This window comes from Amblyomma mixtum, chromosome 3, assembly GCF_055824585.1.
Source record: "Amblyomma mixtum isolate Tamu chromosome 3, ASM5582458v1, whole genome shotgun sequence".
In the NCBI taxonomy this organism is placed as follows: domain Eukaryota; kingdom Metazoa; phylum Arthropoda; class Arachnida; order Ixodida; family Ixodidae; genus Amblyomma; species Amblyomma mixtum.
In genome coordinates this window covers 371,971,026-372,115,204 of record NC_143014.1, presented here as the reverse complement: position 1 = coordinate 372,115,204, position 144,179 = coordinate 371,971,026, and the positions used below count along the sequence as shown (strand labels likewise).

General features: G+C 47.2%; 1 protein-coding gene and 2 pseudogenes across 1 annotated transcript; 2 read left to right on the top strand and 1 right to left on the bottom strand.

Moving 5' to 3' along the window:
- Positions 1-38,420: 38,420 nt before the first annotated feature.
- On the top strand, positions 38,421-39,734 carry LOC149356779 (uncharacterized; annotated as a pseudogene).
- Positions 39,735-60,283: 20,549 nt separating this feature from the next.
- On the bottom strand, positions 60,284-108,897 carry LOC149356778 (uncharacterized). The gene is made up of 2 exons (XM_089576432.1): positions 107,643-108,897; positions 60,284-60,378 (listed from the first exon to the last, which is right to left on the bottom strand). Exons 1-2 carry the CDS (start codon positions 108,895-108,897, stop codon positions 60,284-60,286), a joined length of 1,350 nt encoding a protein of 449 aa, XP_089432558.1.
- A 643-nt stretch (positions 108,898-109,540) lies between these two features.
- On the top strand, positions 109,541-113,997 carry LOC149356777 (uncharacterized; annotated as a pseudogene).
- Positions 113,998-144,179: the final 30,182 nt, after the last annotated feature.

Sequence of the window (144,179 nt, the reverse complement as noted above, 5' to 3'; positions counted from 1 at the left end):
GCTATCGCGTAATATTGCATTTGATACACCAATTAAGTACGATGGCCTCCGACCAACAGCGGGTCGGGCGACGCGATATGACGCACCGGCACAACGTGCGTACAAAATGTATATATTTTATCGTGTTAGAGACGACACGCCGTAGACCCGACGCCGATGGCGGTATGTCACACGAAATGCTGATGATAATGATGGCGGATTTTTATGGCGCAGGAGTAACTGAAGCCCAAAAGCGCCAAACACAAGGTGTGTTGTGCTGTGTTGAGTTTCATGGCACATAGGCAGCTAAGGCCATGATGCGCTAAGTTCAAGGCAGAGAAAAGTTTTCAGTAGAATTTTATAAAAAATGAAAATTGTTCAGAGGTGTAGAGGGCCTAAAACGTTAATTTACTACCTAGCGATGCCAAAGCAAAGACGTTTTAAAAAATGGTCTTTAGTAGAAGCGTTCAAGAAATTCGGGTAACCTCTGCAACGATCCTTGGTTGGGCAAGGATGTCGAGGCTGCCAACGAATCGAAAAAAGACCTCTGCCTTCTTCTCAAGAATGAGAGAGTGGCTGAGGTGTGGTTAAAAATATCTGCTTGTTTTAATAAACTGACCATATTTTATTAAATCTACAATTTGTTTCAAGCACCTGTTCCCTTAAAAAAACTTAAAAACTGGTGAAATGTCAAGAAGTGCATGTTCACCTAAGAGCAAAGTTGGATGGAATGGTATTTATTCATTATAAAAAAAAACTGTGACATGCTTTTTCATCAGTGCTTCGAGTTTTCTGCATATGAATAACGAATGGTTTGTTGTTAGCTCATCTTCGCAATAATTCATATTGGGGCTTGTCTGCTTTTGTCAGTAGGAATTTATGTCTGAGTTGTATGTCAAATACGAAGACAGCAGAGAATCACTTCTTGAAACATTTCCTCGTGGGTGTAGAACAAAACTGGCTTTGCAACGTGTAGTTCGGTGTTTACTTCGTTGTTTCACGCGGACTGCCATTTTTGTATTATGTTGCGGTGAACTAAGTTATTGCAATCTTTAAACGGTATATTGTCACGTAGTGGTGAATGCAGTCTGGCGAGCAGGAAAACAGCAAGAATGTCTTCGAAACGAAACTCTTTACTTCGGCTGACGTGCGCCCGCAAAAAACTGAATCACTCGGCGGCGGCGTTGCAACAAGCGTGCCCGGCGGTTGTCGAACAGAATGCCCGCCGCTGTCGACCGTGCTCTTTTTGAAGCTGATAGCGAACCTTCGAGATAAAGGTTGCAAAGTTACTAGGACACTCCGGAACAACGTAGAGTCCGCACCGCCTGGATGTGAGCAACCGAGATAAATCTAGGCGCGTCTTGCGTCACAAACAAAACGATAAAGCGGCGTGCTGGCAGCTTTGAAGAATGAACAAACAAACACTACAAACATTACCGGAAATACTCCCCTCTCAAAGAAGCATCGACTCGATGCTTTAGAACATAATGCGGCTACGAACAATTAAAAACGGATTGTCCAAAAATAAACACCGAATGTGGAAACACGGCATCCTTTAGCGTGCATGATAGGGCTTTAGGCGGACGACATGGACTATACTTCTGGTCGTACGCGGCGTCGCTGGGATGCAGTCATTTGGTCTGGGACGACTGCATAGTCCAATTCACCTAGCCAACGCAGAACCTTGTACGGGCCGAAATAGCGGCGCAAACGCTTTTCACTCAATCCTTGGCGGCGAACAGGAGTCCAAACCCAGACTCGGTCTCCTGGCTTGTATTCCGCGCTTCGTCTTCGTAGGTTGTAGCGTCTGGAGTCGGTCCGCTGCTGGTATTTGATCCTTAATCGGGCAAGTCTTCGGGCTTCTTCTGCGCTTTGAAGGTAGGTGGCGATGTCGACGTTATCTTCCTCGGTAACGTTGGGCAGCATGGAGTTTAGCGTGGTCGTGGCCTCCCTGCCATGGGCGAGCCTAAAAGGCGTCATCTGGGTGGTCTCCTGCACGGAGGTGTTGTAGGCGACGATGACCTAAGGCAGGATGATGTCCCAGGTCTTGTATTCGGCGTCGACATACATGGCGAGCATATCGACGATGATTTTGTTGAGGCGCTCGGTCAGTCCGTTGGTCTGAGGGTGGTATGCAGATGTTCTCCGGTGGCTGCTTTGACTGTAATGCAGAATGGCTTGCGTCAATTCCGCCGTGAAAGCTGTTCCTCTGTCAGTGATGAGCACATCGGGGGCGCCGTGTAGCAGAAGAATGTACTCCACGAAAAACTTGGCGACTTCTGCTGCTGTTCCGTTCGGCAGGGCTTTTGCCTCGGCGTAGCGGGTCAGGTAGTCGGTCGCTATAATGATCCACTTATTTACAGACGATTTCGGGAAAGCGCCAAGCAAGTCCATGCCGATCTGCTTAAAGGGCCTTGAGGGGGTTGAATGGGTTTCAGAAATCCAGCTGGTCGGGTTGTAGGGGTCTTTCATGGCTGACAATCTCGGCAGGTTTTCACATAATGTGCGACATCGGCAGACAGTCGGGGCCAGTAATACTTGTCTTGAATGCGGAGGGTGCGAGCAAACCCGATATGTCCAGCTCTCGGCTCGTCGTGTGAGGCCTGAAGAACTTCTCCGCGCAGACTTGCAGGTACAACAAGGAGGTACACTCTTAGAACTAAAGGAGTACAGAGGAGTGCCCAGAACACACTTTGGAGGAGTATTTGCTCGTCCCATATTCCACTCCTTTTTCCAGAATAAAATTACTCCCTCTGGACAAAGAGTGATTGAACACCTACTCATGGAGTACTGTCCTACTCCTGCAATAGAGTACAGGCACTCCTCCGAGGGAGTAAAGCTACCACATTCAAGCAGCATCCTATTACTCTTTCAGGTGGAGTTCCAGGACTCCGTTCATTAAGAGTGACTGTACTCCTTCAAGGAGTATCAGCCCAGATGTTATTTTACTCCTTCGAAAGGAGTTTCACGTGTTTTCAATGTATCCTACAATTTTCTTATTTCGCATATTCTTCAGAGCAAGTTATTCATATCTTTTGCAGGATCCACCTGCTCTACATCTACAAAAGAGTAATGAGCAAAATGGATTATGATCTTTGAGCAGAATAATTTTTGCTCATACAACTACTTTATGGCTACACTACAGTTTGCACATTAGGATGGTGCTCAGTCTGTGTTGGGAATAACAATGCTTCAATAAATAGTGCCACAAATGTACAACACTCATAACTTTTTATTTTTCACTCATTGCTGCAATTGTTGTGGCTGCCCGAAACACACTCGGGAGGCGCTCGCTGGGATCAAGTCCCATTAGCGTTTCAAGAAGCAGACAGGACCGCTTTGCTTTTGGGGTGTACTTGACATTGAATGCCCAGAACACCGCCAAAAGCAAAGCGAACCCATCTACTAAATCCACCGCAGTGAGCTGTAATCGCTCAAAGGAAACAAGGACGCTAGATGATTCTGCAGCTTGCTCGGCCGAGTGAAGGACCTTCGGGTACATATGCATTTCTCCAGGTGCCTGCAAATATGAACGACAATAATGCAAGTAAGGGTCAAATTCAATGCCCTTTTCATATTATCCTGCATATAACCCCATGAAAAAAGAATGCAACTAGAATGTAGTGATCGTGTGCGTCATGTTGCCACTAATGTGCACCTAAGGCAGTAACATATTGTGACCAAGTGCAGACACCTTTCATTGCAAACCTTTATTCATAGCTACAATTTTATGAAGCTCAATACAATTATCACTGCACTAGTCCTTTCTAAAGCTGTGTGCAAGTAAAAGAAGCACATATTTACCAAATGAAAATTGCAACATGAGCAAGCTCTTCTGCAATTATCAACATGATCAGCCTGACTACGCCTACTGCAGGGCAAAGGCCTCTCCCATGTCTCACCAATTAACCCTGTCCTTTGCCAGCTGCGGCCACCATATCCCCGCAAACTCCTTAATCTCATCCGCCCACCTAACTTTCTGCCGCCCCCTGCTACGCTTGCCATCTCTTGGAATCCACTCCGTTATCCTTAAAGACCAGCGATTATCTTGCCTTTGCATTACATGCCCTGCCCAAGCACATTTCTTCCTCTTGATTTCAACTAGGATGTCATTAACCCGCGTTTGTTCCCTCAACCACTCCGCCCTGTTCCGATCTCTTAACGTTACACCTATCATTTCTTTTTCCATAGCTCGTTGTGTTGTCCTTAACTTAAGCTGAGCCCTCTTCGTTAGCCTCCACGTTTCTGCTCCATAGTTGACTACCAGTAATATACAAGTGCGGCATACTTTTCTCTTGAGGGATATTGGAAAACTGCCATTCATGATCTGAGAGAACCTGCCATATTCGCTCCACCCCATTCATATTCTGCTAGTTATTTCCCTCTCATGATCTGGATCAGCGGTCACTACCAGCCCTAAGTAAATGCATTCCCTTATCACTTCCAGTCATTGCTAAGATCACACCTATTGTGCATGATGGTTGCTTGTCACATAATACATTGTGCAATTTAAAATATATAGTAACCTTGAATCTGGAAAACACTTTAACCAATGACAGTTTTCTCGCTGAAGAGAAATGGCTGTTGCAGTTTCTCTTTCTCAGATACCATTAACTGAATTTCATGCTCTAAAAATTGTGAAGGAAAAATTATAAATTTTCATCTTAAAGGTACAGACAACAAATTTCAGTTGCATATTTTTTTCTTTTTAATGATGCATAAGGCATTACTATCCATGGATAACCACACAGCATTTGCCTATGACTGCTGAATAATTTGTAATTAAATATCTCCTCTCTCCTGCTTCACTTTTAAAAACTGAGCAATGGCAATGGCATCAAAGATCAGTATAAGCCAGGTGAGGCATGAGGAAAACTGCAATATAATTGCTGCCTCTTCATTCGTTGTGATTCTAACTCTTAAGGCGGGCTGGCTTTAGCATAGCAACTAATTAAAACGATGAAGTAGCGATATCATAGCTTTTTTTGTGCCTTCCATGACCTATACTGAACATGATGTAATAGCAATTGCTATGCTATTGAAACTGAAACAGGCAAGAAAAGAAATCTGATTGTAATTATTTAGTAATCACAGGCGAATACCATGCAACAATTCTGTGCATACGAATGCCCAGCACGTCGCTACAAAGAACACACATAACCAAAAATTTGTTTATACTCATTTAAGGTAATACTACTTCCCATGCAAGAACACGACAGCGGTGTGTAAAGTTTTTGCTTTCATAATAATGAAATCTATCAAATGGCAACTTAGACAAAGCATGTCTGCTCTTTATAAGTACGCAATACTGACATTGTTTGACACTAGCATTTGGCATGAACGAGAACTGTGATTACTTTGCACTTTGCGTATTGCGTACTTGCGCACTTGCGCACTTTGCACTTTGCGTACACTAATTCAAGCGTATTAAATGCCTGGGGAGATGAAGATCACAAATATAATTCATTTGCCTTAATGGTACTTACTTCTTAAGATTTAAACAAACGAAAATAACACAATAAAAATGAAAACTACTGTTCGATACAACTCAAGATCAGAGTGGGAAATCCCCTCACAAGAGACCCCCCCAACCAGTGGCAGTGATCCGCTGTTATGACGTTGCAATCAACTTTTTGATCCTGCCAGGCCACAAGCTGTTGGCTGGCAGGTGCAAGCCGACTGAGTGTGATGTCATGCTGCACTGCAACAGTGTAAGAAGCCAGCGCCACACTGCTGCTACATAAGACGCACGGGGTGGCGGATGAGGAAGAGAAAAAGGAAAATGATACGTGGCAGGGAGAACGCGTGGCAAAGTAGAGGAAGAGCGCGGTCTGCGACGGATGTGTACGAGCTCTGCCGGCTCCCCGAGTTCCCAGGCTTGGGCATCAGCCGCAGCCGTCCGGGTGACCAGACCCGGACAGCCGTCATCGGGAGCCTCAGCCACCAGAACCAGGCGCCTCTCTTCCCCTCCGCTGCATACCCGGGCTACCTGACCTGGGGGCGTGCCCGGAGTACACCAGGTGCCTAAAGACTGCCCTGACGCCCAGCCACACCTCCTCGCTCTATGCACAAGGCTCATCACTGGGTCACAAAAGAAACGTAAGTGTGCTTTTCCTTTTTAACTCTCTTCTCGCAACTGTTTTGTTTTCCTTTTCTTTTTCTTATTTGTTCTCTTGTCTCTTGGTTTTTTTTTCTCGTTTCATTTCAATACTTAAATTAGAGTTTCCTTTCCTGCAAATGCCACCTCCTTTATTTCTTTCCTTCAACTCATGAATTTTAATGCGTAAATTTGACCTGAAGTCTTTCCCCTCAAAAATTAAAATTCATGAGTTAAAGTAAAGAAATAAAGGAGGCGGCATTTACAGGAAAGGAAACTCTTATTTAAGTATTGAAATGAAACGAGAAAAAAAACCAAGAAACAAGAGAACAAAGAGGAAAAAGAAAGGGAAAACAAAACAGTTGCCAGAAGAGAGTTAAAAAGGAAAGGCACACTTACGTTTCTTTTGTGTCCCAGTGATGAGCCTGGTGCATAGAGCGAGGAGGTGTGGCTGGGCGTCAGGGCAGTCTTTAGGCACCTGGTGTACTCCGGGCACGCCCCCAGGTCAGGTAGGCCGGGTATGCAGCGGAGGGGATGAGAGACGACCCGTGTTGAGAAGCTGTGGGCTGGGAGGGGAGAGAGGCGCCTGGTTCTGGTGGCTGAGGCTCCCGATGACGGCTGTCCTGGTCTGGTCACCCGGACGGCTGCGGCTGATGCCCAAGCCTGGGAACTCGGGGAGCCGGCAGAGCTCGTACACATCCGTCCCCGACCGCCCTCTTCCTCTTCTCTCCCGTTCTCTCTGCCAAGTATCACTTTCCTTTTTCTCTTCGTCCCCCCCCCCCCCCCCGTGCGTCTTATGTAGCCGCAGTGTGGCGCTGGCTCCTTGCAGACAGTAGGCCAGCCACAATGGTTGGAAGGCCTCATTTCAGAAAATTTGCCGCTGTGTTCTTGGGTTAAGTGATAAGAGACAACAGCAAAGCATAAAACTTAATTCTAAACTTGTATGTTAAGAAGCACCTGAAACATGCATTAAAACTGCTATTGGAAACACATGCAATAACTTTTGTTAACATGCTTTTTGAGAGGTAAGTAAGAATAAGAAGCTAGTGACAAAGAGAGTTAGTGCATGCAGATGTGTTTCACGCTGAAAAGCACAGGTCCACATGTAGAAGGGTGTGATGAGTAGACTTGATATGGAATGCAGGGAAGCATGGTCAGCCTGTGAAAATAAAACAGTAGTGTCAGTAGCCGCAGCTTTCAAGAGATAGCACCTTTCAAAGTTTTTGCTGGGCATAAGTGATGCTAAATGCTTATTATTGCTGCTTTAGAAGACTTTAGTTTGGACAGGCTCTAATTTGCTCCCTGAACGTACTAATATGATTGTTCCATGAGATTAGATGCATTTTGAACACTAAAGCTTTCAAGTCTGCTACTGAAAGACTGATGCCATTAAATGTTCAGTACAGCACAACAACAACCTCAGTAGAGAGGCTGGCATCATGACTAATTTTATGTTTTTTCTAATGGCAATTAGATATTCAGACCACATGGAAAGCTCACACTCATTGTCGAAGTCTTGTACTGTATGCTTGCTTCTGCAAGCTAAAGCCAGTATTGTTTCGCCGTATGTTTCCACAAGTTCACACATTTTTTGTTTCCCATTCACACCAGTCAGCCTCTGGAACTCGCTGTGGAGCTGAAAAGGACAAAAGAGAGGCCATGGTTCAGCATTTACTTACATTGGATGTTGTTCTTGAAACATTACTGAGTAGCTGCATGAATACACTTGTATTTAGGCTACCCTCTTTAACTACTGAGTTAGTGAATGCTGATTAGTGAATGCAGAGACCGGAGCCAGTGTTCGCGTCTCAGCCATGAAAGAGTTTTAGTTCAGAAAAAATGTTTCTCTCAATATAGCCATTATGAAAAGGCTGGCTTTTTAATTCTCTTCGTTTAAATAAGCATACTGATTCAGGAACAGTAAAAGGTATGAAAAAGTTGTACAATCAACAAGGACAGGTTATAGGGACTTGCTGGCACCAAGCTACCACGTGTTTTAAGTTCAGTCTTGCACACAAAATATGCCCATACACAACGGCTGTTAAATTAGAGTTAAAAGAAAAAAGTCAACAGAAAAAAAACCATGCCAGTAGGAGGTGAAGCACATAAAAAATGGCATGTTCTTCCTCATTATTGCAGGTAATGCATTAAAAGTGAAATAAAAAGCTCCATAAGAACAGCGACCACCTTATAATGATATGGTGCAGCACGCATATGAAAACCGAAGCCAGAAAGTAAGCAGGTGTTGAAAACAAATTCGAAACCAAACTTAAAATTAATTTCAAAAATGAAAAATGGCACTGCAAAAGAAGATAAAACTATGAATTTCAATTTGTTTTAGAAGAGGTGCTTGTCATGGTTATTTTCCTTGCCAGGCTTTAGTTTCACTATGCATGTGTAGCACTGCCATTGTAAGCTGGTCTCTATTCTTATCGAACCTTAGTCTTTGTTCCATCCTTGAACAATGTCTCTAAGAATGCAAAACATGGCATTTTTTTTAATTTATTTTGCTCTAAACAGCTACACTTCCAATACTTTCTAGCATCACTGTAAAAAAAATTCATAGCATATCAATTAAAGCACAGTAAAATGTAAGATGGCATTGGCACTTAGTGACAGCAGCTTATTCATGCAATCAAAACAGATGTTGCACTCGCCTCTCGCTCAGTGCTTAGGGCTGGGTATACATCAAGTAGCTCTTCCAAAGCTGTTTTTTTTATGTAATCCCTTCGAATCTGAAAAGTTTTATCCATTGACTGTCTGATCTTCTCGGCATTTCCACCTGCCATGCGGATTTCTTTTTTCATCAGTTCAATGTGCCCTGCAAGACTTCTTTCGTCATCCGAATGCAAAAAAGGGGCAATCCAAAATGCTCTCTGCAAATTAAAAAGCAGACATGACACATGCGTTTACATACAAAAGGTATCACAAAAGACTTAATTCAGCAGTAAAGTTCCACTGAGGTTTATGATTGGCTTTAGACCATGCTTATCGTGTGGCTGCTGGGCTACAATTTTCAAAATAGCTGTACAATTTCTCTCTTATAGTACGCATTACAACTGCAGCCCTTATGTGAAATTGCTGACTATTACCGACGTCCTCCTACCGCGCCAAGCTTAGACTACATAGAATGGACATGACAAAGAGAAGTCCAGAATTCCAAATAAAATTTCATTAAATGCACAATAATTTATATAGACCACTTTCACAAGGGGGCAGCCATGTTAGAGACATGGTGATCCAGTTATGAATATTATACCGAAAGAAAACAACTCGTCGAACAAGTACACAAGATCCACATGAGCGCTAACTGAAATTTTACTTACGTACAAGATGAGTAAATAGGCAGCAGGAAGGAGCGGAAAAATGTGGATTGGTGCGTGGTCACCAGGAAGCAGTGTAGTCACGTCAGAGAGTGAAAAGATTATAAAGGACGGCGCAAAACTGAAGTTAAAAGCAATAAGAATCGACAATATAAAGGGCTGTGACAGGTAAAGAACTTTGAAGAAGGTAAAAACGATCATGGCCAAACGCCGGGTAAAAAAGTGAAAATTGTAAGGGCACAAAGAGAACGAAAAAAATAAATAAAAGAAAAAAGAAATGTTTACCGCTGAACAAGATTTCACTTCACGTTAACACAGATCACTAGGTAGCCATCCTGGGCGACACCACCAGAGAAGTGCAACAAAACAAGTGCATAAAAGTTTGCTTACAGACAACACATGATGCACATGAAATGGCAACAAAAGATGGTGCAGTGCTCATGCATTCCTGTAGTGGGGTAGTCTAGGCTTAGCACAGACCGGACTACAAGCTTATCTTTTATACTTTTACTAAAGCAGAAACCAATAATTTAATAAAAAGGCATGATTCGGAGGGTGTGTTTACCTTTCTTTCAAGGAACTGTGGTCCCTCAGTACTGGTCACATCCTCCCCACTGGCAGAATTGCGTTCTTTTGCTTTTCGCCTTTTCGCATCCACTTCAATGAAGCCTGCTGGGAGTTTTCTTCTGGTATTTTTGGCTTTGAACTTTAGGGCAGTCTGCCATGTGAACTGCAAAGTTGTTTTTTTTAAATGAAGACAGATCAGTAAATCAGTACTTTCGCTTACATCAAGAAAATAACAAGCAGTAATTGACACAGTAAAATGCCATATTTGAGAAACAAGGTATTATGTGCAGCCAAGGACTTGTACGTCCAGACACAGATGTAGAAGCAAAGAAAAAGAAAAGTTGCATGATATTTTTTTAGGCTGCTTGCATCAGTGAAGAAAAGTCAGCCCGAAAATTTTAGAGTACAAAAAAGAAGCCCAGAAAGTCCAATTATTTTGTTGTGCAACTAAGCGAACATTAAGAAACAAAAATATGTGCAATGATGAGCTGCAGCCAATGGAAAGCAGCGCATTTTTGCTTTTCATAAGTAACTGCATTCAACTGTCATTCATTTAAACTAAGAAGCTTGATTTGGAAACCCATCCAACACACAACTGCTTTCAGTTGCTAGCAATTTATTATTCTTTATCACCGAGTAGTTCCAAGGAGATAAAGGCAATCAAACATGTTGTAGTCTTAATCAAAAAAGGGCAATTTCAGCAAGCTTAAAGTCGCATTGAGAAAAACTGCAGCAGCATTCAATTTTTGTTCTTAGTAAAATTCAAACGTTTGGTTCTTGTGGCTCTGCTAACATTTCTTGGTCAAAAAAGATATCCAATACAGAGAAATTCGATCTTGAAAATGAAATATTTTCACTACAACTCAGCATAAACTTGTGATGATGACACTGTGACTATTATGCGGACTTCGTGAACCCTGAGTGGAAATGCATGGGTGCGCACTATCATTTCAGAGGTGAAAGAAAAAAAGTAAGATAATCAGACTAACGTCATTGCAGGTTGCTTGAGAAAGCGACCAGTGGCATTGAGACTTGTCTGTATTTCATTTTTTGGTCTTCCCTAGATTATGGGAGCGGTGCATTCAGTGAAAGTTGTCTCTCATTAAAATATGCAAATCAATTGACTCAGGCTATCTAACATTGGCCTTCACTGTTTCTTAAAAATGCACAAGCATTTTCCATTGCTTACACATGTTTCTGTAAAAGATTCAAAGCCAGTATGCTAGTATCAGGCATCTGTTAAATCCACACATTGGATGGTCATGGATGGCGTACAAGCAGACTTTTCATGAGCTCAGACTTAAGAGAAATTACTGCTGCTGTGCAATTGAGTCAGATGAAATCCTAGATAAGCTGCAGACTGAAAACAGTTACGAATGCACAGCTTGAACATATCACAGATGCCACTGACATGCATCACTCATAATTTCCACTCCTGAAAAGAAGCCAACCTCAAGACTATGACAGTGAGCTAAATTCCATAGTCACTATAATATCAGTACTACGTAATTTGATTTTACAAAACACCAGATCTTTGTTAATGATAACTATGTGACATGTACATTGTAAATGACTTATTTACATTACTCACCTCATTATTTCATGAGTTTGGTTAAAGTGTCAGTTCTAAATTTCGTGAAGCAAAACTGGCAGGCCCCTTAGTGCTCCTTTCTTCCCTGCATACTACACCTAACAAGCTGTTTGCAATGCTGTGAAGTCTGTGGCAATATGAGCCAATTCGAACGCTGTGCACTGCGAAACATGTTCCTCCGCATCTCACCCCACAACTCGCGGCTCAATCACTGGGAAGGAAAGAACACCAGTGACCAGCTGTGCTGAGCAGGAAGCTGGGCTGACTCGGCAGACCCCATGCTGACGAACGGCAGTGCACCGTTTCACAGCCAGCCTCTGCTGTGCTGCGTTCGTGTGAACTTTCTTTGCTAATTTAACCAGTGAATGAAACACTCTCTGTACTTTCAAGGCAACATCCCTAATTACACTTTCTATTACTGCAATAACTGTTTGAAAAAGAGTCACAACGCCACTCAAATAGTTAATGACTATTGGTTGCCTTCCTTAGCCCTGAGAGCTCGAACTTTCAATGTGCGGCAAAAACAACTTGTGAGATAAAGAATAAATGTGCAAGCTCTTGGATGCTGCATAGACAGGAAAGTGGCTCAGCAATGCATCATGCCTCGTTCTTGTTGCAGTGGTCGTAACAGAAATTCGGCAGAATACATAAAGAGAAAAGCACCAATGGCTGTTATTCCTGAAAGGGGACATTTCTCAAAGTAATCCAAATGCCTGCAAAACCCTCTCAAAGTAATTCAAATGCCTGCAAAGCTCTGTATCTTGAACAAAGACCTAAACATGCCTTTTTATGGCAAACTGATTCACATAGCAAATACAATTTGTTTTGCCAAAGCCACCACGAGCTGACAGCTTTTATGCTCGTTGCAGCTGCTTTAGAGAGGAGAGGCACTCAACACAAAGGAAAAAAAAGAACAAACTTGAGCAGTCAGTAGGTAAGATTACTTTTCAACTGCTACCTGTCAGCACTCACCCACTGAACAAGTTAGCCATGAGGAGAGAAGGGAACCATTTTTAGAAATTTGGAAAGAGAGAGCTCATGAGGAGTTATTGCCACATTTTTTTTAATAAAGGAACAACATGCCAATCTCAGACACATCTCGTCTCCAATATTTTGCCTCGAATTATTCGTGGGAACAATTTTTGCAACTTATGTGATTTATAAAAACTTGAAAAACAGATCACAAAAATAATTTATTTACAGCATAGAGGTCCAAACTGTCCAACCACTTAAAAACAACTGTGAGGAAACAAGAAAACTACTCACATGTCCTTCACCACAGGCATACCTCAGCTGGCGATATTGCAGCACAAGTTCTTTTGCTACCTGAGCATACAGAGGTCTTGGGTACCTGCAACAACCAAAAGTATAGCGACAATCTCGCCCCTATACAGACTTAATAGTTCTAAGTTCTCATCCCTCCTCATCTGGGCACATGGGGCAGTAGAATTTAGATGAAAAGATTTTATAGGTTTCCCCCTTTTCAAGTAATGTGACACTCGTCACCCAGCTAATGTATACATATCCTACTTTTCATACGCAGCCTTGGGCCAAAGGTTTGTACAACAATGACAATGGCTCGATTCCCTTATCATGAGTAAAAACTATGGATTGGATGCATATAAGGAAGCAGCAAGCAGGGGAATCACTGCTGCGACCCAGAACGAGGAATTAGTCCTGACAATAGCCCACTGCCTAGAAACAAGTAGGCGAATGACAGCTAAAAATGGCAGCCTACCACCAAATGACTAGACGTTTTAAAGGCCGTGTGCTATTCACAGGCGTGCAGAGTGGTAAAAACATTTGAACATAGGAAGTCTGAAGTTCCCACACATACATTGAGTGCATTCCATTAATGCTGCAGCTATTTATGCAAGGCTGGATATTTAATACATATATCTAAGCATGGTCACCTGCTGCTTTAATGCGTCTTGAATGTATTCTTTGAGCAGCAGCATCAAGGTATTTTATCGCATTGCGGTAGCCCAGATTGGAATATGAGTGTTGAATTTAAAAATACCATAAAGAGCAACAATTCTTTTAATAAGCACTTTAAAGATGATAAAATAACCCTTATATTTAGGCTGATAAGCCGAAGTACCCTCACACACAATTATACATGCAGTTAATTGTTCACTTACAATGTATATGATGACATCTCAAACCACAGCCAATCCACGATACGCTTTCCTAGAGCATAAGGGACGTCGCCCTGCTTGCAAAGAGTCAGCTGAGCTCTAATGTCAATTGGTGTCCTTGGAAAAGTGAATGGCACCATTGCTTTTTGCTGATAATGGTTTCCTGATGATGCAGCCATTATCTCTGGTTCATCATTGCATTCAGACACTGCAATGAACGAGGCAACCCTAGACAGAAAGCCACATGAAGGGAAAAAGAAACAAAATCAGAAATGGAAAATGCAAACAGAATAAAGGTTACAGACAGGGCCATGATGGCTATTATGACAATAGACATATATAACTTGATCACAGTTGCCTTCTTGTTACTGGATATGTTTGTGAGCAAGGCACTCTGGCTAGACACAATCGATGAGTACTGTCGTCAGTACACTTAACACGAACGTTCGATTGCGTGTCCTTCACTGGTATCACAGCCCCTGAGCGCTGGGCGCTGAGTCCAAGACCATGCTGCATGGTGTGTTTGTGGAAGTTGGAGACAGCTCGTGCCCTGCTTCCACTTTAATATTGTCTCAGCCGCAGTGGCCAGCGCCCAGCGGCGCTAATGTCAGTGGAGGGCACGCGCTCCAGCGTTCGTGTTAAGCGTGCTGACGATTGTACACTTGGGCTGGTCACTGTGCATACAGGGTGGTCCACCTCAGACTGCAGAAAATTTTAAAAATTGCCTTTTTGAGTTAGAAGAGCGCTTTTTTCGGCACAGCATTGTCAGCGATGAAGTATATTGGAATATCGCTAAGACATGCCGACTAGCAGGCTGGTTAACTAATATTGAATAGTTATCTTTCAACTATTACAGTTAGGGTCCTTAATTATTGACAGGCATGTAGCCCACCGTAAGTAATATCCATATCAGTTTTAGAATTTCGAAACTACAGTTACCCTTGACGCTGTTGCCCATCAAATTTTGGCTACATCACGCCAAAATCCATGCACTTTTGAGAAGCTTGCACACAAAGCAACCTCTGCAATGCACTAACTCGTCGAAATATCCAAAATTTGTTGGGCCGCAACGGTGAGGTTAGCCGCATCTTCGAAATTCTAAAAACTGATATGGACATTACTTACAGTAGACTACACGCCTGTCAATAAATAAGGAGCCTAACAGCAATAATTACCAAGTTAACTATTCAATATGGGTGAGCCAGCCAGGTAGTTAGCATATCCTAGCTGTATTCTGATGTACTACACCGCTGACAATGGTATGCCGAAAAAAAAGCGCGCTTCTAACACAAAAAGCCTATTTTTAAAAATTGTGTAAAGTATCAGGTGAAACACCTTGTATACAAAAGGCTTCAAAGCACAATATATAGGAAACAGCAGATGACTGCAACAAAAAAGTGCTTCTAAATTTTTGAACGTAAAACAAAGCAGCTACATTAACAAGCCACTCAACTTGTGTGCGTACAACTTCCAAATATACCAGCTTTTTTCCACAGCACTTTTGAAACATACTAAAATAACTTTTACTATTGTGCCCTCTCAAATGCTTCCACAATGATGCATCTGCCATGGTAGAGGCATTTTTAACCTTCGTGACAACCTCATAGCAGTGGCCACCCGTAGTGACAACAATGCAAAGTAAGACATGAGTGACAGATGCTACACAGCTGTGCTACGCTCACGCAGCCATATACACTCGTGCCTTGTTAATACGACCACCATTAATATGGACAACTTAAACTACGAACAATTTTTCTGGGAACCAAATTTTCCAATGTATTTCCGCCTTGTTAACATAGAAACTTGCTGTCCAGACAATAGAAGGGGGAAAATGCACAGAGCCTAATGGGGCCCATGCATTTTTGCCATGTTAATATAGATTGTGATAGAACAAAATCTCTACTGCCCCGATCAGATGTTTAATTTTATGCATTTCGAATGCAGGACACCAGAGGAAAGCAGAGAAAAAGTGTAAACGACTAAGCGATGGCCCTTTTCTTTCGTTCTTTCATGCTTTACAATACGAAGTTGCCCCGTTGGTGCACCTTAATTAACCGTATCCCATGAGTGGCTGAGAAGAAAACTCTCTCTGCAGCTTGTGCCTTGCAGAAAGCCACATTCAGCCGCTTTCAGCTGAACAAGTGACAATATGCTGTTAAACTGATCATTGGCTGGAATGAAGTGTTGGAGAAGTCTGCACTGAATTCCAGAGCCACACGCTGCACAAACGCAACAGCAACATATCAGTCCTCACAATAACCAAATTAACCATATTATGCATTCGCAAGCATAAATAATTCATGTAAGATTAAAAAGTGACAGCAATAACTAACCCACATGCACACAGCACACAAGGTAGCAGCTGAGCTGCATTATTCGTGCCAAACCACACAGTGATAGGTCATGCACCTGTGGAGCTGTGACTGAGCTTATCATTTTGCTTGTCAGAACTACATTCACCTCAGGATAGAAATTTAATTGTAGTAGCTCTTTTGCACAAAGAAAGAGTGCAGGTGACAAATATGACTTTCTTAGGCTGCTTACATAGGTTTATCTGAAATGGTACATATGCCCCACTTCAGGTGATACCCATGGCACGCTACATTTCTGCCGCCCTGCTACCTGGCAAGTTCTGTCCCAGTGTGAACTTGTCCAGCACATTTAGTTGCTCTGCCCTTTAATATAAGTAGGCAAATTCTGACGAAGTAATCGAAACAGGAAAAATCACAAAAAGAAAGCGGCTCCTAAACGACTTGTTATTTGCCTCATCAGGTTGTACAGTATATGCAGGCAAATAAAGTGGCGCTTATCTCAACAAAACTTTTCTGCTGATAACATCAGTGGTAGTAGCACAATCTTTGAGAACGCTTGCGGAAGGAGAACGCACTTGCGACACTTACGAGCTTCCTGCGGCTTCGTCTGAAGGGGTGCCTTCAGCAACCATACAAATACCTAGTACCCTGATTTGGCATCCGTCTTCCAATACTGTGTTCTCGTCGACGTCGACATGCGTGTCGAACGCCTTGCTGTACACCTGAAAGTGGAAAGAATAAAACTAATGCCCTGGCCATACCACTGCTCCCTCGGGTGTGACAGTAAAGGCCGGTGTATGTGCGCGATGATAAAAAAAATCAGCAGCTGTCACAAAATTAATGCGCAAGAATTCATGCGCAAGGAACTGTGGTTAAAGCACTTCCAGAACAAATCTGTTTGCACATATTTATGACAACGAGAACTGCTCAGAGCTGCGCTTTCAAAAATTCAGGCGCTTTAGACACAAACGTAGCTTCCGCGTATGCATGTCTTGTAGCAGCATCGCTTCAGAATTGAAGCGGCCGGCGAATATGCTCAGGAAAAAGCAAATAGAGAGCACTTGGATTTATAAGAAAAGCTACCTTGCACAATTAGCAATTTCGCGACAGTTCATTCGAAACAGTGACGCGTACCGGTTGCGGTATACCGAAGCAATATACCTAGCAATTATATGTGCGCTTTGTTAACGCGCGGGATTCTGTGGCGGCAATGCTATAGCTCCAATTACGAAAACCTAACGCTGTAAAAATTGAGTTTTCAAAATACGTGGGAATGCAGAATACACTTTCGCGCGCATTTAGAACTTTCTGTTGTGAAACAAAGTCAACGAACCGTACCTGAATGATCACATTGTCACCCACGGACTGCAACGACGAGTGCGCCTTAAAAGCCACTTGCAGGTCACTTCTTTTGGTGCCGCACACGGAAATCAAAAAGTTCGAAGGTCCGCGGCTAACGAGGCATTGGATAGCCATGGCCGAGCCAGCGCTGCCAGGTAACGGCAGCGGTAACGGTGCAGCGGAGACAGCGGGGAAAAACGCGCGCGAAACCAGCACGGCATCAAAGTTGAGTAAGCAGAGCCGCAGTTACGCCGCGCAAAATGCGAAATTGTTATGATGAAAAAATGTTATGATGCAATTCAAATTACTAGACTTCTGTTCAAACTATTCAATAAACAGTTAGTAAAATTAAAACGGTTATGGATATTGAAACTTCAGATATAAAGTTTGAAAGAGCGGTAGGCAGTTTCGTATGTTTTACAGTTACCAGCGCGACGGATGCCGGAGATAGATAGATAGAGGGAGAAGATAGACAGATAGATAGAGGGAGAAAAGCTTTTTCTTTTATTATTCGTGCTGTTTGCCATTAGACATAAGGAAAAGGGAAAGAAAGTTATAAAAAAAAGAAAAGCTTTCACACGCGCCCATGGCCATTTGGCCAAGGCCAGATACAAGCGAAAGAGAGAAATTGTTTCTCCTTCTAGACACGTTCAAATTGGCGGCTCCGCCGCAGGTGCTGCTGTATCGCTGTCAGAAATGTGCGTTTTTCGACACAAAGTACATGCTTCTTTTAGCGCATATTCGTGACGCGCATAGCTGGGAGCCGAACTTCCGCGTAACGTGCGGTATTGAGGGGTGCCCAAAAACGTACGTCATTGTTGATTCCCTGAAAAAGCATGTCTACCGATGTCACCGGAGCGTTGTTGGCATCGACGCGCCGCCGCAAGACTCTGGCAATGCCTACAGTAGCCGCACGGACATCGGCAGTGAAGACAAGGTGGGAGCAGAGCCTTCTCAACAGTCTCCGCCTTCAGCAGAGACCAGTAACGTCACTGCTGATGAAGTCTATGTCGACGCGTCGCTCGAAAGCCACCGTCGTGCAAGCGGAGATGCTGCTTTCGCGCAGTTCCTTGCTCGAATGCCAAAGAAACTGTGCTTATATTTCTTTAAACTCACGGAAGAGCACAAAATCCCGTACTCGGCAGCAGAGAATGTTTTCGCCGACTTCAGGTACCTATTGAAAGAAACGCTGCACGGTTTCTCTATTGCAGTTCAAAACTACTTGCCACCAAGTTTCAGTTTGAATGAAGAAATTACTAAGCTCCTCAGCTGTGACTTTGTCGACGAGATGTTTTCGTGCTGTCGATCCAGTTACACCCGAGAACTGTTTGCCAAGCAGAATATGCCATACACAGCACCACAACACCACAAGTTCACCCCACAAAGTGTGCCAGCGTTTCAGTATGTGCCAATAACAAGAGTGCTGAAGAATGTCCTTGAAGTGCCGAATATTGCCAACATAGTTTTCTACCCTTCACCTTCGCAGTCATCTGCATCACATTACCAGGAAGGCACTGAAATCCTGAATGATTTCAGAGATGGAACAATCTATAAAAACAACTTGAAGGACGTGGTAACCACTTCAGAAGCGGATACTATTTTTTTGTCTATGTATGCTGATGAAGTTGAAATTTGTAATCCTTTAGGGTCCAAGAGAGGCCTACATAAGCTTTTTCTTGTCTACTTTACTATTCTGAACATTCCTGCTGCGTATCGCTCACAACTCAAAGCCATTCACCTTGTGCTTGTAGCTCGGTTCAAAGATGTGAACAGGCATGGCCACAACAAGGTTTTCTCACCTTTAATAAATGATCTGCAGCAGCTAGAAAGTGAAGGCCTCACACTGCAAACAGAAAGTGGTGTCATTCAAGCAAAAGTTGTGGTGCTTGCTTTTCGTGGAGACAACCTCTCGATGCATAGTATAGGTGGATTTAGTGGTTCGTTTTCAAGGGGGAGGATCTGCCGTTTCTGCATGGAACATTCTGAAGACATACAATGCATAACCAACGAGTCAGCATGCAATTTGCGTACAGATGACACTCACGCAGAACATCTTGCATCCATTGCCGTGAATGAAGACCTGAAGCGTATGTATGGTGTTAGTGGGCCTTCACCACTCTTGTCCTTGAAGTACTTCTCAGTGTGCAATCAGCTGCCACCTGATCTAATGCATGACATCTTTGAAGGGACTGCATCTCATGTTCTTCGCAGTGTTGTCAGTGGCCTTATAAATGATTCTGTGCTGTCTATGGATGACCTAGACAAGGTTAGTACATTTTCTTACGGGTACAATGACAGGAAGAACCGACCAGAACCTGTAACGCAGTCTTTTTTGTCTCCGAAAGAAGCTTGAAAGGTACAGCAGCCCAGAAATGGTGCCTTCTAAGGCTTTTGCCCTTCATTTTTTCATCTCAGATACCTGAGCGCAACCAGCACTGGGAAATTTATCTGGAATTTCGAGAAATCAGTGATATGGTGTTGGCTGAAGAGGTGCCAGTCTCATGGCTGCCTTATCTTCAGCAAAAGATCGAACAGTTCATGCAGCATTTTGTGGCCACATATCCCAACTCGGGCATAACGCCCAAGATGCATTTCATGGTGCACTACCCAAGAATGATCAGCCAGCTTGGGCCACTCGTACAGTACTGGTGCATGCGTTTTGAAGCCAAGCACCAGTACTTCAAAAAGCTGGCTTCTCGCTGCATGAATTTCAGAAATATTTGCAGGACACTGGCGGCCAGGCATCAGCTCTTTCAATCATATCAATTGAACAGCCTGAGCATTGGCAGCAACATGGCATCTACTGGTGCGAAAAAAGTGCAGCACAATGATCTCCCTGCTGTGCTCCAAGACATGGTCGGGGAAGAGCAAATCTGGCAAGCAACATCTGCCACGTTGGATAATTCAACGTACAGAAAAGATGATATTCTCACCATGGCATAAGGAGAGCCCCCTAGGTTTGCCCTTGTGGACTCCATATATATGACTCAGCAAAAAGTTTTCCTTGTAATGGTGCCACTGAGAGTGGTGCAGTTTAGGCGGCACCGCTACTCCTATCAAGTGGCTAGAAAAGAAGAATTATTCATCAGCCATCCTGGACAAGAAGTTTCACCACAGCGACTGGACCTTTATTTTCAAGCGGAAGTGATGCCGCGATGTGAAATCTTCTTTTAATGATGGCACAGGTACAGAACAGATGAAAAGCCTGCAATTGCCACGTGCCCAAGTTAACACCACTCAAATAAGAGGCTGTTGTATACTTATTACTACCACATTTCAAATATTGAACTTGATTATCAGTTACTACATTGCAATTTCTTGAAGTGTACATGTCATTTTTCATTGCTGAACTTGCACTCTTGTTTTTTGAAATAAAATGTTTTCATTGAACAAAATAATTAAACATGGTGCTTTTGATGTCGAAGCATTGCAACTTGAAGTAATTTCATGTTGAGTTTTGCACAGCTAGCAATTCAGTGACATTTTTTGTTGATGCTGCACATACTGCTTCAAAAAACATGACAGTAGTACTAAACGCTTTGAGCTATTTATTTTTAACCATCATTGACCTCCTAAGTGCTGCAAAAGGTTTGCTAAAGGTTTCCTGCTAAACTTAAGCACGCGAATCATTGTTACTGAGATAAAGGCAAAACACTGTTTTGTATTTTTTAACGAGTCAGAAATCATTCAGCACTGTTCTTATTCAGACAGGGAGACTATATATCAACATAGATAAATTACATAAAAGCTTATGTGGCATAAAAATAATCATATAAATGAGAGGATATGCTCGAAAACTTACAAACTATGCCAGCAGACGAGACGGGGAAGAGTCGCTGGGACGAGCCCAGGCAATGCCACTACAGGCAGCTTTGCAAATATTTCCCTAACTTTGCTTGGGCAATTAAGCAATCAAGCACCCGCATAGTTTGCCAGAACAAATGGAGCTTTTTAGATGCTGATGGAATTTGAGACAAAAATGAAGGTATTAGGCTCTGTCTCTGGACACACATGCACATAAGCGCTCAAGTTAGCATATAAACTAGAAGAAATGCTCGACTTAGCTGCACCAGTGCACCATCATGCATGACATAGAGAAATAGTGGGGATGAACACAACGTGTGCTATCCAGGCAGCTTGACGAAGCTTTAATGTATGGGGAAGTCACGTTCACACACATCGCAGCCCTAGTGAGCTTTTTGCATTCTGACAGGGAAGTCAGACACAAAACAGATGAGGGTATTAGGCTCTGTAGTGTTCATAACTGCGTACATGTGCATGTTAGTGCACACATAAGTAAACGTTTCAAAATGTATATAAATTGGCTTACAGCCAATAACATAACATGAAAAGAAATTTAAATACAGTACGTTGAGCAGACTGAGTTTGAAGCAATGAGAATAATTAATGAATAAAGATACGAAATAGTCTGTAATTTAAGTATGAACAAGCAACTATGCTCATCACAATGTATTGCATATCGAGGCTACCTCCTCAATCGCCACTTTGAAATATGTTTCTCAGCACTCACACTGTTGTAAGCCTTTGGATTGTGAGTTATACCAGGCAAACTGTGTGCATAGGAACACCTATAGATTTTATTCTGTTCTCAGAGCATGATGCTCACATTTTATGTGGGTTAATTGTCTATGGTAATAGAGCCGTTTTCTGAGCGAGATGTAATCAGGCAATCACAAATGCATTGGAAATGATTCTTATTACTTTATTTCAAAATCTGACAAACTCTAATTGAATACATTTGCAGGAGAATATTGTACTAAAAGCAATTTCTCATATGCAAAAGAAAAGAGTAAATAATTAAGTGATTAAGTGTCAGACTAGCATGATGAGTACTAAATTTGCTGAATCATTAGTTATGTTATTTTGTGAGCAACTACCCGAAGAGGTGTCTAAAAAATATTACTCTGCGTGCCTTATAATGATACATTTCATGAGATAAGTGAACGAGTTCGATGCCGAATACTTTGAATAATTCAGAAAACAACTGCGGCGCAATTTATGATGTTCGACGCTAAGAGAAAAAAAAATGTCATAAATACTTGGGATTCGCGTGGTTGATGGGCTTTTGAAAATATTTACCTCGTCCTGCCACTAATACATGATGTCGCAGCTTTTAGAAAGCTGCCGCTATAGGTATGTATACAGACGATTAACCCACAGTATAAAAAACCAGTCGCAAGATAAAGCTTCATATATATCCACTTACCGCCCGTTATATCTAACCATATCCAACTCACGCGACACGGAAATGTGCATGTTTTCGACGCATTAATTCGTGCCCGTTCGTGTGCATCGCTTAAGTAAAACTGATGTCGTTGGTGCATGCCCTCATCAAGCATCGGGATTGAGCTTGCTTTACATAGCGTTTGTATTTAGTTCCCTGACTTTTGCCGACGTTCGGGGTGGACTCAGTGACCAAAGAAAGCCTATATTTGTTTCCCAAAGCCTTTGCATCTAATGAGAGATCCTATAGAAAGCCAGTCAGATGGGTCCGTATACGTGTAGCTTCCGCGAAAATACAGTTAAACGCAAATTTGAAGGAATGCATGGCGAGCGCTCACAGCAAGATGAACAACTGCCTCGCTGTAGATTCTTCTTTGCGGCGTAAGCAAAATAATACCAGTTGCTTGCTACGGTGTGCGATGCTATCTATTGTGCCGCCCGCGGAACCGCATGAACGTTATCATTTGTTTAGTTCTTTTGGCGGAGGAGTAAAACAAGCCCCGAACTCTCTCAGGGCATGCAGGAGTGGAAAAGCCATTTTACTCTTTTTTGAAGAGGAGTGAAAAGACGCTTTCACTCTTTCTCGTATGTAGAGGGAGTAGATTGAGACCTGCAGGAGTAGCGAGGCTCTTTTACTCTTACTGCAGGAGTAGCAGTTCTTAGAGTGTAGGATGTCTTGTTAGCTGCAAAGTTCTTTACGAGGACATCGTTCTGTAAACAGAACGAAGACAACCCTCGCTTGAACGAGGCGGGGGGTGAAGAAACCTTGCCTTCCAAGTATTCGATGAGGCATTTTTTGTCGGAGTCGGCGCGTTGCTGTTGTACAAAAGAGCTGGAGCTGATGGGTCCCAGGAAGGCGTCCTCATTGTCGTCCAGCGGTGGTGCGTCTACAGGGGCATGTGACAGGCAGTCTGCGTCAGTGTGCTTGCGTCCGGACTTGTAAGACGGTGCACGTCAAACTCCTGGAGCCGAAGGCTCCATCGAGCGAGGCGGCCGGAGGGGTCCTTCAAATTGGCGAGCCAGCACAGTGCGTGGTGATCTCTCACCACTTTAAAGGGTCGTCCATACAGATAGGGGCGGAATTTCGACGTATCCCAGATGATGGCACGGCACTCCTTCTCAGTTGTCGAATAATTAGCTTCGGCTTTGGACAGGGAACGGCTAGCGTATGCGATGACCTTCTCCACTGTCAGTTTTCTGAACGAGTACAGCGCCTAGGCCCACGCTACTTGCGTCTGTATGAATTTCAGTATCGGCGTTTTCATCAAAGTGCGCCAGGATCGGTGGGGCCTGTAAACGACGCTGAAGTTCTGTGAAGGCTTCCACTTGCGGCGGTTCCCAGTTAAATGGCATGTCTGCTTTCTTTCATTGATTATTACAGCGCAAAGACGGCACAGAACAAGAAGGGGACACAACAGCGCTGTCTTTCAACCAATTAACTGTTTTGAACAACGGGAGCTTCCTGCCTGCCTGTCTGTACTTTGCTAAAACGTCGACACCTTCAGAGATGCAACGGTCTGCTTCGGTCTTCTCCGCGCGTCGGGAAACTTGTCCATTGACCGCACCACCGAGTTCCTTTGGCAACAGACCCTCCCAGCGCTTCGTGCACTTCTTCCTAAGAGGACTCCAGTTACCGGACAAGAGATCCACGTCATGGAGGGCATCTCCCTTCCCGACAACATCAGGCAAGTCCTTGGCCGGGGGCCCAAGTTTGCAGTCGAGCCAAAAACATCGAGACCGGAGCTCTTGGCTATGGTGAAACAAGTTTCCCGACGGGCGGAGAAGACCGAAGCAGACCGTTGCATCTCTGAAGGTGTCGACGTTTTAGCAAAGTACAGACAGGCAGGCAGGAAGCTCCCCTTGTTCAAAACAGTTAATTGGTTGAAAGACAGCGCTGTTGTGTCCCCTTCTTGTTCTGTACCGTCTTTGCGCTGTAATAATGAATGTATGTAACCAACTCGCCCAAAATGTTGTATTATGGAACTTTATTTCTAGTACAAAGGGCTCTTTTACATGTGTTCCTGATCTCTTTCAAGTGGTACCAGTAGTCGCCGCGGCGGCTTGCCGAGCACGCTCACTCGGGTTTTGCGTTCGCAAGAGAATCCTGCCACCTGATGTATCAGCCTTATTTGGCGGCGTACAACCTTCAGCTAGCCATGGGAGAAGACTCTGGAAGATTCTCAGGTCTGAATGGCTTCAGCAAGTGCGAGCGTATAAGGAGCGCTTGAAGGTTTTGGTACAGTTCCATGCTGGGCCAGAACATTCGAATGCACAATGACATCATTTATCACGGTCCATTGACCGCACCACCGAGTTCCTTTGGCAACAGACCCTCCCAGCGCTTCATGCACTTCTTCCTAAGAGGACTCCAGTTACCGGACAACAGATCCACGTCATGGAGGGCATCTCCCTTCCCGACAACATCAGGCAAGTCCTTGGCCGGGGGCCCAAGTTTGCGGTCGAGCCAAAAACATCGAGACCGGAGCTCTTGGCTATGGTGAAACAAGTTTCCCGACGCGCGGAGAAGACCGAAGCAGACCGTTGCATCTCTGAAGGTGTCGACGTTTTAGCAAAGTACAGACAGGCAGGCAGGAAGCTCCCCTTGTTCAAAACAGTTAATTGGTTGAAAGACAGCGCTGTTGTGTCCCCTTCTTGTTCTGTGCCGTCTTTGCTCTGTAATAATGAATGTATGTAACCAACTCACCCAAAATGTTGTATTATGGCATGTCTGCCTTTGTCAGGTGGATGAGTGGCTCGGCAATGCGCGAAAAGTTCTTGAGAAATCGTCGGTAATACTCGCACAGTCCGAGGAATCTGCGCATAGCTTTTTTATGGGCCGGTGACGGAAACATTGCGATAGCAGCTGTTTCCTGTGGGTCCGGGCGTACTCCCTCCTTGCTAACGATGTGGCCTAGAAAGAGCAGCTCTTCATAGGCAAAGTGGCACTTCTCTGCTTTCAACGTTAGGCCGGATGATTTGATCACGTCTAGTACTGTTCGAAGTACTGTTATCAGTACTGTTAGTACTGTTAAATCCTCTGTGGAGGTAGTCGTCGATTTCCCGTGGTCGCTGGCCGGGGAGCAGTCGTGGGGCGTCGATGGGGAAACCTCGCTGGCCGATGCGTCTGTACGGGCAGTGGCGAAGTATATGACCGGCTTCGCCGCAATGGAAGCAGAGCGGGCGGTTGTCGAGCGTCCTCCAGGCGTCGCACTTCCTGGGGCTTGGGCGTCGTTCGTAGGCTGGGCAGGGGGGCAGGGGGGCGGCGTTTGTGAACAGCTGGTTCACGTCGAAAAGGCGGACCTCAGCTCTCTCGTTGGGGCTGAAGGCTGCGTACTGCCGCGGCGTAGGTTAAGGCTGGAGCTTGAGCTGGAGGCGAAGATGGCGGGGTGCCAAGCGCATGTTGCATTTCTTCGCGTACGATTTCTTCAATGGTCGCAACTTGAGGCTGGTTTGAAGATGATAATAGGCGACGCAACTCTTACCGTACAATTTCGCGGATGACATCCCGTAGGTTGCCTCCGAATGCTGTGCCATCCGAGAAGGTCACTTGTCGAGGTCACTTGGAGCTGTCGAGGGAAATGGCGGGCTCGTGCTTCCAAAGTTTTCGCAATGGTGGCTGCTTTTCTGATGAATTCGGCGACGGTCTTGGGTGGATTGCGGGTCAAACCAACGAAACGTTCCTCTTTAGCACCACGCATCAGAAGCTCCATCTTCTTATCTTGTGTCATGTCAGGATCGACTCGTCGAAAAAGGCGCTTCATGTCTTCTACGTATGCGGTCACTGACTCGTTCGGGCGTTGGATGCGTGACTGTAAAAACAGCTGAGCTCTTTCTTTCTTGATGATGCTCGTGAACGCCTTCAGGAACTGCAGCTTGAATAATTCCCACGTCGGTAGAGAAGCTTCGTGGTTTTCGAACCAAATTCTTGCGGGTCCTTCCAAGGCGAAGGAAACATGGCTGACTTTGGTCTAGTCGTCCCAACTGTTGAACGGGCGACACGCTCAAACTGTTGTAGCCATTCTTCGGGATCCTGACCCGGTGAAGCGTTGAACGTGGGCGGCAGTCGGGGCTGGTGTAAAAATAGGCGCTGGTGTCGTAGCCATGGCTGACGTCGAAATTGAGGAGTCCTTCTTCACTCGCGTGCGGTCCGGTAGCAGTTCGAATTCTGGTGGACGCCTCTGGAGACGACGGCTGCTTCGCCCTTCGCCTTCGGTTGGGACGGCTTCTGCGGCTTTCTCCTGATGATCTTCGAGACGGCTCGGGCTGCTTTGACGGCTTCTAGGGGGTGAGGGCGACAGGGACATCCGTTAGCACCTCCACCAGATGTCACGTAGTGGTGACTGCAGTACGGCGAACAGGAAAACAGCGAGAATGTCTTCGAAATGAAACTCTTTATTTGGGCTGACTTGCGCCCGCAAAGAACTGAATCACTCGGCGCCGGCGTAGCAACAAGCGTGCTCGGCGGTCGTCGAACAGAATGCCCGCCGCTGTCGACCGTGCTATTTTTAAAGCTGGTAGCGAACCTTCGAGATAAAGCTTGAAAGGTACTGGAACATTCTGGCGCAAAGTAGAATCGGTAGAAAGGGAACTAAACAATAAAGCGGCGTGCCGGCAGCTTTGAAGAATGAGCAAACAAACACTACAAACATTCACGGCAATATTTACTCACGAGCTTGAGCACGAGCTTGAGCAACAAACAAATCTCCTCTTTCTTTGCCTTTATGCCGACATGACATGGTACCCAGCAGAGTGCTAGGTTTTGTCCTTGAACAAAGGCTGTTGTTATGTTGTGTATAATGTCGCCAAGCAGCGGAGTGATTGCATTTTTAAAGTGAAGGGCTCTAAGCACACTTAGCGAGTCTGCGTGGTTCTCATTTACTATATTTCCTACGGCTACACAGTTGGCGTTACATTCGGCAGGGAAGATCGATGTACACTCTCAAAGTTTTACGATTTTATACCAGTGACCATGTACAGACCCCGTCAAAAGTATACAGCCCAAGGGGTTTGCTTCTAAACTGTTCAGAGCGGCTCCCTAGCACCTCTAGCAGGGCAAAGCTTGGCAGGATTGAGGACTCGAAGCCATTTATGGTTCGAGAGATTACGGCCGCTTAGGATGCATAAGTGGGCACGCTGCAGGCCCCGTAAGCATATCCCTTGGGCTGTATATTTTTGACGGGGGCTGTACCAATGCGCTTCCAACGTAAACATCCGTTTTTGAAGCATCTTTTGTGGGGATCTGGCCCGCTTGACCCCTTTGGTTTGCTTCGCCGCGATGTGTCTTCCTAGTTAGTTACCTTAACCAACAATGGAAGGCGGCGGCTTCACAGTGCCACGGGCACCAGGGATAGCTTGACTGCTGCGCGCGCACGCGGCGCCGACTTTCTCTTCGGCTGGGTGGTGGTGGTGAAAAACATTTATCGTCTATTAATTTTTTACAAAAAGATGATTGGGGTAGGACTCTATTGGCCTTACCCCTCACAATACTAGGTGGAGCCCCTATTCCGGGGCCCCATTGGCAAGCAACGCCACCCGCGTCCGTTGAACCAAGGCCTTTTGGGAACAGCCGAGCAGGGCCGCCTCCCAGTCCTCTCTGGTAGGGTTGGGGTTGGGTGGGGTAGATGGGTTTGATTGACACGCCCAAACCATGTGGAAGGTGTCAGCCACCTCCCCACGAACTGACACGCGCCATCAAAGGATGTATTGAAATGTTTAAGCACCGCCGGGCACAGTACCCTGTTAGTGAGAATATTGATCGCGATCGCGAATTTTGAGCACGATCCAGACCCTTACAAGGGGCCAGGTGGCGCCGGTGCTCCTCCTTGTAGTAATCGGTGATGTGTTTGAATGTAAGGGCCAGATTGTCTGATTGGGAGTAGGCTCCCAAGGACCGGGAGAGAGCCCGGGGAGAGAGTGCGCGGGGGGCCTGATCGGCCTGTTCGTTTCCCTAGAGTCCCTGGTGACCGGGGGCCCAAATCAGGTTGCGTGGGGTTGGATCTTCGCATCAGCAGCTATATTGCAGTATGCGCCAGGCAAGCGGGGGAACCCAGCCCAGCTCATAGTTCCGACAGGCCCCTCGCGAGTCGGTGATGATGTGTTTCGACTTGGGATTAGTGAGAGCCAGAGCAATGGCAATCTCCTTCGCTTGTGTTGCGCTGTAGGCTTTGAAAGTGAGCCCGTTAACTGTGTGTTGCGTACGACTGCGGCCGTGTACCACCCCCCGTGGTGTGGGCCGGCAACGTCCACGTAATACAAGTGTTGTTGGTTACCATAGTTTCGCGCCCACGCTTCCGCGTGAGCCTGGCGACGACCGCTATGGTCTTCTCTGGACATGTGGCGGGTAAGGGGTCCGACCCGAAGGGCGCGTCGCCAGAGTTCTGGCACTCTCTCCCTTTCCTCAATGTGGTAGTCGTGTTTGATGTGTAGCCGGTCCAAGAGGCGGCGACCGGACGTGGTCTGTGCAAGACGCGTGTATTGGTTAACTAAGTGGGCTTCTGGAAGCTCCCGGAATGTGTTCACCACGCCCAAGGCCACAATTCTCTGGTTTGATGTGGTGACCGGGAGATCGAGAGCCTGCTTGATGACTTTCCGGTAGATGACCTCCAGTTGGTCATCATCGTGTTTGCGCAGGTGCAAGTAGGGAGTTGAGTAGAGGATTATACGCGTTACGAAAGCATGGGCAAGCCGCAGTGCATCCTTGCTTCGTAATCCGCCCCGCTTGTTGGAGACCCGGCGGACCATGCGGCCCACCTGGTCTCCCACCATGCGAAGCTTGGCTACGGTGGTGTCGATCCTGCGTTGGTGGTGTATGAAGAGGCAAGGACGCGGATATCCTTGGCCTCCCGGATCTGTCCCGAGGGGAGACTGATGCGAAGCGGAGTTGTGTCTCGGGGTGAGGGACGTAAGTGCACAAATTGTGATTTAGCTCGGGCGCACTAGAGTCCGCAGTAGGCCGCGTAGTCGTCGACTAGGGTCGCCGCTGCTTGCGGGCAGGATTCCATGTGGTCCAGGTTACCTTGTGTGGCCCAGATTGTGATGTCATCCGCGTAAAGAGGGTGATGTATCCCGGGCAAAGAAGAGAATTTGGAGGGAAGATGAAGCACTGCTAAATTGAAAGGTAGGGTAGACAGGACCGCGCCTTGAGGTGTTCCCCTCGAGCCAATGGTGTATGGCCGGCGTTCCGCATCTTGTATGCTTATATAGGCTTGACGATCTGTAAGAAATTGCTTTATGTAATGGAATGTTTTGTGGCCACAGTTGGTGTTACTGAGGTGGTCCAGGATTATTTCATGTTTGATGTTGTCGAATGCGCCTTTAAGATCGAAGGCGAGGACCACCTTGTCGTTGTGAGGAAATTCGAGAGGATCTAAGATGTCGTGGTGGAGCTGCAGATGTATATCCTGTGCTGACTTGTGAGGGCGAAAACCGAACATTGTGTCCGCGAAAATGTGCTGTATTTCGAGATAATCGGAGAACCTGTCGCGCACCGTCATCTCCATCAGCTTGCCGCCACAAGAGGTGAGTGAGATGGGGCGAAGGTTCTCCACATCAATAGGTTTGCCGGCCTTCGGGAGGAAGGTCACGAAAGCGGATTTCCAATCGAGCGGGAGAGGAGTCTCTCCGTCCGAAATTTTATTGATGTATTTAAGGAGCGTGGCGTAGGCTGCGTTGGGAAGGTTGGCCAAGTGCTTGACCCTAACCTTGTCGCGCCGGGGTGCAGTGCCCCGCTTCATCTTGCTTAAGGCCGCCCGGGGGTCGTGGAGCTGGAACGTGGTGTCCAGCTCTGTGTTCTCTTCGCCTGCATACGAGTACGCCGCCGGCCGAGGGTCCTTAGTGGTGCACAGGTATCGATCCCTGAGCGTGTGCGCTAGCTGTGTTGTCGATCCTGTAAAGTTGTGCAAGGCCCTATGTAATTGGAATTGGGTTTCCGTGCGTGTTTGTATTGGATGGATGAGAGCGCGGAACAGGCGCCACGTGTTGCGGCCAGATATCTGGCGCGCAGCTGCGTTGCACCGGTCCACCCAGTTGGTGTCGGCTAGCTGAATAGCATATTACGCTGCCTGTTGTGTGAGTTCCAGGATGCGTTTCTTTGGGCGCCTGTTATGTCTCTGTTTCTTCCATCGTTTGGTGAGGCTGCGGAGGGCCTCCCAAAGGTGGAGCAGGTGGTTGTCCACGTCCGTTTGTGGTTCTGTGAGCGGTATGTTTTTCGTGTTGTGTGAGTGTAGACTTGAGTGATTTGGACCAGGCGTCGTACGCCGACTGGAGGGGGTCTACGATAGGTAGAGAGGTGCGGAAAGTTGTCCAGTCCGGGACACGAGCGTGTGTTAGTGGCCATTTCAGGGGACGCATGTAAATGGTTGTGTTGATTATACAGTGATCCCTACCCAGACCGTCCTATGTATTCAGCCAGTCGGCACGGCGTATGTTGCGTGTAAATGAGAGGTCCGGGCAAGTATCTCGTTGAATCGAATTGCCAACACGTGTTGGGTTGGCGGGGTCAGTGTGTAGGGTGAGTCCAAGTGTGGAATGAAGCTCCGCAAGCTTCCTCCCACGCCTGTCCTCTCGGGGGTACCCCCATAGCCTGCTCTGGGCGTTGAAGTCACCGACGATCAGGAGGGGATCCCTTCCCACCACATGCTTTGCTTGGGTGAAAATTTCATTGAACGTGACGTTCTTAAGTTTCGGTGGGCAATAAATGTTTATAATGTGTATAGGTGGGTCATACCGCTTTAGGGGCAGCACTGACACCATCGTGTATGGGAAAGGCGGTGTTGTGGGGAGCGTGACCTCCTGCGCAGTATACTGCTTGTGAACAGGTATACATGTCTGCGGGTTGTGTTGAAATATAGTGTAGTTTGTGAGTTTGGCACCGGCGCCAGGTTTCTGAAGGCAACCACGGCGACGAGGAACTCAAGGGTCTCAAGATGGAGGCGGAGATGAGTCCGCTTCTTGCGGTTCATGAGACCTTGGCAGTTCCGCTGCGTTAGTGTAAGCGGCTGAGTAGTTCTTGCTCGCGACTTAGGTTTGGGGGCCATCGCCGGAGGTGGTGGGTGGGGTTACGTTGTTAAGACTCCCCAGTCCTCTAGTACCGGCGCAGACTTGCAGGAGTCTTCCAAGAAGTCAAACTAATCGGGAATAAGGTTGTTGAATTTTGAGGGCCGGTTAGCGTCCCTGACGGGCCCTACGTGTTTAAGGACGCGAGGATTGTCTTTGATCCATTTTTAGATAATGTGAGTTACGGCTTGTGTCACGTGTGCGATGACACTGTCCATCTGACGCGCGATGGTATTGTGGATAATTTTGGGGAGGTCAGCCAATTGTGTTCCAATCTCGGTCACCCGGGTCTCCAGGGCCGCGCCGCGACTCTCCACAGGTATAGGAATCTCCCTGTCTGTTAGGCTTTCTTCCTCGTCGCTCGACGCGGGCGCAGTAGGGAAATGAGCTTTGAGCGAGTTAAGCTCGCTGGCTAGTTAGTCGTTTTGAGCTCGCAAGAGGGCGAACTCGCGCTTGAGTTCCTGTGTCTCAGCGGTGCTGGTGGGGGAGGAGGGAGGAGGGGAAGGAGAGGAGGCGACCCTCACCCAGCTGCCTACCTTGGGTTGGTTGCAGGCGGCGCCGCCAGATGGAGCGCTGAGAGCTAGGAACTCCGCTTCTCCAGGAGGTGACGTTACTGCTGCTGTCTTGCCAGGGAGAGAGGCCACGCCACGGCGTGGCGTCTTCTGGTTGATTTGCTGCCGCCCGGTGGTGTGACTGCCCCGTGTCGTGCCGGAATTGGCTCCCTTGGGTGGCGTGATTGGCGTCCTAGGCCCTGGCTGCGGAAGCCTGATAAATTTCGCGGTGCATTCGCGAGAGCTGGTGAGGTGCGGGCCCCCGCAGATAATGCACATGGGATTGCAATCGTTGAGGGCCATCCCCTCAGTACCAACACCCACGTTTTGGCCAAAAAGGCCACATCTTTGTTTGACCGGGGTGGGACAGCTGTCCACCCGGTACCCCAGTGCGCCGCAACGGTAGCACGATGGTACTGTTTTTTTTTGTATTCCTTGACGGGAGTCAGTTCTGCGTTATAGTGAACGTAACGCGGAACGTTGCGTCTCTTAGAAGTAAGCACAGCTACGTTTGATTGCCCCAGCTTGCGCACATGAACTAGTTCACCACCGCGCCACTGCACGTTATGCTTCAGAGACTGACTGGTTTCTAGGTTGTGAAGAGAAATCACAGCGCGACACACATCATCGGTGAGCTTGAGGTATCCGTGAAGCGGGAGCGACCCTTTGGTGGTGGTGAGTTAAATGTCCGTGAGCGACTTTTGAACCACCTCGGGGTTCTGCTGGCCACAGACGATCATATTTTGCTCCCAATTTGGACAAATAGTAATGGTGTCCATGTCCTGCCTACCGATGAATTGCGAAATGGCAGCGCCGAGCTCACCTTGCTGAAAAGCTGTCTTGAGGGCGACCGTACGGCATAGCGTCAGCATGATCACGTATCGTCAGGGTTCATCCTGACCGTTGGCTTGGGCGTCCACTTCGAGACTGGTGACGAAGTATTCTGTGGGGATTTAGAAGACGGAGCGCGAGCGTCTCCCGTTGCTGAATTGTTGAGAGGAGGTTTGGGCATTGTAGCTCCTCGTGCGTTCTGGCGGCGGCGGCGTCGGCTCACAGCGACTTGAAAAAGGGCAGCTTGCTGCGCCGAAATGGTGGATGGGCCATCCTCTTGGTTATGTTTTCCAGCTGTAGAAATTGTAATGAACCTGATTTTAGCTGAGCATTTTCAAATTTTGCTATGTCGTCTTAGGTGTACGGATCCCGCAACACTTCTGCATATTCCGATGTGCAGTTGTGTGGGCACCTTCGTAAATACCCTAGTTTGCAAATTGATTTCTATTTTTATTTATTTATTTGCAATTACTGTTGGCCGTGAAGCCGTTACACTGATGGGGCGTGACACTTGAAGAGTAACATGTTTCCTTTTGTTTATACAAAAATACAAAGTTCGTCTTCATCTATACAATCATATTTCTTGCAGCGTAATGTTTCTCTTTTTTCTACGGAAACAGTGTCAATAAATATTGACTTGAAAAACTGTTATTTCACGCAGAAAAAGAAAAAAACAAAAACAACATTCCCGGCCTTCACCTTAGGCGAGTTGTAATCACCAAGTGATTAGGCGTATGACACTGAAAAAAACAACAACTTTTTAGTGCGAAATGGAGATGGCTTTTTCGAAAGTTGTTAATGTACTGACTGTAAGAGAGATACTGGTAAATCATTCCATTCTGCTATCGTGCTCGGAAAGTAAGAATTAGCATAGGCATTAATGCGTGGGTTCGGGGTTTGGTAACAGTATTCATTGCTTGTTCTCAGATGTGTAAGTTGTTTTCGGACCAAGTAATGGGAACTATTGATATTGAAGGAATTTCTTTAGAGCTGAAATAAAAATTTTAGTCCGGTCATTCGGCGACGTTCGGCTAGAGGTGGCAAATTCAGAAGACACAGCATTTCTGTTACAGGATCAGTGCGCGCATATCTGGACATTATAAATCCAGCTACTCTTGTTTGCACACTTTCAAGTTTTTTTATTAAGTCACTTTTGACAGGATCACATACAATGCAGGCATATTCTAATGTTGGTCGTACATAAGCTAAATAGGCAGCTAACTTAGCGGACTGTGCGGCCAGTTTCAATCTTCGGCGCAGAAACCAGTTTCTTTTCAGCGGCTGAACAGATTTTTAGTAGATGATTTTTCCACCTTAGATCTCTAAAAATGAGGACTCCCGGGTATTTAAGTGTTTCTACTGTGGTAAGTGCGGTAGATCCTAGCACATAACAGTACTCATGGGCATGTTCGGTCTTGCTCGTGACGCGCAAAACTACTGTTCTCTCTTCATTTGTTTTGATTTTCCAGCATTGGCACCATTTTTCGACAGCTACAAGAGCATAATTAAGCGTTTTTTGATTATCTCTATTATTTATACCACTGTAGAGCAGGCAGTCGTCAGCGAAAAGTCTCACAGTAACATCTTTATCAATATGGGAAGCAATGTCATTAATATATATTAAAAATAAAACGGGACACAAGACGGACCCCTGAGGTACACCGGAGGTTACGCTTAATAATTCTGATTTACTACCATTGATTTCGACAAATTGGGTTCTTCCGCTTAGATAAGCTGATATGCAGTGCAGAATTTTAGGATTAATACCCATTAATAGTAATTTGTTAATTAAATCACCTTGTTGGACCCTGTCGAAAGCCTTCGAAAGGTCAAGGCATATTGCATCGATTTGTTTCTTGTCGTTCAGAGCCTTCGCGAAGTCATTAACTGTCTGCACTAGTTGTGTTACAGTAGCCAACTGTTGAAAACCATGCTGATTTGGAAAAAACAGGTTTTGTTAATTTATGGTGTGTATAGATTGCCTTTGATATTATGTGCTCCAGAAGTTTGCAACAAACGCAAGTTAAAGAGATTGGCCTGTAATTTTCAACTGTCTGCCGGTTTCCAGATTTGTGTACTGGGACCGTTAGCGGTAAGCCAGTCATTTGGGATCTGTGTCTGTTCGAGTGAGGTTTTGAATATAATAATCAGATAATGGGTTACACATTCCGCATACCAGCGTAAAAAGGTGTTTAGTATGCTGTCCGGTCCAACACACTTTATTTCGTTTATATTTAGTACAAGAGATAACACGGCTTCATAAGTCAGCTCAATAACGGGCATTGTTGATTCTTGTATTTGTGACGGCGAATTTGATGACACAGTGTCTGTTGCTGGGGTGGTAAACACAGACTGAAAAACCTTTTTATGAGCGGTCGCAAACACAGAAGAATCGGTAATCACCTGATCGCCGATAACAATGCTACAGGAGTTGTTATCCCTCTGGGACAAGTGACGCCAAAATCGATGGGGAGAAGATTTCATGTAATTAGTTAATGTCTCATCATAACACTCTGTTTTGGCTTTTCTCAGCATTAGTCGTAAAAGGCTTGAAAAATGAGAGAATAAACTATAATTTCTTGGCACTTTCCTTCTTTGTCAATTAATTATTCGTTTTAAATGGATTATATCGCGCGAAATACTCGTGTTGCGGCGGTAATCGACGCTGAACCCACTGATCTCCACTAGGGGAGCTGGATGCCGCATCGGGCGCCCGAAAGTGAAGCCACCGGAAGTAAGCGGCCTTGTCCCGGAAGTCAGCCTTTGGCAGTGCATGAAATCCGACCTCAGCACGGTTTTTCAGTTCCAGTTTTGTTTTCCCACTTAGCATTCCGTCTTTTCGCCGTTTTCGTCTTTTTCCATGACAATGCCTACCTTTTGCGCCGCCAACTGAGCGAGGAGACCAGCGAAGTCTTCGGGAAGGTCGTTTCAAAAATAAGGGCCCATTGCATTTCAATGGGGCGACACTAGCAGACAACAGGACGCCGCTACGCACAGCAAGTATGGAGCCTCGTCTACTCGGCTCGGTGTCGTCTCGTTTGCCTAGCTTCGCCAACTGTGCTCTTTACTGCGATGCTTGTTCCCACGCTCAAGCCCAAGTTATGCTATCAATGGGGGATAAATATAAGAAAGAATAGGTTGAAACATTCACCAGGCAGCTTACTTTGCAGCGACCATTTTACCGAATTAAGTTTAGACCGAACCGGAGCGAGGGCTAGGCTACTATCTTGTGAGGTGTCGACGGTGTTCGGTTGGTTCACATTAGCGCCTCCAAAAGGTATGGTACTGCTTTTTCGACGGAGCGTGTCATGTACTGTTTCGTGTTGTAGCAACTTAAGCCTGAATGATCTTTAATTCGTGGTGCTTGGTGCAGTTGACTTCTAACAGCGCTTCTCACGCGCACTGCACCATTCGCCTTTCTTGTCAGTCGTTCCTCTCGCGCTGTGCCTTTTCTTTACTGCACGAAAATTCGGTTTTAAGGTGACCTAGCCTCATCGTCATTCCACTACTTCTCCTTTACGCTCGGAATACACGAACCAGGCAAGAACATAGTGTTTAATGCACGTACCCCCTTGCCGAGGCAGGGTGAGACCTGCATGCCTGTTTTCTTCGCCTTCGCAGAAATTACAGGGTTCTGCACACAATGCTCACATTTCTCGCGTTCAGCTTGCTTCTTCCTTTCATATAACAGCAGACATCACACGAAAACAACGCAAAAAACTGAGAACGAAAGGGCGAAAGATACGACTTTTTGCATTGAAATACACAGCAGACACCCGACTTCCGGGACAAGCGGTCCAACTTCCGGTGGCTTCACTCGCGCTCGTCTCGGAAAGCGGGAATGCGGCATCCAGCCACCTAGTGGAGATCAGTGGCTGAACCGAAGCGTGCCGTTTTCGTCCTCACCAGAAAAGTCGGTGCCTTCCAGGGGCTCTCCGATGGCAAGAAACATTTCTTCTACTTGGAACCAGATAGCTTGGCGACCTAGCGGCGACGCACCGTAGGTGCCCTGTAGGAGAGGTCGGGCGTGTTCGTCGGCTACAATGCGACTTTTGATGGGCGTTTGACGGACCTTCGATGACGATGAAAAGCACTCGCTATAGCTTTGAAAAAGAGCGCGTACGTGTTTGGTGTTGTTTGCGCCTGGACAGGGCTTAGTTAATGTCGAAGGCGGGCGAATTCTCTTCGTGAGGTGAGCCTTCTCAGCGTCACACGGAGAGGGCGAAGGCGTCTCTAACGTCGGATATTTTGTCTTAGAACGCAGTTGTCATGCCTGTGCTGAGCTGTCGCTATTCTTCAATGAAGTTTCTCAGCCTGCACCGCAGCTCGTTCATTTCTTGGTTCTCATCCTACGGGGAACGTTGATGGCCTTTTCCAGTATGACCTTCCGCTTCGAAATAATTCCCGGCCCCACCTCCCGACCACGGGTTATCCACCAAACGTGGGAAGCTCCATCCTGATCAACCGCCGCGCGAATACCAGGGATGAAATTCCAGCGACCGTCATCGGCGCTGTGTGGGCTCTGTAGCTGTTACAACGCATGGATCGCTGGTCAGTTTTATCATACAATGCAAATTAACTCTCACAACTTGTTTACTATAAAACCAAGGACTACTTCTTGGTGCAACTGCCGAGCCCACATTGTTGCTTTTTAGCTGCTAAATGTGGGAATGTTGTTCGTGCGTTGATAATGTTGTCAAATGAAATCGACGCAAAGCTTTGTAATGGTTGGTTGTTCATCCTAAAGCTGCCGGCAAGCAGCTCTACCACTTTGTGACAGAAGATGCGACCAGATTAATTTCGAATGATCGCAGCCAGGCGAAGCCGATTTTCCATTGTCTCGAGTGTTTTTACTACTTTGCAAGGCTTTTGTTGAAAGTTCGCAGTCAGCTTTAAATTAGGCATGGTCGAGAGCGGCGGCCATTCTTTTCGACGACCGCCGAGCACGCTTGTTGATGCGTCACCAGCTGTGTCATATACAGTTCTTTGAGGCCACAGCCAGCCCAGCAAACAGTTTCTTGTGGAAGCCCTTCTCACTGTCTTCCTGACTGCCGTCGTCCTAACACTATGTGACATCAGTGGAGGTGCTGGACCGTGGACCTGCAATGCACCGCAAGACGGAGGGCGACGCCGCGTCATCACTGCTGGCTCTACAGCAGCCACGTGTTTCTCCTATGCTTCAGTGGTCTACCGCAGGAAGCCGAGGAATAGTTGGATCAGACTGAGCGTGTGGCGTCTCAACCAATGGGACGACCGAGCAAAACTACAGCATGTCTTTTTCGTCCAGGATGACCTAGCTAACACCTGGCACGAGAATCACGAGGCTTCTCTGCGAGTGAAGAAGAAATTTAAGAAAGAACTTATGAAGAGTGGGCGTGAGAACAGCACCAGGATGCGGCCACCTAATCCGCTCTGCTTCTTCGTCCAGGTTACGGCATGGGCTCTGTTCAGCAATGCCCCGCTATCGTCACCTACCCATGAGATCAGCAAGCTGCCCTGCCACTTCAACGACACGTGTGATGCCGCATGCCCGCAAGACCGGCACATTTTCATCGCCGTCCCTCCATCGCATGAAAGATCCAGATCAACAGCGACATCATTTGCTGCCTATATGAACAGCTGGCGGGCCCCCAGCGCCCTTAGTGGGCGTGAGAACAGCACCAGGATGCGGCCACCTAATCCGCTCTGTTTCCTCGTCCAGGTTAGTTCTGTTACTTCCCTGTACGCTAAGAAATCAAATGATGTGTGCCTGTTGCTGTTCCCACGCCCGGGAGTTTTGCTTTGTGTATTCAGTGAATGCTTTGATATTGTAAACCAACTGCTAGCGTTGTCCGGGGACGTCGAACTCAACCCTGGGCCTAACACAAGGCATCAGGTACAGGACTCTCTTCCTGAAGTCCAGTCTAAGCAGTTGGAAGATATGTTTGCAATACTAGAGACTTTGAACACGCGAACTGCGAAAATGCAACTGGACCGAAAGGCTTTCATAAAGTCTATTGATGATCTTAATAAGTCCCAGCTGAAGTTAGAAGAAAATTTCAGCGAAATGAACAAAATATTAACTGACGTTGAACGCAAAACTGTTACCATTGACGAAATCGAGAAGGAAGTACATCCTTTTCAGCAGTTAGTTGCCCAACTTTCTAGTGAAAACTCTCAGCTGCGCGCGCGCCTGTCTGAACTTGAAGACAGGCAGCGACGCGATAACCTCTAGTTCTATGGCATACCTGACACGCAATCAGAGTCCTGGGCTCAGTCAGAAGAAAAGCTAGTCAAGGTTCTTTCATCCTGCTTGGAAATTCCGTCCTCTGAAATTTCGATCGATAGAGCGCACAGGCTCGGTGGGTTCGCATCGGAAAAATGTCGACCAATTATTGCCAAATTTTCATCTTTCAAGGTAAAGCAGAGAATACTGCTTAACAGTTCTAAGCTCAAGGATGAAAAAATTACGCTTAGCGAGGATTATTCTTTCGCCACCCGTCACGCTAGAAAAAAACTGGTCGAATTTGGCAAGTCCCAGCCGCTGACTTTCAAGCTTCGCTTCAATAAGCTTTACATAAAAAATAAATGCTACTCCTACAATCACTCCGATGACTCCGTTCATGAAATACCAAGCGCCTTCCCGTTGCCAACCGACCGTTCTGAGGACCCTACGAATAATACCCACAGCGCCTCCGCGTCACCGACCGAACCTGCTACCGATTAGCACTGCGCGAGAGGCAGTGGAACTAAATCCCCGGCCATTACCCCACTTTCTTTTTTGTTCACAAATATTCGTAGCATAATACCTAAGCGCGATGATCTTTGTTCTGTAATTGATGCTTGCGATGCTGACATTGTATGTCTCACTGAAACCTGGCTATCGGCGAAGATAGATAACTGTGAACTTCTTACCTGTAAAAAGAGATATAACATTTATCGGTGCGACAGGGGTTCTAGATGTGGCGGAGGCGTGCTTGTAGCTGTTGCTGATACTGTTATGTCTTTTCCGATCTATTTTGTAAGCGCATTGGAACTTGTATTGGTTGAAATTCGCACATGCTCTAAGAAACTGATAGTGGGCGTTTGCTATCGTCCGCCGTCTACCTCCCCCACCTTTGTAAACGATCTTCATGATGTCATTCATATGATTACAGTCCGTTATCCGAGCAATCCCTTTATTTTACTGGGCGATTTTAATTTCCCCAACATAGTGTGGTCTAATGTGAGTTCTTATTGTGAACCTTTTTCAAGTGAATGCGACATGTTCTTGAATTTGTGCAGTGATTTTAACTTATCCCAGCTTGTAACGCAGGCAACTCGAATTTCACCTACTGCGTCTAATATCCTCGATCTGGTACTCACCACATCGCCTGATTTTTTCCAGCCCATATCATACTTGCCAGGGTTAAGTGATCACCTACTCCTTCATTTTGCTTTAACCTGCGCAGTTCCCCATCAACGCAACCACAGTAAATATATTCATGATTACAAAAATGCTGATTTTGAAGCTATTAACCATGAACTGTCTGTTTTTCTAGACCATTACTTGCTAAGCTTTCATGATCGCAGCGTGAATGCTAACTGGAGCCTGTTTAAAGAAAAAGTTGCTGCGCTCACTGAAAAATATGTTCCACGCTTAGGCATCACCTCTAACCGTCAATCACCATGGTTCACTAAATCGTTAAAACGGCTCTGTAATAAGAAAAAACGCATGTTCCGCTCTGCAAAACTAATCGGTTCCGAAGAACGTTGGACTGCTTATCAGGCCGCGGCCCATGAATATAAAAGTGCACTGAAGGATGCCAAAGATTTGTTTTTCAATGACACATTACCTTCCCTTTTGATAAATAACCCTAGGCAATTTTGGAGCGTAGTTAACAAAAAAGACAATTCATCCATCAGCCTTAAAGACTCCAGTGACCAACTAATTCATCCTAATGAATGTGCAAATGTTCTAAACAGTGTATTCGTTTCAGCTTTTTCCAAAAATCAGTGTTCGGTAACCCCTGCATATAACAGTGCTGACTTTTTACCGATGGATTCTATTATCTTTGATCCTGCTGGAGTGGAAAAAATAATCGAAAAACAAAAGGTTTCTTCATCATGTGGTGTTGATAACATTAGTTCTAAGTTCTTGATTAAAACCAAAGTGTACAGCGCAATAATACTCTCTAACCTATTTCAGCAATCTCTTGAAACAGCATGCATACCTGATGACTGGAAGGTCGGGAAGGTGATTCCCTTGCATAAATCTGGTGATCAACATTCCCCGCATAATTATCGACCCATCTCACTTACCAGCATTCCGTGTAAAATTATGGAGCATGTTATTTACTCTCACCTTGCATCGTTCCTTGATTCTAATGCCTTTTTTACTGACAGTCAACATGGATTTCGGAAGTGGTTTTCTTGCGAAACACAGCTTTTAACCTTCACGCATGATCTAAACTCATTCGTCGACAGGGGTTCCGTTGTCGACTGCATATTCCTCAATTTCTCAAAGGCGTTTGACAAGGTCTCTCATCAACTGCTTTTTTTTAAACTTAGTAAACTTAACCTCGACCCTAACGTTCTTAGGTGGCTGCATTCGTTTCTCACTAATCGTTCTCAATTTGTCACCGCTAATAATGCTTCTTCCTTCCCTTCTCCAGTTGAATCTGGAGTGCCACAAGGCTCTGTTCTAGGGCCTCTGCTTTTTCTTATATATATTAATGACTTACCTGACAATCTATGTTCAACAATAAATCTTTTTGCTGATGACTGCGTCATATACCGCGAAATTAACAGTGACTCTGATATAGCTCTTCTTCAATCGGATATTGATCATGCTCTTGAATGGACTAACAAACGGAACATGGAACTAAACATAAAAAAGTGCAAGTACATGCGGGTTTCTCGTCGTAACACCACATTGTCTTCATATCGTCTTAATAATTGCAGCCTTGAGTCTGTGCCTTTTTATAAATATTTAGGTGTCTTCATTTCCCATAATCTTTCTTGGAAAGTACACATAGACCATGTAAGCAATAACGCTAATCGCATGCTGGGCTACATACGCCGTAACTTTAATCTTTCTTCTAGCTCCGTAAAACTGCTTCTCTACAAGTCGTTGGTTCGTAGTAAACTAGAATATGCTGCATCTATCTGGGACCCCTATCAAGAGACACTAATATACCAACTCGAATCTATACAGAACCGTGCGGCCCGTTTCATTCTCTCGAATTATCACCGTAACTCTAGCGTCAGTGCCATGAAATCAAGCTTGTCACTCCCATTACTGACGCAACGTAGAAATATATCCCGCCTTTGTCTATTCCATAAGATTTACTATGATTACCCCATCCTTAAGAGAAAATTTATAACGCCACCTTGCTACGTTTCAGCTCGGATCGATCATCGTCATAAAGTTGGTATTCTTTCATGCCAAACAAACCACTTTTACAACTCATTCATCCCCAGCACATCGGCACAATGGAATCACCTTCCCCGATCGGTCGTCGAAATAAGTGACCATTCTGTGTTTAAATCGGCTTTAACTAACTTGATGGTAACATAGTACATGTAATTCTTGCGCCCTGCCATTTATTCTTTTCAGCATATGTTGTAGTTCAAACAGACCTGGTGTTTTTTTTGTTTTTTTTTCCCCTTCACAATTTCTGCTGTTTAAGGGCATGACAGAATGTGTGCACCAGTGTTTTCCTGCCATTTTCAACAATTTCCTCGTGTTTTTTTTTTGTTTGCGTGGTATGCTTACTTTTATCCTTTGCTCATAATTTCGTGTTAAATGACTGTTAATTTGTTTGATTGTATTTGCTGTAACCTACTGATTTGCGCGAGCCATATTTTTGTTCATTTTGTGTTACTTGTAACTGCTGTTCTTTTGTCATTTTGTCTATTGTACCCCACTCCCCTCTGTAATGCCCTCGGGCCCTGAGGGTACTGAAATAAATAAATAAATAAATAAATAAAGCATTCACAAGCATCATCCGTAAAGCAAAAAGCCAGAGTGATGCTCGAGACGCGCATCTAAGAGCCATGTGAGAGTGTCGTTGCGTAAGTCGAAGAGATGTGCCGTCTGTATACCGACGCGCAGACCTTAGGCCTTTCGGCCCTGGATTTTTTTATTTCGCTTGTAGGTTCATTTGATCCATGTTTTACAATCCGTATGGCCCCATGACCGCGCAGTACAAAGTTAAAGCTCGTGGTACAAGCATTAATTGATTTACAGCTATGGTGTAAAAATCGGACATCAGGGCTCAATGGGTGTAAAATGCGAAAGGGACCGGTTTGGTTACCGCAACCGAAAAAAAGAAATAAGCGAAAAAATGTCTTATTTTGCAGTGTGGAGACCACTTAAGACACTTTTTTACTTTGTAAGGGTTATGTGGATCTTGCAGTTGCCACAAAAGACGCGCTCTCTCCTGTTTACCATGCGTTTTGAATCACCTCCTCATTCTTGTCGCTGACAGGTGCTATTCCAGCTTGTTTACGTCAAATCAACAACACACAAGTTCAAAACTTGCGTAGCCTTCCTGGAAGGTGACTGTGGAGAAGATTTGGGCTTTGTTCAAATCTGTAACGCCCTCCTCTATCGCGCTTCACGAAGTGCTTCCGTAACGACCAGCGAGAAGCTGGTCGTTACGCAGCGAAGATGTGCCGAGTGCGAAGCTCGATACATCTAAGTGCTAAGCTTGCGCGGGGCACAATGCATCTGGCTTGTGCCGGCTTTCAAACCAGCTGTTTACTATAGAAGAATTCATAAACTGGAAGATAATCTGCCGTGTCTCTCTCTTGACCAAATACTGTTCTCTACAGGTGACAAAAAATTCCCTGTCGCCCATAGGCTTATGCGTTGCGGATATCTCTCGGCCGGGCAGAAATTAGAAGCTGTATATGAGCACACCAAATGCGCTTTCTCAAGAAGACATAATCAAACACTCTGCATTGATCTGAGCGTCGAGGGTGCGCCACACGTGCTGCACGAGCGGCGGTCGGCGAGTTGCAGTGTGAATACCCCGGTCGCTGCCTTGAAGCTCACAGTCGATGCTCACAGGAGAATGAGAGCGGTAGAAAAGAAAAGGAATAAAAGCGCAAGGACAGGCATGCATTTATTCTCGGTATTGCTTTGGTACGGTTGCTGTTCGCCGACATCGGCATTGTCATTTGCAGGCTCGATCCGAGCAGTCACTTTGTATGATAGCGAAAATTTCCATTTTCCAGTTCATCTGAAAGCCAATTTTAAAATTTCATCTATTTGCTACGATGAACATTCATGTCAGCAGCCCAACAAGCTCATCTGTATAAGTGCATCCGCAAAAATACTAGCAGATTCTATTCTGCAAAAATTACTTATCATTACCGCAGGCAACCGTTGAGCGCCGATACTGTCAAAATCGCACATGTCAAAAATGTGTTCAGGCGCAGCCTTTACGAATTCAATAATACGACGGAGATGTGAGCTTGGATAGGCGTTTCACACAACGTTTAAAAATCTGAGCTCAAAAGACAGAATGGTCAGTGAGATATAAGCCTACAAATTTGCTATACCTCGGCTTCTTTGCCGCATGCCTACCATGCTGCTGCTTCCTTAGACCGCTCAGATCAATGGAAATGCGTGGACAGCGATGCCGATCGCAACAGAAATCCGTGAGGAACTGTTATATTAAAAAGTAATAATATTTTCTTCTGTTACTGAGGCGCGAGCGGAATATTTGTGCTGTGGTGTCAGTTGACACCGCCAGAGCCGAAAGGGTTGACATGACTGAGGTGCGCTTCTTGATGCGGGCATCAGAGAACAATTTTTCAGCGGGTTGGTTAGAAACCCGCCTAAGACCGTTGCCGGGTTCCCAACCCAAACGTCTACAATTCAGAAGACCCTCAACATCCGGGCTCGGCAATATGATCTCCATAAGTAGTGATCTTTCCTGGCTCACTCGTATCACTAAAGTCATATCGTCAGCAAACAGATCTCCCGGAATTTTGAAACGTCGCCTATGACATGCCCCACGGCACGTGAAATTAGTCGCCTATAAATCGCTCATGAAGTCTCGGCTTGATTTTGCATGTCCAATCTTGCATCCACATCAAGTTTATCTAGCAATTTTATTTAGTTATGTAATCCCTTGAAGCATTAGAGAATCGCGCTGTAAGATTAATTAACTCTGGCTACTGTTTCAATATCACCTTGACAGCATTAAAACTTCTGTCCAAACTTTTGAACCTTCGTATTCGTCTTTGCATCGCTAGCGTTTAGTTATTTCATACGGTATTTCACTTTACGCTCAATCATCGCCATACATAACACCACATTCACGCATTCACTTTCACATTCACGCATATATTTCTTTTCCCTTGTCTTGCAGTATGTGTTTTGCTTTATAATTAGCTTACAGCGCGGTAGTGTCAGCTGCTTTGTCGATATAGCAATATGTTTATGGACCCATGCATGAAATGTTCTTGATGCTCTATGTATGTCATTTACGCCAACTCCTGCTTAAAGCCTGGCACTCAGGCTGCCAGTATTCTTCTAAATAAATAAATAGACAAATATACAGATGAAAATATAAATAAATAAACTGCGCATCTATTTCAGATTGCTCGAACACTGAGTACAACCGTTACTTATGCTGGGTTATTCTTCCTCCGAACAGTTATCGCCTGGAGCGGCCTTCATGACGTCGCTGCCGCAATCACCTGCCCACCGCCGGTGACATCGACGTTTGCGACAACTGTGACTTATCATGTTCAAAAATTGTAATAATCACCCATGATACGTTTTTCCACCCCTCTTGTAATGCCCCGAAAGGAGCATTTCAGTAATAAAACGAAACGAAATATCTATAGTGGCTGCACAGCCACCATAGACTTTCATAAAAGAGGTAATAAAATCCCAATAACGAAGGCTGTTAGCCAGAGAGACACGAGGGCGCCAATGCTGTTCACTATTCGTTTACAGGAGACGTCAAGAGACTTGGATTGGGAACACTTGCTCGTAAGAGTTAATGGTTAATACCATAGTAATCTGTGGTTGACTGATGACATATATTTGCTGAGTAACTCGGGGACTGGTTTGGTTTATTGGGGGTTTAACGTCCCAAAGCGACTGAAGCTATGAGAGACGCCGTAGTGAAGGACTCCAGAAATTTCGACCACCTGGGGTTCTTTAACGTGCACTGACATCGCACAGCACACGGGCCTCTAGAATTTCGCCTTCAAGAAATTCAGCCGCCGCAGCCGGGATCGAACCCGCGTCTTTCGGGTCAGCAGCCGAGCGCCGTAACCACTGAGCCACCGCGGCGGTACACTCGGGGAATGGTCAATGACTTACACAGGCAGAACAAAATGGTGTGTCTAAAAATTAATATGCAGAAGGATAAATAGTGTTCAACAGTCTCAGAAGGGAACAGCAGTTTACGATGGTTAGTAACGCTCTGGAAGTGGTAAACGAATACACCTATATAGGGCATATACTGACCACAGATCCAGGGCCGCCACGGAGGCTCAGTTGTGGTGCTAGGCTGCTGACCCGAAAGGCGATGGTTTGATCCCGGCCGCGGTGGTCGAATTATGGAAGCGAAATTGTAGAGGCCCGTGTGCTGGGCGGTGTCAGCGCACGTTAAACAACCCCAGGTGGTCGAAATTTCCGGAGCCCTTCACTACGGCGTCTCTCATAGCCTGAGTTGCTTTGGGGTGCTACACCTCCGTAACCCATAAACCAAACCACAAATCCGGACCACAAGAGAGAAGTAACCTGATGAAAAACAATAACTTATTCTGAGATTGGGAATGGCAGTTTGCCAGTATCCCTAAACAAGTATATTGTCACGTTGTAGTGACGGCAGTCCAGCGGTCAGGAAGACACCAACCAGTCTTGGAAACGAAGCTCTTTATTTGGGCTGAGTTGCGCCCGCAAAAGAACTGAATCACTCGGTGGCGGCGTAAGCAACAAACGTGCTCGTCAGTCGTCGAACTACGAATGCCCGCTGCTCGCGGCATCGTTCAATTTAAAGCCGGCGAGGAAACTTCGAGATAATAGGTCGATATCATATAGAGTTATCTGGAAACACGTAGATGCAGCTCTTCATGGCTGTGATCAATCGAGATTAGTGCGGTAGCTTCTCGCGTCACGAACAAAAATGATAACACTGCAATGATACGTGGCAATATAACAGCCGTATCTTACCGGTACTCAGCTATGCGGCAGAAACGTGGAAGGTAACGAAAAGGGTTCAGCTTTGAGTACAACGCACCGAGCAATGGAAAGCAAAATGATAGCACTAACGTTAAGGGACAAGAAGAGAGCAGAATGGGTCAGGGAACAAACGCTTTTTAATGACACTTTGTTTGAAATCAAGATGAAATGGGCATGGGCACGGCATTTTATCCTATAGCTAGGTTACCGATGGTCGTTAGGTGTAGCGAAATGGATCCCAAGAAAAGGCAAGCGTAGCAGGGGCGGCAGAAAGTAAGGTGGGCGGATAAGATTAGCAAGTTTGCGGGGATACGGGGCCGCAGCTGGCGCTGGTCCAGATTAATTCGAGCGGTATGGGAAAGGCCTTTGTGGTGCAGAGGGCGTAATCAGGCTGATCACAATGATGATGCCATTCCATTCTTCTTATTTCAGCAGCGTGGTTTTTTGCGCTTGTTGGAGCATAGCAGATAAAGTATAGCGCAGGAGAGGACGGGAACACAAGACAGGTACGAACCGCACTGCAGCGCTAACTTTCAACAAATTTCATTCATCTCAAGAACATGACAGGGTATCACAAGTGTGAACAGGGTCAAAGTCTTGGATACGGAAGTTCTTTATCACCTAGGAATATGGAAGTAGTGCTTATACATGTGCGCCCTCATTCATGTATCATTTCTGCTTCAATTAATTCTCTTGCTTCTTTATCTTTGCTTCTTCCCATCGCAACCTATTAGGAAAGCCTTACAATTCTTTGACTGAAACGAAGGAATGGGATCGGCAGGGTACTCTCATCCTCATCGCCAGTTACTAACGTTGCTAGCATGCTCTACTAGCTGCTCATTCAAACACCTCCGAATCAGGCCGCTATATCCATTCCATCAGGACAAAGAACAACGGTGGAAACTTGGGCAAGTCGGTGTCGGTGATTCATGGCACGAAGGGTAACACAAACGAAGACGGCGGACAAAGAACAGATGCACGCACCGCAGACATTAACTTACATATGAAAGAAAACGAAAGTTTACAGCAACTAAAAGATTAAATGCTCTAGAAAGCTGCTCACTGGTACACCTGCCGAGTTCTGGAAAGCACATACCCGAACTCATGAATGTCCTCTGCTGCAAAGCACAGTACTTTGTTATTAGGCATCGAGAAATAGAGATCTTTAATATGCACTGAAAATGTATTTGACTTCGTGGCCGTGCATACCAGATTGCGACGGCTGTAAAAAATGAATGCTGTTTATCTCAGGCCAACTACAGTTTAACGTGTGGTGTTGTGCTCTGACGGAAAACCGCGGACGAGAGGAACCCCGAAAATTGCGAATGTATACGTAAAATGGCATTTATCTATTATAATGAAGGACAAAAACAAAGCGGTACTATTTGCAGGAATATAATTAGCAAGGGCGGTGTCCTAAAACAGAAATTATTACAGTTTTCTTTGTCTTTTTGAAGAGCTAAAGGTATTTAAACATTTGATCCATTCGCGATGAGGGACAAGTGTCAGTTAGAAAGTCCTCGATGATCCCAAGAAAGCAGAAACGGAGCGCATTATGGAATATTTGATCGCGAATGTTCTGCCCCGTTCTGAAGAAAACGCTCTATACCCCCGAGAATATTTTGTCCCCCGAGGGGACAAAATTGCGCCACCTCGCGCACGCTGGTTGCGTCGCCTGGGAAACGCTATTGACATACCGCATTTTACACGATTTGTTGAAGGCATGGAAAACGCTTTTGCAATAAACCTACCGCTTAGAATTAGTTCTTTCTTTGACGTCATAAAGCTTTACACTTCGCAGTCGAACAAAAAAAAAATAAGCCTCTGGCGCAAATAAAAGTGTTAGAATTATTGTTTATCCCCAAGTCTTTGAAATGTTCAATGACCTATTTTTAGCTAATTAATTGTTTCCTTTTGCGCGGAGGCACTCCAGCTTGTAAGCAACCGTCAGCAATGCTGCCCCAGGTTCATCCTTCTCACAGCATGCAGATATTTCTTTTCAAATCCTAGCTAAAATTACTGGGGATACCATGGACGCCCCCAGCCGAACGCTTCCGTACAGCTTAGCTTAGCTTCCAACGCTTCCGTCTTAGCCCTTTAGAACTCCTGGCTCAATCCAGCGCTAAAAGGTGGGCTGCTTGCACAGGCTGCAGAGTCTCCTCAGTTCAACAAACTTGTACAGGGGCGCACAGACCAGTGGTGCTGATTTCCGCGCGGCTAGTGGTGTTCTCAGACAAATTTATGTAAGCAAGTCTACATGTCGAATGAATGCCTCCTTTTCTTCGCTTATTTTTCTTTCCAACCATTGTCTGGCCTCTGTGCAACAGTTGATATACCAGTCCACTGTGGGGCCAGCAGTGACAACAGCAGTAGTGAAATATGGCGCCAGCCAATTTTAGCCATAAAAGCTGGAGAAGACCTTAGAGTTCTTGCTTACGCAGGACAACGCCGCCGCAGTTGCTGGGAATGACGCCTCCTATATTTATCGCTCGATAATATCGTTTCACTACAAATGGCAGGCAAAAAAAAAATAAGATAGAGCGCTGTCTGTTTCTCCGGAGCTTCTCGATGTGGTATGGCTGCATGCAGACTTTCTATTATTCATGCGCGCATTTATAATATATAGTAGTGTGTCGCGTTTGGTCACGGGCTCAAGCACATGCTGCCGCCTGGCAGGCGGCTCCAGAGTCGAGGGAAGGTTGGGTCAAACCCAGCAACGTACGTGAGCTGTATTCATGCGCGAACGCTGGCCGTAGTGTCACTCGCGAGGTATCTTTTGCTCAGGAAGTGCATCCCCCTCAGTGAGAATTCCCGAGGAGAAAGCGCACTTGGCGCGAACTCAACAAGAGGCAAAGGGAGCCGGACTGCGCACACTTCGTGCGTCACCACAGGATCGGGTGCGCTGTTCCCAAAGCAAACAGACAGGCTAACCGTCGGCCAGAGAGAGGGGGCCTGCGGGTGTTGCACGGCGGATACACACGGATCCGTCAGTTCAATTAGGGGCCGTGTCAGCCACGGCCTGGCTGCGAGGGGGGAAGGGGATAGTGGGCGTTGGCCTGCTGCAGCAGTCAGGCCACGCACGACGCTGCGAACGAGGCCCTGCCGCAGGGGGAACAGAGCCAGGCAACAACGATGAGGTCCTGTGGGATGCAGAGGGGGTGGTGTTGAATAGTACGCTCAAGGCCGGCGGCAGGGAGGCGTGTAAGGGAGGCGGCGAAGCGACGTCTGTCTGGCAGCATCACCCAGCGGGTGAGCGGCTGCGTTCGCCGTTGGCGCACCTGCGTCCTCCGACCCAGGACGCTGCGCGCATAACGCAGAGCTGCCTGCGATGGGCTGCCCCGACGAACGGACGACTGCTCCCAGAACGCCGCCGTGGCGCGCGTGTTCGCAGTGTGCGCCCGCTCACCCCTTTCTATTTCGCTTTCCAGAGCAGCGTCACACTCCGGCACGAATCGAAAACTTGGTTTAAACATTCAAACGCGGCTCAGCTTAAGTGCGCAGGCATAAATGCAAGTTCCTGTGATGCCAGTAGGGAAGAAGTTTACGCCTCGAGCAACATTCGCAGGCATGGTCATCAAGGTGTGGAGCCGCGATAGACAGTGATATATTCGATCACCATAGGGGGGGCCAACTATCCTTTCCTGAATGATACCAGCTTTTATTTGGAATAAAAATGCGGTAGCTTTTTTAGGTGCACTTAGGGCATCTTAAGAATTAGCATGATGCTTCTTTCGCTAATCGACACAAACAATTGTCCCCTAGCTTCTTAGAGGGCAATATCACATGCCCTGTGGTTCAGACCACGCTGTACATGGCACAGCTCGCGTGGTGTCTTTTTCTGTTTCCTTCCTCGTCTTGACAGTGCTCAAGATGTATTCCCAAAATCGATCCTCGTCTTAACAGCGCCCCCATTTGCTTTTCAGTTTTAATCCTTGTGTTAACAGCGTTCCCGTTGTCTTTTGTGTGGCGCTCCTCGTCCTAACAGTGTTACCCTTGTGTTTTGTGTTGCCTTCCTCATCTTAAAATAGTTCCCATTGTCTTTTCTGCTTCCTTCCTCGTCTTAACAGTACTCCCATTGCCTTTTCTGTTTCGTTCCTCGTCTTAACAGCGTTCCTGTTTTCTTTTCTGTTTCGTTCCTCGTCTTTAGAACATTCTTACTGCCTTTTCTGTTATGTTGATCGCCTTAACACCACTCGAGTTCTCTTTTGTGTTTCGTTCCTCGTCTCAACGCCGTTCGCCTGTCTTTTGTGTTTCGTTCCTCGTCCGAACCGAGTTATCCTTGTCTTTTGTGTTGCCTTCCTCGTCTTGACACTTTTCGCGTCTTCTTTTGTGTTTCCTTCCTCATCTTAACAGTACTCCCATTGTCTTTTAAGTTTCTTTCCTCGTCTTAACTGCGTTCCCGTTCTCTATTCTGTTTCGTTCCTCGTCTCAACAGCGTTCTCATTGTCTTTTCTGTTTCGTTGCTCGTCTTAGCACCTTTAGAGTTGCCTGCTCTGTTTGGTTGCTGGTATTAACAGCGTTTACGTTCTATTTTCTGTTTCCTTCCTCCTCTTAACAGCGCTGATGGTGTATCTTCAGCTTCGTTCCTCGTCTCAACTGCGTTCTCGTTGTCTTTTCTGTTTTGTTCTTGGTATGAAAGGCGGTCGTGTTCTGTTTTCTCTTTCGTTCCTCGTCTAAACCGCATTCATGTTGTCCTTGCTGTTTCGTTCCTTGTGTGAACAGCGTTCGTATTCTCTTCTCTTTCCTTCCTTGCATGTGCCGAGTTTTCAATTTGCCGAGGGGAGGGAGGTGGAACAGAGAGCAGTTAGCACCCTCTCTCATTTTCATTCGCTCTTCTCCCCCTCTTTCGGGCATGCTCCTTGGCAAGAGATATTTATTTATTTTACTCTCAGGATACAGAGTACAATACAGAGGGGAACGGCACGTCGCAGCAATACAGAATATAACAAAAAGTAAGGGAGCCAAGTACTGACACTTGAGAAACGCCGAAACCAACTGGTACAATAGAGAAATCAGCGTCATGAATGCTGACAGATTCAACACAAAAAGAAGGAAATCCACAGATCCAGCTAAGAACTGCTGGGTCAATGTTCAGCACACATCGTTTATGTAATAGCAGTGAGTTATTAAAGGGACTATGCAGTAAATTAATTGATATTACGTAAAGCAGACGAGAGATAGGCATTCCATCACTCGTCACCCCAGCGCAAGAATTTTTGAGCTAGCATCAATAAGCACGTAGTTATAGACGATTAATTATTACGGTCCTCCTCTCCCCCCTCAACTCACACACGCAGGGCACCAGAAAAAAATAAAGAAAACAGCTCCGGGACTGGGCCCCGCCCATGATTACGTCATTCGCTCACGTTCGGTTTGCGACTTCCGGTTATCGCACTCACCCAGCACCCCAGCAGCAGCGTCGGCAGCGTCTCTCCGGTCTCTCTCCGCCTTCCTGGATTACGGCGCGCGTCGCATTTCTTTGCTTGTCACTGCGACAATGGAAGCGAGTGGCTCCCGAAGTCCCGATAGAAAGAGGCGGCAGAGGTAAATTGAAAACATATGCGTGAAGGCAATGCCTGGCTCGCGCTTGCCAGAAGGGGTCGCGCGGCGGCACGGGCGGACGATTTTCACGGCCATCGGAAGTGTGCCCGTGAAGTCGTGGCTGCCGTGGCTCCAGCGAATGACAGCGTGTGGTGGCCTGCCGACGTCACGGGACTAGTGACGTCTATTTTCCCGATTTTAGTTTCAAACTCGGTCACTACGAAGAGAACTATGGGCCCGCGAATTTTAAAAAATGCAGTTTTTAAAAAGTCATAATGAATTGCCAGCTCAGTTCTGAAGAGTCATGCTTGTTTTGAATGCTTCTTAGCATCATTTCTAATCACTGAAAGCATTTACAAGCGACTTTTAATTCGCTGCATAGTCCCTTTAACTTTATCGGATGCTCTAGCAAAGTCAAGAAATATGCAGTCAGATGAAAAAGCGGATTCCAAACAGAAGTGCAAGTCGTAAATGAAGGAAAGTAGTCGAATGGGACAAGTGAAATATTTTCGGAAGACATGCTCTGTTAGACAGAAGAAATTGTTTTCCTGCCGAAAATTAGCAAGATGTGGCAATCTAAGTATCATTATTTTGCATGCTGTTGATCTCAAAGATATGGGTCAATGGTTACATGGATTCTATTTATCCCCGTCTTTATGTACTGGTATGACCACAGCAGTCTTCCAGTCTTCAGTATTACATCGTGATCACACGATTGGGAGAATAAGCGTTTCATGATAGTAATACACTCTTTAGCGTTCCGTATAAATTCGCCATTTATACCATCAATTCGGCTAGATGTTAGTTTAAAATTGGTAATGGTGTGGCCTTGCAGGTCCATCATGGTGGGATCCATAGCGAAATGATCACGCAGTTGGAGGTCTCGACGTTCGATAACATTGGATGAGGAAGGAAACGATATAACGAAAGTATCATTTAGTACAGTAGCACAGAGGTGGTCGGGAGCAGGTTCACCGGTGGGTGCAATAACGGCACTTTATTGCTGTTTCCAGGTTTATTATACTCCAGAAGAGCTTTGGACGAGTCTTGAGAATGTTCAGGAGAGTTACTTTAAAAAAGGTGGATTTAGTAGACTCAGTGCTCCTTCATATGCTGCAGCAGCTGTCTTGTATGTGTTCCAATGGCAGGTTTTAATGAATACTTAGCAGTTCCAAAATGTCTTTTCCTTTGCTGCAAAATTGTTTTAATATCTGTTATACCATGGAGCAAGCCTAATGGAGTACACACGCCGAGGAGGGATAAGACGAAGAATGAGTTAAAACACTTTATTCCGGTACATGCACCATTCTCTTTCTTTTGAGCGGTCGAGGTAAACGGGTAAGCCCCTTTTTAGGTATTTACCTCAAAAGGGGCCTAGTTATTAACGGCTATAAAATGAGGTTTGTTATTGTCGCTAATGGTCTTGGCGCGTTTTGAATATGGTGCATCCTATAAATCGAACGTGAAATGCAAGATATCGTGATCGATCAGGCCGGGCAAATGCATTAGGTGTGACATGTTTTTTTCAGATGATGTTAATACAAGATTTGGACAGGCGGAGACTACTAAAGGCCCCGCCTTCTAAACAACGGGTCCGTGAGCCATGGTCTCGCCCGACGAGTGACAAATCCAGTCTTCTAAAAACACCGGTTTATTCAGGATACACAAAATCCACTTCGCAAGGGCACATTATTCGACGCCAACAAAACAATTTCAATATAAATTTATATTAAAGTATTATTGTCTGAAAAACAATGGACCATACAAACACTCTCACACCACGCTAACAATCTGAACTTTGAAGAAGGAATATGAACTGTTCATGCACCTTTAGAAAATATAAACGAAGACCAAAACAGGAGTCAATGAGAAAACTTGCAATGGCGAAGCGCAACACGGGGAATTGAGGGCCGAATTTATGGAAGGGATTAAAATGAGCTCATGGACAGTGACAGATTGAAGAAAGCTGGCGTATTTTACTATGATGAACTTCAGCGTCCTTCACATGATACAAAGGCTACCGCACAATCCACATTGTGCTTCTTCGCACAGTAGACCTCTGAATAAAGTTGTCCGCGATGTCACAGAGATTTATTTTGCGGGCGAGATCTTTGTGCCCATATAGAAGTGGTATGTGATTTATTCGATCTTTTCCCATTGTTGACCTGAGATACATTTTGACGCGACGGAGGCACAAATATGATCTCTCAGATGTGCATGACGTGAATGGAATAGTTGAAGCAATTTTGACAAGCTTAGACACCTCGGGCAGAAGATCTGGAAGCTGCTCACTGTTTTCGCCAGAAAGCATGTTTATTGCGCTGACTTGCAATATCTGTCAGCATACTAGTTGAGCCGTTAGGGCTCAACATCTTGCCCGTAGTATATGAACAGGACGGGCTATCACCATTTCCTGTAAAAAAAAACTGCTCAACCTCTGTCACGTCTGCCACGTATCTGGTGGATACCTGTCGTTTAGCGAGGAATGTACCGTGTCCGCCACCTTGTAGAACCGCTGAAGGTACATGTCCTCGAACGTAGGAAATACGTGAGGATGTTGGCCCGTCGTCATATCGTCTTGGAGCCTTCCTATGCCTTGGCGCAGGAGCTTCTTTTTCTTTAACACTCAGTTCCAATTCATGCGCATCTGTTTAAGTCTCCTTCCAAAATCGGCAAAATCCTTGCTTCCAAACTTTACTGAGACTCTCCTGGCAGCGTTAACCCTGACTGCAGCGGCAAATGTCGAACCTGTGCCTCTAAGGGAAACCTCGGTAAGCTGTGAGGAGCTCGTTGAAGGCCCCGCGGCGGGTGAAATGGGCTTCTTTTCGTCAGTCTCTTTGGGAGGTTTGTCCTCCTTGATGAGATATCTGCTCATTGTTCGCTGTCTCTCGCGGCTTCGTGAAAATGCAATACGAGGAAGGTAAGGAGACCAAGGAATTGAGCGCCGAAAGAAAGAGAAAAAAAAAACCACAGGATCGCTTATTTGGGCTAAGTGCCGCTGTCTGTACGGACATTGAACAAATAGTTCGCTCCCAGCGAAAGCGTTGGCATACCTTTCAGTGTACAAAGCATAAACGACATCATTCGTTAACTGAATATGCAGCAGTCGCTTGACGATTCTCAGCGATTCCCACAGGCCCAGCTTTCCTGAGCATGTGCTACGTGCGCCACCTACCGGCTAGTGGCGCCGTCAGGATGCATAACTGAATGGGAAGGGGTGCAAAAGAAAACATAAAACGCGATCGAAAGCCCGCAGAGAAAATGCTTTGGGGATATGTATAAAAATGTGGGTGAGAGAAAGCTATGTTAAGCATGGTTATGCATGGTTTGACGGTTTGAATTAGGTGGAACGCTCAAAATCCGGCTTTAGAGTAGCCACGATAGCCCCTGTAACACCACCTTTCAATCGCCGTTTTTATATTTTTTCTTTAATTTGAGTTTTGAAGAAAGGAAGGCATACTATACTTTTGTGTGTACACCATGGAATAGTGGACACACTTAATCAGGTCAAGGTCACTTTTCATATTTTTTCTTTAAGTTAAGTTTTGGGGCAAGGAAGGCGCAGTATACTTTTGGATGGACACCATGTAATGGTGGAGCCCTACACTCAGTCATGTGAAGGTCCCACCACATCTTTGAAGGTAAAGCGTGCGGACACGTTGGCCTTGGCTGATACATGGCATAGCGAAGCTTTCGCTTGAATACACAGTTACCGGACAATGTGCCGAAGTTTCAGGTCTGTACTATTATTACACAATGTAACCTGTTAATAATTATATTTTTAATGATGCACCACTCGGTGGTGCACACACTCCCGGACACCCAGAGAGTGAGTGAAGCTTTATCGGTCTCAAAGGAGATGCCCTCGACTTGCGTGACAAGCTCAGCCGGAACGCAGCTACCTGTAGTGACAGAAGGGGTGGGGGGAGGGGGGGGGGTTCCGTTTGGTGCCCTCCTTTCACCGATTACAGCGTCCGAGTCGGAGTTAACAAGCAGATGTACAGCAGGAGCCGGTACAGAGGAAATCACTCTAATACACAAGGTTCCTAAAAGCAATGCAAAACATGCAACTAAAGAGGCTCTGTTACAAACAGAGGTTTACCAGAACTTAACAATTCACGAGAGCGCCAGAACAAATAAACACCAAATTATTCATCGGGCACTGTCGCAGACAGACGTCTGGCGAGTCACGTTGTGGCGGTCCCGTAGACGGGCGCCGATTCCTTGCAGATATGTGGGCTTGCTGAACAGCGGGTTGACCCCGGAAGCCGAGCAGCATCATTTGATGACTCACTGTAACATTATCTAGCTTCTCAATGCAACATGACGTCTATTTATAGGACGGGCCGAGTTTGTCTGTTACAACTCACAAAATGTAGCTTTTACAGAACAGGCATCCTCTCTCGCTCCCGCCGAGACGGGCGACGTCATTGGTCAGGTGCGGAGGAAACGTCCGGAACCTTCTATACTGTAAACATAAATTCGCCCATATAGGAGAATAAATGGCTACCATCCGCTTTTACACTCCTTATCGAAAATTGTGCGACCGGATGTAAGTAGTAAAAATAAGGAAATCCCCCCTTTTTTGCAGCGATCAAGAAATCAAGGAGTGAAATAAAGCGTCAACATGTTTTCACTACATTTAAGTCGGTTTCAGTAATCCTTCAGGCCGTTTAGACACTTCTTAGTGTCTGCCCGCCGCCTAGTGGCAGCTGCCAGTTCGCTGCCCTGACTGTGAAGCCTCCAGTGGGTTCGGAGAACGCTTGATGCTGCATCGCCTTCGACGGCAGTCCGTGAGAGGCCTAGCTCAGTCGAGCCAACATGGCCGTGTGTGACGCGTCGACCTCCCTCTGCCGCCAGCAAGCCACTCGCTCCTTTGCGCGCGCTTGTGACATAAGAGACTGGACATCATCGACCTTAGCAGCAAAATCCTCCAATGAACGTCTCACTCAAGCAGGCAATACGTGCAGAAGCAACGAGTGGTCATTCATTGTCTACGCAGAATACAAATGTTGGCGGCTGCCGTTTCGCTGCGCCAACATGGCGGTGTGTGCGTGACGCATCAGTTCTCTCGACACCGACGGCCCCGCGTTCGTTCGCTGCAACTTCGTGTGAATTTGCAGGGATACAAAATACCGGATTATCATCGTTGTGTATAGCGTTGTGTATAACTCTCCTTTGATGCCGCAGAGGCGCATGCACTTAACGCCGCTACCTCTTCAGTGTGCGAAGACTTGGTGTGAACCCCTGGTGCACCGAGACGAAAGTCTTCATCGACGCCCGGAGGAGCAAACTCACATAGTGGTCATTAAATAAGTTATCTGAGAAATTTGTCGTTGCATACGGCTGAAAAAAGTGGGGCAGTACAGTCATTGCTCGTTATTTATAATGTACAACTGGAAGTATGGTGTGCTTTCCTAGGGACGAAATTTTCTCCATGTGTTTGCCCCTTGAATGTGGAAAAGCTGTACAGGCAATGATGAAGTAAAATGAATGGCCCTTGGTTTCTGTGAATTTTTGTGACGTTATTACGAAGAGTGATGAGAACAAAACTTTGCGTGCCGAAGTGGGTTGCTTCCTTTCCTGTATTTTAAGAGGGCCTTGTTATGCAAACAATGGAAACGATTTTATTCGTTGTAGTCAGCACAGGACATGGCGACGCCTTAGCGCCCAAGGCCTAAATTGTTAAATTTTTCGGATTGGTGTCGTCTTAACGTAGCAGTGATTTTTGGCAGAGGTCATGAGGTGGCAACCATACTTAGCGCTGGCTTTCTGGGTCGTTAGGCGTCTAGTTCTGAAATGTGGCATCTTGTAAGCTCTTCGCATTTGAAAAATGTGAAAAGATGTTTCCTGTTCGCTTCCGGATTTCAAACACCGTTAATTTATGTGAAATTCATGGAGGCAAGCGTTCAGGTTCAAACTGGTGATCACAGAAAGGCAGCGAAAAAAAAAGAATAACTCCTACACAAGTATACAATGTCCCCTGCTCGAGGTGCTCGGCGTCGTACACTGGCGAAACCAAGCGCTTCGCCGAAAGAATGAATGAACACAAAGCGGATGTCAAACAAATGAACAGGGAATAGAGCGCGGTTTGAACAGGTTGACTCCGAGGGAACTATTGTGCTGGACACTGAGCCGCGCAGACGCGGGACAATGTTAACCGAAGGCTTAAAACAATCAAGCTGCAACTCGCCCGCCGCCACACCTGATGATGGAACCCAGTTGGGTCAAAAGCGTGGTGTTCTTTCATTTTTTTTTTGTGGTTGGCGTTCTATCTAGAAATTCCTTTCCCAACCGTACAGACCTGTGTCGAATGTTTTATTTTGAACTCTGGCCACGAATGTGAGGGCAAAGCAGAACAGAAGACAAGTTGGGGTGAGAGAATGTTGAGGGGTCTGGTGGTAGTTTTCTATTCCTATCAATTCCAAAGAAATTGCAACACAGCTTCGCTCCCCCTGCTATGATAATCACCCTTGCCTGGCCTTTGACCTGTTCGCAGAATGGCGACGCCCTCAAAATGCGCGGCTTCGGGTTTATCTAGCAAAGAAATTCCATGCACGCTTCCACTTCGTGTATGCAAAACGCTTTCTCTTGTTTGCAGAATCTCAGATTTAAATACTTGCTTTTAATCTGGTGTCTAGAACGCGTGAGGCACCTTCTGAGAAGTGAAAAAAATTACACCGCAATGCTTCTTTTAGTGCAGGAAAGCAGCCAAAACGAGTGCGAATGCGTAATATGTTTCATGGGGAAAAGGTTCCCGATCGACGCTCCTTTCCATTTGTCGTATTGCCTTAGCGGCTACGAAAGCGGCTCTCTGCAACTTGTGATACCCCCAACACCGCGTTCAGCCCCTGTCAACCGGCAAGGTACAGATAAGTACTAGATATTACATTACCTATTATGTTCTACTAGCTAATCTTTTTTGCCTGAAAAACATTTAAACTTCAACAACACCTATCTTATTGAGAAGTGTACTTGGAATTTCTTGTGTGAACTTCCCTTACACTACACTCGAAGCACCTCATACTTAAGGCTTGGAGGTGGAATTGCTTTAATGCGTTTATTTTTTTCTAATCTTGCTTTCGCAAGGAGCCTCCTTTGACGTCGCGCCTTTTAGCCAGCGATAGAATGACATGCCTGTATGTTGACAGCAAAGCGTTTCAAGGCGCCATCCTTGCTTTCAAGTGTGGCATCCATCTTTTCATTTCTTTGGGTATTTAACTGAATACCCAAAGACAGTGCGGGTCAAGGCACTCTTCTTAATTTCTACCGAGGCCAAGGCGTTGGTTCTCTGCAAACATCGAAAGCAAGCTGACGGACACTTGGCTCGAATGTTTTGTACCCAATAAATATGTTGTTTGAAATCAGTCACTGTAATTTCATTGACGCATTTATTCTGTAACAAAAAGCTCTAAACGGAAGCTTCCATAGGGTTAGTACATTTCAAATGGTCTTCCTAATTAAGTGAAATATACCCGTCTGGGCATCATAAAAGCCACCTCATAGTAAAGAAAATTGCACCAAAAGATTACCTGCAAAATCTACTTAAAAAGCACATCCACATAGTCCTGGAGGAGAAGGAGGAGGAGGAGAGAAGGCGGGGAGGTTAGCCGGTAGATGAAACCAGTTTGTTGCCCTGCATGGGGGAGAGGGGTGAGGGGATATAAAGATGAGGGAGCGAAGGGAGAGATAAGAAAAAGCAGAAGGCTTAATGGCTGCTGCAAAGTAACAGCCTCTCGTGCAGACCCGACACTCGGAAGAACCGCAGGAGGGACTCGCAGGCCCTCACCACCGATGATCGCCGCGGCCCGTGTCCAAGAATCTGGAATTCCGTTAGCTGGCGTGAAGCGGTTGGTTCCAGCGCAAGGCAGAGAGAATGTCTTGCAGAACTGCACGCTAGAGATTCACAAAGAATATGAGATATGGTTTCATAGCGGCCACAGATGTCACAGGCAGGGTTATCAGCCATTCCGATCACAGTAGAGAAATGGTTTTTGAATGCGACACCAAGCCACAGGCGACACAGCAAACTTGCCTTCGGTCGTGGTAGGCCGGATGGAAGTCATAACTTCAGGTCAGGATCCATTGATGATAAACCTCGGTTAGAAAAATGGCCGGAAGTCCACAAGGCAAGCGTGATCTCTCGCGCCAGTGTTTGAAGCCTACCCGCTGCGTCGACTCTTGAGATGCGGATGGGCACAAAATCGCCCTCGTGGTGAGCAATTCGCGCGGCCTCGTCCGCGCGGTGGTTGCCTGAGATGCCTCTGTGTTCTGGCAGCCATTGATCGATAATATCGTGCCCTTTACTGATAGCGGTGTGGTGTAGCTCTCGGATTTCCTCGACCAGTTGTTCATGGCACCCATGACGAAGTGCATATTGTAAGGCTTGGAGAGCTGCTTTTGACATACTTTCTCTGCAGTGGCACCACAAGGACAAGGACGCGGACGGAGTGACGACAACACAAGTGCTCGACACTCCGTCCGCGTCCTTGTCCTTGTGGTGCCACTGCAGAGAAAGTATGAATTCGTACCAACTTGCCAATTTCTCAACCCTTTTGATCTGCTTTTGAAGCAGTGAAAACAGCATTGCTGGGGTGTTTCTTCACTAATATGCCCAATCTCAACGCGAATAGCTGTAAGTTCTTCACTAGTCGATGAAGTCAGGTGTGATGTTTTTACTTTCTCAACTATGGTCCTTAATGGGATGACCACGGAGCCCGAGGAACTGGAGGGGGTCACGGAGCAATCGGTGTATACGTGCCGTCGGTGTCCATGCTTATCGTGCAAATATTCATGGGTGGTCTGTTTTAATGCTGCTGGCGATAAAGGAGCCTTCTTTTTGATGCCTATAGTATGGAAAGAAGCACACGAGGCTGGTGCAGGCTCCATAATGGTGAGGACGGTCTAGAGGCTAGTGTAAATTGGGATGGTAAAAGGTCGCGATGGACATCAATAATTTTCGCAAAGGATGTGCGCGGCCGGTTAGAGGAAGACTGACAAGATGGTGAGCGGGAATCCGAAAGAGGTGTCGAATATAGCTCTCAAGGCGTCGATGGTTTTATAGGTAGTCACTGGATTCTCCGGGGCGATGAGTACTGCTGCGGCTGTAGACGCGCATTTCGGCAGTCCTAGGCACGTCCAGAGAGCTTAAGCTTGAATGCATTGTAGACACCGTATGTTCGTTTCGCTCAAGTTTCCAAGTGCTGGGAGACTGTACCGAAAAAAATCCCATGAATAATGCGGTGTACAGCTGGAGTATCGACTGCACTCATGCGCCCCACGACTTTCCTTCAAGAAAGATGAGAACGTGAACGATCGATCTCAGTCGCCTTTTCATGTACGAGACATGCGGGCTCCATGGTAGACTAGAATCGATGATTACTCCAAGGAAACGATGGCTTCTTTCGTAGGGGGTTGATGAGCCATTTATAGATCGGAGTAATGAGACATGCTCTTGCGCGTAAAGGTAACAAGAAAGATTTTTCAGTAGAAATCTCTAGGCCTCGCAGGCGGAGGGAGGTAGGCCGTAAGAATGCTGTCCGATTTACACACTCCTGAAATGTGCTATAAAGTCAGCTGCAAAGGATCTATACTCCTTCTATACTTCTATACTTCTATACTTCTAATAATTGGCACGCTAACTCCTTTGTGAGCGGAAATTTACTGCAAAATAAACTCCCGTCTAGAGAGCGGTAACACTTTACTCATTTTAGAACTCCGAAAATGCCGCTTCTAACAGAGTAGAGGATACGCCCCTATTCTGAGGAGTATCTAACCACATTTTTGGGAGTGCGCTACGCGCGAGTCATTTACTCCTATCCAGGTGTTTTTCTGCTTATAGTGTTCTCCGCCGGTGAGTCACCACCGCCTCCGAGCGAGGAGGAGAGGACGAAGCCATGTGCGCGCAAGGTTGCACACTCTCAACGCGCTGAGAGGGGCGATTTCTCCCAAGATTCCTTTCGGCGGCGCGAGCGCGCTTCTCTCGCGCCGCGCCGGCTTAACAAAAAACAAAAATGTGCGCCGATTTTAGACAAACACAATCCTCCAAGAGCGTTTGAGTTTTATGCAATTCTGCATACGGGACGGCACCAAAATTTCCCGTTTTTTCAGATTTTGAAACTGTCCAGCGTCGTAACACGAAGTGACTTCGAAAATGGTTCCCGGTTTTAGGTACCCTAAATAAGGTGTTCAAGGTAGTTTGTGACGTTCTCGCATAACTGATATGGCCTAATATATGAACGATGGCGCCTGGTGGCTAGTTACGCTGGGGAAATAGGCAGGGGGATTTCAAGTAACGTCGAAGGAAGCGTGGCTGCTCATCACTTGAATTTATTCACCTTTTTTATGTATTACTGCCTGATGACTGGAAAGAATTGATCTGCAATTGGGTTCGCTTTTTTTAAACACCTCAAATTAACAATGCGGAATTGCTGTGGTACCGCGCTCATGTGCTCTGCTGTTTTGGCCAAATTTGGATTTTTATTTTATGCGAAGCATATTGCTAGAGCTACCACTCACGCCGTCGACGTGGGACCCCCACGTGACACCGTGACGTCACACCACGTGACATCGGATGAGAGAGCCGGCCTCCACCTCGCGCCGTCGCCGTGGGACCCCTAGCCGTCACACCCGCGCATTCCCGCGCATTTTGAACGCGCGTTCACACTCGGTGTAGGTGAAACGCTCGCTCCACCGGGCAGGCAGACGCGGCTTCCGTGGCAATCCAGGCGCTCACCCAACGCGCGTCTCGGGGTTAGTAGGCGTTCCGCTGTAGCCATGCCGTTGTCTTCCCCCACGACGAAGGCTTTTAGTGGTTGTATTAAAATGACCAAGTATTCAACCAAGGAAAGCCATGTATTACCAAGCCTAGCCACTAATATGCTTCGCATTCCCCAGGCTTAGCCAAGCTGAGCCTCAGCAATTTTTTTATCTTCTGCACCCCTAATCGTCTAAGAATTATAGAGGGAATTGGGTTTACATAAATCGTACAAACTTCAAGAGAACTTTAAGAGAACAAATGCAATGCCATAAAAATTTACGAGCAGTGTACTAGCACACAGTACAAACATGAGCAAAGCTGATCATAGCGTAATGGAAGTAGTAAAAATTTTCAACCAATAACTAGGACACTATGCTAACATTAGCAAAACTTATCATGGCAGAAATAAGAATAAAACAGGCTACTTGCCTAGTAAATTAAATCAAATCACGAAACAAAATTGCAGACAGTGACTGGCGAAAAAAAAAATACCGACGATTACGTTACTTCCTAATGCGAAATTTGAGCGCAGCAAATAAGCTGTTTCACCTTTTCGATAGTGAGTCAACCCCAGCTGCGGAGTTGGTTTCAGGGACAACGCCGCCGATGCCGACACAAACAATATGATACCCTCGCTTCCGCAGCGCTAAGAACCAGGTCTAGCCGTGGGAAGGTGGTCACGTATTCGTCGACGTGCCGGGGCCTACGTGAAATAACCGGCGCGTCGGCAACTGAAGAGCACCCTATCCGCCACACAAGAACAGGGGGGGGGGGACCCTTTCCTCCTCTTTCTGCATGGCGGCGACGGTGTTCTATGCAGTCACGTTATCTTGACTCTCTAGCGGCGTCAGCGGCATCCAGCGGTATCAGTCGGTCGTTATCAGTCGGTCGCTGCTAGCGCTGGGGGGATGAAAGGGGGGCGGAGCTGGTTACGAGGCCGACGCCGACGACGACGCGAAACCCAGGAACGGACGCCAAAGAGCTGCGCTCTAAAATTAGGAGTCACTTTGGCGACTAAAGTGGTGCAAGGCGAAAGCCTTAGTACAGCATTCTGTCACGAATGTGGTTGTGAATGATGAATCAAGTGCTGCCAGCGAATGACGCGTCCATTGGCTGTCTGCGTGTGTTACTGATGTGTGGTTAACATGTTAAGCTTCGCCTGTAAGAGTGGAACGCGACAGCGTCTTGCAACGCTGCCAGGGAGTCCACAGAACGCCATCGCCAATTCGGCTGTACGCCTTGCTGGACGGTAAATTTATTTTTTAAGGAAAGGAAATGTATCTCTCTCGCATATCTGGGTGGACACCTGCACCTCGCCGTAAGGGAAAGGGGGAAGATGGGAGTGAACGAAGACGCCGTATTAGCTAGACGCGCCTTTGTTCATTCCAAACCATTCAGCTGGCATTACGGAGCGGCTAGCGTGCTCGTATCGCACTCCGGAGACCCTGGTTCGATTCCCCAACTCGACCAATTTCGTTCTCGGTTTTATTGATTTATGCGGTCTAACTAGAAAGGTTAATTAGGCTATTTCATATTTATATGAAATAGTATTTCTATCCATCGTGTTCTGTCATTAACCTGTCAATTGTTGGAACTGTCTAGGATGTTCGACACAACGTATATGAAACGAGCAACGTCTTACTGAGTGGGGAAGTGCGTGGTGGTGGAGGGAACGCGGCTTCGTACTTATGTTTTTTTCAGCAGCGTCTCCTTCCGCGGACGCTGTTGTCGCTGTGGCGCGCGTCTTTCTTTTCTTTTCTTCTGACCTCTTCATTCTCCTCTATATTAATTAGGCTAATTGATTAATTAAGCAATTAACTAAACTCAGTCCAACTTAGTTGCAGCATCACTATACGATCCATTTGATTGGTTGCATGGTTACTAGCCAAAGTACAATTGGCCCGATTTGAAATTCGCGCACTGTGACGTCACGAGCATTTCGACCAATTGAAAAGCGTGACATTGGGGGCGGAGCTGGTTACGAGGCCGACGCCGACGACGACGCGAAACCCAGGAACGGACGCCAAAGAGCTGCGCTCTAAAAAACAAAATCGCTCATTTAGAGAGCGTCTGCGGGAAGGGGGTTCTAGTCATTTTAAGTACGTGGCATGATGTAATAAAGCAAAAATTGCCGATGATTACGTTACGTCCTAACGCGAAATTTGAGCGCAGCTCATCAGCTGTTTCAGCTTTTTGATAGATTTAGGCAAAGAATTCGAGCAAGACATGTATGTACAATTACAGGCAACTTGCTATTTTTCACACATATTCCTTCTTTAAGAAACACTGCACTAAGACTTCTTGATTATCATGAAGGGAGCTTTGTGGACGGATAAATAGATGGATATATGCTCGACTTGCTGCACCAATGCCTGGTTCTCAAAGACGAGGTCTGCGCAAGCAGTTCGCGAGGTTATCACATCCGTGGGAGGCGTTACGAGCGAGAAGAACGGGATGTTCTCCCGTATAAGTGGTAAGAAATTTCTGTTCGTCCTTATATCTACATTAAAGTCCCCATCCACCTTGCCAGCGTGGCAGGTTGCAGTTAATGGTTGATCGCGAGAGTTCACTGACCGTTGTCAGCGCTAACGCATGCAGCCCACATCTCTCTCTCATCGGGGGGAACGCGGCAGCGTATCGCGCCTGCCAGACGTGTCGCGCTTCAACTCCGTCATTTTTTGACAGGAGCCACGACTCAACTAATTGGAACCCATCAGTTTTGCTCCCTTTGGATTCGGCAAGTTCATCGGCAACCGTGGGCACCATTTTCATTTAGGTGGGCCCACTTTTCCAAATTTTAGAGCGGGTTTTCCTTCCGCCTCCGGCACCGACGCTAAGCCTAACGGCTGCACCGGCGTTCGGCAGCGAGAGAGCCGCTTCTTTCGGCAAGATGGCAGAAACGCTTCTGCAACGCGCCTATGACCCGGACGCCATGTCTTGGTCGACCGTTCCCGTCCCTGTGGAACCCAAATCGGCACCAGCGGACCCGATCCGCAATGAAAATCTCCTCCGTCTGCTTGAGCGCCGCTCCAGAGAGAGGCCAAGATGGCGGCTAACGCCACGCCAACCACCGACAAGGCTGCTGCTACCCGCCATGCCCCGCATCGTAAGCGGCGAAGGACTCCGGCCCAAACGGCCGCAATCCCGTTACCAAGTGGAGGCCCAGGCCTTCACCAAAATTCCACCTGACGGCTTTGTCATCGTCATAAAGCCCCGGAAGTCATTGGTCATCCGGGACGTCTTTCAATATGGCGAGCTCGCTGCCGTGTTCGGCGCTTTTCTCGAGGTGCCTAAGGCGGCCGAGTTGAGCCTCCTTTTATGCAAGGACCATAATTTAATCCTCGCTAGCACCCGGAACGCCCACGTCGCAGACCGTCTGCTAGGAGATTTTTCCATCCAATAGGTCAAAGGAAATGTGCCTCTCGCCGGCCATCTCAAAGAACATGAAGAGGACGTCTGCTATGGGGTTATTACGGTGGCCAACCATGAGACGTCTCAATCTCTTCAACCTTGCGTGCAGTGGAGGCACAGCATTCTACTAGATATGCGCAAGTTCGGCAACTCAAACAAGGCCCGGCTCACCTTTGCCGGCACGGTGAAGCGTAAATACGTTCACTACAACTCTTAAATGATTTCAGTGCAGCCATATCTGCGCACTATTTCGGCCTGCAGCGTGTGTGGAACTGTTCGCCATCGGGCAGACACTTGCCCAAACCCAACACAAGATAAATGTGGCCTGTGTGGACAGCAGGCACCCATAGCAGAGGGGGTGCGGGCCCCTCACGAGTGTATGTCCAAGTGTGCGGTTTGTGGTGGTGGCCATGCCACGAACTCGTGGGACTGCACTTCAAAATACCGTCCCAACAAGCCAGCCGCCTCTAAAGGTGGGGAATCCAGCGTGACGGGCAGGCAGCCACGTCACCCCGGTAGCGTCGACAGCGATGCTTCAAAACGACAGACGCCTACTAGCGGGAAGGACGTCAAGAGCTGTCAAGTGCCACCACCGCCACTACACGGCGGCCAAGAGAAGCAAGCCCGCTCCCAAGACAAGAATGGCGTGGCCGGTTCCTGGGCCAACGCCGTCAAAAATGGCAAACAGGTAAGCGCTTCCGGCAGGGTTGCCTCCTCCTCCCACCCCCTGTCCCCTCACCCTCGCTCGGCGGCTTAAGCTGAGCTCCACAACCATGTAGCTTCTCTCCGGGCACAAAACTAGATGCTACTTGCCAAAATTGAAGCCTTAGAGGCTAAAACAACTCCCCCTCCCCCTATTACCCCCGACACGGAGGCTATGGAGAGCGAGACGGCGACTACGGCGGCTCTGGAACCATCCGTTGCCGAACTCTAAGCCCGTCTTGATGCCAAATTTGACACCGTGTTGCAGGCAGCGATGGAACGCGTCATCGCTCGAGTCATGGAAGCTATCCCCTCTATGATCGTTCAACACGTTGTGACTAATCCCCGCCTTTCTCGCAGAGCCGGTCCCCTTAAGAACGTATCTGGTCGGCCCTCCAGATTGTCCCGCCGAGTCAATGACCTCGGCGATGACGAAGACAGCTGCCTCCTTCTAGGGGCTAAGCTTCAGCCCCTGGTATCTGGCTCGGGGGCAGCCTCACTTTCACGTCTCACCGCCAAATCTGAGCATGGCGGGACACGCTCGGTGTAGGCGCTCCCCTTTTCCAAATGGGCTTCCCTCATTACGATTACTCAATGGAACTGTCGGGGGCTCCGGTCCCGTTCCAAGCGGGCCGACCTCCGGCTTTTCCTATCAACCTTTGAGCATTTGCCAGCCGTGGTTGCCCTCCAAGAGCCAGGGAAAGGCGCCACACTATTTAATTATACGACGTTCCAGCAGGACCCCTCGTCTTGTCCGTGCGTCCATAGAAATTATGATCCAACCAGGCCGACTTAGACATACAGCTTGAATACTCCTATTTAATGGTGACTCTCCTCCCACTCCGCAAGCAGAGCGCACCGACGCACGGTTACACATATTCATTGTATACTGCAACTCTGAAATTGCCGAATGTATCATTCGCGGGCCTCTTTAGCCGCGCGCTGAGAGTTGTGGATAGGGACCCCCTCCTGATTGTGGGCGATTTCAACGCTCCCGCTCGGATGTGGGATTACTGCCGTGAAGAGAAGCGGGGACTCAAGTTGGCGGAGCTTGCGTCAACGCTGAGCGTCACTCTTCAAACTGACACCGTCCATCCAACTCGTATAGGCAACTCCGTGACTAGGGATAGATGTCCGGACTTGACCTTCACCCGCAACATTCAGTATGCAGACTGCGTCCACACCGAGGAAACCCTCGGCAGCGACCACTGCCTCCTGAACACTACGATTAGCACCCATCTTTTCGCGCGACTAACAACACAAGCCCGACTCCCAGATTGGACTAAGTTCAGTCAAAATTATAACACTGCCACACCTATACATGAGGAAGCCTACCAGTCTTGGTTAGAACAGTTTCTCACTAGCGTTCACTCCTCCTAAACTGAAATTCAGCTCTCAGAGGCGGTCTCGGATGTGGACAACCAGCTGCTCCACCTCTGGGAGGCCCGGCATTGCCTCGTCCGTCGGTGGCGCCGGCAAAAGCATAACCGGAAACTTAAAGCTCGCATCGCCGAGCTCACTCAACGAGCGGCTGAGTATGCGGCCCAACTCGCCGACTCAAACTGGGTGGCCCGATGCAATACGGCCGCGCGGCAAATGTCAAGCCGGAACATGTGGCGACTCTTTCGCGCCCTAATTGACCCAACGGAAACACGCACGGAAACTCAAAAACACCTCCAAAGAGCAATACACAGCTCTCAGGGCAACACAACTCGGTGCACAAGCTCCGGGTCCAGTACTTGTGCACCACTCAGGACCCCCGCGGGCCGGCGTACTCTTACGCAGGCTCTGAGAACGTTGAGCTGGATAAACCGTTCCAGCTGCATGACCTGAGGGCGGCCCTGGCAAAAATGAAACGTGGCAGCGCTCCGGGTCGGGACAAAATTACAGTCAAATTGTTAGCCAACCTCCCCAACCCGGCAACACTCGTCTTTCTTGAATTACATTCACTCAGTCTGGCTTGGGGAAGCGCCACTCCCCATCGACTGGAAGACCGCCCTGGTCACTTTCATTCCTAAAGCTGGCAAGGCCATCAACACGGACAACCTCCACCCCATCTTTCTGACTTCCTGTGTGGGCAAACTCATGGAGACGATGGTACGCGACAGGTTGCCAGAGTTTATGGAATCCAAACATCTGTGCGCAGACACCATGTTCGGGTTTCGCCCACACAGATCTCCACACGATGTCCTGCTACAACTCAATCGGGCTGTCCTCGACCCCGTCGAATGCCCCCACAATAACAAGGTCGTACTAGCCTTGGATATGAAGAGAGCATTCGACAACGTTACCCACTAGATAATTCTCACCCACCTCTCTCAAACTAACGTCGGCAAAAAGGCCTTTTAATACATTCGGCAATTTTTGACCGACAGACAATCTTAGATTCGAATCCAGGATAAGAAACATGGCCCTTTTGCGCGATGAAGCAAGGACTCGCGCAGTCGCCATCCTCTCCAGGTATCACCCAAGACAACACTTGTCCCCGCTGACCACAGAACAACAAAAAGCCGTGAAGAGCCTGCGAAACAACAAAGATCTCGTTATACTCCCTGCTGACAAAGGAAACAGCACAGTCCTTCTGAACCGAACCACCTACATAAGCAGAATGGAAAACCTCCTAAAAGATCAAAACACCTACTCCCGTCTTGACAAGGACCCAACCGCGAAAGCTCAGCGCGACTTGCAGAAACTTTTTGAGACGTCTTTCGTTTTGTTCCCCCGACCTACTAGCCACTCTACTTCACTCTGCTGTGTACGAACGACTCAGCCCCTGCTCTCTACGGTCTACCGAAGGTGCACAAACCTAGTATGCCCATGCGTCCCATCGTAGACTACAGTCGGTCCCCTCTTCACAGTCTATTCAGCTACCTCGATCGTAGCCTCTCCCCTCTTGCCGGCCTTGGCTCAACGCACGTTCGCAACTCGACTGACTTCATCGAGAAGGTAAGCGACATAGCACCGGACGATGACGAGCTCATGGTCTGGTTTGACGTCAAGCTGATTTTCACATCCGTTCCCGTCGATCTGGCCGTACAAGTTTGCTCTGCTGCTCTCGAAGCTGACAAGACTCTACCTAAACGAACCCCTATTGATGTTTTGGATCTCCGCAGCCTCCTAGAATTCTGCCTGGATAAGACTTATTTCGTATTCCAAGGACGCTTTTACCGTCAACTTCAGGGCACACCAATGGGTGCCTCTATACCCGTGACCGTCGCTAACCTTTGTATGGAATCCGTCGAGCGCCGTGCCCTTGAAACGTGTGCATTGCCGCCTAGAATTTTCCTCAGATATGTTGACGACTGCTTTTGCACGATTCGTAATGTTGACTTATCCACCTTCTTGGACCATTTGAATGCTATAGAACAAGCAATAGACTTCACGACCGAAGAAGAAGCGAATGGTGTGTTGCCCTTTCTGGACGTTTTGATAAAACGGGACAGCAATAAGCTCAGATTTAGCGTTTGCAGAAAACCGACCCACACCGGAAGATACCTCAACTTTAATTCGGTTCACCCTGCAACACAGAAGAAATCAGTCGCTGTGTCCTTGTTCAAACGATCGCAACGCATCAGCAGCTCCCTTAAAGACCAGGCTATTGACTTTCAAACTGTACGACAGGCGAAACTCCCCTGTCGTCCTTGAAACGTGCTGCCGTGCCCTATGCTCCCGGAATAAGCGAAGCCTTAGCGCGCATCATGCGCACCTTCAATGTTCATATCTCCTACGTTCCGACAAGAAAACTGCGACATGCGTTGGTAAACGTCAAAGACCCCCTTCCCAAGGAAAAATACCCTGGCGTAGTGTATAAAGTTCCTTGTTCCGACTGTGACTGCGTATACATTAGCGAAACCGGTAACTTAGAGAGGCGGCTAAAAGAACATGTACGTAACATGTACGTAACAAAAAAATGCAGGGGCACTTTGGCTCTGTAAAGTTGTGCAAGACGAAAACGTTTCCTGGCGCACTGTTTCTTTATTTTTATTTTTCATATTGTATTGTTTATTTTTATTTCGTTTGTTTTCTTATTTTTATTTTTTATTTTTTTATTTTACTTATGAAATCCATGCAGTCACTAGATGCGCCTTTATTCATGAGCGAACCCTGAGCCTTCGTGGCGGAGTGGTAGCATCTCCACTTCAAATGCCAAAGGCCCTGATTCGATTCCCAGCCTGGACACACTTTGTTTTTAAGTAGCGACGCCGAAACGCGGACACACTTGCTAACATTCTTTGGTAACGAGAGTATAAGGCATTAAAGGCTTTCGCCTTAAAAAGTGGATTCTAATGCTATAGCCGAGCCCGCAGTATCTACAGGCCATGACATCGACTGTGGCCAGGCACACGTGCTTTCAACCAAAAAGAAGCTACGTCCTCGCCTGCACATGGAATCTTTAATCATTCAAACTACAAGTCACACCCTCAACCGCAACAATGAAAATTCGAACCCAGTCTACGTACGCTCCCTGCGCCCTCTTTTCAAGCATATTTAATGCCACTCAGCTGCTTGTCTTGCCTTGTCTATTGTTTTTTCTTTTTTCTTTTGGTCGCCGTTCCTTCTTCACCGTCTGTATGTTTGTCCCCGACTAGACGAGTTTTCGTCAAACTCTCGACTTCATGGCCCTTTTCATTTAGGAACCAGGGGTACACCACAGGGCGCCGTGCTCTCTCCCCTTTTATTCAAGCTGGCTATGATGCACCTACCGGCCCAGCTGGGCGCTGTCGCCTGTGTGCAGCATGCGCTGTACGCCGAGGACATCACCCTGTGGGCCACACAGAATTGCCTTGGAGACATTGAGGCAAACCTGCAGGAGGCGGCGACCATAGTGGACCGTTATGCTCACCGCTGCGGCCTCCAATCTCCACCCATGCAAAATTCTGAATTTGAGCACATACGCTCCTCCCCGAAGTGCACAGCCACAATTTCATTGTCTCTTGACACAGGTCCAATCCCTGAAAATATCGAAGTCCGGGTACTGGGACCCTTTATACATCAAGACAAACGGTCAGAAACAACATTCTCCAAAGTCCGTCAGGTGGCGGACCAGGTGGGCCGCTTAGTCTACCGGGTTTCTAACAAGCGCGGGGGGGGGGGGGGGGGGGGGTATTACGATGTAAGGGCGCCTTTCTGCTGGCGCATACATTTGTAACCAGTCGAATTTTGTATTCGACTCCATACCTCTACCTGCAGAAGCAAGACGAGTATTCACTCGAAGTCATCATCCGCAAAATTATTAAGCGGGCTCTGGACCTGCCCGTGAACGCCTCCAACAAGCGCCACGTTGGGCTGGGCATGGTGAACGCATTTCGGGAGCTCCGGGAAGCACACATGATCAACCACTACACACGTCTCTCGAAGGCATCGTCGGCTCGCCGCCTCCTTGCCCGACTACACATCCAACACACCATTCTCATGGAAGAGCGCGTACGTATTCCATCCCAGTAGAGATGCGCCCTCCACGTGCGCCCTCTTCCCGCGAACATGAACCGTGAGGACCATAACGGACGGTGCCTGGCGCGGGCGGAAGCCCTGGCTCGCCACTATTGATCGAAACCTGGTGCATTCTACGTGGATGCCTGCGGCCCCCACCATGGGGGAGGGTATACTGCCGCAGTCGTCCACCAATCCAAAACAGTGAATGGCCTTACTTTCCGAGCCCGTGACATAACACAGGCGGAGGAGGTCGCTATTGCGTTGGCTGCATCTGATCCCACTTCAAAAACAATTATTTCCGACTCTCGAGGGCCTGTCGGAACGTTGAGCAGGGCTGGGTACCATATCTAGCCTACCGCATTCCCCAAAACAGCGTCTACACCGAGGACCCCGCTCACCGGCGTATCGTTTAGGCTCCTGCTCACATGGGCCTTGAGGGAAATGAGGCCGCTGACGCCGCCGCCCACGCGCTCTTACCGGACATTCCCCTCCGACCCCGACGATCAAGAACTCCGATTCACTCCAGCTTACCCCTTCAAAAACATTGTTTTACTTTATCAATCTTTCCACAGCCTTTATCCCCGCCCGTGGAAAGGACCCTGAAAGGCGGAGTAGCGGCTTCTGCTTTGCCTATATACTAATACCTTGCTGTGCCCGGCAGCTCTCAAATACATGGACTCTTTTCCTCGGGCAGCTATCTGCACTGCGCGAAGTCTTCGGACATCTACCACATGGTGTGGGCCTGCCCCTCCAACACCGCTACCCCCCCCCCCCCTCAACCCAACCCGGGAGGACTGGGAGGCGACCCTGCTCGCCTGCTCTGACCTGCAGGCCCAACGGGCCTTGGTCGTGCGAGCCCGGGCCGCGGTCGATGCCACTGGGGTCCCGAACTAGGGACCTCCACCTAGTACTTGTGAGGGCTCGCCCCATGTGGGTCAGCTCATGCATAACCTCCTGAAATGTATCTGTATATAAATATTTTCCACCACCACCTCTCTCATCACCCCACGTACCTATAAGCGCGATTCAGGCGTCCACTGACCCAGGGAGCCAGCTATGCGCACTTCCTTTCCTTAAAATGATCGGAGCGTAAAGGGTTGCCAACGCCAATGCCAATGAACACAACGAACGCCGATGACCTATGGCTTCAGCGCCGCGTTTCTGGCACAACGTTGGTGATGCCAACGCATGCAGCGCACATATTTGTGACTACCGCCACGTAGCTTAAAGCACGATTGAGGTGTCCACTGTTACAAGAGGTTTCCCTCTGGTTCAGGTGTCCACCAAGATGTGGAGACAGATACTGCTCATTTCCTTTCCTCAAAAACCAATTTACCAATTTTACCCTTTGCTTTCCTTGATCCCGCTCCATTGGTTTCGCAGCTTAAAGGCTGTCCACTGCTGGTCACAAAAGACAACGGCGACGGCGACGATGACGGCAACGGCGACGGCTACGGAGACGCCGCGAAACGCAGAAACGGGCGCCAAAGGGCTACGCTCTAAAACGCGTTTGTGTGTCAGTGACTCATGTGAACTTTGTGTTAGTGATCTGCAAGTGACGAACGATACGTTGCCGCTGATATAAAGTTGCTGATGGGGCGGGTTTGTTTATTCTAATTGCTGCGCTATTTTTTCGCCCAAGTGTACTTCGCCGTTGCTGTTGTGAAGCGTCCGGCTCGAAACAGCGACATCGTTCTCGGCGACTCCCAGTCTCCCGCATGAATGCGCCACTGCGTAACAGAGGATATGCTACGCCTTCACCCCATCGCTCAGTCTCCAGGGGGGCCAAGCCCCCCAGAAAATTTCCGGGGGGGGGGGGGGGGGGAGGGGCGAACTTTTCAACCCTACCGCAGTCGGCGCCTGTGCTTCCTTGCCTTAACACCGTTCCCGTTCTGTTTTCTGTTTCGTTCCTATACTTAACACCATTCGCGTGCCGTTTTCTGTTTCGTTCCTCCCTTAACAACGTTCACATTGTTTTTTGTGTTTCCTTCCTGGTCTTAACAGCATTCGCATTGTATTTTTGCTTTCTTTCCTCGTCTTAACAGCACTCGCGTTGTCTTTCGTGTCTCCTTCGTCTTAACAACGTTTCCTTTGTCTTTTCGGTTTCGCTCCCCGTCTTCGGCGCGCTCGCGTTGTCTTTTCTGTTTCGTTCCTCATATAAGCAGTGTTCGCGTTCCCTTTGTGTTTCGTTGCTTGCCTTAAAACCGTTCACGTTATCTTTCCTGTTTCGTTCTTTTCTTCAACAGCATTCGAGTTGTCTTTTCTGTTTCGTTCCTCGTCTGAACACCGTTCGCGTTGTATTTTGTGTTTCTGTGCTGGTCGTAAAAACACTGGCATTGCATTTTTTCTTTCCTTCCTCGTCTTAACAGCGTTCGCTTTGCCTATTCCGTTTCGTTCCCTGTCTTAATGCCTTTCGCGCTGTCTTTTGTTTCCTTCATCGTGTTAACAGCCCTTGTGTTCTCTTTTCTGTTTCGCTCCTCCTCTAAAAGCGTTCGCGTTGTTCCTTTCAGTTTTCTTTCTCGTGTTAACAGCGTTTGCGTGCTCTTTTTCTGTTTCCTTTCTTCTACTAACACCGCTCGCGTTGTCTTTTGCGTTTCTTTCACCGTCGTAGCAGCGTGCGCTGTGTCTTTTCTGCTTGTTTTTCGCCTGAACAACGTTGGCGCTGTCTTTTGTGTCTCCTTCGTTTTAACAACGTTCCCTTTGTCTTTTCTGTTTTGTTCCCGTCTTCAGCGCGCTGGCGTTGTATTTTCTTTTTCGTTTTTCTCCTTAGCAGAGCTCGCGCTGTCTTTTGTGTCTCCTTCTTCGTCTTAACAACGTTGCCTTAGTGTTTTCTGTTTAGTTCCCCGTCTTCAGCGCGCTGGCGTTGTCTTTTCTGTTTCGTTTTTCGACTTAACAGCGCTCGCGTTGTCTTTTGTGTCTCCTTCTTCGTCTTAACAACGTTCCCTTAGTCTTTTTCGCTTAGTTCCCCGTCTTCAGCGCGCTGGCGTTGTCTTTTCTGTTTCGTTTTTCGACTTAACAGCGCTCGCGTTGTCTTTTGTGTCTCCTTCTTCGTCTTAACAACGTTTCCTTAGTCTTTTCTGTTTAGTTCCCCATCTTCACCGCGCTGGCGTTGTCTTTTCTGTTTCGTTTTTCGACTTAACAGCGCTCGCGTTGTCTTTTGTGTCTCCTTCTTCGTCTTAACAACGTTCCCTTAGTCTTTTCTGTTTAGTTCCCCATCTTCACCGCGCTGGCGTTCTTTTCTTTTTCGTTTTTCGACTTAACAGCGCTGGCGTTGTCTTTTGTGTCTCCTTCTTCGTCTTAACAACGTTCCCTTTGTTTTTTCTGTTTTGTTCCCTGTCTACAGCGCGCTGGCGTTGTCTTTTCTGCTTTGTTTTTCGTCTTAGCAGCGCTCGCGTTGTCTTTTGTGTCTCCTTCTTCGTCTTAACAACGTTCCCTTAGTCTTTTCTGTTTAGTTCCCCATCTTCACCGCGCTGGCGTTGTCTTTTCTTTTTCGTTTTTCGACTTAACAGCGCTCGCGTTGTCTTTTGTGTCTCCTTCTTCGTCTTAACAACGTTCCCTTTGTTTTTTCTGTTTTGTTCCCTGTCTACAGCGCGCTGGCGTTGTCTTTTCTGCTTTGTTTTTCGTCTTAGCAGCGCTCGCGTTGTCTTTTGTGTCTCCTTCTTCGTCTTAACAACGTTCCCTTTGTCTTTTTTGTTTATTTCTCTGTCTACAGCGCGCTGGCGTTGTCTTTTCTATTTCGTTCTTTGTCTAAGCAACGCTCAGGTTTCCTTTCTGTTTCGTTCCTTGCATTACAGATCACGAATGACACCGAGGCGATTTTCATAGACTTCTCTAAAGCTTGTGTCCATGTGCTTCATAAACGTTTGCCATTAAAGACCCGTAGCCTTCAGCTTGATTATAAAACTACTAAAAATTTGAACAATTTTTAACGAATGCTTTTCAGGCATTGAAACTTGACCAGTGCATTTCTAGCCGTAGTAACCTGAGGTGTTCTGAAAGGGTCCGTGCTTCGTCGTTTACTTTTTCTTATTGATATCAATTACACAGTTTCTAACCTAGCCTACATAGCCCCATCTGTACGTCTTTTCGCAGACTGCGTTAATTATAGAGAAATAGTTAACCCAGACGACGCGCGTATTCTTCAATCCGATTTAGCTAAATTAGCAGAATGGTGTCACACATGGGAAATGAAGATTAAGATCGAGAAAACAAAACACTTAAGATTTTCAACTAGAACCGAACCGCCCCGAAATCAGTACTCAATAACTAATAACCCAATAGAAGTGGTTTCCAGTTATAAATATCTCGGCGTTCACCTGAATTCAGATCTATCCTGGAACACGCACATAGAGCACATAACTAACAAAGCTTTTAAGAAACGTGGTCTCCTGAAACGCCGCTTGGCCCTTGCTAACAGCGACTCTAGATATAGCGCTTATATAACTCTTGTCAGACCTTCACTTGAATACGCTTCAATAATATGGCACCCTCACCAGGATAATCTCACTAATATTCTAGAATCCGTACAGAACAACGCTGCAAAGTTTATCACGTCATGCTACTCGCGTCGTCAAAGTGTATCTCCATTGAAGCATTCTCTCGACCTTCAAACATTAGCCACGCGCAGAAAATATGCTCGCTTATGGTTTTTTATACTTTGTATCATGGTGACCTCCCCTTTTCTACAGTTAATATCACACTTGCCCTCATTTCTGATCTCGCTTAGATCATGCTCATAAAGTCTGCCCAGTGTTCGCGCGCTCAAAAAAATACCAAAACTCACCTCTTGTTCTGGTGATAAATGAGTGGAATTCCTTGCCATATAGCATTGTGTCAATGCCAAACTTGCCACTTTTTCAGTCTACTTTACTAACATTTCTTTCCACCAATAATAGTGCATAAATTTAGCTGTTGTTTTTGTATTTTACATTTATTGTTGCTCAGTGCTCATTTTGGTATCGCTTGAACTTGCATTCTATGGAATTATATGAAAGTTTTCTTGCTCTGTTTGCATGTGTATTTTTGCTTACTTTTTCTGCTCTTTTGTAAAAATTTTGTGCACGTTTGTTTGTTTTTCATCAGTTCCCTCCCTATATAACGCCTTGCTGGGCCCTTAGGGTATTCTGAATAAAAAAAATAAAAAGAAACACCGGTAACTTTATCTTTTCTGTTTCGTTCCTCCTCTTAACGCCATTCCCACAGTATTTTCTGTGTCGCTCCTCGTCTCAACAGCGTTCGGGTTATGTTTTTGTTTCCTTCCTGATTTTAGCAGCGTTCGCTTTGTCTATTCTTTTAAGGCGGAGACCTTTGATGCTTCATCGTTTTAAGCGGGAGTTGTCGAAAGAGATGTCACGCTTTTCAATTGGTCGAAATGGTCGCGACGTCACAGTGCGCGAATTTCAAACGGGGCCAATTGTACTTTTAGCTAGTAACCACGCCATCTTAACACTTTTGTGTTAACACACTTTTGTGCTTAACACTCTTAACACTTTACTGTTTCCTTCCCGGTCATAGCAGCGTTCGCTTTGTATTTTCTGTTTCTTTTTTCGCCTGAACACCATTCGCGTTGTCTCTTGCGTCTCCTTAATTCTCTTAACAGCGTTCCCTTCTTCTTTTCTGTTTCGTTCGCCGTCGTCATCGCGTTCTGTTTCCTTTTCTGTTTCTTTCCTCGTCTAAGCAGCGTTCGCGTTCGCTTTGTGCTTCATTCCTTGCCGTAACACCGTAACGTTATCTTTTCCTTTTCGTTCCTCCTCTTAACGCCGTTCCCATTGTCTTTTCTGTGTCGCTCCTCGTATGAACCACGATCGCTTTTTTTTTGTTTCCTTCCTTGTGTTGACAGCTTTGTCTATTCTTTTTCGTTGCTCATCTTAACACCATTCGCGTTGTGTTTTGGGTTTCCTTCCTCGTCTTAACATAATTCCCTTTGTCTTTTCTGCTTCGTTTGCCGTCTTCAACACGTTTGCATCGTGTTTTCTGTTGCATTCTTGGTCTAAGTAGCGTTCGCGTTCCCTTTCTGTTTCGTTCCTTGCCTTAAGACAATCACGTTATCTTTTCTGTTTCGTTCCTCGTCTGAACCTCGTTCGCGTTGTCTTTTGAGTTTCCTTCCTAGTCTTAACAGTGTTCCCTTTGTCTCTCGATGTTTACTTCACCGTCTTAAAAGCGTTCCCGTATTCATTTTTGTTTCTTTCCTCGTCTTTGTACCGTTCGCGTTGTCTTCTCTGCGTTTTTTTCCTCGTCTTAACTACGTTCCTGTGGTCTTTTCTGTATCGTTCCGCGTCTTAAAAGCGTTCGTGTTCCCTTTTTAGCGTTCAAGTTTTGTTTTCTGTTCGGTTCCTCGTCCGAACAGCGTTCGCTTTTTTTATGTTTCCTTTTATTCTGTTGCGTTCGTCGTCTTATCTCTGCTCATAGTGCATGTAGTGTTTTTTTGCTTGTCTTAATAATGCACCTAGTCTCTCTTCAGGTTTGTTTGTCGCCTTATCAGCGCTCATTGTATCCGCCGTGGTGGCTCAGTGGTTATGGCGTTCAGCTGCTGACCCGAAAAACGCGGGTTTGATCTCGACTGCGGTGGGCGAATTTCGATGGAGGCGAAATTCTAGAGGCCCGTGTACTGTCAGTGCACGTTAAAGAACCCCAGGTGGTCGAAATTTCCGGAGCCCTTCACTACGACGTCCCTCATAGCCTGACTGGCTTCGGGAAGTTAAACCTTCATAAATCATAAACCAGTGCTCATAGTGCCTTTTATGTTTGCTTTCCTTAACAACGGTCGTGGTGTCTCTTCTGTTTCTTTCATCGTCTTATCAGCGCTCATAATGCCCTTTATGTTTCTTTGCTTTTCTTACCAGCTCTTGTGGTGTTTCCTGTTTCCTTCACCATCGTTCTCACCCTCGTTTTGTTTACTTGGTCGCCTAGCAGCGCTCGTGGTGTCTATTTTGTTTTGTTACTCGTGTTATGTGAGCTCATATTGCCAGTTGTGTGCCTTTGCTCGTCTTAAAAACGCTCGTGCTGTCTCGTCTGTTTCGCTCGTTGCCTCATCAGCGCTCATCATGCCTTTTGTGTTTCTTTCCCCGTCTTAACAGCTCTCGTAGTGTCTCTTCTGTTTCGTTCATTGTCTTATCAGCACCCACGATGCCGTTTGTGTTGGCTTGCTTCTCTTAACAGCGCTCGTGGTGTCTGTTCTTTTTCATTTGTCGCCTTCTCAGCGCTCTTAGTGCCTTCTCTGTTTCTTTCTTGTTCTACCAGCACTCCTGGTATTTGTTCTGTTCCGTTCGTCGTCTTTTCTTGAATACTTAGGCCATTTTTGCTTCTGTGCTTGTCCTAACAGCGCTCGTGACGTCTCTACTTTTTTCTTGGCCGCTTCATCAGAGCTCAAAGTGCCTTTTGATGCTTCTTTACTTCTCTTAGCAGAGCTACTTGTGTCTGTTCTGTTTTATACGTTGTCTTGTCAGCGCTCATTGTCCGTTTTCTGTTTCTTTGCACGTCTTAACAGTGCTCGTGGTGTTTGTTCCGTTTCCTTCGTCACTGAATCAGAGCACAATATTTTCTGTTTTTTTTTTTTGCTTGTGTTCACAGAGATTGTGGTGTCTATTGTCTCTTGTTCGTCGTCTTCTCAGCGCTCGTAGTCTCTTTTCTGTTTATTTGCTTCTCTGAACAGCTGTCGTGGTGCCTATTCTGTTTCGTTCGTCGTCGTACCAGGGCTCATAGTGCATTTTCTTTTTCTTTCCTCGTCTTAACAGTGGCCGTGGTGTCTGTTCACATTCTTCCGTACTGTTGTCAGCGCTCGCAATTTCTTTGTTTTTTTGTCGTCTTGCCAACGGTCGTGCTGCCTGTTCTGTTCTTTTAGACGTCTTATTGGCGCTCTAAGTGTCGTTTCTGATTGTTTGCTTGTTTTAACAGTGCTTGTGATGTCCATTATTTTCATTTCGTCGTTTTGTCTGCGCGCCTAGTGTCTTTTCTGTTTCTTTTCTGGACATAATATTCCTCGTGGGGTATATTCTCCATCGTTTGTCGCCTTATAAACGCTCAGAGTGTTTTTCTGTGTTGCCCTAACAACGCTCATGGTGTCTAATCTGTTTCGATTGTTGTCTGATAAGCGCTGAGTGAGCCTTTCAGTTTCTTTACTTCTATTAACAGCGCTCGTGGTGTCTATTCTGTTTCGTTCGTCGCCTTCTCAGCGCTCTTAGTGCCTTTTCTGCTTCTTTGATCGCCCTAACAGCTTTCGTAGTGTCTATTCTTTTCCGTTCGTCGTCTTGTCAGCCGTTTTAGTGCCTTTTCTGCTTTTCCTTGACTTAACAGTGATCGTGATGTCGGCTGTCTCCTTCGATGTGCTGTCAGCGCTCATAGCGCCTTTTATCCTTCTTTGCTCGTTTTACCAACGGTCGTTGTGTCTATTCTGTTTCTGATTCGTCTTATCAGCTCTCGAACTGTGGTGTCTAATATTTTGTTTTCCTAACAGCGCTCGTGGTGTCTGCTGTTTTCATTTCATCGTCTGCTCAGCTCGCAGAGTGTCTTTTGGGTTTCTTTGCTCTTCTTGAGAGTGTTCGTGGTGTCTGTGCACTTTCGTTCGAGATCTTATCAGGGCTAGGAGAGCCTTTTCTGTTTCTTTGCTCGTCTAAACAGCGCTCGTGGTGTCTTTTGGCTTTTCTTTGTTTTCAGCACTAATATTGCCTCTTCTCTTTCTTTGCTCACCTGAACAGCGGTCGCGATATCTCTTCTCTTTCCTTCATCTCTCTCAACGCCAATTTTATCTTTTCTGATTGTTTTTTTGCTCGTCTTAACAGCGCTCGTGGCATTTGTTCTGTCTCCTTCGTCACTTCAGCCGAGCTCAAAGTGTCTTTGCTGTTTCTTTATTTGTCTTGACAACTTTCGTGGTGCCTATTCTGTTTCGTTCGTCGTCTTCTCAGCGCTAATAATCTATTTTCTGTTTATTTGCTTGTAATAACAACGTTCGTGGTGTATGTTTTGTTTACCTCGTCGTCTGGTCAGCGCTCATAATCCCTTTCCTCCCTTCGCTCGTCTAAACAGTGCTTGTTGTCTATTATGTTTCGTTGGTCGTGTTATCAGCCCTGAAAATTTCTTTTCTGTTTGTTTCCTTGTCTTAACAGCGCTCGTGATGTTTTTTTTTTCTTCGTCGCTTCATCAGCGCTCAAATTGTCTTTTTTTCATCTCATTAGCGCTATTTGTCTGCTCTGTTTAGATCGTCGTCTTACTAGCGCTCATAATCCTTTTTCTGTTTCTTTGCTCGTCATAACAGCGCTGCTTATGTATATTCTGTTTTGTTCATCGCCTTATCAGCGCACATAATTCATTTTCGGTTTCACTGCTTGTCTTAACAGCACCCGCGGTTCTTGTTCCGTTTCCTTCTTGGCTTTACCGGTGCACAAATTGTGTTTTTTCTTCCTTTTCTCCTGACAACACCGCCAGTGGGCTCTTTTTTTTTACTTCACCGTCTGACAAGCGCTCATATTACCTTTTCTTTTTCATTGGTTATTTCAACAGCGCTCGTGGTGTCTCTTCAGTTTCCTTCGTCATTCTCAACGCTCACTATGTGTTTCATGTTTTTTTTCTTGTTCTAACAACACTCGCGGCGTCTGTTTCCTTCGTTGCATCATCAGAGCTAAGATTTTCTTGTATTTTTCTTTCCTTGTATTAACCGTGCTCGTGACGTGTGTTTTGTTTCGTTCGTCGTCTTGTGAGCGCTCATTGAGAGAGAGATAGAGAGAGAAAGAGAAACGTTCAATGCATAAAATGGTTGGGTGGGCCTTCATTCCAGGAGCCCATTGCCTTCTGCCGCCGCTCTTGCCCAGTTCACCAGCGAAAGCTGGTCTTCCGAATGTGATCTGACCAGCACCGCCTTCCAGTCCTCAGTTGTTCGGTTATTGATCCTTTATATAGCTGGGTTTTTCTGGCATGCCCATACTTTATGGTATAAGTCAGGCACTTCACTGCAGAAGGCGCAATGATTCCGTTCGAATTTGGAAACATATAGCTGAATTTGACAGAATTTATATAAGTATTCGATTGCAGTTTCCTTAAAATGACCCGTTGTTTCTTGTTTAGATGTTTGCCCTTTTCGGCGCATACTTTTCCTCGTTAATGTCAAGTGTTGGAGAAATTCTTTGTAGCCTATGGTGGTTCAGAATAATTGTTTGTGCGAATGTTGGGGGACGCGGGCTAATAGCACGCGGGCTGCGGCGTGACCGCCAGCATCCGCAGAGTGTCCTGAAGTCCATATGACTGTGTATTTAAAGTTTGCATATTATTTTGTTCTGAGTATTCTCTTTGCTTGTGTATCACTCCTTCCTCTTGTATAGTTACGACATGCAGTCTGGGAATCCGTTATCATTCCTCTAAGCCATCGCCAAAGCTATCGCTGCTTCCTCAGCTTAGGCGATTCCCTGGAATCGAATTGATGCCCCATTAACTAACTTCCCTCCCGCATTCGTGCATGTTATTGCATATATCCTGTTGGCTGGTCCTGTGGCGTCCAAGTAAATTTCCTCTTACGTCGTGCCCCATGTTCTCCCGATGGTGTTCGCCCTAGCCTTTCTCTAGCCTTTCTTTGTTTCTTGCGATATTCGCAGTGCATATTTCTCGGATTAGGCGGCACCTCGATCTTGCTTCTAAGCTGATCTCCCAAGTCTTCTCTGTTCTCCGTAGACTAAATGCATGGGGGCCCTAGTCTATCGAGTAAGTCACTTCCTGTCCTGCTTTTAATAGCCGTATCCTCTGCGATATCGAATGGCTTTAAGAAATTTCATCGACAGTATTGTGAATGCTCATGTGTAGTTAGTAATCTTTCTGTTCTTGCGCTGACTGGGATACCAAGTGCTCTTTTATATACTTCGCGTATTATGACGTCCAGCTTGTTCTCACTTTTTTTCCATTGCAGATATGGTGCTGGGCAAGCGATCCTGATGCGGTGCTGAAGTATTTTAGAGCTCTTAAAGGCCACCCATCTCGGAGTAAGCAAAGGGCATCGGCTTTACTTCAGAGTTTTAGTCTCGAGGGTTTGGTAAGAAAGGTTAAAGGGGCTGAGTGTTCTGTACTAGAAATTTCCTTCACAGCCAGAACCCATAAACAGAACTTTCCGTTCAGAACTATCGTTTGTGAGCATAACTCTTGGCAGATGATTGTTTCCACCTTTCTTTCCAAGCACCTATCGGATCTAAAATTAATGACCCGTTCCTTGTTCCCAACTCGGAAGCCCTTGCAAACCTTCTCCTGAAAGAGAATTCTGCCACGTGCCTGGGTTTTAGCATTGTTGTAGTTGATATGTTCTATTCACTTCCACATGTTCAACTTATGCGGTGCGTTCAGGAGTGCATCCAGATGACAAGGTTGAATGTAGTTCTCAAAACAGTTGTGGGATTAGCACTGCGTCCTTCCTGGAACTGTTGGTTTTTTTACCTTAACAGCACGTATATAGTGTGGGATGGTCAGGTTTGCAAAGGTCTGGGGTCCGCATAGGTTCCAGAGTATCCCCCATTCCTTGTAACCTTTTTCGAGGCAGGGCTGACAGACTAGTGGGGGAAGAGCTGGCCAGAAGTAACACGCTCATTTTCCGCTATGGCGACAATTTTTGCGTACTAGGCAGGTGTCCGTGCCCGGAAATTGTTTCTGACGTCCTTGATGTTTTTTCCCGCAATGGGTCCGGACTAGAGTTTACGCATGAAGTCCATCATCGAGGATTATTGCAGTTTCTGGATTTGAAGCTAACCTTTGAACCTAAGCTCAAAGGTTGGGAGCACTCCCCTCGGAGAGGGAAACGTTTGCTCAACTGCAGTTCTTATCATTCTAAACTTGTAAAAACTGGGATTTTTAAGAGCCGCATATGTATGGCTGTGAAAACATCTTGCCCCCATAAAATCGGAACCAGCCTCCTTGCACAGGTCAGCAGGTGCAGAGATGCAGGTTACCCGGAAGCTCTCTTTGTCTCCTATGCGGAAAAAAAAAATGTCTAAAGCGGTGTAGACCCCCGGACTCTTCTTAGAACTCCGTTCTAAGCCAAAATAAAGGAAGTTGGCTTATATGCCGCACATTCACGCCCTGTTTCACCGGCTTAAAAGAGTCTAGGCCCGATGCGGACTAAGCTTGCTCTTCTTTTTTTGCTTCCAGTAAAGTGGGAAAATTAGGGGCTGCAGTACAGAGGAAACGCGAGGGGAAGAATAGTAAGAAGCTATGCAATATTAAGCATGGGAACTGATATGTTGCCTGTAAGAAGGGCCTGGTGTATCTTATCCCTTTGTCTTAAGGGCGTATATACATCGGCAGACCGGGCGGTGTATCAATGTTCGCCCCACCGAGAAAATAAAATAAAAATGTACTGCAACACTGCCTCGCGTGTAATTGTTCTCCGTTTCTTGTTGACACCACAGTGCTGTTTGTACACGATGACCAGCGCACAAGGGAGATTGCTCAAGCATTGCACATTACCAGAAAGGGCGAGGGATGAGTGAGAAAAACCTGGGTTAACTTGTCATGCAGGGAAATGAGAATGCTTTACTGTGGGTAGCGGGGTTGAGATAATAGCGCGCGTGCCTTGGAAGTGGTTTTCCTGTTCCTTCTTTTTCATCAGTTTTTATCGGTTTCTCGTACGTGGGTGGTTGCAGTGCATCTGTGTTTGACAAGATGCCTTTGCGCGCGTTTGTGTAATTGTATAAAATGGCTGCTTATTTTAGAATGAAATTCAGTGGTAAGTTCCGCGCCTCCACTTTGTCTCGTCTCGTCCTCTGTCTGTGTTCGTAAGCGCTGGCTTTTAATATGATGGATCACCACCAACTCTCCCAATCCTCAGTTCTGCTGATCCTGCTCAGATTGAAAGCTTGTATTAACTTGATGGTTTCTTTTACTTCAGGTCCATGCCTGTGGTTTGATACCCTACTAATCATTCTCGCCACTTGTCAAGTTGTTGCCTGAAATCGCCAAATCACTTGCGTGTTGTTGTCCTTGGCGTCTATTAACAGACCTAAAGTTTTCGCACGTGGCACCTCTTGAATTTCCGCTCCCCTCACAAATACTCTAACAGGGTCAGAGTCTGCTTACTTCCTGAATAATAGTAACTCCGCCTTGCAGGGTGCTCATTAGAATCCACAGCTATTAGCGCATTGTTTTTACGGTATCCGCCGCACATTGTAGTCTTTCCTGCATGCACCCAATCGACCCTACGGAGGTCCAAATCGCAATTTCATCAGCATACAGCGCGTTCTTGACACTCTGCATGCTGTCCACCCTACTCGGTAGTCCTAATAAAGCAATGTTGAAGAGCAAAGGTGCAGCACTGCCTCCTGCGGTGTGCCTCTACTTCCCAGCCGCGTGAACTCCGACTTTACTTCTCCTACATTGAGCCTAACTATTGGGGTCAAGGGAAATTCCTTGATAGAATTATACGTCCTTACACCACAATAGCAGTCCTGCAAATTCTTGAGTATGGTATCATGTTTACATTATCAAATGCACCTTTGAGGTCTATTGCTAGAATTGCCCTGGTCTGATAGCCTGTAGGCTTGTCGATTAATTCTTCTTTAACCTGGAAAAGTACATTTCCTTCGAAAGGTTTGTTCTCAACCCGAACATCGTGTTCAGGAAGACACCGCTTTTATCTAAATATCTGCAAATTCTTTTATATATAACTTTTTCGATCAACTTGCCGGTGCACGACATTAGCGGTTTTGGCCTCAAATTCTCAATCCTGATCTCTTTTCCGTGTTTTGGAATAAACAGAATTTCTACTGTCTTCCATTCCTCAGGAATTTTTCCTTCCGACCAACATTCCATGATAGCCTGCTTCGACTTGTCGTCCAAGTTAGCTAGCATTTTGGTGGTAACCCGATCTCCGGCAGGTATCCCTCCTCATGTCCAAGTGTGCGGCACGCACCTCCCAGGTTGTGATCTCCTTGTCCATTTCTTTGTTCTGTGTTCCCGTGTTTTCTTCCATTTCCCGGTCGACACCCTCTGAATGTAAGTATCTCCTCTTAAGTTTGAAATGAGCTCCCTTTCGCTCCCCTTGAAGTTGTCTATGGCCTTCAACAGATTTGCTTTGTGCTCTGTTTTGCTATTTTCTGGGTCCATCAGGTATCTCAATATGGACCAGGATATCTCGAGGTTAAGTCTGCCATTGAAAGAGTCGGAGATGTGCCAGTTAGCATCGGACAAATTCGAGGCATACTGCTCAGCGTGCTTCGTAAGCTCTGCTATTATTTTCTTTAGTTTCCTCCTCCACCTCTTTGTGAGACCTCTCTTCGCTTCCCATAGGTGTAGTAAATTCCGGTCAATGGCCGGAAAGGCTTCCGAAGTCTAATTTTTTCGATGCGAGTTTCCACGTCCTTCAAAAGCGTTTTTGCCCATGCCTCATAATCTTCAATGCTGTGCTCCTCCTTTTCGCTCCTGCACTCCCTCACTTCATCCCAGTTTGTAATTCTCACTACCCCCCTCTTCCTGCTAACCTTGCCTTGTTGCCCTTCGCTATTCTCTGCAGGATAAAATGATCGCTTCCCAAGATCTCTACCAAATTCTCCCAGGCTGCATGTCTTAGATTTTTACACCGGGTTATATCCGGACTAGTGTATTGCCCACTCTAGCAGGCTCTCTTGTGTCCGCTGCGGTCGTTAGCGCTTCATTCGTGACTGCATCTGCTAAATGTTCTCCCTTCGCAATCTCATACCAGTAGCCTCATAGGTAGCTTGCGGCGTTGAAGTCCCTTCTAATTAGCAGTGGATCTCATTAGCCGCAAATTTGGCTTTTCTAATAATTTTCGCAAACCTCCCCTTGTATCCTACGGCATGCTATATACAGTTATGATCCCAGTACTCTTGTTTTCTCTACGAAGGGATAGCATGTCTATGCAAGTATATTCTACCTCCTCCACTTCTAGAGAAACGATTTTGGCCGTGTACTCTTTGCGTACTAATAGGCACGTGCTTGGGTGCAAATTAAAGGCCTTGTATCCATTTAGCCTCGCGTCCGCATTGGTCTCCTCCAGCGCTATTACCGCGGGTTTCAGATCAACGCTATTTACATATATTGCTGTAATGTTTTGTGTTTTTTTTCTTAAAGCATCTGCAGTTCCATTGCTAAATTATTATTTGGTTTATTCTGTTTTAATAATAATAATGATCGGTTGTCATTATCTGCTTTCTATTTCTTTGCTCGCCATAACAGGACTCGTAGTGTCTGTTCTATTTTGTTCTTCGTACTGTCAGGGCTCATAGTGCCTTTATTGTTTCATTGCTTGTCAGAAAAATGCTCGAGGTGTCAATTCTGCTTCGTTCGTCGTCTTGTAAGTGCTCATTGTGCCTTTCAGTTTTTTTTTTAATTAAAAGCGCTCGTGGTGTTTGTTCTGTCTCCTTCGTCCTGTTTTCAGAGCTCATTGAGTCATTTCTGTTTCTTTGGTTGTCTTACCAACGGTGGGGTGCCTCTTCTGTTTTTAGTCATCTTCTCAGCACTCTAAGTGTAGTTTCTGATTTTTTGCTTCTCCTAACAGCACTCGAGGTGTTTGCACTTTTTATTTCGTTGTGTCAGCTTGCAGAGTGTTTCTGTTTTTTAGCTCGTCTTAGCAGGGCTCGTGATGTCTGTTCTGTTTCCTCCGCCACGTTGTCAGCGCTCCTAGTGCCTTTTCTGTTTTTGCTCATCTTAACAGAACCAGTGATGCCTATTCTGCTTCCTTCGTCATGTTGTAAGCGCTCATAATGCCTTTTCTTGTCTTAACAGCGCTCGTGGTGCCTGTTCTGTTTAGTTCGTCGTTTTGTGAACGCTCATGGTGTCTTTCCTGCTTTTTTTTTTCTCATCAAAACAGCGCTAGTGGTCTGTTCTGCTTCGTTCGTAGTTTTCTGTGCTCATAATTCCTTTTCTCTTCCTTTGTTCGTCTTAACAGCGCTTGTGGTGTCCGTCTGTTTCGTACATGCTCCTGTCAGCGCTCATAGTGACTTTTCCTTTCCTTGTCTCTTCTATCAGCTCTCGTGTTGTCTGTTCTGTTTGGTTCGGCACCTTATCGACGCTTACAGTTTTTTTTATATTTCCTTTTTCGTCTCAACAGCGCTCGCGGTGTTTCATACGTCGTTTCATCAGCGCTCAAAATGTCTTTTCTGTTTTTTTTTCACGTCTAAACAGCCCTAGTGGTGTGTTCGGCTTAGTTCGTCGTCTTATCAGCGCTCATAATTCCTCTTCCATTGCATGTCTTAACTGAGCTCGTCGTGCCTGTTCTGTTTCCTTCGTCATCGTGTGAGCGCTCGCTGTGCCTTTTCTCTTCCTTTGCTCGTCTTAACAGCCCTCATGGTGTCTGCTCTCTTTCGTTACACGTCTTGAGAACGCTCATTTGGATTTTCCCGTGTCCTTGCTCATCTCAACAGCGCTACTGATCTGTCCTCTTTAGTTCTGCGCTTCGTCCAGTCCTGTATCATCTTGTTCTTTTTATACTCAGCTCATTTATGCTACAGATCTAAAAATGAAACATCAAATAGCCCCACTTGTCGCATTGTTAGCTCTTTAGTTGGTCATATCAGCGCTCATAATTCCTTTTAAATATATTTGATCGTTTTAACAGTGCTTGTTATGTCACTCATGTTTTGTTAATTGTCTTGTCAGTGCTCATAATCTATTTTCTGTTTCTTTGCTCGTCTTAGCAGCACTCGTGGTGTTTGTTGCGTCATCGCTTCACCAGCGCACAAAATCTCTCTTCTGTTACTTTTCTCGTCCCAACAGTGCAAGTGATCTTTTCCTCTTAGTTAATCGTCTGACAAGCGCTCATCCTTCGTTCCCTTCGTTCCTTCATCAGAGCTCAAAGTGTCGTTCTGTTTGTTGGCTTGCCATAAGGGCCTATTGGCGTCTGTTCTCTTTCCTTCGTTGTGTTCTCAGCTCTCAGATTATCTTTTCTATTCCTTTCCTCATCTTAACAGTGCTCGCTGAGCTTGTTTTGTTGTTTGTCGTCTTATCAGCGCTCATATTCACTTTTTTTTTGCTTTTTGCTTGTCTTAGCAGTGCTCGTGGTGTCGGTTCCGCATTCTTCATCTTATCAGCGCTATATAAGGTCTTTTCGGTTTCTTTGCACGTGTTAACAGCGCTCGTGGTGTCTGTTCAGTTCGTTTGTTGGTTTATTGGGGTTTAACGTCCCAAAGCGACTCAGACTATGAGGGACGCCGTAGTGAAGGGCTCCGGAAATTTCGACCACCTGGGGTTCTTTAACGTGCACTGACATCGCACAGTACACGGGCCTCTAGAATTTCGCCTCCATCGAGATTCAACCACCATGGCCGGGATCGAACCCGCGTCTTTCCGGCCAGCAGCCGAGTGCCGTAACCCCTAAGCCACCGCGTTGGGCCTGTTCTGTTCGTTCGTCGTCTCGTGAGCGCTCATAATCCCTTTTGCCGCCGCGGTGGCTCAGTGGCTATGGTGCTCGGCTGCTGGCCCGAAAGACGTGGGTTCGATCCCAGCCGCGGCGGCTGAATTTCTTTGGAGGAGAAATTCGAGGCCCGTGTACTGTGCGATGTCAGTGCACGTTAAAGAACCCCAGGTGGTCGAAATTTCGGGAGCCCTCCACTACGGCGTCTCTCATAGCCTTAGTCGCTTTGGGACGTTAAACCCCATAAACCAACCAATCATAATCCCTTTTCTATTTCTTTACAGGCCTTAACAGCGCTCATACTGTCAGTTCTTTTTCCTGCGTCATTGTTGCCAGCGCTTATCGCCTTTCCTCTTCGTTTGCTCGTTTCAGCAGCGCTGGTTGTCTGTTGTGTTTCGATGGTCGTCTCATCAGCACTCGTAATCCTTTTCTGTTTCTTTGCTAGTCTTAACAGCGCTTGTGGTGTTTGCTTTCTTTCCTTAATCGCTTCATCGGCGCTCAAAATGTCTTTTCTGTTTCTTTGCTTCACGCAACAGCGCTAGTGGTCTGCCCTGTTTAGTTTGCCGTCTTATCAGCTCTCATGATCCCTTTTCTATTTATTTGACGGTCTTAAGAGCGGTCGTCATGCTTGTTCTCTTTCTTTAATCAAGTTGTCAGCGCTATCAGAGTCTCCTCATCGTTTGCTCGTCTTAACAACGCAGTCAAAACGCACTACAGGAATTTACGACAGAAAACTTCTGTAGTCTGTCGTGTTTTGGGCATGTAGTATTTGTGTAGTCTATCTTCTGTAGTCTGTAGTGTCGTATTTCTGTAGTCTGTCTTCTGTAGTGTAGTATTTCTGTAGTCTGTCTTCTGTAGTGTAGTATTTCTGTAGTCTGTCTTCTGTAGTGACGTAATTCTGTAGTGTCGTATCTCTGTAGTCTACCTTCTGTAGTGCATTTCTGTAGTGTGTTGTATTCCTGTAGTCGTTACCAAGTACGCTTTATTTGTCAATTAATATGCAGCTACAGAGCAGCAGTCTGACTCTGAACATTCCATGCATTCCTGCAGTACAGCCAGGCACAAAAACACCTCACTTGGAGCAAATCGACTATTTATTTACATATATACAGAATTTTTCTTCAGCAGGTCTCTCTTGTTCAGACTGTCCTAGGTGAAGAAAAAGAACAGTGATTTATAGAGTATGCAAACACAACAAATGCATGCAAATGTTACAAAAGTCATACAGTGGAATCTCGATTATGCATTCCCGTCATGCAACGATCCATATTTAACGTCAAATTGGCACGGGCCCGATGTAAACCCATAGGAATAATGCATTAAAAGCCTCAATTATACAACTGAAGAATATGCACACCCCGCTTCATACGATGGCTGGCGGGAACCGTCCGGAATGGGAGAGACATTGGCATGCAGAGCACTTTATTGGCAGAAGTGACGTCAACCAAGCTGTTTCCAGATAGAAATCAAGATGTAGACCTGCATGCAACGTGTGACCAAGTGCATCATGATCTGTAATGACGGTTCTGCCGATGACTCAGACTGAGTCCGTGCATGCAACTCGCATCCATCAGTGCGAGGCGGTCCGCCTGGCCCGTTTTTCCGCGCGCTTCACTTACGAAGACGTTGGGGAAATAAACTGCACGGTCATACCACCATAAAGTTATTATAGAGGCGGTAAAAAGAGTAGACATTTCTGTGATCACTGGTGGCTAGTTCGAAAGCGCTTCCCGCTACTGCTTGAGTAAAGCGCAGGTTAGGCCTACAACACCAAGATTAGAAAACATAAAAGGGAGACAGGTGTACTTACTTTTGTGTTTTCAGAGATGTGCAAGATTTAGCAGCATCTGTAAGAGCCGCAACCGTAGCTGAGACAGGGTCACAGCAGGAATGACTTGTCTTGGCAATGGTGGATTATCGAAATCTGTCAGATGCTGTCACTCGGTAGTACTTCCCCACTCGGTAGTACTTCCCCAATAAAAGCAAGCTCTGCCACAGTGACTCTGTGGCTAGGGTACTTTACTGTTGAGCCCGAGAACATGGATTGAATTAATCTTGAAATCTTGACTGCATTTTGATGGAGGCAAAATGCTAGAGGCCCGTGTAATGCGTGTTGTCAGTGCATGTTACAAAATCCCAGGAGGTCGAAATTATCTGCAGCCCTCCACTTCGGCGCCCCTTACAGCCTGAGTCGCTTTGGAATTTTAAACACCATAAACCAAACCGAACCCATTCACGATATTGTCTTTCATTATTTACAAGTACTGCTATCCCATGAATTGGGACATTGCAGGAGTGGTACAGAGGATGGAACATATAGATAAAACAGTAGGAAAGTGCATAATTACAAGTGTGAATCAAGTATTTTACATAAACAATAGTGTGGAATTAATAAGAAAAGACATGATTAGGCAATTATTGCGCAAAGCGGTCAACAGACATCTGACGTAATGTAACATCCAGATCATTCCATAGTTCAACTGTCAAAGGAAAAAATGAATATTTGAAACAGTCTAAAAATGGCATAAACGGCACAATGTTAAGCGGTTTGGTACGACGAGTGACAGAGTCAATTTTGCTTTGAAACATTAAACCCCATGTAATGTGGGGACTCGCACAGGTAGTGTGGGCGGCCACAGTACTTGTTCCAGCAGTGCTTCTCAGCAGGCCGGCATTCGCAAGCGCGCACCAGAGCTTGTTGGAGCTTCGTCAACTTCGTCTTCTGTCTTCTTCCTCTCCTTCATCGGCGCTAGCCGCTGGGGCAGCAAACCCCAACTCTCTTTCTTACAGTACCCCCGGGATGAAAAGGCGCCATCCTGGCGGCCTAAGGGCACGAGACGATGGCTGGGTCGTAGTACGGCTTCAGGCGGTCTAAGTGCACAATTTCACTGTCGCGACGGCGATGATCAGACGAAGGCGTGATGGGCTCCACGAGATAGTTAACTGGCGATGTCTGCTGCACAACGCGATAGGGGCCCTGATATTTGCTCAGCAGTTTTGTAGACTGTCCTGGGCTGGAGGAAGGCACCCAAAGCCAAACCAAGGATTCAGGAAGATAGGGCGGCGGCAGACCGGGCGAAGCGGCGCGGGAGCTTTTCTGACGGTGCTGGTCGAGTGAAGTAAAAGAACGGGCGAGTTGACGGCATTCTTCGGCATGCGCAGCTGCCTGAGAAACGGTTGTAAATTCGGACGAATCGGGGCGGTAAGGAAGTACGGTGTCCATGATGGAGGAAGGCTCGCGTCCGTACAGAAGAAAATACGGGGAAAAACCAGTAGTGGCTTGCGTTGCAGAGTTGTAGGCATAAGTAACGAAAGGTAGAACGCTGTCCCAGTCTGAGGGATCGGCAGAAATGTACTTGGCCATCATGTCGCCAAAGGTCCGGTTAAAGCGCTCGGTCATGCCGTTTGTCTGCGGATGGTACGAAGACGTCGTGCGGTGAACGATAAGACACTCCCGAAGGAGGGCTTCCACGACGCCGGACCAGAAGACGCGACCCCGGTCGCTGAGCAATTCCTGAGGCGCACCGTGACGAAGAATGATGTGCTGAAGTATGAAACCGGCTACGTCAGAGGCCGTCGCAACTGGCAACGGGGCAGTTTCGGCATAGCGCGTGAGATGATCAATGGCGACGATGATCCAACGGTGCCCTGCGGCAGTGCTGGGAAGAGGGCCATAAAGGTCGATTCCAACACGGTCGAATGGCCGGGCCGGACACGGTAACGGTTGCAGAGGAGCAGGTGAGTGCGGTGGTAGGTTCTTGCGCCGCTGACATTCCAGACAAGAGCGTATGTACTGGCGGACAAAACGGTACATACCTCGCCAATAATACCGAAGGCCCAGGCGGGTAAAAGTTTTCAGCACACCGGCATGAGCACATTGCGGGTCGTCGTGATAACTGGCACAAATGGCGGAGCGGAGATGCCTGGGGATCACGAGCCGCCATTTACGACCATCGGGGAGGTAGTTCCGACGGTACAGCAGCTGGTCACGCACGACAAAGTGATGAGCTTGACGACGGAGTGCTCGAGAAGGGAGGCGGGCTGATCGGTTGTCTAAGAAATCGAGAAGAGAAGTAATCCAAGGATCTTTGCGCTGCTCAGAGGCCATATCAATAGTGTCAAGAGAAGGTGTGAGGCCGGAAATAGATGGCGAGCCAGGCTCAGAGGTCACAGGGGAGCGCGAGAGAGCGTCGGCGTCGGAGCGTTTACGACCAAAACGATAAATGACTCGAATGCCGTAATCTTGTAAGCGCAGAGCCCAACGAGCGAGGCGGCCAGATGGATCTTTGAGTGACGACAGCCAACAAAGAGCATGGTGATCTGTAATTACATCGAACGGGCGCCCATATAAATAAGGACGAAATTTTGTGATCGCCCAAATAATCGCCAAACATTCTTTTTCTGTGACGGAATAATTAGTCTCCGCTTTTGTGAGCGCACGGCTGGCGTAAGCAACGACGTACTCATTGAAACCAGGTTTCCGCTGAGCTAGAACGGCACCGAGACCAATGCCGCTGGCGTCTGTGTGCAGTTCTGTAGGCGCAGAAGGGTCGAAATGGCGCAAGATCGGAGGAGAGGTGAGGAGCTGGCGCAGCGTAGCAAAAGCTTCGTCACATGCAGGGGACCAAGCCGACAAGTCGTGGCTACCAGCGAGAAGTTGCGTCAGCGGGGCGATAACGGCAGCAAAATTCTTGACGAACCGGCGAAAGTAGGAGCAAAGGCCAAGAAAGCTTCTGAGTTCTTTCAGGGATGTGGGCTTCGGGAAATCAGCAACTGCTGGAGCTTGGCAGGGTCCGGGAGTACATCATCCTTGGACACGACGTGGCCTAAGATAGTCAGCTGGCGAGCACCGAAGCGACACTTTTTCAAGTTCAGCTGCAGGCCAGCGTCACTGAGACAGCGGAGAACACTCTCCAGGCGAAGAAGAGGAGACGGAAAATTCTGGGAGAAGATGACATCGTCCAAGTAGCAGAGGCATGTCTGCCATTTAAGCCCACGGAGGATGTTGTCCATCATACGCTCAAAAGTGGCAGGCGCGTTGCACAGACCTAAGGGCATCACATTAAATTCATACAGCCCATCAGGCGTGATTAAAGCTGTTTTCGGGCGATCGACGTCGGTCATCAGCACCTGCCAGTACCCAGAGCGCAGATCCAACGAAGAAAAGTACTCCGCTCCCTGCAGGCAATCCAGCGCGTCATCTATACGAGGCAGAGGGTAGACGTCCTTCCGAGTAATTCTGTTTAGCCGGCGGTAGTCTACGCAGAATCGAATGGAGCTGTCCTTTTTCTTGACGAGCACGACTGGAGAAGCCCACGGACTGTGAGAGGGCTGGATCACGCCGCGGTTTAGCATATCGTTCACCTGTTCATCAATGATGCGGCGCTCGGCGGAGACGCGATAGGGGCGTTGGCGCAAGGGTCCATGGGTGCCAGTGTCGATATGGTGGCGAACCGCTGTTGCACGACCCAACGGTGCTTGAAGAGAGTCGAAGGATGCGCGGAAGCGCTGCAGCAAAGCGATGAGCTGGGCGCGTTGGTGAGGTGGTAGAGCGGCATGGACAGAATGGGAAAACATATCCGGGATGACGGGTCGGCGACGTCGGCGGGAGGGGTGAGGGCATTGATGTCATGGGCGTCAGGGTCATCAAGGACAGGAGAAGCGTCGTCGAGATCGATGACATCAACCGCGCCAAGCGATTCTCCCCGAAGTAAAGTGGTGGGGAAAGGCAACGGTTCGCGACATACAGAGCGCCACAACCACCAGAAAGGGTGAGCACGGCATGAGGGAGCAAATCAGACTTGCGGTGCGCACAAAGAGGAGAGGGTGAATAAAGAACAGTAGCGTCAGAGAGGGCAGCACAAGTCAGCGGCACAAGAACAGGGGCGCTATGCTGGAAGGCCCGAGTTTGCTGAAACTCGGAATCTTCCCGAGCTCTGGCGACGCCCTCAGGTGAGTGAACTAATGGTAGCAAGACAAAATCCCACCCTCGTCACGCCTCCAGCTTCATTGGGTTATCTCGATATATTCCATGCTTTATCATCACATCGGCGCCACCTCATGGGCTTCATGGGCGGTCTACAAAGAACGGGTCACGTGAGGCAACCGCCGGTGCACTTTTCATTTGTGTGTCGCTCCACCAAGTGCATTGCGTGTGCAAATAGACAAACGAGGTTTGTTGAATTTTATAATGCACTTAGTACACCTTTGTAAGCATTTTATAGTGTGCAAGATTTGGATTTAAAGCGCTTTAGAGTGATTCATGCATACTTAAATTTTGCTTTGTACCGCTAGGGAGCGCTACCAACGCCCGTCATCAGCTGACCGCCAATGGCGACGAGGTACATGTGCAACGCGGTAGTCCGCAAAAAAAAAAAAAATAAAGAGAGGTGCATCACTCCGCGCTGTTCTGTGGCCATGTGGTCTAACGCGTCGCTCCGGAGAGTCGACAGGCAATGGGAGCGCGTGGGTTCAAATCCCGCATGGTGAAACTTTTTATCTCACTTTTTTTTTCATCGCAAGTTGAATTTCGCGTGACTTGAATGAGAAAACTCGTTTTGTTCAGAATCGCTTGAATATTATGCCGTGTTCTGAAATGAACTGCATGCATCTGTTCATTTCATGCATACCGCGTTAATGTGAGCTGTCCGAAATTCGTTGTCAATGAGCTCGCACCAGATTTTGGTCAGCAGTGGCGGTTATCTTCCCGATTATGCAGCATTGTGACTATACTTTTTAGATGCAAGTGAGAGGTTTGTGCGAAAGATGACATTCATTCGTCGGACTTAATTAATTAGCACAGTGGTGAGTGCTCTGTAGTGGCCCGATTAACAAGTGGCCATCTGTAACTTTCGATTTCGCCGTTGCCGAGGAGCCCACTTTTTTTTTGTGGGCCTCTCTTAAGGTACCTGGCATGTTATGAATTGTTCTGTGGAACCGGTTAGCGGCTGATCCAGTCTTCGCCAAACCAGTCTGGGACCGACTTTGGCACTGTGCTGTAGAGTAGCCCAAAGGACTTGGCGAGAACAATTATTTTTTACTGATTGCAATGTTCAATGCATACTGTGCCTTCCTCGTGAAATAGTTGGCCTTCAACATGTCAGGGCTGGACTTCGAAGGGGCCTTTACGCCAATGTAGGTCCCGTGGACGCATCCCACGACGTCTGTGATGCCGTCGCGCAGAAGAAAACGCTCCTCAACATACGCAGGCTCGTCTGCTGTCGTGGCCAAAGCGAGCCACCGCTTCTGCACAGCCGCGATGATAAGCGCGTCGGAGACGTCCCTCACACAGCGGCTCACAGTGCTTTATTGGGGTCCAATAAAGCGGTCTGCGCCGACGCTCCCCTGGAAGCCCCCGGTCGCGAAGAACCGGAGGGCGCAGAGGACTTGCTCTCCGACCGAAAGCGAATGAAGCCCGGTACGCACTCTCCGCAGGCGTGGGTCGTCGCCTAACTCTTTACACAACCATCGTACCGATTTTTTGGAGAGGCGAAAATGTCGCTGGAATTCGTCGTCGGTCAAGGCAGTAAACGGGTCCAGCCGGCCGTACTGACATTTGCCGTCAGAGGAAGCGATTACCCAGGCTGCTGCTGCTGCCGCCATGACAGTCTCGAGATGAATTCGGGGCACTTCACCGTTCACGAGTTTAGCTCCGAGTTCACCTGTCAATCAACACCATTGGTCACGCCCCCGGCGTGCCGTACATAAATTATAGGCGTACGCGCTATGGGTGGGCCACTCCCAACATCCCTGCCGGCTACAGGTATGCTGCGCGGCTGTGCTGATTGCTGACAGACATCGACGATGTTGTCCATCGAAATATAACAGGCAAAACGAACGTCATCGCTGTTAAATCTAAGCACCTCTGCGAAGGACACGCAACGTGGCGAAAGCCGCCGATTTCTTCGCTCGCATACCAAGATTGCACAACACTATAGCCTGTTGCAACCACGTAAGACACAGCACAACGCTGAAGGCGCGTCACACCTGCTTGCAAGGCGTCAAACACGGAGCACGACGACGAACCGGTGCTTGGAGCACGTCCTATATTTTGATATACGACACAATAAAATATATTATTGCAATAGCCGAAAAATAATAACGATTCAGCGTGTAGTAGTTGCCCAGTCTTTCCAGTCGAAGGCAGCGGTACCGGCGCTCAGCGCAGGAGCTCTCTCGTTTTCGACACGGTGGGCTGCCGCTCTAGTTCGTATGCAAGCCACGCTGCAAGCAATGGCCTCACTATCGCCTCTAGCGGCAGAAAGTGTCAAATCTTTGTCAATTTCCTAAAGCTATGCTTTTCAACAACGCTTCTTTGCATTCAGATTTTAAAATACATTTGGAAATGAACAAAATGTTCATAATATTATCTGTTGCCTTTTAACGTATTCGAGAGAAGAGAAAGGGTTGATACAAGAGTGCACCTAATGCGCACTGTTCGTCTTCGGAAATGGAGAGACAGATAGAGCCTGAAAGAGAAGACACGCCTTTGACGCGCCCAAAAAGGCGTGTCAAACAGCTAGCCGCGAGTGTGCAGATAGATAGCAGAGAAGTCACGATTTCGCGATTGCTGATATGGCGCTGATAAGTTCAGGTAGCGCTGCGGCCTGGTATTGCGCAGTGTATTGTGTTTGAAGTGTGAAACAGGCGCGCAGGGTGCGCTTGTATCGCCTTTACGTGGCTTTATCTCTACATTTTATTGTCCGCTGCCTGCGCACGTTCCGCGCTATCTTCGTTCACTGACTGCCGTCATCGCAAACTCGGATGAAACTCGGGCAAGCGCCAAACTCGGGCCTTCCGGCATAGCGCCCCAGAAGAGAAAGCTGGCATGTCGACGTCGTCAGCGGCGAGAATAGGCGCGGCGGTAACAGGGGCGGCGTCCACAAGAGCATCACACAGCGGCGACAAATCAATTTCAGCACGTGCACAGTCAATGATGGCGCGATGCGCAGACAGAAAGTCCCACCCGAGGATGATGTCATGAGAGGAGCGGGCGAGAACGAAGAACTCAATGGTGTATGAGAGACCTTGGATGACGAGGCGGGCAGTGCACTCTGCGAGAGGGCGAATGGGGTCAGCGCTGGCGGTGCGAAGCGAAAGGTCAGAAAGCGGCGTCATCAGTTTTTTTAATTTGCGGCACAAGTTGCGACTAATGATGGACACGGCAGCACCAGTGTCAATAAGCGCGTCAATAGTAACACTTTCAACGATCACTTCAGTAACGTTCATAGGAGCGGCGAAGGGCTTGACACGGTCGTTGACGGCGCAGTTCTTGCCTCCGGAACTGCGGCGACTAGTTTTCCGCTTGAAGCGGTGGGGACCGGCGGCGCATAGGAGAGAGCGAACGGCGTCGAGGAGAGGGCGACCGATGGCTTCGGTTGTAGGAGTCGGAACGAGGCGGAGAGGGATTCGGAGGCGGCAGAGAAGTGACAGGAACGGAAGGCAACGGAACGTCGTACGTCGGTGGGCGCCCGTAGTCGTAAGGACGGGATCCGCGCGTGCGGCACCAGCGGGCCACATGACCAGCGAGGCCGCAGGCATAGCAAATCGGGCGGTTATCTGGGGTGCGCCACGGATTCACAGGGCGGGGACCAGTGCTAGGCAGAGGATGGTGAGTGAGTGGCAGTGCAAGGGCGAGCTGCTGCTGAGGGTATACGTTGACAGGTGGCGCATAAGCAGGCATAACCGGCTGAGGTCGTGGCCGGGCGACTGCTTCACCATATGTCAGCGGTGCAGTGACCAGAGGGGGTGGATTAGCAGGCGGCAGGACCTCAGCTACCTGCTCCTGGATGACACGCTGAATAGAGGGCGCAAGCGATGGCGTTGGAGCGGGTTGGCAGGTAACCAGCAATAATTGACGAGCGACCTCCTCCCGCACAAACTGCTTGATGTACTGAAGAAGTGTCGGCTGATCGTGGGCAGGACTGCCTGCTGCCAAGCTCGAAATGGTGTCGTCCGAGCAAGTGATACGGCGGGTGACATGTCGCTGTTTGCGGAGCTCATCGTAGCTCTGACACAAAGACACCACGTCGGAGACGGTTTGGGGATCTTTAGACAACAACATTTGAAATGCATCGTCCTCAATCCCTTTCAGAATGTGTCGGATTTTGTCAGCCTCTCTCATAGATGGATTGAGCCGCTTACACAAATCAACGACGTCCTCGATATAACTCGTGAAGTTCTCGCCGTTCTGCTGGGCACGACTGCGCAACCGTTGTTCAGCCCGAAGTTTTCGGACAGCGGGGCGGCCAAAGACGTCAGTCAGGCTGGTTTTTAGAGCCGCCCAGGGAGTAAAATCCGCTTCGTGGTTGCGGAACCACAAATTGGCGACATCGGTCAAGTAGAAGATGACATTCGTGAGCTTAACGACGTCATCCCATTTGTTGTACGCACTCACGCGTTCGTAGGAGGCCAGCCAATCTTCTACATCGGTGTTGCCAGTGCCGCTGAAAATCGCAGGGTCGCGCTGACGGACGGCACCGGAACAGACGACAGCGGAGGGGACAGGTTGGGCCGAAGTTTCGGTTGTCGTGGTAGAGCCTGATAGCCTGGGCATCGTGGCGTAGCTCCAGGAGAAGAGAAAGCAGCACCTCCACCAAGTGTAATGTGGGGACTCGCACAGGTAGTGTGCACGGCCACAGTCCTTGTTCCAGCAATCCTTCTCAGCAGGACGGCGTTCGCAAGCGCGCACCAGAGCTTGATGATGATGATGATGATGTCCTCGGGCTGAATGGCACATACCCACGGCGGGGGATTGGCCAGGGTGCATAGCGGATACAAACGCACTCAAGTACAGGGAATGGAGTATAATTAAATATAAAATTTGGGACACAGAGCTAGAATTTGTACAATACAAAAAATACGGAGAAAGAAAAGTTGTGAATTCACATTCTAGCAGAGGAATCTACCAGATGAAATTATATAATTGTGAATAGAATCGAACACTGGTTTCAGGGCATATCCCTTGGCGCTTGCCCCGAAGGATAAGAGAATTGGAATAGATAGAGGAAGCCCAAGCCGAGCGAGGGGGATCTCCAAGCAAATTCTACGGAGAGCAGCGAGCCGCCTGCAGGAGAGGAAAAAATGTTCTATAGACTCAATTTCGCCACAAGACTCACAAAGGTTGGATATCGAAAGCCCCGATCGGCATAAATAAAGATTTAGCCGCGGTATCCTGCAGCGCAAAAGGGTCATGGACACCTCACATTGCCTCGAACTGCACATCCGCACACTCCAAGGAAATGCCAGGTGTTGAAAATCCGCTGCAGCGAGGAGAGGCTCATGGCTCAAGGTGTGGAAACGCTGGAATCGCTGAAAGCGTGCTAAAGTCAAGTAAATAGTATTTGGGACGAAAGGGACAATAGGACCATCAAGGGCAGACTTCGCTAAAAAATCAGCCCTCTCATTAGAAACAATGCCACAGTGCCCAGGGACCCAGTGAAAGCGAACTTCTGAAACATGTGGAGGAATAAAAAATTGAAGGGAACGGCTCATAGGAGTATCACTCGAGGTTTCGAGCGCTGCCAAAACAGAAAGGTTGTCTGAGAGTATAATAACCCGAGTGACACTGCAGGGAATCCTTATTAAGGCCAACTCAATGGCCAGGAACTCAGCTACAAAAATAGGGGTATAGTCAGGGGCCCGAAATGAGTAACTCCAATCAAGAGCCCTTGAGTAAATACCAATAGCGGCCTTTTCATTTTGCTGGGAGGCATCTGTATAGACGGCAATATGGTTAGGAAAATTGTCTAGGTACTCCTCTATGAGCCCATTTAACATATTGGCGGGCAGGTTCTTAGCATTCCTTGGGAGGGTGTTGTCAAAGAAGACCGCCGTGTCAGCCCGCCTGTGGTTGACCAGTACTAAAGATCTCACTGATACAGAAATATTTGACAGCAGGGAGTTAGTGAACACCACCTGAGGGAGCTTATACCGAGGCCAGGGAGTACCAAAGAAGAGAGTTAGGTTCGTTGTAAATATAGGGTTAGCCAATCCAGGAACAGGCTCCAAAGACCTTAAAAATGTCCGCACAGTGATAAGCTCAAACCGGGAATTGAGATCAGGTATCCGCGCCTCCAAGTACAGCACAGCATTAGCTACTGATTTAGGCAGACCTAAGCAAAGGCGCAGAGCGCGTCGATCCATAACAAACAGGGGTTCACGCTTGTACTTTGGGCACCCAGAAAAGAGAACGGAGCCGAATTCAAGGATTGGCCGTACATAGGTCTTATAAAGAAGTAGTAGAGTGTCTCGTCGCATACCGAATTTTTTGTTGCTGATCCTCACCAACCGGCCGAGGGCACGCTCACCATTAAGCGCAATGCTTCTAATGTGTGGCCGCCAGTGTAAATGCGGGTCATATATTATACCCAAGTATTTTGTTGAATCAACTTGCGGGATGAGGATAGAGTGATACGACAGAGAGATGTAAAGAGGGGTTGCTTGTGGGAAAACAAGGACGGCACACTTGTTCACATTTAAAGTTAACTTTATGCTGTCTAGCCAAACTTCCAGAGCATTTAAATACTCTTGCAGTAATTGGTACAGGATATGAATGTCTTTGGCAGAAGCGAAAAAAGCAATATCATCCGCATACACATAAACTTTGACGGCAGGGTGAATAGGGATATCACGCATTAGTATGTTAAACAATAACGGTGAAAGAACGGAGCCTTGTGGGACACCTCTAGACTGGGCGTATGTTGTAGAAGTTAACGTACCCTTAGAACAAAAGAACGCTCTATTCTTCAAGAACTCTCCTATCCACGCAAATAGGTACAAAGGAGGTTGTACATTAGCCAGTTTATGAAGCAAAATGCTGTGTTCAACGCTGTCGTAAGCCTTTGCAATATCTAAAGTAACCAGAGCTGATACCTCATTTTGCCTCATAGCAACCTTAATACGGCTCTCCAAGTCTATGTGCGCGGTCCAAATCGAACACCCCCGGCGAAAGCCAATCTGAGCCTCGCTAAAACCTTGAATACTCAGAATATGACTCGTGAGGCGGCTGAAGACTACCCGCTCTACAAGCTTAACCAAATTTGATGTGAGAGCAATCGGCCGAATATTGTCGAGATCAAAACCCTTCCCCTGCTCTTTCAGCAGTAAAATAATTTTCGCTGTTTTCCAATTTTGTGGAATCCAGGCTTTTTCCAAAGACCAGTTCACAATCTGCAAGAGGTACGGGGCAAAATCTTGCATTAGGATTTTAAGAATGCCAACTGTTACTCCGTCAATCCCAGGGGCAGCAGATTGCAGGCAATTAACTACGGACGCTAAATCAGAGGCAGATACCTTAGTGAAGTCTCCACCCAAATGAAACGGGGTTGATGGAAAGGTAGTGCGAGCTTGAAAACGCACAGCAAGGCCTTGAGCTATGGACTCTAGTATATCTTTTTCGTCCCGAGGTGGCAATACTGTGGACTGAGAGATGTGAGAAGAGGGCAGCACATGAGTATGTTCCATGAATCTATAAAGAGACTTCCGGTTGACAGGATTAGACAGATAGGTGTTCAGGCTGGCATTGTAATCATCCTTAGCCTTAGATATTGTTCTTTTAAAAGAGGCTGCAAAGAATTTGTAATTTATCCAGTTCTTTGGGCACTGGTTGTGCGTTAGACTCTTCCATGCAGCTTTCCTTCGACGATAGGCTTTTTCGCAGTCGTCATTCCACCAACTGGAAGGAGTCTTATTTACAACGCCTGACCGGACTGTAAAGACTGCTCGCGGAGAGGCGTCTAACACTGAATTTAATACCAGAGGGCCCCCGTCAGATTTATCGGAGGGGGAAACAGACGAGAGGGCCTCACCTAGGAGGTTCTTGAACAGTGTAGTATTTATAAATTTTCGTGGCGAACCAGTCGCCCTGACTGGACTGCACGCAATAGTGAAAGTGATTGGGGAGTGGTCACTGGACGTACCGCAGTCAACTGTACACCACGAAGATACCGCTGTACCATTAACTGCTAGCGTTAAATCAATTGCTGATCGAGAATTAGCCCTCATGTAAGTTATGGCGCGACTATTGTAACAGCACACGCCGTTTGCTGACATCCAAGACCAAAGTAATTTCCCGCTAAAGTCTGATCTGAAACCCCAAATTACATGATGAGAATTGAAGTCCCCAGCTAGAACTACTCGTCTGCTGATGCGCAGTAACGCATCGAGCTCATCCGTCCTACGGACTCCTGCGGGGAAGTAGATATTTGCCACCGTAACAGGGGCGCACTGCGGAATAATGATTTCAACGGCAAGTATCTCACAATCAGGTCTCATAATTTTGTGAGACACTTTAGCACGATGATACAGTTTCGTTGAAATCAATGTTAGTAAGCCCCCACCCCTGCCGTTTGGACGATCATTTCTAAAAACGGAGAAATTTTTAATTGCAAATGGGCGATTAGGATTGAGCCACGACTCCTGTATTAAAATAATGTCTGGACTATGTTTTAGTATAAGCTGCTGTAAATCGGGGAAAGAAGATGATATAGAGCGACAATTCCACTGTAGAACAGATATTCCCGCCATGATTATTGCTTTAAAAACGTAGCCGCAACAGCCTCTTTCAACACATCTGTTTTCTTTGAAATTCCAATCGAACTTTTCTTAGTCTTACCATGATGATGGTCAGATTTCGATGGAGAAGAGGAAGCACGACGCTTCTGAGATGGAGTAGTCATTTCAACATCTGACTCACAAGCGTTAGAGAGGGGGACTTGGTCAGAGTCATTTACATCCACGGACGTGGAGGTAGAAGGGGTGGTGGGCTGAATAGCAGCAGTGGCAGAGGAGGAAGGACAGGTAGACGAGTTGAGGTTACTTAAAGCCGATGAAGCAGCCTGCGCGGAAATGACCTGGGACAAGGCGTCGCTGAACGTACTGATCATGCGGTCAAGTACGCCAGCAACAGCCTTCTCCACCGCAGCAACAACGGACTTAGTTAAGGCTGCCTCCACATCAGCAGTGGACGTGCGGGCAATACTTGCGTATGAGCACTGCCGTCTGTCAAGGCGGGCGTATGCATCAGCGCGCGAGCACCTGTCACGCTGAATAATGTCCAAGACGTTCTGCTCATCGGCACGCTTGGGGCAGGTGGGGTCGTCAGCTGTGTGATCAGAGTGGCAAAGACAGCAGCTAAGCGACTCAGAAGTGCAAATATCGTGTGCATGATCACCGCCACAAACGCGACAGCGCGTTGCGGACTTGCAAGATTTGGCACTGTGACCGAACCGCCAGTAATTCTTACATTGTAAAGGACGGGGCTGCAGTGGGGCTACACGGTACACAATAGGCCAAACTTTGATCTCGGACGGACAAGAGTACCTGCGAATGTTGCAATAACCGACTCCGTTGGTGTTCGAGAGCCTCCAGCCTCTCTGCTGCAGCGGTAAACTGAAAGGATGCCAACACCGGCGTCATGAAAGTCTGCAAGAATTTCCCCTGGTGTAGCGGAAGGATCCACACCGCGTATAATTCCTTTTACGCAGGCTAGCTGCTCTGGAATGAATACCTTCACCGGTAGTGAGGCGAAAGAGGTGCACTGCAGCAAATCAGCAACGCAATCCAAGTGAGCCGATTTGCATAGAATTCCTCTCTTGCCAAATGGTCGCACCTCCGAAATCTCAAGATAGTGGCTGGTGGCTGCCTTCAGCTGCTCCTGGATCAATCGAGAGTTTTTCATTTTAATTACTCCATCTCCTACAGGGACCAGCGCCACAGGGATTAGCTTTACACCGTTTTGACTAAAAGATGGTAATGGCAGATTTTCAGCCGGTAAACTGGCGAACCAGGTTACCGGACCTGAGCCCGGGGAAGACATAGCCATGGCGGAAAACCTACAAATCCTTCGAACCTACATCGAAAGGGGGAAAGACCTGGCCAAATCCCCCACTCGCGGAACGGCCTCACCAAAATTTGAAGACGGCCAGAAGACGCAGAGGCAGTCCGTGGTAGAAGCAGCTCCAACGGGGAGGAGAGGGAACAGCAGGACTCCGTGCTTGATGTGCGGCTGGCACAGACAAAGATCGCCGACAAAGAGGCGACACAAAGAACGCCAGCGATTCAGAGCTCGTCAAGGCGGGCGTATGCATCAGAGCGCGAGCACCTGTCACGCTGAATAATGTCCAAGACGTTCTGCTCATCGGCACGCTTGGGGCAGGTGGGGTCGTCAGCTGTGTGATCAGAGTGGCAAAGACAGCAGCTAAGCGACTCAGAAGTGCAAATATCGTGTGCATGATCACCGCCACAAACGCGACAGCGCGTTGCGGACTTGCAAGATTTGGCACTGTGAACCAGAGCTTGTTGGAGCTTCGTCAACTTCGTCTTCTGTCTTCTTCCTGTCCTTCATCGGCGCTAGCCGCTGGGGCAGCAAACCCCAACTCTCTTTCTTACACCCACACTAATGTTTGCGTCTGACAGAGTTAACATGTATGTAGCTGTGGAATAATAACTGACTTTTCAGAAAAAGGAAACCTGACGAGCTTACGGACATCATCTACTGGCCAGCATTTTATACCAGATGGCTGAGAAACGACAAAAACCCCAATTTGGCCCGAGAGAAATGGTTTGCTGTAAAATTTTTCTTTCACTGTGAATTCTCTGCCAATTATACAAGGTGCCACTGCTGTAGTCAAGCGTGCAAAGCCCTCCACAAGGATCACAGAGTCTTTTATCATACAGCAGTTGTCGGCTGTACCTGAAACAAGCTTGAAATTTTTAAACTTCGCGCACTTATACAATGGAGGACTGCATCCAAAAGGTAGAGGTGCATCTGGGTGCCGCCTTTCAAGTTCAACAGTGGATGGTAATGACCTAGCCATAGGTTCCATGTTTTCCCGCTCCTTCAGACGATTGTACAGTTGGGCAAGTGGAGCACTGTGCCTTTTGAGAAGGCGCTTCAAGAACTGCATATTGTTTTCGAATGGAAACGCACTGAATGAATCAAGTGGCCCATGGTTGCGCACATCATTAGCTATATATAGAAGACAGTGTACGTTGTAAGAAATATGTTCGTCTCCATATATTCTTTGAAATGTCTTCACAAAATGCTGAACAAGTGCCTCTGCATACTCCACATACTTGTGGCACAGCACAGGATGGGTGAGAAGGAAAGCACCACAGTGCAAGGCGAGGAAGTTAGAGTACACAACAGTAGGAAGAACAGATTGGAGCAGTACTGGACCTGTATACAACAAAAAAAGTCTGAATTCGGTTGCCTTCCAGCGGTCAAACTCCTCAATACTTCGTGGTTTTCGTACAAACTCACTGGGCACATGTGCGGCTAAGGAGATGTTTACATCGCACAACTTCTTGCGCTCTGCAGGCCCCAGACGTACGCTCAGTGGCCCACCCAACCATAGCTTTAACAATTTTTTCATCACACCAAGGCACATCAAGTGCATGTAGTCAAGAGGTGCACTTGTGATGCAGTCAATGGGCAGTGATGTAAGAATTGATACGTCATGGTGGTGATTGGTGTCAGTCTGGCGCCTGAAAGAATCATCTGTCCGAAGTGTTGAGCTTTTCGAAGGGAAGACAACCCTGTTGTGAACATACATTCCTTCTACAGAGCATTTTGGGCACCCAGAATACCCCATGTGACCTTTGATAGAGAATACGAAAGATCGCGCTGGAGCATCACAAATAAAGCTCTTCACTGAAACCTGGAAGATTTGACCTTGAAAGTTAAGCGCGCACGAAATAAGCTGCCCCAGTTCAGTGACAAATGGAGACAAGAACTCATTGGCAGAGTTTGGCTTTGACGTTCCAGCAAATACACCTACAACAAAAGGTGCAGCTCTGCTACATTCAAGAACCTGACATTGAATTATCCATAACTGCATTCTAGAACCTTTAGAAATTGGGAGCCCATCAATATTAAAGGAAAGTGTAACAGAACTGACTTCAGGAGCTCTATGAGACAGCATGTTTCTGAGCTGGGGCTCAAGACCATAATGACAGTATTCCCCGGGTGGCATGGAGGTCAGCGCTGAAATATTCATAGTCTCTCGCGGTGTGCGGAGCAATGTGCGAGCGTCAGACGGAAGACAAGCTGTATCAGAAGGATGTGCCTTCAGAACCTTGAGCAGGGATGATAATGCCGAGTGCGAAATGTTTTCTTTTAGGGCCCAAGCCCGCAGTGCTGTCGCTAGATCGCCAGACTCGGCGGCTGGCTTTCGGTTGGGGCAATCAGCAGGAAGCTCAGAAGCTGTATCACAACTTGAAGCCGATGAACACGGGGAACCTAAAGACACGGCTGGCGCCACTTCTGGGAGGTCTAGTGTTGCTGCTATGTCGCTGACGGCAGTCACTTGTTCACTCTGGAGTGCACGGCTGTCAAAGAATGAGTCTGATAGTGGAGTGGCACTGTCACTGGAAACGGCAGATGACACAGTAGAAGGGGCAGGCGCGGGTACCGTCCTTTGGCGACTGCATCGCCCAAAGTTCTCGAAAACCGCCTTTGTTTCGCGCGAGGCTTTTGCCCGTGTGTAAGGCTTCTCCTCGATTTTAGTTTTAGGCATTTCGGAAAGCGCGTTGAGACGTCAAGCAACTTGCATTGAAAAATAAGACGAACTGGGTGGCTCGGTTCACCTTAGCACAATGAAATCACGGAACAACACACGACTGCACAGGCTCTCCCTGGGTCCGATGCACGGTCGCGAGCATCGGTCGTGCGGTTGGCGCGATGGTGGGGTTAGCGCGGAGCTGCTATACACTACCATGTGCCTTAAAATGTAATTGCAAAAAAGCAATAAAAACATACCAATATTTCAAATTTTTACAATAGTTTTAACAATAAAACATTTTATTTTAAAACTGCTATCTAAATTACTAGTATCTGGCTACATAATGAAATTGACTGTTTTCATAACTTTTCTATCGCAAGACACCACCAGAGGCTGCACTAGTCTGCACCCCATCCGCCTAAGGCCAAGTCTGGCCAAGCCAAGAGCATATCTAGCGCGCATTTTGTATTTGTGCTCGCCGTGGTACACTGCACTGCGTTTCGCCGGAATTCCGCATTGTGCGCGCTTAACATTCACTGACGCTGTCAACATCGCCGCATCGGTGCGACGAGCTGCAGGTAAGTCACCTTGCGATCAAATCTGAAATCTCATGTAGTAAATTATTGCTTCCTAGGTGAACTCTTTATATATTTCAGGCATGTACGCAATCGTGGAATTCAAAGCGACACGTGAAGTGGAATTAGTTTCATGCACGTGGGTGAACGGCGACAAATGCCTGTGGCCTAATGCAACTGCAGACAAAGCCGTAAGGCTGGTGCGGCGTGGCGATCCCCCCACATCCGACTTCGTAACGTACGCTGCAAGCGTGAAAGGAGTATTCCGTAAGAATAAACCGCTGGATTTGAAATGACAGCAGTGGTCAAGCTTTTTTTTTTTTTTAGGCACATATGGAGAAGGTCGGAAGAAGCTCGAGCTCGCACGCTACACTTCCGACCTTTCCACTGAGGAGAGCACGCCGAAGCGGAGGCGAATCGTGCGGCCTAAGCGCTGGAGCGACAGCGACTCCGAACTGGGAGATTATCCTGCCGCCCCACATGGACTGCTGGAGCCAAGGAGCACTCGTACGTTGTTTTATTAAGGCGAAAGCATTTAATGCCTCATACTGTCGTGACGAAGTTGTGTCAGCAAGTGTGTCTGCGTTTCGGCGTCACTATAGTATACCTAAAAAAAATTGTGCGAGGCTTGGAATCGAACCAGGGCCTTCGGTATTCGAAGCGGAAACTGTACCGCTCCGCCACGAAGGCTTTCTTTTTTCGTTATTGCATTTTCACAACGGGTACAAAGAACGAAGGCTCAGGGTTTGATGTTGAATAAAGGTGCATCTAATGAATGCATGGGTTTCATAAGTAAAATAAAAATAAGAAAAGAAACAAAAATAAAAAAATGAAATAAACAGTGCGCCAGGAAACGCTTTCGCCTTGCAGCATTTTAGAGAGCCAAAGTGCCCCCTGAACTGTGCCCCCTGTGCATTTTGCGGCGTGGTTCGTTTGTTTGCGGACGCGCGAGTTTCAAAATGAGTCCGTTTCCCTACGCGCGCGTTATCGTCTTCTGTGGAGTATGTAGGCACGTGCTATTATGGCATTAGTCATTTCATTAAAAAAGTCATGCCTGAGGCATTAGCATGCCATACTTATATATGTTAAAGTAACTGATCGTAAAGCGACCAGCTGTAGAACTTTATTTTATTATTATTTCCTCACCATAAAGTGCTGAAAATAAAAACTGTTCTGCATTTATCTTTTCCTTGCAAATATCTGAACGTTTCAAACATAGCATGGTAGCATATATATGGTCCTAACCAGCACATTCTAGTTGGCCAAAATGCCGCAATGTTCAGTGTTTTCTAAGTTTGCAATTTGGGGTTATGTTATTTTCTCAGCCTGCAGCAAGAAAGGGAGTGTGGCAGCACTGAGCAGTAGTGATGAGGAAGGCACTGCTACTGGTAATCACCTTTAATTGACATTTTCAGTTTCTATTTCGTATTGCAAATATTAATTTGTTTCATGTGCATTCATACACAGGTGATGTGGCCCCTCATGCTGAAGTGCCAGCCAACTGTGGAGAGCAAGGTAAGTAAATTTTATTTCCGTTTTGTACAGCTGGCACGTGCTATAGCATTTAAGGCATTTCATTATTTCATTACAAGACTGCTAATTAAGGCATATCAGGCAGGCATGTCAACGTGCCGGAGCTGCAGAGCTGAATTGTTTTTATTTTACGTCTTTATAAATTGTGCTGGATGTAAGGACTCTGTTGCATTTATCTCCGCCCTCTGAGCACCTGAATGTTGAAATCAAAGCATGGTAGTATGCGCTACTAACATTCTTGATCAGGTTCTATACAGCCCAGATACCACAATTGCATTCTTATTTTGCAAATTCGATTTATTCTTTTGCTTAGCCCATCACTTCAATGGAAGACCAGTGGCGGCACAGAGCGGTACGCCAAGGGAAGCCACAGGTAGATAGATACCTTTAATTTACAGTTTGAGTTTCTAGTTTTCTATTGTGAATATTAATTTAAATTCCTTGTTCATGCATACACAGCTGACTTGTCCGTTGAAAGCGAAGTGCCAGCAAGCCCTTCTCAGCAAGGTAAGTAATGTCTGTAGGGCAGTTGCGTTATTGCTTCTTTGTATACCAATGCCGTTGTTTTATAATACCCAACAGTCGAAATTTCTCTTCGCATTCTGCGATTTTATTAGCTGTTACCTGTTTTCACATCAATACATGGCAGCAGTTAGTGGTGTCCAGCTTTAAGGGGCTCTGAGGACATATGTCAACTTTACCTGCATCAATCATCCTCTTAGTGAATACCATGCTTGCGTAAGTCAGAGAAGACCTTAAAATGAGGTACAAGTACTGCCACTGTTAACAGTTTTTTGCAAGCGAACTGTGAATGAGTGTGATTGTTGCATGCAAATCCTTTGTGCCAGCCTACACCGCCATCCAGAAAGTTATCACGAGTTCCTTCTGGTCTTTACATCACCAATTATTATCTAATGGTGGTGGTAAAGGTTCCCATTTTTGGTACCCGATTTTATGAGCCAAAAATGTCTTAATTGCTGTTGAACAAATTGAATATAGCATAGTGTAATAAAAGGAAAATTCAAAAACTACTAGCAGATCCACGGTTGTTTATCCACTGTCTACCTTTTAGCTGCAGCTAAAAGGTAGTTGGCAGTTGAAAAGGTTGCCTTTCCAACTGCAATGTATCATGGGTAATGAACAGAATTGTTTTTTCTCTTGATTCTTTAGAACCTCAACGTAAGGAAACAGTTATGAGCAATGGTGAAAGCTACTTAATTTTTTTTTTGCTTAATAACTGCACTTGTTGGAGTTCTCAGAGCTGTTAGGCTAATGCCATCCTTTTTGTCTTTCAGATGGTGCGCATAATTGTTCTAGGTGCCTTGGTTCTGCTGGTGAGTGCTGTGTTTCTTGCTGTTAGGATTTTTGACAGAATTGTAACCAGTTTCTTTATGCCTGCAGATTTCCAGAGACGAGTAATTACAAACTTCGCCATTATAAGGCATACGCAAGCAGAAATATTGGAGCTGCTTTCTGCCAACACAGTGCCACGCAATTAAGTGGCAGATAATGACAACCATGTTGTCAGCGAGCCTTTTGGCTCAGTAGAGGAATTAAAGGCATTTGATTCCAACCTTACTCCTGAACGGAGAAATGCCCTGGTGAGTGACTGCCGTTAGCATCTGTTCGTGTTGCAAGTGTGAGGAGTTAAGGTTGTTTTCAGATGCGTTCGGTACACTTTTATGTATGAAACAGCTAAACCATTACTACTATGGTTTTTGTTTTTGCTGATGGCAGCTTAATTGTCTTGCACAGCTCAGAAACCAGTTCCCTTTGTTTTTTTTCGGTAGGTGGTGATGTGATGGTAATGTTGGTTTCTTGTAGCTTAGCAGTCACACTAAGCCCTTTGCCAAGTGAAAGCAGTTGCTGAGGTTGGCAACTCCGCAACTGCACTATCACATTCGATGAGTCTAGGGAGTACTAATTACTGCTGGAGATATGCTGATGCCTTTATTTCTTCTTGCACTAAGAACCAGTTAGGAAAGATCGAGGACCCACCGCAGTGACTCAGTGGTAAAGGCGCTCATCTACCGAGCCGGATTACCCGGTTTCGAACCCGACCGCAGCAGCCGCGTTTTAATGGAGATGAAACGCAAAAGGCACCCATGTGCTGTACGATGTCGGTGCATGTTAAAGATCCCCAGGTGTTCGAAATTATGCCATGGACCTCCACTACGGCGCCTCTTCCTTCTTTCACTCCCACCTTCCTTCATTCTCTTACAGTGCGGTTCAGGTGTCTATTGAGATATGTGAGACAGATACTGTGCCATTTCCTTTCCTCAAAAACCAATTTATTAAGATCATGGAACAATATTGGTTCTTTTTTTTGCTTTGTTTTTCAAGCTGATCATAATTCATGCTGGCTTCATTGCTTTGTTAATATTTTCATATTACTGTTTGTCCATTTGTTTGCACAGCTCTTTTAATTACAGCTTGCAAAGGCACTTAAGACCCCCTGCCAATGCACTTTGTGAACCATGCTGTTGTGCTAGCTATGAACTCGAGGTGCTCTGTTCTAGATTGCACAGCTGCAGTGCTTTGGCACAAAATCAGTGCCCGTCACTGTACGGGCAATGATGGCGCAGCTAATGACTGACAAGGTTGCCGAGAACTTCTCGATGCACGGCAGGAAAGGAAAGGAGCGATTTGACGCTCTTAAACTTCGCACAGTCATCTTTGGTGAGTAAACATTTTCCAGGCAGATATTTTTGTTTCAACAGTGTGCATGCTAAACTTGTAGCTCATGGTAAAAAACTGCACCACTAAGGCGGTCAGCAAGCATGACAATCACTTGTGATGCTGGCTCTTGGTTCTTGTCGGACACCCTCTGGGTGACAAATTTTCACAAGCCATTGTTTTCATGCAATCTATACTTTCAAACTCAGTCAAGAGGACAAAACACCTCAAAGAAGTAACGCATGAAGATGTGGACACAGCAGTCAAGGAGTGGCTGCGCCGAGCCAAGGAGCGCTGCAATCAGAAATTATCACAGAATTCTGTACAATAAATGTTTGAAGTTTTGAAGAAATTTAATTCATTCTTTTGTTGCTCAAAGGGCACCACAATCAGTGCCTCGCTTATCTTTTGCTGCCAGTATTAGTGAAATATCTGAGCTAACTTGTAGATAGAGGAGAGAAGTATTGACCAAAATTTTTAGTTACATGTACTTGTGCCCAAAAAGGTTTTTTGGAATACAAATTACGAAAAAGCTGAACTGCTTGACAGACAAAGTATGTAGCCACTGACTGAATGATGCGCTTAAATTTGAACTGCCTTGCCCAGCCTCCACAATGCAACCATAAATGCCTGGCTGCGCTTCTAGATACAGCCAGTGAATTAGATTTTCCTGCCTTTGGTATTCTGAAAGCTTTTGTCGGCCCTGTGTTTGCTACTGAATAATATTTATTAAATGCTTGAATTTCTCCAGTGGTTATGATTGCTTTTAATTTCAATATAATGCTTCCATAACAGATTCCTGCTGAGTGGAATGGTCTGTTGTTAAAAGTGCGGTTATGTTGTGAAGATATTTCAGATTGCATGTCAGAAAATGCGTGGACATGCCACAGTTAAAAAAAATTGTACTGCACACAAACTGACCTAAAGAAATGCAGCCAAAGGAAACACAAGTGGCTTTAGTTTATTGTTATTGCATGCAGCTACAAAGCCACTGTAAGGTTTAAGCAATTTTTCATTCATTAAGCACTCCACTGTAGAAATTAAAATCAGCCTGTTGAAATTTACAATGCTCAGAAAAGTACACATCAAAATATCCGTGAAAGGATATAAGCGGACATTCCATGGACGTCCGGAATCGGATATCCCTCAGGCATCCGATAACGGATGTACCTCGGACATACACCGAATCTCCGATTCGTATATCCGGATATGGACGTCCGTAGGCATGCCCTACGGACATCCCCACCTGGCATTGGAGATTCGGATCTTAATCGTACGTACCACGGATATCCGTGGTTGATTGGGTTGGTCCCTGATAGCAGCGCGAAAGGAGCAACTGCGACCGCATGCGTGCCGTGTGCAAACGTCACGTACCAAATAATTAGTCCTTCGTGTGAAAAAGACCAATTGAAGGACGAACGGCAGAGTTTTCTCCCTCCGCTTCGCCGTCACACCCAAGACATCGCGGCGCCTTTCCAAGCAGAACCCCTCGCTTCAGACTGATTTCGTCGTTGTTACTGCCCTTTTTCAGCGCATTCAGTGAAGATAGGTGCGACACTGGGCCCTCGCTTCGTTTCATCTCGCCTATAGCAAAATAATCAGTGAAAAGTTGCTTTATTTTTCATTTAGAGTGATGATACTGTCGCTTCTAGGATTAAGAGGTGCGTCGGTTTGTCGACGAAAATGATTCCCGTCCTAAGAACCAGATGGCGCCATAAGGCTGATATTATTAAAAAAATGTCGAGGTGCCAGTTTGGGGATCTAAAGTAACGCTCTCCAGCGTCCTTGCGCTTGACAAGGAGAGCTGCTTATGAAGTCGGCTTTTGAACGGAAGGTGGCGGTTCGACTCTCGCTAAGCACAAGATTTTAGGATTTTTTTTCTGGACTTTCACTTCAGTTGTAACGGACGGACGGATGGACAGAGTCGTGGCCGCGAGTATGAGCCATTAAAGGCTTTCGCCTTAAAATGCGTATTGTGAGCAATGGCGTAACGTCGCGCAAAATACCTCTGTTTAGCGTACGTAAGCAAGATTCGCTTATTGTACGACGATAGCGTCGCTTCCTATTCTTTTCCTAACCATATCTCTGTACGCCACGAGCGGCGACGTTGTAGCCGGGAAGTGTTAGTGAGGCAGCATTTCGGTGGTGGTGGATTACGCTCGCTCTCGCCCCCGAATGCCCAAGTGCGAACGAGCCATAAGGCCAGTAACCGCAACGCTGCTCTCCGTGCCGAAGCGGATAGTCTGTTTTTCGTGAGAAAAAGGCTTCGTGGGGACAAAGCGACCAGCAGCTGAGAAAATGCGTAAGTACAATGTCTTAACTGCGCACATACTCTCTTTTCTCTTTTGTACATCATGTTATCAGCGCTCGTAGTGCCTTTCCCCCTCGTTTTCTCGTCTGAACAGCGCTTGTGCTGTCTGGTATGCTTCGAGCGTCGACTTTCCAGCTCTCATAGTACTTTTTTCTGTTTATTCCTCGTCTTAAGACTGCTCGTTGTGTCTGTTATGTTGCCTTCGTGGTTTTATCTGCGCTCAAAATGTCTTTTTTTTTTGTAGCGATAGCTACACTATGCCAGCCGCTCCGCGACGTCAGCGTGGCTGCGCGCTGAGCCGTGGCACCACCGCTCCACCAGCTGTGCGCATGCGCGGAGCGGCGTCATAGCCCGCAGCTAGTGTGCGCGCCCCGCCGCTGCGCTGACGGCGGAACAGACGCCACCCGCCTCGTCAGTTCTGCGCAAGCGCGGAGAGACGTCAGAGCAAGCAGGTGGTGTGCGCGCCGCACGCCTACACTCTAAAAAAAAGGTAGTTGAGGTTACTACATTTTGGGGTAGTAACGACTGTCACATATATGACTACCTAGGTAGTAACTGTACGTAGTAACTGCAAGGTAGTAACATTTACTACCTCTCAGTAACTGTACGTAGTAACTGCGGGGTAGTAACATTTACTACCTCTCGAGAGAAAACACCTTAAGAAATAATCTAATGACTTTTGACATTAGAATCGTATGCATATAAGATAGTAATAGTGCTAAATAAGAGCCAAAATATAAAAAAAAACTAGAGCAAAAAAAAAATTTGCCTGCTTTCAGGACGATTCGAACCGCCGACCTTTGACTTTCCATCCTCAAGTTGTTCCTGACCTGTTTCTAACCTACCACGCTAACCACTACGCCACGCCACCATACATTAACTAGTCAACTTATGTGCCGTGATATGTGCAGCCACAGTTGTTTCTTGTTCTTTTCATTGCGTGTAAATGTAGCACCAGCATCTACATTCTCGCACGGGACAACAATGTTGTTGAGAAGGACCTTTCAGTGGCTGATGGCCAATGACATAAGGAAATCTTCTGTGTTAACGAAAAAGAGTCTCTGCTGAGTTTTTATTGTCGAAAGACATTAATACCCGACTTCGTGGTGACTTTCTAATGTGTCACAAGGAGTGCATGAACATGACATCAGAAACTCAACGCCCATTTTTGTGCATCTTGTAGTAAACCAGAAGGAAAAATGAGCACAAGTCAGGCACAATAGCTTGGGGTTGGTGAAAAAGTGCAATTAAGAAATCAAACTAAAGAATGGAACACATACGCGCTGCGTATATTGTATTGAAAACAAAAAACAGCACTGGCAATTTTGTTAGATTTGCTGCCAATTAGGAAACCCTTTTCATTATATAAAAACATGGGGCATTGAGTAGCAATGTCACCGGGAATGTTAGTATACCTACATGTGCATATTCCGATCATCCATTTCCAGATCAAGGTAGTAATGAATACTACCAGGGTTATAATGAGGTAGTACAAGTGTAGTAACTGCCAAAAAACGTAGTAACAGCAGAAGTTACTACCTTGTTATACTTAATTTTCTTTCGAGGTAGTAACAAGGTCGTAGCAACATAGTACATAGGTAGTAAGGGTTAAAAAAAGGTTGTAACAGCAGCCGTTACTACGTTTTTACTACCTTTTTTTCTAAGAGTGTACATTACGCTAGCATTTAGAGCCTTCAGCGTGGCAGTGCCGTGGCCACCGTGGCGGCGCCATGGCTGGTAACGTGGTGCGGAGCAGCTGCCGGCGACGCGACGGGCCGGCGAAACCGAGTGTGAGAGGAGGGTAGGAGAGTGAACCCCGTCCAGGGACGAAGATGAAGGAACTCCCAGCGAAACGTAGCAACGAAAGACTGACTTTGCAATTCCACTGAGCGAGTTCCACTCGGAAAGCTGTACCTGTCGCTTCACGCCAGGTTTAACCAGAGCTAAACCACAGCCAATTTCTTCTCGTCTCAACGGCGCTCATAATCCCTTTTCTATCTCTTAAAGGCGCGTTCATACTAGGCCGACGATCGGCCGATTTCAGTCTGGCGATGGTCGGCGGCAGCGATTTTCGTGCCGTCGGCGCGTCTGTCACACTGCGCAGACGCCGACCAAGCGCCGATCGTCGCCCGACGAGCGCATCGCCGTCGCGTCGGCGAGATAGCAGCCGTCGGCCGACCCGTGTGTCACACTCTGCCGGCAATAGCGCCGACCTCAGGCCGACGTCATCCTATCCCGACAGCTCGACGCTGCTGCTTCTTGCGTGCGGCTCGCATGGTCTCTTTGTGCAGCAGACACGGACTAGGCGAGTCGGTGCAATGGGTGAAGTTCAAGCAGCGGGCGCGGCTGTTGCAGCATTGCTGCTGCTCGAGCCTCGATGCGATTGACGAAGCACTGAAGAAAAAACCAAAAACTTGTCGGCAAGTGCAGCTGCTATTTCGCTGTAGGCGACTTCTTTCAAATCGCGTCGATGATAGTGATTGTACCGCACGTCCCAAATCAAGCGCCTTTCTTCAATGAGCCCAATCAGTTCAGCCACCTCTTCGGTTGAGAACGACGCCGATTGTGAAATGATGCGACAACACTCGGTGGAGCAGAGCACAACTCGCCAAGTCGTTCGCACGTGCAGAGGAATTTCAAAAACGGGCGAAGTGTTTTAAGGCGGGGACACATGTGCGAAAACTGTGTGCGATTCGCTGGCCAATACCGAGTTGCTGGTAAAAGTGATGACTGGGATACAAGCAAATTTCACCCTACAGCCGCTTTGGTGCTGCTGCTACTTGGTGTGGTTCGCCTGCCGTCTGCTAGCTCCGTTGCTGAAGGCGTCGTGGAAATCGAACATATCTTTTATTATGGGACGAGTTCCCAGTATAGCGATGTGAATAGTAGGCCTTTTATTATAGCACAGGCGACTTCCGAAGCGCCGTCAGCCGCGGCTTCGATGCGAAACCAGCTAGGCCTAGCGATGACTAGGGCAGCCTGGGACCAGCGCGCAGTTCGTCGCCCTGCGTTGCCGCAGGCGGTGTCGTTGCTGAAAGATCCATTTTTGCACAGGCATATTGTCGTTGCTATAATCTAGGAAGCATCCTCTCTGGTATCATGGCTGTTTTGTATTTTCTGGTGCGAACGTGAAGTACGCCGAGCATGCCAGCCGGCCGGCCGGCCAGCCTTGATCCCGTCTGCCGGCGTCATTAAAACGAGCTAAAGCGTGTTCTTGACGCAAATAATAAACCCTGGGATAAGAAATGTGAAAAATGTGTCATTTTTGAGGATCGCTGACCAATACTGAGCTGCTGGTAAAGGCAATGGCTGTGATACGAGCAAACTTCTTGCCAGAACGGCCTCGCAGCTGCCGCTGGCCCGACGTTGGGGTCCGGGTCGCTTTGCGGCCGCTCGCTTCGCTGCTGAAGGCGCCGCGGAAATTTACTATATTATTATTTTATTATGAGATGATACTGTTGACAATAACTGGCTGTCGCTTAGCTTGGTTAAGCCTGGTAATTGCGAAGCAATACGTAGTTCTGCTGCCGTTCTTCTCCTGTCTCCGTAGCTCGCTGATGCTTTCTCTTTGCAACCTGCCGAAGCGTATAGGCTGGAGGCAGCATATCATGGGCTTGACGAGAAGACCGCAGTCAGGCCGCGGCCGTGGCTATGCGACGCGCAAGGCAATGGCGTGAGATGGGGCCCCGTTTTTAAGCAGATGGTATGACGTGACATAGCGCGCAGCGCCCCTGGTGAGAGGAGCGGGAGTCAGGCCACGGCCGTGGTTATGCGCCGCGCAAGGCGACGGTGTGAGATGGGGCCCCGTTTTTACACAGATGGTATGACGTCACATAGCGCGCAGCGCCCCTGGTGAGGGGAGCGGGAGTCAGGCCGTGGCTATGCGCCGCGCAAGGCGACGGCGTGAGATGGGGCCCCGTTTTTACACAGATGGTATGACGTCACGCAGCGAGGTCACGCGAAAGGTCAAGCGTGGCTATGCGGTCGCGGCACGGCACGGGCTGAGGTGGTAGCGAAAGTAGTATTGCTTCGCAATAAAAGAGATGTGTAGAGTAGGCCTTTTATAATATCTCAGGCGACTTCCGAAGCGCCGGCCGCTGCGGCTCCGATGCGAAAGAGGCTATAGGCCTAGCGACGACCACGGCAGCCAGGCAACAGCAGAGCTCGTCGCCCGGAGCGCCCGCGAGCAGTGCCGTTGGCGATAGCTCGAAACATAAGCAGGCCTGCTTTGTCGCTGCTCGAGCAGTCTTTCTGATAACAAGGATATTCGTACAGTCGCGAGCAAAACATATTAGCACAGATCATTGGTGATCAGGATTTGTATATCTCACCACGCGTCGCTGCGGTACGCAGACCTGCCTAACGGGCCGTTGTCATGTTTGCAGCGTAGGGGGCGACGGCATGAAGTAAGCTTTATCAAGCGTGCACCGCTCGAGCGTTGAAGTGCCGACCCTACGTGACTGTTCTTGCGGCATTTATTTTGGCTCGGTTATCATGAGCAAAGATGGCCTCTTTTTATTACTGTTTTTTTATGTCCGCGATGGTTTGTCAAAAGGAACTCGCGGGAAGAATAGATGATAGCGCTGCTTTTAGCCAGTAATTTTGCTCTCCGTGGCAGTCCGCTGAACCCCCCTAATACTGTAGAATGGGAACGGCCCGGCACTCTCGTTATCAGCCTCTTCGCCACCCGCAGCGCCACGCGTTGTCATCCCGGCGCTCCGGTGTTCCGTCGTGTGTGCTAATCTTTTTTACCCGCGACTGTACACCATCCCAAGAAGCACTCAGGTACTGCTGCACGGCGGCGAAGTGCGACACCGGTTGTGGGTGTAGCTTGGGTAGAGCGGCGCAGCAATGCTCACCGCTCCGTGTCCCTGCTTGCAGTGGGGCGGCAGTTCGCAAGCGACGATCGGTGCGGCGCGTCGGCCAAGTGGCCATATGGCGTTGTGAATGTTGCTGCGCGTGCATTATTTGTCTACATAATGACTGCACTTCGCACTCTGAGCTCAGTACTCGCTTTTGACGGCGAATGTTTTCGCACGACCACCGATTTGCCCAAGACACGTCGGCCGATGGGTCTCGTCGGCATCTTTGGTCGGCGACGTTGTCACACTAGGACGACGTTTGATCGTTGGGCGCGTCGTCGTCGGTGCAGTGTGACTGGCTAGTCGGGGGACGACCAGGTAGGCCGACGCGACCGCCGATCGTCGGCGTCGCTGTCGCGTCGGCCTAGCGTGACCGCGCCTTTACTTTTCTTAAAGCGCTTGTGGTGTCTTTTCTCTTTCCTTCGTCATGTTGTGAGCTCTCATAGTGCGTGTTCTTTTTCTTTCAAATCAAATCAAATCAAATCAATTTATTCAAACATCCTGAGATGCTTAGGGGCACGGACAAAAAGCCAAAGGTGGCTTGACGAGGTCCGTGCCCCTTACAAGGCATACAGTCGAATACGCGGAATGTTTCAAATACAGGCAGTGAATTTGCAGAAAACGCAGCTGCCCACTAGGCAGAAACGAAAGGCAAACAAAACTTTAGGTGTCCGGATCATGAAAAAAAATGTAGTGCACAAAGCTGGTTAAGTATAAAAAATGCACGGCACGAAAGTGCAGGGAAGAAAAAACGAGAACCAAATAACACACATCTCTGTAGCCGTGCTTATTGCACAAACAAAAGATGTGACAAGAAAAAACGAGAACAAAATAACACACATCTCTGTAACAGTGCTTATTTCACAAACAAAAACAAAGAAATTCACTTTATCGCCACGTACAATTCTTTTGATTACAGAAATATGCTGCATAGATCCCTGAACGATTTGTTGAGGACGTCTTGGTTATCATCACCGGAGAGTTCGTTCAGGATAGATGGCAGACGATATTTCAACATTTGTTTCCCGTAACTTGTGCGGCATACATCAACTTTCCATTTTTCCGGATTTCGTGTACAATACACAGGATAGTTCGTAGCAAGTTGCGGCTAGCACTGCTAAAGAATTGTCGTGTTTAATTATTTCTGATTTGTAGTGACGGATTAGTCTATAGGAATATAAAGACTCTATACTGATTATGTTAAATTTCCTAAACAATTCGGATGTGTGTGAATAACGAGGGACTTTTGCAATAATGCGGATAGCACGTTTTTGTAAACGCAAAAGTTTATTAATATTATCAAGCGTTGTGCTTCCCCAGACAAGCGCGCCATAATTCATAACCGAGGAAAAAAGGGAATTGTATAAAAATACGTTAACTGATGTAGGAAAAGATGAACAGTAGCGACGCAAATGGCCAGTCGTACGCGAGAGCTTCCCGGAAAGGTACGTAATGTGGTCGTCCCACGACATATTTTCTGAAAAAATGACCCCTAGTGTTTTAAAATGGGGAACCACTTCAATTGTAGTGTTGTTTATTGCAAGGGATGGAATAGAAATACCTTTTTGACGTGGATGAAAGATCACTGCTTTTGTCTTTGCAACGTTGATCTTTAAATCATTCTCCGTCGCCCAAGTATTTATATGTCCCAGTGTCCTGTTTGCACGATCGGCTAAATTGATGCTCGATTGTCCAGAAAAAAACACTTGTGCTGGGCCGTCGCGGTGGCTCAGTGGTTATGGTAGTCGGCTGTTGACCCGAAAGACGCGGTCTTTCCTTTCCTCTTCCCTTGCTCGTCTTAACAGCGCTTGTGGTGTTTATTCTGTTCCCTTCGTCGCTTTGTCAGCGCTCAAAACCACTTGCCTGTTCACTTTCTCGCCTCAAAAGCACTAGTTGTCTGTTCTGTTTCTTTCGTCGTATTATCAGCATGCATTTTGTTATCTCAGTTTTTTTACTCTTCTTAGGAGCTCGCGTGATGTCCGTTCTATTTCCTTCATGTTCTCAGCGCTCATAGTTTCTTTTCTGTTTCTTTGCTCACTAACGTAAGCTTTGCTCACTAACGTAAGCGGACCACCTTTATGCATCCATGATATTGCATGTAAATCGTGTTCGTATGTGTAGTCAAATCCATGCAGTGCCGCTATTTGTTTGCTGTTTTTTCTTCTGTGTCAATATAATACGGTTTTCTTCAAGTACGGTGTAATAATTGTTTGCAGTCCAATGTATTTAATATTTAAGAGCACTTGCTGCTGGGCTAGTTGGTTTTGGTTCATATTTGAATAGGTTTTAGGCGCAAAAAACAGACGAGACACATAGGAAGGATGGCGCTTCGTCCTGTTACCTTCCTACTTCCTGTGTCTCGTCTGTTTTTTTGCGCCTAAAACCTATTCAAATATTTAATATTGTTTACTTTTGTTCTTTCCACTTTGTACCATCTTTTGTCTGCTAAATATTGTAACCCCTCCCCTCACACAATGCTCCAAGTGTGGAACCTGTGAGGTATGTGTATAAAATAAAATTTGTATAAAATAAAAGTGTATTCTTTTGAAATACCACATTTTAACTGGCAACGATCACGCCAGGCAGTTATTTCCGAACGCGTCAAAGGTACCATTGTAGCGAATCGGGGTGACGCGTCCCCAACTGCTGAAGGGGAACGCTGTCGCGTGCAGGTTCGAAGAAAGAAAAGAAACGAATTAAACAAAAGGAAGCCGTGTTTATATTTTAAAGGAAAGGAGCGAATAGAAGAAGCGAAAACACCAAGGAAAACACACACTAGGCACGCGTAAAACACAACAGATAAAAAGGAGAGAGTTCACCGGCTACAAAGCGTCCCAGGTGGTGCGAATGCCTTGCTGGTAGCACAGGCGCGGGTTGACGAGTTGCGATGCGTCGCTGCCGTTGCGTTCAGGGAGGCGGTGGTAGACAGCCAGGAGATGAGGAACGGAGCTGGATACGGGAGACGCTGACGAACTCCTGTCAGCCGCCCCCAAGAACTGAGCAGCTGCAGCAGAAAAACTGCAGCCAGGTCCTGTCGACGGCGTTCCACAAACACCGTAGGCTTGTACAGCCTATCCCAGGAAGCCGTGGCAGCAAAGTGGCCATCGCAGTAGGCCTGCGTCGTTGATTCAAGGGAGGTCCACGGCAGCACAGACCCGAAGTCTGACGGCTGCCACCTCCACGCTTGAATTAGGCTTAATGATCTTGCGTCGATGATACAAGGGAAGTCACTGGCAGCTCGGATCCAACGTCCGACAGCTGCCACTTCCACGCTTGAACGACCAGACTTGAGCTGCGGTGTCTTCCTCAACACCTCGGTTTGCTGACACGTCAGCCTTCCGCTCCTCGTGCCTGCCTCGCGCACACCACTCGCACGCGCACACGTGCAACGCGGAGCTGGCACGCACGGCGCTCTGATGTCCGACGCACCACTGCCGCGTTCCAAAAGTCCCTCGACAGTGTGGTGTGCACATCACAAGCATACAGACGCAACACAAACCCGAATGATAACCTTGTAGACGCTACGGTCGATAAGAAACTTGGAATCGACCTACATGCAAGACAAGCAAACATTTCAAAAGTGACAGTACAATTAGAAGCACGGCAAGCTATTTCATCCTCGTTATCAAGACTAGATTTAACTGCGCTCGTCTAATGTTATGGACATGCGTCTATGCTCATCTTGTCAGAAACAATATAGTGGAAAAAATTAGCAATGAACAATTATGAGCAATTATTGAGCTCCACACCACATGGTCATCGAGGTGACAGAGCGAGGAACGAAAAGAAGGCAGTGTCGGAACTTATTAAACAACTTAATTATAAAATTGATGAACTTAAAGTGCTAATTCTTCAGTCGAACCTGAAATTTGCAAGACAGAAAATACAAACAGGCATTCCCCGTCCCTAAAATTAAAATATTACAACTAGGAGAGATCACCATAGCCAGCGGCAACAAAATCTTTCAGGTACATTCCGGCACTGCTGCAATTCTTTTAAAAATGTAGTGTTCATGGTCAGAGCAGTCTCTGTACTTCACAACGCACCTTTCTCGCTTCTTTCACCCTGCCTCCCCGCCTTGTGGGATCATTTTCCCCCTCAGTCGCATTTTTTCCCCTCCTTTTTTCTGCTCCTCGTAAAATTGAGTTTTCTACTTTAACCTCTTGGGCTGCACCTCTTGCTGCCACTCCTCAGGAACTCTGGCTACCGCATTCCTTCCCTCCTTCCTTTCGCGCTTCCTCTAAACTCGCCCCCATGTTCACTCTTTCTTTCACTTTTGTTTTGCTGCCCCGTGTTTTGCTTGCGCCATGCTGCCAGTGAGGTTCGCGGTGCTGTACATTGTTTGCCGCATCCGGTTAGTGTTAGTGGAATGCCCATTACGTTGTTTCTCTTGTGCCCTCCGCACAAGTGCAGAGAAGGGGTCCAGAGGGTGCAGAGAAAGTCCCGCAATCGCTTATGGCATCATGGTCCTGTCCACGGAAAAGTACTGCAAACATGTAGCGATTTAGCCTGCTGTGCATATTCAGTTCTTCATCACATTTTAAGAGTATCTCCATGCTTATATTTAACTTTAAGCGCTGAAGCACTATTCCGGTGGCTAAACTCTGAGCAATATCTTGCGATGTTTCTGGGTTTGCCAAGACCTTTAGAGGTTTGGGAGTTTGCTGTGTTTGAAAGAAGCAAAATCTGCGACTGAGATTGGCACCCGCTGCGCGGCAAACAGACCAGCTTCGCGGCGGACTGCGCGAGAGCACTAGACAATCTTTTTTTGTTTATTGCCATACTTCGACCCAACATTACAAAAACTGCAGGGACATTCACAAAATCTTCACACCAATTTCCGGAGCCCTTCACTACGGCCTCCCCATAGCCTGCGTCGCTTTGGAACGTTAAACCCTCCCTACACTAAACCAAGCAACCTGCCAGATAGCCCTACTCTCCTCGTGTTAAACTGCAACACACTCTCGCTTTGTGCATTGCGCATCACCGTCTCCATCAACTTCCATCCTCGTCGTTATCATTCATGCGGTTTTGCTTTCTCAAGTTTATAAAATTAGGGCAACAACGCTCATTTTGTTTTACATAAACTGCGGTACAGTATTTTACTCTTGCGTAGCAACCTGTTCACCAATCAGCTACCTATTTGTTTACTAGAGGGAAGAAGAAGAAAACACGTGTGTATTTCTTTTTAAGGCGACAGATTAATATGGATCATCAGCAACGAAACCCGGCGTTGTTGTCGTTGAACGCAAAAGTCGTAACGAAAATTCAGAGTGACGTCTACACGGTCCCGGAGACCAGTAGTGTTAAAGCGGCGCTTTGTATGCACGCGTATGTCGTATGGTGTTTCCTAAAGGGCGTCACACTACGGCCTGAGACATTAGTACTAGTTACTAACTAGCAGGTAAACATAATGAACTAGTAGCCAACGATGACGCACAAACGGCGTCGTATTCACAGCACGTCCGAACTGGAAAAAACCGAATACATGTACTCCGCAAGTTCCGCTCATACTCTCTATTGGAATACGGACTGCTTATGGTACGGAATTCATATGGCGCTCCATATAATACGACAACATGTGGATTTCCGTACATTAAGCGAGCCACATGAATTTCCAATTGATATGGACGTACGGTTTCCACAGTATACGGACAAGCAGAAACCGCATCCTACGGACGTGTTTCCTCATGGTACAAATTTAGAACTACACCTGAAAGGGGCAGTGTTGGCTTTTTAAATGCAGAAAATAAGGAGTTTTGTAACATGCACGATATCAGTGACTAATATAGGCAGTGGAGTGTAAGCTTTTCATCAGCTGCAGCAGAAAAAAATTTTTGTGAACACTGGCATATACAACAAAAAATTACCGACGATTACGTTACTTCCTAATGCGAAATTTGAGCGCAGCAAATAAGCTGTTTCACCTTTTCGATAGTGAGTCAACCCCAGCTGCGGAGTTGGTTTCAGGGACAACGCCGCCGATGCCGACATAAACAATATGATACCCTCGCTTCCGCAGCGCTAAGAACCAGGTCTAGCCGTGGGAAGGTGGTCACGTATTCGTCGACGTGCCGGGGCCTACATGAAATAACCGGCGCGTCGGCAACTGAAGAGCACCCTATCCGCCACACAAGAACAGGGGGGGGGGGACCCTTTCCTCCTCTTTCTGCATGGCGGCGACGGTGTTCTATGCAGTCACGTTATCTTGACTCTCTAGCGGCGTCAGCGGCATCCAGCGGTATCAGTCGGTCGTTATCAGTCGGTCGCTGCTAGCGCTGGGGGGATGAAAGGGGGGCGGAGCTGGTTACGAGGCCGACGACGACGCGAAACCCAGGAACGGACGCCAAAGAGCTGCGCTCTAAAATAGTCATGCTCTCACATTTTCCAGTGATTTCAATGTGTTACACACAGTCATCCAACCTATGGAGGTGCTGAGGAGCCCGACTGTATAGTCATTTTTGAAACAGCGCAACAAAGACGTGACGTGGAAACTGAGGGGTAAAGACAAACAGGCGCTGGCTAACAACTGGGTTTATTGGAAAAAACACACAAATATATTGATAGAGTTAGGAAAGATTAATCGCCACTATAGTCAACTCATGCCACATGGGACGCCAGATACCCAATCTCCCCTTCGCAAAGGGCGACCGATGGGCAACTAATGCACGTTGCGCCATTCTCACGTATAAGAAAAGCTTCAATAACTTCTCGCGTCATCTTATCAGTATGGCGGAACACGATGTTGGTGTTCTTATAGTCGGGGGTACATTTGCATTTCTTGCAATGAAATGGACATTTAGAGAGAGGGACTCCTTCTGATTTTCTTTTTTGTAATCTTTTTCATGTTTACATTTGCACTTTCTGCAGTGGACCGCCACGTGTGACAGGGGGTCTTTTTTTCTTTTTTTCTGGTGTTCTTATGTTCTATGAGTCGCTTGTTGATGCATCTTCCTGTTTGGCCAATATATGTGGCGCCACACGAGAAGGGAATTTGGTATACTACCCCTACCTCGCAAGGTACATAAGGGGAAACCTGGCGCACCTGACAAGCCTTTTTGTTTCCCTCCTGCCTCTGCCTTACCTGTTTGCACATCCTGCCTAATTTCTTCGGGGCAGAAAACACGACGTCAACGCCATATCTGCCTGCAACTGCCGGTCTTTTATTTTTATTTTCATTTCTTGCACTCGGCCGAGCCCCATACTTCACCTGTCTAAGCAATTTCTCCGCTGCCCTTGAAATGAGGTGAGCCGGATAGCCATTCGCGCGTAATCTGTTTGATTGGGCTGCAATTCTCTCCCCAATTGTTTCATGGCAGGACTTCATGAGTGAAGATTGCAGGCAAGACAAGATAATGCCGTCTTTTATAAGCTTGGAATGACCTGATCGGAAGTTTAACAAGGGCTTAGCCGATCTTGGCCGATAACACCAGCACACGTGCTTGTCTCGGGAAGACAAAACCAAATCTAGAAACTGCAGTTCCTTGTTCGTGGGTACCTCTGTTGTAAACTTTAGCCCACGCCCGTACTCATTAAACACCTTAAGAACATCGACTATCATTCTAGGCAGGCTGCCTGGCGGGGTAAACACCAAATAGTCGTAAACATAACGAAAAATACGCACCCCTAACTCCTTCGAAGCTTGCTCAATCGCCCTGTCCACAAAACTAAGAAAAATGCTAGCCAATACAGGTGCAATCCTGGAACCAATTCATACCCCGGATGCTTGCACAAATGACTTGCCCTCGAACTCAACAACTGTTGCCGACAGGTAGAAGGACAAGATTTCTAAAAAACTATCAATAGACACACCACATTTTTCAATGAATGCACTTTCGTCATTGTCCTGTGTGATGCACATTTTAACGGTCCTCATGAGCTCTCCGTGTGGCAATGAATAATAAAGGTCCACTACGTCAACGCTGGAAAACGTGCAGATCCCAGGGTTATCCAGCTTAAGGTGCTCCAGAAGCACATCCGAATTCGGAATCACGAATGGGTCCGGCAGGGCCAGCGCCTCCAGTTGCCTTTGAAGATATCCTGAAACCACATGCTGACAGGTCCCCCGTTCAGAGACAATTGAACAGAAAGGGTGGTCCGGCTTGTGCGTCTTAATGGTGAAAAAACTTCGAGCTTCAGACCTGCCGACTTATTGGCTGCGTCTGCCAGCTTGCTCAAATTGTGGTGTCTCAAAAGTTCGACCGCCCGCCATTTCACCGCGCGCCCGTTCAGAGACAATTGAACGAAAATGGTGGTCCGGCTTGTGCGTCTTAATGGTGAAAAAAACTTCGAGCTTCAGACCTGCCGACGTATTGGCTGCGTCCGCCAGCTTGCTCAAATTGTGGTGTCTCAAAAGTTCGACCGTCCGCCATTTCCCCTTAGAACCACCCATCGGTCGCCGTTTCCGAAGGGGAGATTGGGTATCTGGCGTCCCATGTGGCATGAGTTGACTATAGTGGCGATTAATATTTCCTAACTCTGTCTATATATTTGTGCGTTTTTTCCAATAAACCCAATTGTTAGTCAGCGCCTGTTTGTCTTTACCCCTCAGTTTCCACGTCCTATCTTTGTTGCGCTGTTTCAAAAATGAATACGTACCAACTTGCCCAAATTTCTGCTTTACTCAATGTGATTTCTAGTTCAATGGGCTCTAACATATGTAGAACTTTTGATCTTTCTAATCTCGCCATTATAGTGTCTCATGGCCATTTGTATGTGCAAGGCCAGAATGCTTTCCTGGCATGTCAAACATGCCTCTTGTCCTGCAGAAGTGCAAGCGGCGAGCGGTTTCTTCGAGCCTTCAAGCAGCCACACAAGAAGGCTGTGCAAGATATACAAATCGGAGTTGTGGCGGCAAGCACGCATATTCAAGGACCAGCTGCGCGTGACCTGCAAGTGTCAGCGGGATTTTCGGGAGTGGTGCACTACGTCGTAGTCAGTCACGGAATTCCTCTGGAATACAGTTTGGCCAACTCTGCCTAAAAGGGAACGATCCAGCACGGAGCAAGGACGGTTCATCGTCCTCAGCACCAAGGTGATACCTGAGAGACACAAAGAAGTGTTGCGGATGGGGCCAAAGTTCGCCTTTGAACCCCGCCTGAAGCCTGCAGAGAAGGTGGCTTGTTTAAGGAACATCATTCGTTTGGCTCCTGAGGACATGCGCCCGAGGTGCACTGTGGAATGTGTTACCATGCTGAACAGAACCCATGGAATGCAACGAACAGCGAGAACATGAAGAAAACAGTTGATTTCCTGGCTCAAAGTGGGCTCGCGTTGATGACGGCCGATAAGGAGGGTTGCTTTGTGGTCCTTCCGGCAGGTACCTATGCGAATAATGCTTCAGAAGCCCTGGGGAGAAACTTCAAGGAAGTTGACTTCAGTGGTTCTAAGGTGAAATGGCGGGCGGTCGAACTTTTGAGACACCACAATTTGAGCAAGCTGGCGGACGCAGCCAATAAGTCGGCAGGTCTGAAGCTCGAAGTTTTTTTCACCATTAAGACGCACAAGCCGGACCACCCTTTCCGTTCAATTGTCTCTGAACGGGGGACCTGTCAGCATGTGGTTTCAGGATATCTTCAAAGGCAACTGGAGGCGCTGGCCCTGCCGGAACAATTCGCAATTCGTGATTCCGAATTCGGATGTGCTGGTGGAGCACCTTAAGCTGTATAACCCTGGGATCCGCACGTTTTTCAGCGTTGACGTAGTGGACCTTTATTATTCATTGCCACACGGAGAGCTCATGAGGACCGTTAAAATGTGCATCACACAGGACAATGACGAAAGTTCATTCATTGAAAAATGTTGTGTGTCTGTTGATAGTTTTTTAGAAATCTTGTCCTTCTACCTCTCGGCAACAGTTGTTGAGTGGGAGGGCAAGTCATTTGTGCAAGCATCCGGGGTATGCATTGGTTCCAGGGTTGCACTTGTATTGGCTAACATTTTTTCTTAGTTTTGTGGACAGGGCGATTGAGGAAGCTTCGAAGGAGTTAGGGGTGCGTATTTTTCGTTATGTTTACAACTATTTGGTGTTTACTCCGCCAGGCAGCCTGCCTAGAATGACAGTCGATGTTCTTAAGGTGTTTAATGTGTACGGGCGTGGGCTAAAGTTTACAATAGAGGTACCCACGAACAAGGAACTGCAGTTTCTAGATTTGGTTTTGTTTTCCCGAGACAAGCACGTGTGCTGGTGTTATCGGCCAAGATCGGCTAAGCCCTTGTTAAACTTCCGGTCAGGTCATTTCTAACTTATGAAAGAAGGCATTATCTTGTGTTGCCTGCAATCTTCACTCAAGAAGTCCTGTCATGAAATGATTGGGGACAGCATTGCAGCCCAATCAAACAGATTATGCGCGAATGGCTATCCGGCTCACCTCATTTCAAGGGCAGCGGAGAAATTGCTTAGGCAGGTGAAGTATGGGGCTCGGCCGAGTGCAAGAAATGAAAATAAAAATAAAAGACCGGCAGTGGTTCCATATGCGCACAGCATGTCCCATGGGCTCAAAAAAGTTGCAGGCAGATATGGCGTTGACGTCGTGTTTTCTGCCCCGAAGAAATTAGGCACGATGTGCAATCAGGTAAGGCAGAGGCAGGAGGGAAACAAAAAGGCTTGTCAGGTGCGCCATGTTTCCCCTTATGTACCTTGCGAGGTAGGGGTAGTATACCAAATTCCCTTCTCGTGTGGCGCCACATATATTGGCCAAACAGGAAGATGCATCAACAAGCGACTCATGGAACATGAAACACTAGAAAAAAAGACCCCCCTGTCACACGTGGCGGTCCACTGCAGAAAGTGCAAATGTAAACATGAAAAAGATTACGAAAAAAGAAAATCAGAAGGAGACCCTCTCGCTAAATGCGCATTTCGTTGCAAGAAATGCAAATATACCCCCGACTATAAGAACACCAACATCGTGTTCCGCCGTAGTGATAAGATGACGCGAGAAGTTACAGAAGCTTTTCTTATACCTGAGAAGGGCGCAACGTGCATTAGTTGTCCATCGGTCGCCCTTTCCGAAGGGGAGATTGGGTATCTGGCCTCCCATGTGGCATGAGTTTACTATAGTGGCGATTAATCTTTCCTAACTCTGTCTATATATTTGTGTGTTTTTTCCAATAAATCCAGTTGTTAGTCAGCGCCTGTTTGTCTTTACCCCTCAGTTTCCGCGTCCCGTCTTTGTTGCGCTGTTTCAAAAATGAATACGTACCAACTTGCCCAAATTTCTGCTTTACTCGACTGCATAAGATTGTGGTTCAGTTCTTCAACACGTAGTGTATAAATATTCACCAACTTCATGCTTTTCTGCCATTGTTCAAGGTGCCATGATTACGCCAGCCCATGCGAAGCGATAAGGTACCCGCGTAAAGCAAGCCGTAAGTCAGAACTTCATTTGCAATAAATTCAGCAGTCGTAATGAGAAAGTGCACCCAAAGTCAGCATCTACAAGAGAAGCTGTTTATTTAACAATGAAGTAGTCATTGTTGTTAGTCCCACAATAGTTGCCTCAAATTTCTGCTCAACTAGATAAAGAGACCATAGAGCATTGTGCTATTCAGAATTCAATACACGGCATCTGCTGCTCTATTTCAGAACAGAAATATGAAAATTAGAAATTGTTTGTTAGAGGCTCTGCGTAATATGCCATGTAAAGAATGCCTAACGACAAACTTATTTTGTGGCCACATGGCTGCGGTTGGGTGAATGATAATGAGTAGTCATCCTTTCCTTTGCAACTGGTTCAAGTTACCCTAGCAATGTACCAGGTGCTTCTGTAAAGCTTGCCATTAATCTTTAAAAACAGGCTAAGGTAGACGATGGCTTTTGCGAAGTTAATGTTGGCGGACGTCAAAACGGAGTTGAATCATGGCAACTACAATCAGACACAACTAAAAAAAGAAGGACGCCCCTCAAATGGGGCCTTCCAGCTAATGGTTTCGATCAATTGTCGCAATGATGTGGTTAATCCCACTGCTCTTTAGTATAACACGCTCTGATGCTATAGCGTGACAGGGGTCAACTGGGTCGTCGCCACAGTCGTTCGACGACATTGGCTAGAGGGCCTCCTTTCATGGGCATCTGCCTCCTTTCATGGGCCCCGTTCTTTACTTGTGTCGGACTATATAGTAAGCGGGTGAGTTAAGTTATAGCAGTTAACTTCTTACCTATTACAGATGGGAACCTGTCTGCAAGATTTGTAGGTGGACATTAGTAGTAGCCATATCACTTTTTAGAATTTACAAAACGTAATTATCTTCAGAGCTATGGCTCTAAAAATTGACTGAGGCTTAGCTTGGTTAGGCGCGGTAATTGTGAAAGCAATTTTCCCTGGCTGCGCCTAGGTTGGCTGGTGGTGTGTCTTGGTGGTGCGCTTAGTAAGGGTTATGTTATCAAAGTTAGTTACTGACGCTTAATCTTCGCCTTTAGGAGTGGAACGCGGCAGCGTGTTGTAGCGCTGCCAGGCAGTCCACGGAACGCCACCACCCGTTCGGCGTTATACCTTGCCCTTTGAACGCGACGCTTTTTGAGGAAAGGAAATTACGCAGTAATTCTCTGTCATCTAGGTGGACACCCGAACCGGACCGAACAGGAAGGGAGGAACGCCACCACCCGTTCAGCGCGATGCCTTGCCCTTTGAACGCAAGGCTATAGCCCTGGCTGCGCCTGGTTTGGCTGGTCACGTAGAGCGAGCGCCTCCCCCACGGCAGCGGCGCGTGGAGGATTCGCTGGGAGGATCGCGACGAGCCGAGTTGAGGGGGCCGCTTTTCCACAGCTGGCATGACGTCACGTACAGCGAGCGCCCCTCGCGGCAGCGCCGCGCACCTCCGGCATGGAGGATTCGCTGGGATGATCGCGATGAGCCGAGTTGGGGCCCCGCTTTTCCACAGCTGGTATGACGTCACACATACGTCACGCTAAAGGTCAATGGTGGATTCTCCAGGACGACGGCCAAGAGCGGAAACCTCGAGCAGTATTGCTTTCGCAATAAAAGTTTTAAATTGCACGTGCAATGCGCAAATTGCCATCAGTGATGGGCGCACACGGACACCCACCTGTGCACATCACTCCATGGCGCACGTGCCAGGTAACCACCTCTGTCCAACCCGCACCACAATGCTCGCCGCTGTTCGCTGCAACGTTTTTAGATCCCTTTCAGTTTGAAAGCTGCGGTGCCCGGATTGTCGCCTTTCCGTTTCCTGCCGCGCGGTGGCGCTCGCCACGCTGTTTGCCCGACCAGCGTGGCCCTTCGCGTCTACGCCATCGTCGCCGCCGCCTGATTTGGAGCAGCCAGCAGATATCAGCACGGAAGATATCAGCTCGCCTGTGCCAGTTGTTGGCAGTGACGCTTATCTTACAGTATACAAAAGCTTCAAGCAAGGGTGCTTAAAGCATCCCACCAAAAAGATGCTAGAGTTTACCAACATTGTAAACAAAGCAATCTCGATTTCTTTGAAAGAAGGTCCCGTTTTTGGGGACGTTTTTTGAGAGGTGTAGACGAGCTGGAATTGCAAAACGTTGCTCGGCTTGGATGTGCAGAGTATATGGCCACTTTTACGTGCCAAGTGCTGCATTTTGTCATAGTGACACGCATGCACTTCTATGCGAGAGACGTGAACCGTCGGCTGGAGAACAGAGAAAAGGTTATGGTTTGGTTTGGTTTATGGGGTTCAACGTCCCAAAGCGACTGAGGCTATGAGAGACGCCGTAGTGAAGGGCTCCGGAAATTTCGACCACCTGGGGTTCTTTAACGTGCACTGACATCATACAGTACACGGGCCTCTAGAATTTCTCCTCCAAAGAAATTCCAGCCGCCGCGGCCGGGATCGAACCCGCGTCTTTTGGGACAGCAGCCGAGCACCATAGCCACTGAGCCACCGCGGCGGCTGAAAAGGTTATCATTGCAAATAAAAAAGCTCGCCTACTGTAGCCATTCCCTCCGTGCTTGATGTCGTGTTCGTCGACCAAGCGACGCCAGGCCGCTCCATTAACACTTCCGACTTAGTGTGTCTGCATTTAATGCTTGTCTGTGTTCAACGAAATTAACATTCTAAAAATGAAAGTGCAGGACGCTGCTTTCGTCTGTCCGATCATTGCAAATAAAAAGCTCTTCTATAGGTTATTCGCTCCCTGAATCCAGCTCAGTGTGTCTGCATTTATACTTGTGTTCACTGAAATTGGCATTTTAAAGAATGTGCCAAATGCTGCTCGCATGTGCGGTGCTTCGTTGATAATATAGCGCGGAATTTCGTGATTGATCTAGAAGCGGAACATCGCTAGTTTTAACCTTTCATTAATGTTTCGTGCATTCTCCCGAAGAAATATTGATAGCTTTACTCCAACACACGCATATCATCAGCGCTAAACACCGCAAACGCGATGCGATAAAGCGCAATGCAAACGATTGTTTTTTTTGCGAACTGGCATCAGTCTGCTCTTTATCTCAGTCTTACTAGCCAGGCGAAACATTTCTTTAACCATGAGACTGAAGTTTCAATGTGACAGCTTTAAAAGTACAGCAAATTTGAGTTCGACGTGTTCGTTCCCAATGTTATCGCGGATGACAACGGGGTGTCACAGCAACTGGCAAGCGCAAGCGCTCCGGCGGTTCCGGGCCGACAGCGACAGCAGCGCCGCGTGGTGAGTGGAAGCGGACGGGGGCCGCTTTCTCGGGCGCGGCCCGGGGGAGCTTGCAAACTGAAAGGGATCTAAAAACGTTGGTTCGCTGCTCCACCCGAGGCGGGGCAAAGAAGGCGACGTGGCACGCGCAACTAGGAGTGATGTGCTCAGGTGGGCTTTGCTGTTTTGCCCTTGCGTGACGCTTTGCAGACCTCTGATGAGGTAGTTTAATTGTCCTGCAGCTGCCCCTCACCGTCCAGCAACGCGCAAGCCTCAGCGACTCCGTTACAAACTACAAGCTGTGCTTCGGTTAAGGCTCGTTCACACTACGCAGACGATCGGCCGATTTCGGTCGGCCGATGTTCGTCGGCGGCGATTTTCGTCCCGTCGGCGTGTTATCACATTGCGTAGACGCAGAACGATCACCGATCATCGCCCGACGAGCGCGTCGGCGTCGCGTCGGTGAGTCGGCAGCCATCGGCCGATCCGCGAGTCACACAAGGGCGATGATAACGCCGACTGCACGCCAACGGAAGCCTGTCCCTTGTCCCGGCGGCGTATTTTGCGTCCCGGCGATCTCCAAAACAGCCGAGCGGCGGGCGGCTGTCGCATCTGCGCACAATGGACGATGTTCAAGCAGCGGCCACTGCTGCAGCAGCCGTGCTGATTTTAGAGGCGACCGAGCCGCTAAAGAAAAAACAAAGGAGATGCTGGGTGCAGCCGTGGCTGTTACAACGCAAGCAGCAAGGAGCATACGGCACTGGCACTGGAGGAAAGCGAGGCATACCGAAGATGGATTCGGATGGACACTAGTGCGTTCGAGAATGGCCTCGCGAAAATAAGACCTCACATACAAAAAGAGGACACCTTTTCTCGAGAGGCCATTCAGGCAGGGGAGCGGCTTGCTATCGCCCTGCGGTACCTTGCAACTGGTGAGTGTGCACGTATGACTTTCGCGCGCCTTGTCGCCAGCATTCGGCAGCTTTGATCTGCAATGTTTGTCTACAACATAACAAAAATCATTCATTATCTCTGACCCCCGCATATTACAGGCTTGGTGGCATGTTTTGGAACAGAATAGTAGAGACTGAACTGAAGTAATCAGTTTAGTTTAGTTTATGGGGTTTAACGTCCCAAAGCGACTGAGGCTATGAGAGACGCCGTAGTGAAGGGCTCCGGAAATTTCGACCACCTGGGGTTCTTTAACGTGCACTGACATCGCACAGTACACGGGCCTCTAGAATTTCTCCTCCAAAGAAATTCCAGCCGCCGCGGCCGGGATCGAACCCGCGTCTTTCGGGTCAGCAGCCGAGCACCATAGCCACTGAGCCACCGCGGCGGCTGAAGTAATCATATTATAATGAAATTCACACAGGCAGATAAAACTCTGTGTAAGCATACAGGATGCAACCATGCGAAAAAGCATTCGGTGCAAAATTTGCAGCATATTTTCTAAATCACAAATGTGTACTGCTTTGGTGCAAGATGTCCAGTCACACAGAAATCATTGATGTTGCGTTTACGTCCACAGGAGACAGCCAGATGTCGTTGCAGTATGCATTTTATGGTGCCCATAATACCATTTCGGGCATACTCTTTGAAGTGTGCAAAGCCCTGTGCCACGTTCTGGCTCCAGACGTCGTGAAGGTGAATAAAATCTCGCATTTCTTTTACGTTATGGCTGTGATGTATAGCTACTTTACAACAGGGAGATGAGTTCATCATGGCAGTGCCAGGAGTTTAAATGGCCCTGGTCGTTGTGATACGGCCGCACATACCACTATGGTGCAAGCATTGCTTAATAAAACGAAGAGTGCTTGAAATTCTGTAATCTATCTGTGTGCTGTCAGTGCTTTTTCATAATCAGAACATAATTTATACAGGCATTATTCACATGCCTAAATTTTTGACAAATTGCCACATTGGCAGGTGATCTTAAATTGCGTAAAATAGTATGCATTGAAGTGGTGTGTGTACAGTGCGGTAGGTCCATGGAATCTTCATTCGACCACTGACAATGTACACATTTTTCTTATCAATATATTGTTTCACTGATATCGCCAATATATATTTTTTACAGACTCCAGAAACACATGAAGAGTGGCAAAGAGTGGCTCATGGGTTCGAGGACTTGTGGCAGTTCCCCAACTGTATTGGTGCCTCAGACGGCAAACATGTTGTGATGCGACAGCCACCTAAAAGTGGAGCACAGTTCCGCAACTACAAGGGCTCATTCAGTATTGTGGTGATGGCCCTTGTAGATGCGGATCTGAACATCTTTGTAGATGTGGGGGAAAATGGACGGTTAAACGATAGTGGCGTGTGGCTACCCACAAAGCTGCGCAAGAAAATTGAGCATGACGTGGAGTTCCTGCCACCACCCACACTCCTACCATACTCGTGGTCATCAGCACGGTATGTGATTGTGGGGGATGAAGGCTTCGGCCTGAAGCCATATTTAATGAGGTCTTACCCTGTTGCACAGCTGCAGCTTGAAAAGCCAATTTTCAACTACAGGTAGGAACCATTTTGCTTACTACTAAAGATAAGTTGGCATTTCTTGCATGAATTTTTGTTCTTGTTCTCCAGTGTGTGTTGAATAAAGAAGTGAGAGAGAGAGACTCTTTAATGAAGAGCAGAGAATTTAGCCGGCGTTTAAAAATCACTGGCATGCTACTCTGCGTAGGGAGGGGAATTTGGGAGATAAAGACAGAAGGAGAGCAGAGTGGAAGAGGTAAAAAAAAAACGAAGATAAAATGCGGCCATGAAATGGGTACTAAGGATGCAATGGCGAGTATTGATGTAACCTATGGAGTGATGGAGTGCATAGTCCGTCAAATGGGCTGACGAAGTTCACTGCATGAAGAATGCATGAAGGTGACGTGCAAGTGAATTTAAAGCTTATCGAGATGTCCAATGTGTTTTAAATATGTGAATAGAAAAGTCATGGCAAGTCTCTGTTGCCTAAGGCAGGCTAAGGGACCTAAAACTTTGTCCATTGTAAGGGGCACTGAGCAGAGCTTCTGCATGCAATGTGCGTAGTACGCACGCTCGTTAGCATATGCAGGGCACTCAAGCAAGATATGCTCTACAGTTTCTATCGCGGCACAGTTGTCACAGTGCGGACTGTCCATTTGTCTAAAACGGTATCGTAAGCCGTTTGTATATGCAGCATTAAGACGAAGTCGATGATAAAGTGTTTCCAGATGTCGAGGAATCCTGGGTGAGAGTCTTGATCTAAGATGTGGGTCAATTGAGTGAAGAAATTGGTACTGATATGTCGGCAAACTCCAAAGCCGATACATTTTTTCGGAAGCAAAACTTTTGGCCACCTGGGACGCATCAGATTTCGTAAAAAAAGTTCGAATGTATCTCCGATGTTGATGGCCCTTACGGGCCGCTTCATCTGCTTTTTCATTAGCCTGAATGCCACAGTGAGCAGGTACCCACTGAAATGTTATGCAGTGGCCTGCGGCAATAGCTAGATGATGTAGATATCCGATGTCCAGGGAAACTGGCTGGTGATTCGTTTTCTTCAGCAGGTTGGCCAGGATCTGGAGAGATGCTTTCGAATCGGTGAAGATAACCCAACGGTCGGCGGTTCGGCGCAGGATGTACGAAACAGCTTCCTTAATGCCGTGAAGCTCAGCTGTCGTAGAGGATGTCCTCCGCTGTAGCCGGTAAGAAAGGGCATGGCCTGTTGAGGGCACATAAAGGCCACATGAAGATGTTTCTTTAGTAGTTGAACCATCGGTGAAGATATGGGTGTGCTGCCTATATTCCTCCGTTAAGTAGGCGAGAGTAGTTTGCAGAAGCGCTGCCTGTGGCATGCGGCTCTTTGCATTCACACCTGGAACAAACTTCTTCACCTTTAGAGGAGAGAGTGTCCATGGAGGAAAGGCCAGAGGTAGTAGTTTCTGTGGCTGATTAATAGTAGGGATGGGCAGGAGCTGCACTGCCTGGCCAAAGCTAGAGTTGCTGTGAGTTAGGTGGACACGGTGCAGGAAGTGCTTCTTCCCTTGAAGAACATGGCGGAGATGGGTACGCATAGTTTCCTGGGCGGCAATCACCTCTAGTGGGAGACATCCTGCCTCCGCTACTGTTCCTGATGCAGAGGAACCCTTTGGGAGGCCAAGGCATATTCGCAGGCAGTTGTTCCGTGCGGCAACGAGAGACTTATTGCTTGATGTAGATAATCTTTGAAACACTGGTAGACAGTAGCGCAAGGTTCCTTCAACGTAGGCTTTTTCAAGCAGAAGCATTGATCGGCAGTTGCTACCCCACCTTGTTCCCGCCATGAACCTAAACACTTGCGATGCTGCAGTGATCCTCTCGCGGAGTTTTTTGATCTGAGGTGTCCATGACAGATTATAGTCGATTACAACACCCAGGAATCGCTGAGATCGTACATATGGTAGCGATCGTCCGCCTAGGAGCAGCGGATATCGGGTCATCGTTTTTCTTGTAAACGCCATTCCAACACTCTTTTCTGGCGAGAGACGAAGACCTCTGGAAGCCAGGTACATCGAAATGTGCAATAGCGTTCTCTGTAGACGTTGCTGGGTGATGTAGCGCGAGCGTGATGCGGTCCAGATGCAGATATCATCAGCATAAATTGTTATACGGACCCCTCGCGGAAGGTTTCTTCTTATGTGTATAAGGGCAATATTGAACAGGAGAGGGCTGAGCACCGCTCCCTGTGGTACGCCCCTCTCTACTGCGTGAAAGCGTGTTGGACCGTTTGGAGTGGTCATAAAAATTTGCCGTTCTTTCAAATAATGCCCAATCCATTTGTATAGCTTTCCTCCAAGGCCAAGACTGGCAAAGGCGGCGAGAATTGCATGGTGAAAGACAGAGTCAAAGGCGGCCTTGATGTCTAGGAAAACGGCTGTCGGGATGTACCCAGCATGAAGGTACTCCTCAATTGATGAGACGAGGGAGATGATATTGTCAGTCGCAGACCTGTTTTGACGGAACCCGTTCATTTCTTGGGGGAACTCATTTCGGCTTTCCAGGAACCAAGTTATGCGTTTGCAGATCATGCGCTCCATGAGCTTACCTACGCAGCTCAGTAGGGCAATGGGCCGGAATGATGCGTAGCTTGTTGGCTGCTTACAGGGTTTCAAAACAGGCACAATAAAGAAGTGAAGTGCAACATAGTGAGGCAAAGGCAGAAACACTAACAACTTCATTTACGTGGCTGTGCTGTTAACGGAAAATTTATTGCGACTTTTCTGCTTTATTTGCTAATATGTATTTAAACTGTAGTCCACAATAATTAAATGTTGGGAAGTCTTCATAGCACCTGCTAACTCGTGGCCAGCTTTGCAGCCAAATCTTTCCCTACCATTTTTTTTGCTTTAGAAAAAAAGAGTACACACACGTCATTCCCACAAACCGCGATCACAAACAAATACGATGCTATTACTTTCTTCATTACAGGTTGTCCAGGGCTCGGCGCACATCAGAGAATGCTTTTGGCGTGCTTGCCAACTCATGGCAAATGTACGGGGCATCGTTACGGCACAGTCCTCAACGATCAAGGTACCTTGTGCTTGCTACTGTTGTTCTGCACAATTACCTAAGGCTTAGGAGGGGAACACGACGTCTGTACATGCGTCCTGAGAGTTTAGATGTTGAGGACATCCTGACTGATAAGGTGTTCTTTTCTTTTACTATTGCAAACATTATGCTCAAGAGGAGCGGTATACATGTTAAGAGTGCTAAATTATGCATACTCATGGCACCTGTATAGTAAGTGCAGCAAAAACGAAACAACTAAATAAGGAACTTATGTAAAATAACTATGGCAAAAATAGCAGCAAACATTAACACCATTTTTTTCTCATTACCTGCCCTTGTCAGCTATCTGTACAAGATTAATAAAGTGTTTATTTTTTCACAGTAACCAGATTGCCTATATAAAGCCAAGGCAGGCAACTCAACTGTCGTGACACGTGGCGCTACTTATATTCAAAAGTGATAGGAGTGATGCAACGAGCAATAAAGGCTGTTGCACCTCACACACATATAGCGTGCCATCAGCAGGCAGGGAAAATGTTCAGGCTTAGAGATAGGTCAGAGACGCCTTTGACTTGCAGTGGATGCAAGAGATATGAACACGTAAAGCAACATGGCTATTAGCATATTATAATCTCACAAGCTCTTCAAGCATGAACTTCTGTATAAAAGCAACGAAACCGGAGTTTGCATACCAGTTTTCACACTCAGTTTCAGTCATTTCTATTGTTGACTTCGTGAAATCATGAATTTCGAATGATATATTTCACATATTCAGCACATTTTCAACTGCATGCTGTTTCAGAAAGCTGGAAACCACGAAAAAAATTTAAGCGCTCATTATTTACAGTACACTCAGAGCTAATGTAATAGCCAGTAAGTAAATGATTGGTGTTTAGAGACTGGCTTTAGAAGGGTGAACAAAATAATTGGATTTACAAGAACATGTCATTTAGGAGAGCCATAATAAGAGCCTATGCCTTTAGTACAGTCAGTGCTGATGCAAAAAGCTGTGATCATCATGCTTTTATTATGACTTTAATTATGACTGTACATGTAGAAGTGGGACCAAGAAAGTAGGGAAAGATATGAAACACAGTGGTGTTTGGCCTAAGGGTGTCATGTGATAGACGTACGTTTGTTGTGTGCACGAGAGCTTTAGTTTTTTGCTCACCAGTAAATAAAAACACCCGCAGATTTGAAGGAAGATGACACATGAATATTGCCTTGGCCTGGGTTCGAAGCGAAGTGGAGAGTTGCTTTTTTTCAAAGGCTTGGTAAAAAGAGCCTTCAAAGCCACCACGGCAAAATCCAAGAACCTGGATAGTAATGCTTTGGCATTGAAAAATTGCTGAGGCTCAGCTTGGCTGAGCCTGGGGAATGCGAAGCATATTAGTGGCTAGGCTTGGTAATACATGGCTTTCCTTGGTTGAATACTTGGTCATTTTAATACAACCACTAGAAGCCTTCGTCGTGGGGGAAGACAACGGCATGGCTACAGCGGAACGCCGACTAACCCCGAGACGCGCGTTGGGTGAGCGCCTGGATTGCCACGGAAGCCGCGTCTGCCTGCCCGGTGGAGCGAGCGTTTCACCTACACCGAGTGTGAACGCGCGTTCGAAATGCGCGGGAATGCGCGGGTGTGACGGCTAGGGGTCCCACGGCGACGGCGCGAGGTGGAGGCCGGCTCTCTCATCCGATGTCACGTGGTGTGACGTCACGGTGTCACGTGGCGTGACGGCTAGGGGTCCCACGGCGACGGCGCGAGGTGGAGGCCGGCTCTCTCATCCGATGTCACGTGGTGTGACGTCACGGTGTCACGTGGGGGTCCCACGGCGACGGCGTGAGTGGTAGCTCTAGCAATATGCTTCGCATAAAATACATGCTCCTGCGTCCGAGTAGATGTTGGCACTCATGGAGACCTCATATGTGATTAAGCAGGTTGCGTAGGTGTTATTAGTCTGAAAGAAACCAAACTTAACATGCACTATTAAGCTCCAGTCACGGGCTGATGCAGTTCAGTATACCCGAAAACCCATATCCCTAGTATTCGGCTAGGGAAACATTTCAGGCATCAGTGGGTAAGCATTGCAACCCTGTTACACACAAAAAATAATTTAATTTCCCAGTGAATAACAGAGAATGCAGCGATGGCGTAGAGGTAGAGCATCCGCCTCGCGTGCAAGAGGACCGGGGTTCGAATCCCGGTGCCGCGCAATTCTCCACCGGATTAAAAAAAAAAAAAAAACTCCGCGTGTGATGGAATTGCATAACCAGGCTTGGAGTGCGGCCTGATTTCGGTGACCAAAACCGACAACGCACTTCCTCACCAGAACAGGATTTGGCCACCCTGGTGTAGTACTTGGCCACAACCTTCTATGAACAAACCAATTAACCCTCGGCCCTCAGTCCCCAGCGGCTGCGGAGCAACTGACCAAGGCGGCGGTCAGATCTGTGACGCAGCGGAGGGTGCTAAGAATCTCTGGCTCCGGACAGGCCGCCATTGGAAACTGAACCTGGCAACGTTTAACGCAAGAACCTTATCAAGTGAGGCTAGCTTAGCAGTGCTATTGGAGGAATTAGCCAGTATTAAATGGGATGTCATAGGGCTTAGTGAGGTTAGGAGGACAGATGAGGTGTATACAGTACTAAAGGGTGGGCATGTACTGTGCTATCGTGGATTAGCAGATAGGCGAGAACTAGGTGTGGGATTTTTCATTAATCAGGATATTGCTGGTAACATCGAGGAGTTTTACAGTATTAACGAGAGAGTGGCAGCTATCGTAATTAGGCTTAATAAGAGGTACAGGCTGAAGGTGGTGCAGGCCTACGCGCCTACATCAAGCCATGATGACCAAATAGTTGAAAGCTTCTATGAGGATGTGGAATCGGCAATGACCAAAGTAAAATCACAGTACACTGTACTGATGGGCGACTTTAATGCAAAAGTAGGTAAAAAACAGGCTGGAGACAAGGCGGTAGGTGACTATGGCATAGGTTCTAGGAACAGTAGGGGAGAGTTATTAGTAGAGTTCGCAGATAGAAATAATTTACGGATTATGAATACCTTCTTCCGCAAACGAGCAAACAGGAAGTGGATGTGGAAGAGCCCCAATGGTGAGACTAAAAATGAAATAGACTTCATACTGTGTGCACAACCTGGCATCATAGAGGATGTGGAGGTCCTACAGAATGGTAAGGTCTCGTGT

What these genes read in the sequence shown, in the direction of transcription:
- LOC149356778 (XM_089576432.1), bottom strand. Translation starts at nt 108,897, where the DNA reads ATGCCTAAAACTAAAATCGAGGAGAAGCCTTACACACGGGCAAAAGCC. An exon ending in CTTAGCCGCACATGTGCCCA is followed by an intron (nt 60,379 to 107,642) that starts GTGAGTTTGTAC and finishes TCCCCCATGCAG; the next exon opens with GGCAACAAACTGGTTTCATC.